This window comes from Cygnus atratus, chromosome 1 (genome assembly GCF_013377495.2).
Source record: "Cygnus atratus isolate AKBS03 ecotype Queensland, Australia chromosome 1, CAtr_DNAZoo_HiC_assembly, whole genome shotgun sequence".
NCBI lineage: Eukaryota > Metazoa > Chordata > Aves > Anseriformes > Anatidae > Cygnus > Cygnus atratus.
In genome coordinates, this window is record NC_066362.1 from 38,124,735 (window position 1) to 38,268,913 (window position 144,179).

The 144,179-nt window shown below is 40.9% G+C and overlaps 2 protein-coding genes across 3 annotated transcripts; both read left to right on the forward strand.

Moving 5' to 3' along the window:
* The first annotated feature begins 14,085 nt into the window (after positions 1 to 14,085).
* On the forward strand, positions 14,086 to 43,737 carry RAB3IP (RAB3A interacting protein). 2 transcript variants are annotated; one of them, XM_035544245.2, is made up of 11 exons: positions 14,086 to 14,165; positions 20,126 to 20,401; positions 20,598 to 20,859; positions 28,192 to 28,287; positions 30,832 to 30,909; positions 31,268 to 31,471; positions 34,243 to 34,371; positions 36,610 to 36,722; positions 40,146 to 40,245; positions 40,337 to 40,406; positions 43,363 to 43,737. In XM_035544245.2, exons 2-11 carry the CDS (start codon positions 20,151 to 20,153, stop codon positions 43,443 to 43,445), a joined length of 1,386 nt encoding a protein of 461 aa, XP_035400138.1. In that variant the 5' UTR covers positions 14,086 to 14,165; positions 20,126 to 20,150; the 3' UTR covers positions 43,446 to 43,737. The 2 variants fall into 2 exon arrangements, with proteins under 2 accessions (XP_035400138.1, XP_050564008.1); XM_050708051.1 differs by lacking the exon at positions 28,192 to 28,287.
* Positions 43,738 to 46,159: 2,422 nt separating this feature from the next.
* On the forward strand, positions 46,160 to 90,727 carry MYRFL (myelin regulatory factor like). Its single transcript, XM_035544155.1, has 26 exons — positions 46,160 to 46,205; positions 53,226 to 53,316; positions 57,288 to 57,355; positions 57,450 to 57,708; positions 59,004 to 59,095; positions 60,993 to 61,140; positions 63,470 to 63,665; positions 64,759 to 64,835; positions 66,139 to 66,249; positions 66,824 to 66,914; positions 70,513 to 70,713; positions 71,115 to 71,223; positions 71,713 to 71,822; positions 75,814 to 75,977; positions 76,572 to 76,635; positions 77,794 to 77,879; positions 78,644 to 78,715; positions 78,821 to 78,867; positions 78,981 to 79,154; positions 83,469 to 83,495; positions 83,803 to 83,832; positions 86,243 to 86,327; positions 86,550 to 86,624; positions 87,787 to 87,895; positions 90,471 to 90,545; positions 90,641 to 90,727. The coding sequence occupies exons 1-26, from the start codon at positions 46,160 to 46,162 to the stop codon at positions 90,725 to 90,727; spliced, it is 2,694 nt and encodes an 897-aa protein (XP_035400048.1).
* The last annotated feature ends 53,452 nt before the right edge of the window (positions 90,728 to 144,179 follow it).

Genomic DNA, 144,179 nt, shown 5'->3' on the forward strand with positions numbered 1-144,179 from the left:
GCAGCCCTGCCTGCTGGAAGGCCTGTAGGCCTGTGGTCAGGATGCAACATCAAGAAAATGGAGGCAGAGATTTCCATTCCCAGCAGAAATAGGGCTTTAAAGGCAAGGAGAGGTCAGTGGCCAGGCCATAGGGTAGGAATGGGGTAGAAAGATGTGGTCAGAGGCACACTGAGTCTCCTGGGATGGCTGTAGGAGGCTTTAACCTTGCCCATTAATGCCAGGTAGCGTGTGTTCAAACAATACAGTGAAGAAGTGTCCACCAGGATCACCTGTCATCAGCACCCTGTTAGCTGCAGGGCTGTGTTTCTTCCCCCAGCTCCCTCCTCAGTTTCTGAGATCTGTGTTCAGTGTGTTCCCCCTGGCTTTCCTCTACAACATTGGTGCCTGCATGGTGCCAGAAATTGACACTAGCTCAGCAGGACAAAATGGGTTCAACTCCTCTAAGGACCTGCAGCAAATCCTGCCTGGAAATGCTAGTGGGTGGATTTTGGCTACAACTGCAGAGCTGTAGTGATAATAGGATTCCGGATTATGAATATTTCCCGACATTAAGCTGGGAGAGGGGAGTTTTCTCCATGAAGTGCAATTTGCCTGCTTAAGTTGAAGAGCTACATTTCACTTAATCAGATTTCTGCCATCTCTCTTAGCACTTTGCTTGAAGTCCTTGGCTGTGAGTAGAAAACCTTCACGTGAACGTGGGAGGCACTGGGCACCAGTGGCTTTTTCTTTCTGCCTCAGAAATGGGGCAAATAAAAGTGAGACTCTCACAGCAATTTCAGGCTGTGGTGCCTTGATTTTCTTTCCTTGCCTTGCCTGAGATGCTCTGTATTTTAGTTTCCTGCTAAGCAAATGCATTATTGAATGCTGATCACTGGGTTCATACAGAGGTTTCAGGGTGAAATGTAATGTCCCAAAATACACATTAGGTCAGGTTAGGTGACCTAAGATCACTTTAGTCTATAGGAACTATGACAGACAGCAACGTGTCCGTCTGGTTAGATCTTACAACATAGCAAGTATAGATTTAAGTCTGCACTTGTGTTTTTCCTCTGTGAACAGCTACCACCACCGGGGTACAGCACACACACATTTAGGCGGCAAATTTTTGCATAAATCCTGGTGCTGTGGCTGATTCCTGCGTGGTGGTCCCAAGCCTTTGGGGCATGGGTAGCCTTTGCCTGAGAGTCCTTCCAGCATTACTCATGGTCACAGGAAATTAAAAAGCTAAAGCTGAGGCTGACAGGAAGAGCGAAGGATCACGATGCCCCCAGCGCATTCCTGCCTGTCTTGGCTGGGGCCACAGAAGGACAGAGCACTGGATCGGACACCGCAGTAACTGCTGCCATGCAAGACTTTCCTATTAATCGCATTGCCCCGGGCTTCATTAGCAGATACGGGGCTAAGCTTTCTGCTGGTTTGGATTTGTGAGTTCTGACGATGTGACACAAGTTATACCCATTTTGTGCCTGCAGAAACTTTGGCTCATATCCGTGACATTGCTTTTCCTTTGGCTCAGTGTTTGCTCCCTCTCTGAAACTTTCTCCAGCCTGGACTGAAATGTGAGGTATATATCACTCCCCTTTTGCTAAGATCATCAGATGTCCTTAGACATAAATGCCTAAAAATAAAGGTTCTTTTTCCCTGCTAATATTGAGCCCAGTTGTAAATAGGATTTTTGCCTGGCTGAGAATTTCAGGATGCATTAGAGTTCAGAGAGAAACCACAGTAAAAAATAACAGCAATCAGTGTTCCCTAACTGACCATGAAAGAGACATTACAGAACGTATAAATAAATAGTGCCTCTGCGCAGACCTACCCTTTGTCATTGTGTTATCTGATTTATTTGTTTATGCTATATTAGAGAAAGCAAGCCAGAGAGAGAGAGATCGGCGTTAAGTCAGACACAAAAGTACATCGAGCACGCTCCATGCCCACTGACCTGCTCTTTGGATCTGGCAATCCAAGCACGAAGGCAAATCCCGGACCCTTCCTCTTGCTCAGACGTCCCAAATAGGGCACCCCTCGGGGCTGGTGTAATCCCTGGGCTCTTCCCCTAACCTGAAGCAGGGGATTGCTTCCACCAAGCCCCGGGAGGAGAGGACTGACAAGCACAGGGGTTAAAATGTCTTTCCACTTCTGGAAGGCTGTTTTTGCCAAGTCCTCTGTCCTGTCAGTTACACAGGGAACAAACGCAAGCAGCAGCAGCAGCAGCAGCTGCTGATCTTGCTCTTTTCTAGTCTATAATTATAACGCCGCTTGCCGTCGGAAGGACCCCTTTCATTTGGATGCAGAGCCTTGCCACGGTTTGGCTGGCACCTCCAGTTTTCTCCATTTTACTTCCTGTCCCCAAACTGGGAAAGGCGAGGAGCGTTTTCATCTGGGACCTTGAAAGAGTCACCTCCTCAGACCTAGCCTTGTGAATGGCGCTGACTGCATCTAACCAGGAAGACTGGACAACCCGGACAAATTTGGGACAAATTTGGGGATGTGCCCCAGCTGCACCTGGTTCCCACCCTGCAGCACATCGCTGCTCTCCCGCTGCCTTGAATTGGGAAATGAGGACAGCAGGGCAGGCTGCAGAAGCCTCCCATCCCTCACAATAAGTGCAGTGGCTCTTACGAGAAGTCCCATCAGGCTCAGTGAACCTGTTCACGACGGCACGTTTGAGGCTTTGTGTGACTGGAGGGAACTTCTTCCCCTCTTCCCCTTTGTAAAATGAGATGGACTCCCTTTTTTATGACTCATGGCATTAAGAGGGAGTTGTAAAAGGTGACAGACTGTGAAAGCCCAGGAGAGGCCATATAATGTTGCCATAAATCTCTATGGAGAATGAAATAGTGTGACTGTGAAATAAATAAATAAATAAATAAAAATTCCAGGGGGAGACAGTAAGCAAGATTTATGGATTTAATACGTTTTATGATGAAAGCTTTTTTCCCCTGCCTTCACCCCATTATAAGGTACAAAGCTATCTGAGAGCACTTATTTAATTAGGACTCTCTCTGAAAGCAAATCAGCCGCTGTCATTGTTTGCCTTTCTTCCCATTGGCAATCACAGAAGGAAGACACTTTGATGTCAAAGCAGGCGAGACACGAGATTGTGGCATGTGTGTGTCAGGCAGCGGCCTGCAGTGAAAGACGACAAATCATTTTAACGTTCGGTGACTTGGCGTGAAGAAACGCGCTGCCCGATCCTATTACAGCGACTGCCCGCCCTGAGAAGACTCCTCATGACAGGGATCTTCTAAGGTCATTGTTAAAATAATTACCCAGACCTGAAACTCAGACCCCACAGGCTGCCTCCATCCACCTGAACACGGAGGAAGGCAGGGAGGGAAGAGTTGTAGCTTGTAACTGCTACTGGGAGTCCCTGCTTAAGGAGCTTGTTACATTTTCTAGCTGATGTCAATATCTGTGTTAGCATGAGTGGAGACCTTTGCTGTAAGTTTTAAGGTAGTCTTACGTTGTAATTCAGCTCTTCTGTTTGTGTTTATATTGGTATCTTGAATGCACAACGTGAACAGCACATTGCTGGGGGGCTGCAAAAGCTCAGTTATTAGAGAAGGGCTGTGAAAGCCACCACCATCATTTCTTTGTCCCTCATTTCACTAAGGACTGGCTACAGAGTTCTGCAAAATCCCTTTTTTCAAGACATTAGAAGCTGCCTTCTGCTTTAAGGGCAGACAAGAAAGAAGGGGGACTTGGGAGGAAGAAAGCAGCAGCTAGGGCTAAGGACTGAGAAAACACTGGTCAGCTCTGCTTTGCTCTTGGGGGATGCTGACACGGTCATGACAGTCCTGCTGCATACAAAATGCCTGCCACCTGTGACCTGTTATTTAAAACTAGAACTGATATCTCGTAGTTTCTTACAATCCTGTCTTTCTGCCAAATTCATTGAATGAGCAAATCTAACCTACAAGAAACCTCCTGGGCTATCTGAGTAATCTTCTGGCCCTTTAATGTACTATTTAGCAAACAAGTAAGTTCATATAGGGTGCCAACTGATTAACTGGTTAATAGGCAGCTGATGTGTACAACATAATAGAGGGAACAAACAAATATGTATATTTTGTGGAATTAAAAAGGATTTTTTCTGTAAGGATTTGTATTTGTATTGTCTCTCCTCTGCTATGTAACTCTTTCCACCATAAGACGCATGGGTGGTCATCACCATTTATTAGGTTTTTAAATGTAATGAAGTCCACTGCAGCAAATGAAGATTTATAGCAAACTCTTAAAATCTCATAATAATGAGTAAGGGCCTGCAAAGTATTGCTGGAGCTCCAGTGATCTCTATACTATAAACCACTAATTATTTCACCTTCGTATTTGAGGAATGATTCTGCAGACCCTGCAGACCTTCTAAAACCTATATGGAGTCTTATCACAGATCATTAATCCAAATAAGATATTTTCAAGACATGATAAGTAATACTTTGAGATATTCACACCTTTGCTATCACAAGCAACTATTTTTAACAGGTGTCATATGCCTGATAACATGTAGAAATTCAGTTTGTATACAGTATGTTTCTAAAAGGTCATCAAAAAAGGATAGATGTTTGAAGTGTGTAAAACAGTATTTCACATTTGCAATGAATGGTTTAATTTTATCACTTCTTGTGCTTTTTCAGATCCTTCAAGATGGACGTCCTTATCATCGACAAACAAGGACAAAGGAGGTCCTTTGGTTTTACAAACATATATGGAAGACAAGAATTTGAGAGGTCTCCTCTGCAAAAATAATTTTCAGAAATTCCTCTAGATGTGCAGCTCCACTGGTGATCACTACTAATGGTATATTTTGCATCCATGTTCTCTTGATGTGTTTTGGACACATAAATTGCAAAGGGACAAAAATATTGTCATGCTGTGTAACTAGAAAGGTTTTTGCTGTTACCATCAATGGGTGTTTAACAAGACAATGCAGTGCAGCAGATGGTAGGAATCTATCAAATACAAGTTATATCATTTCTTGGTCCTTCCCTCTCCTCTTATTTTCTCTTGATTTTCTTTTGGTTTTCCAGTCTTCTACATTGAAAGATTTCTGTAAGAAAGTAATTCATATTGCGTGTTAGTGAAGATTCAAGCAAACACGTCAGTTATCTGTAAAAAAAATACATTATGCCAATACCCAACAAAATGCCATAATAACAAGGCTAAAATATGGTATGAACAACATGAAAGAATCTTCTCGTTGAAAAGAAGTGAATAATTAAAATGTTGGGAAGAGGGCGATATTAAAGAAGCTGCTGTCAGATTTTCTCAGGCAAGAATGGATTGGGTTTTGCTTTATTTTTTTTCTTACTGTCACTAGCTGCTAGAATTCCTGTCTTAAACAAATGAACAAATTAACATAAAATGTCCTCTGACCTTAGGAGGAACATGTGGAGAGCTGCTGTGATATCTTACAGTCTCTTTCATGAGAGAAACGTCAATAATTAAAAGTTAATCTACTGTGAGAGATACCACCATCCTCAGCATCACTCACTGTGGGTTGTGGAAATATACTTTAAAGCAGGCTGTTTTATCTCTGGAAGTCACATGGTAGGATACTTCAGAGGATTGCAAATGAATTTGTCTGCAGCATAAAGCTGGCTGCCTCGACAGATTCATTCTCAGAGTCCTCTAAGACCGTATTCAGGAACACTTTGCATTGCAACTTCCTTGTAATGAAATCAACAACATTTTTTGCATGGTAGTGCTGGGTTTGTTATTAGGAATATTGTTATTACGGTGATTGCTATTGGCTTCAACAATCCTTTTATTGCCGAAAGGTGCACACACACCAAAGCAAACCGATGGCATGGCAGGGGAGCCGTCAGACGGAGATGGGATGGACGAAGCACCACGAGTAAGGTGTCCAGGAGCTGGACTCAAAGGCCAATACCTGGGACAACTTTCTCTTGACTTAAAATAGAGCTAACTGCATAGCTGCGCATAACCAGTCTTTTTTACCTGGGGGATCCTGCAGAACTCTATCATCTTTTTTTTTCTTTTTAATTAAAAAAATACATTAACAGAATTTGGTATCATAGTGGATATTGAAGAGTACTGATTGTTGATTGTCTGTGCTTTATAATGTAAATTAATGTCTCCATCTCTTCTTGTTCCCTGCACAGAAACATACTAATAATACATAACACTGGATAATATGCTTAATAGTATAACTGAACCGCTATTCCTCCCATTTAATAATTACGAGGGCAACTTCACTTATTCTTTGAAGAAATTCTCTCTGTGGATGTATTACAATTTTGGCATATGAAAAATTATTTGTGAGAATAGAGGATGGAGATCTGGATTAGTGCACAACCTGAAGAGAAACGCACTGTGCATTCATGGATGATGTGAAGCTGAGGTGCAATATATTTGCCTTTGTTAGAGGTGTGATTAAACCACACTGCTGCAACCGATGGAAGAAACTATGGGCTGACTAACACCCATTTCTCTTTGTAAAGGGAAAAACTGACAAGAGCTCTTTTTCTTATTTACCTGATTCTAGTTCAAAAAAAAAAAAAAGAAACAAACAAAAAACACACAAAAAAACTAACAAAACTTACTGCTGTTAAAAGAAGTCACTTGATAAACACATGAAAAGGATAAAACCAAGGACTTAGTGACCCAGACAGTCCTGCATTCAAGCCAGTTCTGGTTTTCCTCCCTAGCATACTTCAATGCTAACCATTTCTATCAGAGCTTTGATTGTTTTGCAGATGTTGATTAAGAGGAAAAAAAAAAAAAAAGAGTATAAGAAGAGAAAGTAGCACCCAGGAAAAAAGAATAGGGAATTGAATAGCGAGTTAATAAGCCGACATAGACAAACACAACCAGCCTTCCCTTTTTCTATTTCCACCTGAGCTGCAACCAATCCTCTTCTCTGCTTTCTGCAACTTTTCATTTAAAAATGCCTGAATACCCTTAGAAGCTTTTGCAAAATACCCACTATGCTGTTTGTTTACCTTGGTTCAGAATCGAAAGTCTCATTGCTCCCCCAGACATGAGGTTCAGTCTGTGAGCCAGGAGTGGATGGACTAAGCCCCAGGCTGGCTGGAAAGGGGGGGAAGCTTGTTGGGTTGCTGCCCAGCCAGATGACACATGGGTATGGCATGCTGCTAGCTGGGGGATTTATTCTTCGCACTCCTCTGGGTAAATCCTTGCTTTGACTATTTTAGTGAGGTGGGGGAAAGCTTTTCCTGCCATGGTGAGTGTGGGTACATCCCAACTCAACGTATGTAAATATTCATGGAGACAAGAGTCTTGGGAACGGCTGGCACTTTGGAGGCCACTTTGCTTCGGTCTTTTAGAGGCATAGCAGAGTAATCCTTCTCTTTTTTAGTACTGAAACTGTTCTTGTTTCCATACCACATCAGCTTTTTTACCATCTATGGGACTGAAGAAAGGATTTCAGAAAAGTCTCTCTGATCTGCTGCACCAAGCTCACAAAGCATTGCTACCATGGGCAAGTCACCTCGGGAGACAAGGAGAAAAGGCCACTGGGAGTCATTCCTATGCCTAGTGGAGTGATGCCCATACAAACTAGAAAATGCTGGACAGAAGAAGAATAAAACAGCATTTCTGTCATGTAGGGAAATGATTGGTAAATGCAAAAACTTCCCTATAAGACCGGTTTTACTCCTCAGAACGTGGCAATAACTGGCAGCCTTTGTTCAAGTCAGTTTCTGAATCTCTGTGTCACTGAGCAAAAATAATGAAAAAAATCTGTCCAGTAAAGCTACATTTTGAATTTTTATAGAAATTTTGGTCTGAAAAAAATAAAGACTTCTGAAACACTTGTTTTCTAAATGTTACAATAGAGCCACATGTTATGGGGAAGGAGGAAGAAGTCTCAGGAATTTCAGTTTAGAGATGGATAAATCAAAGCACAGTGAGGGTGTCCTGATCCAAAACAGAACGGTGAATAAAACACACGATTCCTGAATCCTTACCCTATGTTTTTCACTGTTACTAGCTGGAATATTTGGTGGAGATATTTTTGGAATCTCCTCAGGTAAAAGGATTCTTGAGTTTTACAAATAGATTTATCAGGATTACAAAGTTTGGCTTTCAGGGTGTTAAGTTTCAGGTGAAAATGCATTTCGTATATTTATTTTCTGATTTCTGAGTTCAGTTTTGGCATCTCTGCCATTTTCCAGCTAGGGATGAACATGGTGTACTATTTTTAATTGCACTCAGGATCTGTCCCTGGCTTGCTTCTAAAGATAAACGAGACCACATGTCAGTCCTTACATAAGTTGGTAAGGCCATTTCAGTCTTTTGTTTCTTCCGTTTAGTATTGAATTACATTTATAAGCACCTTCAAAAAAACTAGAAGAATTACTTATTTTATAGGCAGCAGCAGAATCTGACTAGTTCAGCAAGTTGTTTGCAGAATCAGTCCTACGGCCAAAGTGGACAATTTTGAACTAGCGTGCTCAAAGGGGAAGTTAATCCTTGTTACTTAATAGTTGCTTTGTAGCCTTGAAAATAAGAACTGATATTCTTTATTCATTTGTATTTTCCCTAATTAGGGTGGGTTCTGTGTAGTCATATAGAGGTATCTTTTTTTGAACACAGCTAAGAATTTGCCATTCTTGTTATATTGTGTCAGTGAGTGAGTTCTGCAGGTTGCATATGGATACATGCCATGTACTTATAATTAAGGAATACAAGTCTTTAATGAACATTCACTTTTAGACACCATTTGAAGCTCTTATTTCTCACGCTGATTTATTATGTTGACAAGTCTAACAGAGGAGAGGACTATGAAGTGGTTTGAGGTTTTGATTCTGCAACAGATTGGTTATGTGATTTGAGCAAACCATTTGAGTCATTCCAAGACAAATGCAAAAGAAGCAATATATGTGATATAGACAGCCTTTGGTGAGGCTTTTGAAATTCCCTCCTATGACGTCATTAAAAAGTGAGGGAAACACTGGCTTGCATGAACTACTGCAAGACAGTACATGACTGATATAAAAACCATGTTCAAAACACAGTTTTGAATGGCCAGTTGTTAAAGTACGTCATCTCAGAGGATCACACTGGTTCTGATAATAGGCAATACTTTAACCAATGACTTGGCTGATGGAACAACGAGTGCACTTACTAAATTTGCAAGATATGAAGGGCCAGCATCATTTTTTTTTTTTTTTTTAGAACAGGATTAGAATTCAGTAAGAATCAACATACATAGAAATAAGTTCACGTCATACATAAGTTGGGAGGAAGACTGGTTAAGCAACATTCTGCTGTCAAAAGGAAGAAAGAAAGCCTTTTGCTGGGATATATGAGCAGGCATGTAATATGTGGAAGCCAGTACTGAAAAGACCTCAGCTGGAGTGCTGTGCTCAGACTTCAGCACAGCTCTTCTACAAAGTCAAGGACCAATGGGAAGAATTCCAGAAAGAATAATAAAAACAACTGGAGATCTAAAAAACATGACCCATGAGGAAAGATTAAAATAACTGTTTAGTCTTTGAGAAAATGGAGGGGATAGATGATGCTGTCAAATACAGTAAACATTGTTGTTTCCTGTAACCACTGAGATAAGCTCATTACCTCTCGTCCTACAATGCAGTAAAGGAGATTATGTTAGACTTTAGGAAGTATTTCTGGCTTGAGGATAGTTGGCACTGGAATGCACTGCACAGGGAGGCTGTGCAGCAATCTCCACCACTGGAAGTTTGGAGAAAGAGTAAACATTAGTCTCGTCTATTTGTCTTTTTTTTTCTTTCTTTTTTTTTTTTCCCATGTATAAATTTGAATAAAAATACAGCCCTCATTGGTTTTATGTTATACCAATAAGACTCACATAAGTTGGGTGGTTACTTATGCCAGTGGACTTGCTTTCCAAATGCGTAAAGAAAATGTTGAAGAAATATACTTGACTGGGGAATTCTTGTCTCTGCCGTGGTTCCTCAAACTCTATAACTGGTACAATTGAACTAGTAGAAGGAAAAAAAAAGTCTTTAGAATAGAGAAAAGTTACAACATCTGAACCTATTTGGTGCATAGCCAAACATTTGTTGTTTCTTTATACCATGCTATGGGGTTGCAACATATGTGGGACTTCTATGAGTATATTCATCCTTTGGTTTGCTTGAGTTTATTGTTTTATAACATCTTCTTTGAGATGGAAGAAATAATTACAGGTTATTCAATATTAAAAACCAATAAAAGAAACCAGCAAAAAATACCACAGGCAAGTAAAAACAAGATTTCAAAGTTCATCTGTTTTAATTACCTGTGAAATTTTTGAGACATCCTTCCATACCAGACACTCAAACATCTGTTAAGAGAAGAACCATCTCCCTTCTTTTTTCCTCCTAACCTTTAGGAGAAAAGATTTGATTAGCTGGCATTTGTGTTTGTGCATATATGCAACAAATTTTAAATCTATTCAAATCAGACCAAAAAAAACCTGCTGTTCTTGGTTTCTTTAAAGTCCTGCAGGAATTCTTGCTTTCAGCAGAGAAGACTGTGATGTCCTGGGCCTGGCTTCTGTGAAACACCTTTGTCTCTTCTGCTTTTTCTTCCCTGAAATAGATTTCTTAAGGTACAGTGGGTTGTAACCACTAGTGAAATACACAGATACATATGAAGACACTGTCAAACTGATGGTTTAAATGCAGTAGAAGACTTGGACAGACAAAGGTGCCATAGTTAGGGGGACTCTGAGCAGTGAGGGAACTATTTGCAATGATGTTTGCCACATTTTGCTCAAGGGTGACTGGACAGAAGCTACACTGATGAGACCATCACTCATTAGTACGTAGATTGTTGTGGCCAAGTCTGACACTGCCAAGATATCTATCTGGCTTTCTACCTAGCTGGAGAATGGGGATTTCTGATTTGGGGCATTTAACCACACTGAGGAGTCCATAAGGGACACATGAATTGATTTAACAAGCCGAGTGAATAGATACGATGGAAGCAGCAAATACTAGTGGCCTTTATAAAAAACAGAGTTTCAGCAAAGTCCATCCTCCAGATAATACATATTGTGTGGTTTTGTTCAATGGTCCTGTCAGACTGCATCTATTTAATCAGAGACACCATCCACGGCATATGCTATCCCACCAAAACTGTGAACTACATACCCATCGCTTTCTACTGGCAGGAGTGACTCTGCTCATTTAGAACAAGAGAGATGTGTGCTTGTGTTTCTACTATGACTTCCAGTTTTTCTGATTGCCAGTGCCCTAAGGGCACTAATGGGGCTTAATTGCCCTTGTCAGCCTCAGCTGGGGCCCCCAGCCAGGCAAGTTCTTCCCATAGTGGGAAGGGGCTCCAGGGCTCTATTTAAATTCCCAGGCCACCAGGACTTGTTTGTGCCTTGTCTTAGGTGAGCTTCTCTTGGTTGTTACCTCCTTGGATGAACTTCAGACCTGTGCTATAGGTGCCTTTGTCTCTAGTCCTGTCTCTTGCTCTTATTGACAAGATTTCTTAGATGAATCCTGGACCTGATTTTATATCTCACCTTTCATAGTCACAAAGCCTGTTGCTGTCACCAGCTCTGGACTGTGCCCTCGCTGGTGGGGTTGCCTGTGGCTCCCAGCTCATGGTGCCTGGAGGAATAACCCCACTCTGACACTGAAGTACACCTCAGGAAACAGCCAAGGGTTGAATAAAAGCACTCTTTAAAATAAACATTTACTTGCCCTTTTTATGTCTCTGAATTTAATCCAAATTATTTCGACTTTTGGATTTTAACCATGTAAATTATATTTTCTGTAGATCATTGCTGTCTGACTTCTTAAAGTATTATATACAGCAAAATACAGGAATATTGAGACAAAATAAATCTGTTGGTGATTAATTTTAGCACAGTCAAATGTCTTTGAAACTGTATTCCTTTTATTTCTTGAAATGCAAGATGTCTAATCTGGTTAAGACAGCAGATTGTCATGCCAAGTACAGTCATGTACAGGATTAAGAACTATAGGATTACAGATCCTAATTATAGACTCTTGTCAGTTTACTATGTCTTAATACATTGTTTTCAACCTCTGATTCCACTTGTCATGTCTTCTTTGCAATCATGTTTTTAATGAGCTTCCTGACACATCTTCTAATTTGGCAAACCCGTATTCTGATAGCACTGCATGGTTCTATTGCATAGCGATACTAGGGAATTAAATAATTTTAAAGGTCAAAGCTCTTCAAACTGAACACTTCCGTTCTATGAGGCTTGCAACAAACTTCAAGTTACACTGCTATTTGAATACTCTACTTTTTGCACCACTTAGTTTCTCGGTTTTCCAATTACTTCCAGAAACGCTATGGATGATGATTCTCTGCAGCCATTTTTGCTGTCTGATCCCAACTGTAGTCTATGTAGATTCACAGGCTGAAAAAAGTTGAGAATATATTACCATTTATAGGTAATATATTTACTTTATGATGAATGGCATTGATGTTTGTCTTTTGACATCCTCTTTGTCATATTATTTTGCCCTTGATGAAGCTCTTGCTTGGCAGATGCTATGGTTAATGTGTCACAGAGGACATTATTTGTCTGTGGCAATGTCCTGCAGGACTGGTCAAACGGGATTCTTTCACATTCAGTGGAAAGCTGTCAAGATAATTAACATTTCAATTATTGACTGGAACGTGGCCTAGATTCCTTAACTGATGAATGGGACAAGATCTTGTTTACATCATTTTTTTTTTTTGCTAAAGTTCCTCACCAAAGTGCAGGGTTCAGCCAATGCGGCTGTCATTGGAAGTACGCTTCTTGGCGATCACACTGGACCGGTGGTAAAACGGAGCCCTGGTTATGGCAGCCTTCCAACATTTTGCCTATTGTTTCTAAAGACATATAAAACACAAAACAATGCAGACCAGAACTTCAAAGGTTAAAAAAAAAAAAAAAGTGAAGAGTGCATGTTAACCTCTGAAAAGATGGAAAATTGCTTGATCTATTGTGGTTGTATCAAGGTGGCTCTAACGAAGGCTAAGGACATAGGTAAACCAAGATTAGAAGTAGTAATCTCTCTTTATCGGACAAACTACTAGAGCTGGAAAAACAAATCTTTTTAGCATGTGAGCTCTGTTTTAGCTGTATACGTGACCTTATTTCACAAGTCTTGTGCATACAAGTTATAGTTCAATCTTCATTACATGCATTAGACGGGCTCCGGACCCAATTTGGGGCAGTGCATGCCCCATGAATGAAAAACCACTGCATAATGATGTGGTACACATTTCATTTTCTCATTTTTAATTGCGTAACGAAGTGTCTTTGTTACTGTATATAACTAACCCCAGGATTATCAATTTCCTTGTGTTTTTCATAGTAACAGACTTTAATAGCCCTGTCCTTGTGTGCCCTCGAACATAAGTGGTGCTGCAACCCTCTCTTCCAGACCATGCGCAGAGGCACAAAGTGTCGATGGATCTCTCCTGAAGTTATGAGTCTGTCTGCAGTCTGTCTGTCCACACTCTGTCTTCTCAAGAAGCACACCACCTGAAACCAGTTGTTCAAACGCCAGCCTCCGCCACCCGCCATGGCTGGCCTAAAACGACCAGCCAACGTCACTTTGTGGCCCATGGCTGACTGGCCCATGGCTCTGGCACTGCCACTGACCAACCCAACTTGTCCTACCATGCCACACCACCTCCTTCCCTCAGCCATGGTCCTTGCCTTGCCTCGTAGCCTGGCTACGAGGGGTGAGAAGATAGGGAAGTTTAGGTTGGAAATGAGGAGACATTTCTTCTCAGAAAGAGCAGTCAGGCATTGGAACGGGTTGCCCAGGGAAGTGGTGGAGTCACCTTCCCTGGGTGTGCTCAAGGCAAGGTTGGACGTGGTGCTTAGGGACATGGTTTAGTGGGTGACATTGGTGGTAGGACGATGGTTGGACCAGATGATCTTGGAAGTCTTTTCCAACCTTTATGATTCTACGGAGGTCACCTCCGAGCGCTTCCTAGCGGGCTGCCGCCGACAGGAGGCCGCTCAGCCCGCCACAGCCTCCCCCACACCACCACCCCCCCATGGCGGCGGTGCCCCCCACCCTCTCCCCTCTCTCCCCACACTCCCGCCTCAGCCGCCATGCGGGCGGGGCGGCGGCGGTTCGCATGCGCGGCGGCCGCCCAGCGAACCGCCCCCCGGCCGGCTGCGGGGACGCGGGGCGGCGGCGGCCGCTGGGGCTGGCTCGGCGCAGGTACGCGGCGGCGGCGGCTCCGGTGCCGGTCCCGGTGCCGCCTGCGGGTCTCGGGGGCTTCGTTGAACCGTCGGCGCCCTTGGGGCGGTGGGAGGCGGGGGGAACCGCGGCGTGGGGCGCCGAGCCCCGCCGTGCTGCCCCGGTCCCCTTGCGAGGCAGGTGGGAGGTGAGGTGGCCCGGGAGCGTGTGCCGGCCGCTCGGGGCGAAACGCGGGGCGAGACCCGCAGCTGCAGCGGTTTTTCGGCGGCGTTTGTGTTACGGCTCGGCGCGGGGCGGGTTAAAGCCGGGCCTGCCGCGGTTCTGCCTCGCCTGGTTAATGTTACCTGGTGGGGAAGGAGGATAAATAATTCACCCTCCGCGGTCCCCTTTTTAATAAATAACAAGCGCCGGCAGCTGGCGGGTCCCGTTGCAGCCCGGGGGGAGGCAGCCCCCAGATCCGCCACCGGCACGGGGTGAACACTCGCTCGGATGCCAGGTCAACCGCTCCCTCGCTGTTCCCCATCAGCTTACAGCTTTTCCCGGAAAATTACCGTGTATTTTGATCGTTTTTTTTTTAAATCCCTTTTCTAACATGGCATTTAAAATACTACTATAAATCGACCAGAAGTTGTATCAGACTCTTTAATAGTGTCCTAGCCATTTCTTCAGAGGTAACATTCCTTTAAACTTACCTGCACGCACGTTTAGGAAGCTTTGCGCACCATGAAAACTGCGGTCGCTTTTACTTAAGCTCACTAATTAAATATTTTAAGTGTTAGCTGAAAATGAGAGGGTCTTCAGGCCAAGTCTCAGCAGGAATTACGCTGCCGCCGCGCTCGGAGTGAGCAGGCGTCAGCCTGAGGAGGCACCGTGAAGTTCTTCCCAAGGTAAGGCAGAACAGTGCTCCCTGCCTTAAGGACAGTGCCTGGAAAGAGGACAGTATCTGCAGCTGAATTCCTCGGTTTGGATACTTTGTGAGCTGAACAGCATTCTTTGAACGTTTGCTCACAATAAATCTTGAGGTATTCCACCTCTCAAAGCACCGATTTTTCCCTCAAATAAGAGGTGTGCTATCTAGCAGACTCTAAGCCGTGTTTATTTATAGGTTTCATAAGCACTTTGTGAATATAGATCTTTGAATCGTGTGCTGCTCGTTTCTTCCTGTAAGAGGTGCAGCTTGCTGTCTGCACCTGTTTTGTTTTTCTAATTGAAGATATCCCCATAACAGTTTTCAAATAAGCTTTTTTTAATCATCGCTTCAGCAAAACACAAATTCTTTTAACTTTATGAAGCCGTGCTATCAAACAGTCTTACATGTTTCTTTAAAACAGTGTGAAATAGCGCTTGGATGGTTAACAGGGTAAAGAAAGGAAAAACACCCACATAGCATTATATGACAAAACTAGGGGGGATGCAATAGAAAAATATTATCATAATTAGATAATACTTAAAAAAAAAAAAAATCATGCGTATATGAACCAAGTGTTTCTTTTTGCTAATTCTTAAATTCCATAGATTTGCCTACCTGTTTCTTTTGCTATTGATTGGTAAATATGTTGTGTAGGGTCACTCACAAATAAAAGTTGCATTTAAGCACTGGAGCAGTTGAACACTCTATTTTCTCTTGTGTTTTGCTGCCCTCAAAATAACTTGTTGCACATTTGGACTCCTTAGGTAAAAAGTTCTGTCATACTTTTAAGGGTGGGAATTTTTTCCCCTTTAAGGGAATTCCTGTGCCAAATCTTGAATTGTGTATGTGCAATGAGCTCGCAGCAACAACAGTGTTTGAACTTGTATGAATTTTGTGGCTAAACTTATATATGAAACACAGTTTAGTCCTGTAAAAAAAAAAAAAAAAAAAAAAATCCACCAGAAGTCTATATCCAGGGCTAACATCTAATGTATGTCTCACATGGCATAGCTGTAGTTTAATTGGTGTTTTGAACCTTAAATTAACATCCACATAAGCCTTACAAACAATTTTAGTTTTTAAACTGCCTGCTTGCGTCTGGTAGGTGTTGGTATGGAGTTGCAGTACTTAACTGGACTGCTTCTTGAAAAGGTATTTATTAGTCCGCCACCGTAATTCCCTGCTGAGTTCTCTGGGACTTGAAACATATTATGTTCCAGACTATAAATGCCAAGTATTTCAAACTTGATTTTTTTTTAAACCCACTGAGAAGAATGCAGGCCTTATGGTGCCTCAGTCCTTCTGAGGAACTGGTCCAAAAAATCCCCTCTCCTGGCCCGCTCCCCATGCTGCTACTGCCCCCTCCTGTATTAGTAGAAGTGAGCTTTAGAGTCCCATAAATGACGCCTTTGAGACTTCATTCTGTTTTGAAAAGCCTTCTGTGTGAAGATTAAAACACTCTAGGTAATATACCTATTTTTTGGTAACTGCTGACTAGAATTTGCGTGTCATCAAAACGTTCAGAAGTAGTAACTTCTTTTTCCTTGTGTCCTCCTCCTTGAGCAGGTAACAGTTGTGTTGTGATGGTGCTCGTCATCAAAGCTAAAAATGATGCTTTCCATGTGTGAAATGTTGCTGTTAAATGGGCTGTAGCAGTTAGGAAATTGCTTTTAAATAACAACAGGCTGAAGATGACAACTTTGAACAGCTTGTGAAAGACAAACTTGATTTGTAGTAGGCAGTCTCAAGCAATATTTTTGCTTTTTCAACAGAAAACAATCCATGGTAAGTTGCTGCTTTCCAGGGAGGTTGTGAACGTTTGGTTATTGGCTGCTCCCATTCAGGCAGTAGCTGAACCCTTCTTAAAGTAACAACATGAAAACTAGATGAAGTGTTTTAATTTGACTGTATAAAATGTTCACAGTTCTTGTTTCTTGTTAGAAACTATAGAGGCATATTAAACTGTTGTGCAACTCATTTCTGCTGTAGTACACTTTAAATTAATCTTAGATAAATGTCAGGTTTGTGCAGTTTCCTCAGGAAGTTATGTGGATAATCAGCAGTGCAAGTGGGGCGGCGGCGATGTAATGAAATGACAACTTACACCAAATTGGCTTTATTTCCAGATAAAGGTATAAGGAAATTAGCTTACGCTGTTGTTTCACACTAGTTTATTACAGTAGTTGAATTTTGCATGGCATCCAAATTGCAAAAAAAAAAAAAAAAAAAAGAAAAAGCTTCATGTTCTCCCACAGCAAGGCTGTTGCTAGTCGATGATCTGAACACCCCACCAAGCCTTAAACCTATAAGATTTAATAACACTGAAATTTAGTATGTTTTTTTTTTTAACCATTACTTTTAAGAGCTCTTTCCCAAAATATAACTTTTTTTTTTTTTTTTTTTTAGGACTGCCTAGCTTTTTGCATGTACGTCTGGTTTCATTAAAGCATAACGTGTGTTCAGCAGGTGTTTGGTAACAACGTTCTGGTGTTGGCCAGTCTCAAAACGGAGATATTCAGTGTAGGCTTCTTCACTGGGCAAACCACCCGAACCAGGCTTCTGCCTGCTCACTGCAAAGTGAGAAGTAACGCTAGGGAGGAAAAAAGTTGTGAATGGGAAGTGTTTTACACAGATGGTACGCCTGTGAGTGCCCATTTGACAGGCTATGGAAAGAGTTTAGCTGAAGGGCTTTATTTTCAGCTCTGTCAGTTACTTGTGGAACTTTTTTACTTGCTGTATGAGAAAGAACTTGCTTTTTAATAACTGAGAAGGTACGAGTGGCTTTACTTACTCATAAATCTGTCTAGTCTGTTTAAGCTGAGATTGATACTTAATGGACAAGCAGAGTGATAGTCTTGTAAATAAAATTCCTTTTTTTTTTTTTTTTAGTGTTGCCCATTAAGATCACTGCAGGGTGCAGGCAGTTTAGGAGGAAAAGACCTAGGATTCATAGCAGCAGGGGCATGTAGGTAGGATAGATATTTTGGATAAACACACTACTTGTAGATGATGTGATAGTCTGGGAGGAGAGCTGGAAATGGATTTGAATGTCTGGAAGGTAATAAGCAGGCTTATATATATATATTTTTTTTTTTTGTTTCTGTGTGAGCCAGCATGACTTTGTGCACTTTATAATGTAGCTGGGTTTGTGTAAGTTATCACAAGGATAAGGAACGACACACGTTCAGGCCTGCTGTTTACTTGGTGTGCTTGCTGCACAGCGTTTGCTTCAAACGGCTTATTTAACTTATTTAGCTTATTAAATGCTAAATGCTGACATGCGGTAGTTCTACTGTAGATTGAACACATTTTTGGATGTTTAACCTTGAGGAAATGTCCTGTAGCTTTGGCAGTGCCTTGGTTTTAATTTGTTGGCTCAACAGGTTTTCTCATCACATAGAGCATATAATTAAAATGTTTGTAATAGCTAAGAAGAACTATAGGGAAAGTGACCAAGAATATTTGTCAAACTTACTTAAATGAAACTCAAAACTTAGCTCTTTGTATTATGATAGAAAAACTCCAAAGTACAAATTTTTGACAGTTTTCTTTGTAAATGACGCACAGCTGTTGATCAAAACAGACTTCTGCATAGAATTTTAAAGCATGTAGGTGTCCCTTTGTGTTTATGTAAGGTCCTCTTTGTGCTTTAAGTTTGGGCAGTTTCTTAGTGGTTGTTGTTTTTTTTGGGGAGCAATTAACAAAGAGCAGCAACACTGTAGGTAACTTGCTGTCTGAACAAATTATTTTCTACCTTTTGCTCCAAATATGCAAACTCCAAAGCAACTTGTTTAGCATGGATGTGTAAGTGCTCAGTACAATACCTGAGGCACAAAACAGTTTTGGACGGTGTTCTTTGAGGTTTAAGGTGACCAGAAAGCACTGATGTAACTAAAACGTTCGTGTGTGTACACTCTTGAGGATTCCATTCCTGACATTTTCCTGGGTGTTTTATGAAATAATGAGCTGGACGTTCATATGACAGTAAGTAGATGGCATCTTTTGTGGTTAGGATCTATCATCTTTCTAGATCTTCTCTTTACCTGCTCTTTTCAACAGAAAGAGCAAAGCAAATTTTCTTTATAAGACGCCACGGATTCTGTCAGATGCTGCTGTTCTTTTCCATGTAAGGTACCTCTGTGAAACCTTAACCTTGTCTTCATTTATAAACTATGGAAAATGTTCTTTTGCAGTGAGTAATCATTGCTAAGTGATTCCTTCACAAATTTCTTCATACTACTACCAGTTTATAGTTTTGAATCATGCAAAGATTTTATGATCTGATAAGTCGTGGAGAAAATCAGAGCTTCTCTATTGTTTGTATAATTCTTGTTCTACCGTGTTGATCTTGTAAAAAGCATGAATTAAAATGAAAAGATAATGAGTTAAATTGCCCACGTTGCCAATTCATCGTACGCTTTCACATATATTATATGGAATTAATTCATTTCTGGTATGATACTTATTAAATACACAATCTTCACTTAATTATGTGATGTATTAAATACACATCATCATGCTTCATAAGAAGTCTTATCGACCAGTTCTGTCACTTCAATGAACTGTTACAAGGTTAGACATAAATTAACCAAAACTGTTATGGACTCTCATTTATTTAAAGGTACACTGATTTCTGTCTCCAGATTATTTGTTTCATTGAGATTAAAAGTGGAAGCTTTAGGTTTAATTTTTTTTTTCTGCCTCACAGGTCTCCTACTCTTGAATGTAAAACGTTTGTGTTTTGATACAAAACAGTTCTAGACTATATTAATGATGACTTTGTTTTATGATAGTGCGTGTTCTTGATTTCATCATTTGGTTTAGATGTTGAGACTGCTGTTAGAGCTTCTGAACTCAACAGTCCAATATGCGGGGGAAAAAAAAAATCTTTGGTGGTTGAAGTTGATACTTGTGCAAAATTTGTTCGCAGCTTCTGTTAAATCATGAAGTATTCTGACCATATTTGTCTATTTTTTTAAATTTCAAATGCTTGTAACTCTATATGCAGTTATATAAAGATATAACCAAACGTTTCCTGTTTGCATGCTGATGATGTGATTATTTTGTTCAGGGTTTCATATGATGAGGCTTTTATTATGGCCAGTGACTCCTTGGAAGGCTTTCATGAAGTGAACCTCGCTTCGCCTACTACACCAGATCTTCTTGGAGTAAATGAGCCAGGCACTCAGGAACAAACTACCTCACCCAGTGTTATTTACCGACCACATCCTTCTGTTGTGTCCTCCGCGCCAATCCAACCCAATGCATTAAATGTTTCTGACCTTCCAACACAACCTGTTTATTCGTCTCCCAGACAACTGAATTGTGGAGAAATATCAGGTGTCAGGTAAGGTTTGTGCATCTCTTTACTGGCATTTTTTTTTGCTTACAAACTATTTGCTTTACTAACGATAGAATTTGAATATAGCATGTAATATTAAATAGTGTCCATAACAGTACATTCAGCACTACTACTGCTATTTCTGAAATATTTATTCTTAATATATAATATGAATAAAAAAACCCTCTCACTCTCTTTACAGCATCAATGTTACCGACACAGTACTTTGTTCTACCTCTGGACCCCAGGGTGGGTCATTCAATCACAATAATTCCAGAAAGGAGAGCAATAATGCAGAGAGAGAGTTTTTGCAGGGTGCTACAGTAGCAGATGTTGCTGAAGGAAATGAAGATATTTTTGGGTTGAGTACAGACAGTTTATCTCACTTACGGAGCCCATCTGTACTGGAAGTAAGAGAAAAGGGCTATGAAAGATTGAAAGAAGAACTTGCAAAAGCTCAGAGGGTAAGGCTTGTTGTCTTGTCTCCTGCTTTTTCTCTCTTCACTATGATTCTGATGTGACAGAATGATAGGTGGCAGTTCCGGCCTACTCATTTACAATAGAATTATTACAATGTATTTATTTTAAGTAAAGTTATTCTGAATGGCTGCAGTGCTAATGTCTTAAAACACTATCAAAGAATAATTCTTTCTAATGCTGCAGCTTCTGGTTAAACGTTATTTTTCTATGAAATGTAGGCCATTCCTTCATTCTGGCATTTGAGAATAAGAGTAATTTTCTGTCATCCCTTTGTTACATTCTAAGTTTTTATAATGCTGATTATATACCTCTTGAGTCTTTTTTTCTCCTATGGTATAAAAGTGTAGCTTGTGTCAATTTAGAAACATTTTAGAACGTGGGTACTTGCCATGTATCATAAACAAATGCCCGTATAGGAAAGAAGCAATAAAGATGTCACTGAAGTTCTTTAGAGTACCGTTACACCACACTTCAAATTGAATATGGATGCCTTTGAGGACACTGGCTCAATTCGTTAATATTTGTAAAGCGCTTTGTCTTGTTTGGATGGATGGTGCTATATAAATGCAAAGCCATTGTTTATCATTCTAACATCTTTCTGTGCTTAAACTTTCCAGTAGATTTTGTGCTGTTTGTACTTGTGCCGTTTCCTCTCCTCTACATGATTCCACTCTTGTTTAGATTTAAGCCCATCTGATCTTGTGTTTGAACTTGTTTTCCTCTGTGCTCGTTGCCTTTCTGTTGAATGTAGTAATCATTTCTGTCATAGCTGCGTTTGCCCTTGTCATTGTGAATCTTAAATATGGATTTTGATATCACTTCTTCTGTTGGCTGTTTTGTCACTGAGTAGTTGCTTCCTTTGCTGAGGTGTTCGTGTGCTTAGCATTTGACCACAGAAAGGAAACATTAACCTGAGCTAACGTTGAGGACCTTGGATGTGAATATATATAAACCTAGCAGTTAAACTTGGAACCTTAGAAAGTAAGATCTTCTAAAGTTTAAACTTTAGTTTGAGCTTTTCCACCTCCTGGCAACTTACAGAAATATAGCTAACATGCTTAAAATCTGTAACTTGGATCTGTTACTGTAACCTTTGAATTATCTGAAAATGTTAATCCAGTGTAAAGCTGCATGGGTTTTATGTCTAGCTCAGCTATATCTTAAGGTAGTTTTAAAAGAAATAGCATTAAAGCTGTTAAGGCATACAAAATGCATGTTAAGTATTTTCAGACATTTCTGATGTTCTTAAAAACTTGATTCAGCTCTAACTTGAGAATGTTGATGTCAAAGTCCTTGTTAATAATTCTCAGCACATTAGGTTGATTCTTACCAGTGCTACACCAGGTGAATAACTTCTGTCTGCTTGTCTTCCTAAGCTTGCACTGGTTCAGAATTACTCAGTAATGCAGGAGTCTTTACAAAGTGCACAGTGATAAACCCTGTTCCTTTCACAGTATTTCTTCTGCTTCCTGTATAGGGACTAATTTTTTTGTATCCCTAATTAATCTCCAACTGCTTTTTCCCAAAAGTTATGACTGTTCATATAGGGTTGTGCCCACTCTGCAGTATTTAGTGTCGTGCAGTCTTTGAATATATATCCAGCTACATTCACTCTTGTCACTGAGTGCTGTTTAAAAATCTGCAGGGATATAATTAACAGGTGGTGCTTATGTGCAGCTTGTTGTTTTTTACATGATGATTTAAAATTCTCTTTAAGTCTCTATTGTTCCCTCAGTTTATGAGCTTTGTCAGGAACAGTGAGAAAAAAGAGAATTGCAGTTCGCACTTGAATTTTATGAACTCCTTCAGCCTGGAAAACTTACGGACTCCCCAGGAGTGAACAGAGTAGATACAAATTTGCTGTCTTGCCTTTTTCATTTGTTCCAAATTTCTTACCTGAACTGTGTATGCAATTGTGATATGTGTTAAAGGCAGGTTGATTTGAATTTGTTGCAGTTGTGATTGGAGGGGTAACGAGAATGGAAATAGGAATTTTGAGGCTTAGGGATCCATTACTTAAATTCTTTTCATGCTTCGAATACAACTTTTTTCTTCATATGCTCTCAGTTTTTTTTATATTAGGGAACGCTGGGCTAAAGTTGCGCCAGGGGAGGTTTAGGTTGGATATTAGGAAGAACTTCTTTACCAAAAGGGTTGTTAGGCATTGGAATGGGCTGCCCAGGGAAGTGGCTGAGTCACCATCCCTGGAGGTCTTTAAAAGACGTTTAGATGTAGAGCTTAGTGATATGGTTTAGTGGAGGACTTGTTGGTGTTAGGTCAGAGGTTGGACTAGGTGATCTTGGAGGTCTCTTCCAACCTCGATGATTCTGTGATTCTGTGATATATACGACATGTAGTTTTTGGACATCTAAATATGGTTCTTGAAATTATTCAGGAATAGGATAAAGGTGTTTTCTCCACTTCTATATATGCCTTGTATTTATTCAGTCTGAGGAATTTACTTCTCAAAATGAACAGCATTGCTGGCAAAACTGTTGGAAGAAAAAATCTTCCGACAATTTGTTTCATGATGGGAGGAAATGTATTTTCTGCTTCAATCTAGGTAAGTTGCAGTCACAAATCATATAAGATTGTGAGAGAGGTTGGGCTGGAAATAACAGTAGGGCAACACTCTATAGTAACACAGTGTGTAAGGTTGGACATACTTTTGCCTCAAAATGCTGCCTTAAAAATTAAAACTTGATATTTTTTACTCTGAGTCCATTCAGGCCATTTTTTTTTCAGTGAAGACTTTCTGGCTGTACTTCATAAAGTGGAGCTGAAGAGCCCTTTCTTTAAATGTTCTGAACCTTTCCACGTGTTTTATTCCTGTTTTTAAAACAGCATCAAGGAAATAGAGGAGGAGTTAAAAGGCTGAGTGATTCAGTGCCCAGGACCTTATCTCCTCATGTCTCTGTACATTTACATTTTTTTCAGCCATCTTTGGATTGAGCTGTGACACTGTGGCTGTAATTAACCACATTTAGGTAACATGGAGAGAACAATGATGCCATTTTGATGTATGATACTTCTTGATGTGCAAGTTTAGTGGAGCCTTAGCAATGGGATACTTTCTGTTTGTTTTTCATACTGAGTAACTGCCATACTGCATGTATTTTTGGATAGCTTGTGTGCAGTTTGAGCTGTGGCAGTTCATGGTCGTGTTTTCCTTGAATTTTTGTGTGACTCGACCATGAAGTTACTCAGTCATGAATCGGACTGTCAATATAATGATGTCATCTGTAACTGCAGAGGGAAACTTAATTTTCTGTATTGATATGTTTTCTCTGCGTGCATTGTATTTTCAGCTCACACTGCTGGGTAGCCCCTTTTCCCGGTGAGGAAAGAGCAGTCCACCAGAAATGATGACAGTAAATACCATCCTCGGTTTGAGAATGAATTCCATGCTTCCTACTATCTTTAGACTAAGATCTGTAGGCTTATTGGCAGTGACTAAACCAGTTTGGTTTTTGTAATAGAAATTTGCATGATTGATTTTTCCCTAGTAGAGTGAAACTGAGAGGTTTTCTTACACCGATACAGTGGTTTTTTGTGAAGGAGTAGCAGTATAAAACATGATATTGTAAATACCAGCTTTTTTTTGGAGCATGATACTCAGACTTGGATTTTATTTCAGAGGCTTCAGTTTCTTTAAGCATTCTTCACGTCATAAGATCAAACTGGACTAATGAGTTTTATTTATGTCTTCAGGGGTTTGAAGTGGATTTTTCCATTGTTCTGCCTGTATTGTCAAAGAATCCAGTGTAACAGATGTTACCATCATAGTGTTTCTGAGTAGGCTAACACTGCTGTAGGTTAAATCTGTATTTTTTCATAGAAAAATATGGTGTTTTTAGAAACTGTGTGGATTAATGAAAAAATATATTCACAATAACTGCCCAGGAATTCCCAGAGCAGTATATGAACATTTGGAACTTGTATATTTCTGCTGTCACTTGCTTATAAATTAATCAAGAATAAAAATGAGAAGGCTCCGGAAAAACATACCATCCCAAACTCCACCAAAGAGTATGCTTCCAAACTTTTCTAAAGCAAATAGCAGTTGAATTGCAAGGCCACTGGCTTGTCAGTGTTAAAGATGGTTTCTCTGAGGGTGTTGTAGGAGTTTGTTGCTGTCGTTGAGTGACGAAGGACTTGTTTCCACACTGCTGCCTGATGCTGTTGTGGTATGTTGCAGGCATCAAATTTTTTTTCAGGCAAGTAGAAGACTACATGCATGCAAAACAGAAGCATCTTCAGCCACACCATAGGACATATAATTCAATAGTCTATTGAATTCAGATCCATCAACAGTTCAGTCGCATTGAAAACCCTTGTAAATGTGGTTCCAAAAGACAAATTTCTGTGTAGCTTGTTTCATGTGGGTGCTGAATGAAAATCTGACAAATTTAAATGTATTCTATTAAGGTGCCAATTTTTTTTTTTTCCAACTTCAGAATTCAGCCGTATTCCGCAGTTCTGATTTTAGGTGGTATCTCTAGAAGATTTTTTGTTCTTTTCTGGTCTTTTGCATTCAGTGATGACTTGCTTAAATTCCTGAACCAGATCCAGGATGACTTTCTTTCTGGAATTTAAAACATTATTTTGAAGCAGTAGTTTGCATTACTTATTGCACTGTTTTTCTCTAAAGACCCACCCTATACTCTGTTCGTGAAGGTCAGGGTGAAATAAGCAGTAATATGACCATTCGATACAGGAATATATGTTTAAAAAAAGCTTTTTCATGCAAGTTTCAAATTTTTATCACCTACTTCAGTAACTGTGCATTCCGCTTTACAATAGCTGATCTTCATGTGCTGTGTCAGAGCAGTGATGTGGGAAGGGCTGCAGCAGGGATGGTTCATCTGGTGCACGTGGTTGTCTTCTCTGCCTCTCTGTTGTGTATGGCTGGAAAGTGTTCAGTAATGGCTTTAAGGCACAAGTGGCTCTAATAACTGATAAGCCTTTGCTTTGGGCATTCTTTATCTCTTTCCTGCATAAAAACCATCAGCTGGAGCTATTAAACTTACATGACAAAATAACGTGGTATATTGTGCTCCTTCGGAGTCGTGTCACGGAAATTTGCCCAATATTTGACAAATGCAGCTAAGCAGCTGTGTGCAACAGACTGCACGCTGTCAGCTCCCTTTTGCTTTCATTAAGTAGCTTTACTCGTCTGCCTACATTTTAATCTAAGCCTCCCCCTAATCTTCCCAGTTACAGGCAAAGCTGCAACAGTCTTGCCTGGAATAGTGTGTTGGTGGCGATAGGCCAGAAGTGAGCCGAGTTGGTTCTGCCTTTGTTGTGAGTTTGATAGCTCTTGACCTGAGTCTTAATACAACCTCCTCTTACGATGTGTCGTAGCACTTTCGTATTTAAGATGTGTGTAGCATTTTCCTTATAAATCAGTGAAATAAACCAAAGAATTAAAAAGTATTGATGTATGCGCTGTATTTATAGGAACATATAAAACTTAAGCTTTAAGCATTTTGCATCAAATCTTTCATTTCCCTATTAACAACCATACCTTACATGGGAAATATGTTAAAGCAACCAAAAATTAGATTGTTTCTTTTTTCAGTATCTTTTCTCTTTTAGTTTCCTGTATTCCTTTTTCCTTCCATCTGTCTGTATCTATTTTCCTTCTTTTTATTTTCTTATTTTTTTTCCTTACAAATAGGTCATTGTGTACAGTGTAGTACATAGTAAGTAGGAGTTGAGTACTATCAGAAAAATACCATGTTTGTGGAAAAAACCCACCACATTTAAGTGGTACCTTTCAAAGTAATTAATGGGCTATGTATGGAAAGTAAAATAGCAACTAAACTAAACTAAAAATTGATGAAAATGTCCAAAGTTAAAATCAAATAAAAGAAGAAAGAAACAATGCATTTTCCAATACGTGGGTCTTGAAAAGGCATCAAATTTAGGGGTTGGAGTCAGACAAGAAGACCTTCATCTTAGAGGAAAACCTGCTGCCAGTTCACTGCAGAAATTGGGAGCCTGCTGCAAGGCGAGGTGTAGTTTCCCACACTGTTGTGTACAGCATTACTCAACCATGAAGACTTTGGGAGAAATACTAATTACCTCCTAGAAATGTACGGAAGCTGACGTTTTGGCCTCCTTATGACTCTGTAGGGACTGGCCTCTTGGAGTTTTCTGAAGGCAGGTCTGTTCTGTGCTGGTTTCTGGAGGTTTTGGAAGCATAACTGTTGTTAGGTTGTATTTGGAGTCTTTAACGTGTCAGTGACAGACTTGGGTCCTGCCTCCCAGGCGTGATACTGCCGTAGGAGCTAGATTGGCAGGGAGAAAAGAAGATGGAGAAGAGCTAGATGGGGTTGTGGATGGGAGGGGAGTTATGGATAAAAGAAACACTTGAAAGGTCAGAATGGTCTGCTTTCTGCTTTTCTTTCCCTTGTTATTTCTCTCCGTCCTTTTCTTTCTTGCTAGAGTTTCCAGCATTTAATAGGTGGGAAAGGGGAGAGGAACTCTTCTTTCAAATTCCCAGTCAAACTTTTTGTACTCCTCTGCCAAAATACTGCACTTTTTCCTCAGACTTGGGAAAACACAGACAAGATTGGGCATGTGTATCCCATATACTGCCAAATCTGTACTAAGGTCTTACTGTAAAAGTGCCTTCTTCGCTTAGGTGATATTTTAGTGCTATCAGAGACAAATAACATTTTAAATTTCATAAGCTATTTTCATTTGATTTATGTATCTCTGCATAAACAAGAGTTACAGATAAAATCACAGTATGATTTTGTAATTATGTTAGTCATAAGGAGACCTACAGGCGAGATGCTATTTATAGTAAGATATGTTTTAAGATTGTAAGAGAATTGGGGATTGTCTTGAGGCAAAGCTATTTTTGAAAACTTTTTTCTTTAAACAACAAAACCAAATACCTGTGGATTACTTTTAAGTGTCTGTTAAGGAATGGGTAAACAGAACTGGTATTCTGTCTGTCCCAGTGATTAATCTTATCTATATTTTAATGGACTTTTAATGGTCTTCTATACTTTTAAGAGAAGACAAGTTTTTTTTACCTCCGAATTTTGGAAATGCTGATGTTTAGGTTAGAGATACTGTAGATTGGCCTGGTAGATTGCTGTATAGAGGAAGAAATAGCTATGTATGCACGTCGTTAATTTAATTGCTTCTAGTTTTAAGACTAATATTTTGAAAGGCTTTGTTTAGTGAAGGTTTTGTGTTCCTCTGATATTTTTTTTCTTTTCCCCCCTCTCTGTAGTATTAGCTTTAAAAGGCCAAATCACTACTCTAAGTCAGAATAAATAACTTTCAATTTTCCATAGGAGCTGAAGTTAAAAGATGAAGAATGTGAAAGGCTTTCTAAAGTGCGAGATCAACTTGGACAGGAATTGGAAGAACTTACAGCTAGTCTGTTTGAGGTTTGTTGGAGTCTTCGATGTGATATACTTAAAGGAAGCTGAGCCAGATGTTTTATGTAGAATCAGTGTATCTAATGCTGACTTTTTCTGCAATAAGCTTATAAAGGGATTTGTGTTCTGAAGACCTGGGTGTGTTGGTAGAGTCTTAAGAGTAAGCAGTAGACTTTTCACTTAGATGAGAGGTGTTGAGCTTGTCAATTTGCCTAGATACAAAATGAAGAAAATAAGGCAAATGTGTCAGAAAGCTTAAAACTGTTTAGGCTTATTTTTTGGCATAACTATTTTGAGACAGCTTCTCTGTCTGACAACAAGGCTATCTAGATAAGAGCTAAATTTGGGGTTGTCATGGTGATTACATGCAAAATAACATAGTTCCAGATCAATGGAGGTAGCACAGTATATAACTTAACCATGCTTTCAGCTTTTGAATTTTGGGTCTGGCAGCATGTTACTCCCACAAACTTGAAGAGAAAACTGAGTGATGCACCAGGGTGGAACCTGGTTGCAAAGTGAGAAACCCTGAACCCTTAAGTGGGACCTTTTCATCTGAGAAAAGAGCAGTGGTGCCAACAAAGATTGTGAGCTTGCATTAAACAGAAAAAAAAATCTTAAATCCACACTTGAAACAGAATTGGTTGTCATTTTGCCATGGAATACCTAGAAGCTAAATTATGATATGCAAACTTGTTGGAATAAGTTTCATAAACTAGTGATACTTTGTGTTTACCAAATTGTAAGTATTGTTTTTCAGCATACACATAGAGATAAAAACGTTAAATGTGTTTTTAGAAACAACATTGTTGATGTTGTAATGGTATACAAGTGCTATAAAAACTGGAAAATATTCATGTTCAAAAATGAAGTAACAGATTTCTCTGTGGATTGGCAATGCAATTTATTTCATCATCCCAGTAGGGCAAAGTTACTTAATGTTTTAAGAAGCTTCCGCATGTAGAGCAAACATGAAAAGCCGGAAAGCTACTTTTTAGCATAAATATTTGTCTAGATTGGGTGGAGGAAGGTGATGGACAGGCATTTTAACTGTAGAGGAACAGACGTAATTACCCATGTAATTTTATGTTAATGACAGTTGAAAAATTAAAACGTGTCAGTTTGTTAAAGCTGTGTTGAAATATAACACATTATTAATGATTATTTAATGAGTTTTAATTATTCAGAACTCCCAGCTGTTGTGGGCATGTCACTTGAATTTTCTTTTGTGTTGTGATTTCACTAAGAGTCTCTAATAAAACAGTGTTAAGGTTTCTGGATTTTTGCACTTGGATCTACAGCCCCTGGATTCACGTTCTGTTCTGAATCCCATTAATTTCATGAGTGTATGGGTGGATATGCTGGAGTTTATATTCAGGTAGCCCACTGGAGGATCGAGACTTGTTTTGCACAGCTGGATGTATATATTCCATTATCACACTGTAATAGCATGGTAACATGCTTTGCTTTTAAAGGTGCATCCCTAAGCAGAAACTGCATGGTCGATGTTAAATGTATTTGTACACATTGTATAGATGTGTATGTGCCCATTCCTGCATGTGTCTGTCACTAAGAGAATTTTATGAACCCATATTATACAGCTATGTTGAATGACAATGGGAGCCAGATGTTCTGGTGTGATGATGTATGACGTTTTTGTTTTATTTATATAGCGTCCAGATGTGTGCTAGGCGCTTTACAGATATGAGAAGAATCCTATCCCAAGTAATTTAGTCAGTGGCCCTGATCTTTCAGTTCTTGTTGCCTTCAGTAAGTGCCAAATAAGAACAGAAATTTGATCACAGGCATAAATTGCTGGATCAGAGCCTAAACAAATACATTATGCAGACAAAAGGCTTAGAAGTCTGAGGTAAAAAGATGTTTAAAAAAAATCCCAGTCCTTTTATGCTTTGTTCATTATTAGCTTAGCCTTGCTTACTTACTTGGATTGGGTTTTAGTGCCTTTTCTATTCTACTTAAGAAATGTTTATTAACCCATAAAGTACTTTTAAGCTTTTACTTTACTTTTTTTAATTGATGGTAAGAATTCACACTTCAGTTGTTTGACGAGTTTTTTCATGCAGAAGTTTACAGCTGATTAAAATAAAACTGGTTATTCTGGCTAGAAGGGAGAAGTTCTTTTGAATGTTCTACTGTGCCCGTGTTGCTTTTGTTGCTACCAGTTAAATTTTTCTATTGGGGGTCAAGGAACTTCAGTTGTCAGCTCCTGAAATGTGACCAGAGCCTGGTATTCATGACAGGTATTGTTTCTGGTGGAGGGTGGTGGTGGTGGCGGTGGCTGTGGCTGGGAGGAATTGCTGAATATCTCTATCTGGGCTCAAGATCAAGGAGAAGGAACTTGCTGGTGCAGTGATGAATCCAAATAATAGATTTTTGCTATGTAACTATTTAACTTCAGCAGATTGTTGCACAGCTTACAAGTTTTACAAGTAATCTTTGTGAAGCAAAAGTATGATATAACGGCAGGATTTTTTTAAACTTGATCTTGTAAATTTATTGAAGCATTTACACCAGCTAAACATTTTTTTACAGGAAGCACATAAAATGGTTAAAGAAGCTAATGTCAAACAAGCTGCAGCAGAAAAACAGTTAAAAGAAGCACAGGGAAAAGTGAGTTTTTTCCAACTTGCTTGCTTTGTCTTTTCACATATTTCTAAAACTATAGTGTGAACGATAAAAAGATGTGCATACATTATTAAAATATATACTGAGTTGTTCTGTGTTGCCTTGACCTGTTCTTAGCTAACGCTGATAGATGTAGAGTCTTTTTCGGAATCTTATCAGATAGCTAGCAAGGTGTGCAAGAAGCCAGTGTTATTAAAATACGCAGTTGCATAGGGATCTGTGTTAGTACTGCTGGAAAATGGAATTTTGATTTGAACAGAGGTAATTGGAAATTGTTAAATGATTTAACACGTTTGTAGGCTAATATGATATTTTTGTTTGACTTTCCATTTTTATTTTCAAGATTGATGTCCTTCAGGCTGAAGTAGCAGCATTGAAAACGCTAGTACTGTCTACTTCACCGACATCTCCAACTAAGGAGCTTCAGTCTGGTGTCAAAACTCCTTTTAAGAAAGGGCATGCAAGAAACAAGAGTACAAGTAGTGCTATGGGTGGCAGTCATCAGGACCTTACCATGATGCAGCCAATTGTAAAAGACTGCAAAGAGGTGAGGATCGTCCTCTTTTTGCTAATAAGCAAGTTTTATTGTTTTTTCTCAGTGTTTTTTTCTCTAGTATATACTAAATCTTGCAATACTGTTTATTGAAGAGAGATTTTTGTTAATGAAAGACTGTTTTTACACACATCAGCAGGTGCTGTATGACAACAGTGTAACTGGACGGCAGGCTCTAGTTGCTTATTTTTTTTTTTAAACAAAGTCCACCACTGGAAATTCATTAGTTTTCATAAACGTTTCATAGAAAACTGTCACAAGAGGAGTCATTGTTTTGTAGATCAATAATGGGTGAAAGGGAGTTGGGGGGAGGGAACAGAATCAATGATAATTTATTAAAGAAGAGAAGAGTTACCACTGGAGTCCCAGAAGGCCTCTGTTTTTATCTGCTCATGCTGTTGAGAATGGGGAAGTACTGAGGGAATAGCTTGGTTCTCAGGTCCTCAGAATGTAGTATCTGAAAGTGTCCAAAGAGCTGTGAGAAGGGTCTATCTCATGACAGTGAATGGGTAGTGGAACAGCAGATGAACTTCAAAATCAATAAATGAGAAGTAATATACCTAGAAAAAAAAAGGCAACTATAGCAGACGTGCAGTTGTGGGCTTGGAATTAGCTACGTGATGCAGGAAAAAAAAATTCAGTGTACTTGTAGATAATTCTCTAAAGGTACCATATCAGTGTTCAGTGATGATCAAAGACCTACAGAGGCTTAGGATTTGTTAGGAAAGGAACAAGTGGCAAACAAAAAGTGTTACACGGATGCATACATTTACCTCCCTGTTTATACATCAATTTCTGCACACAGCTATGATACCTCCATCTCAGAAAGGACATAATGAAAATACAAAGAAGTATGATGTGATCTAAGCAATAGAAGCCTTTCTGTGTAGGGAGACTAGGGCTCTTTACATTGAGACACTCTGAAGGTAGAGCAACAATCTATACAATCGCAGGTGACAGGGGGAAGATGAATGGTGGACAACGATTAATGATTCCCTCTAATGAGAAAGCTCTGGAAACTAACCTCTGGGTGCCAGCATCCCAGACAACTACTCTCTAGTATTTGGGAGTAACCTCAAGGATACGTAGATGTGTCTACTGCTTTTGCTATTGAACATGTTTTAGGCAAGCTGAATAGCTGCTTGGATCTTAGGCAGGCAGGTAACGTCTACTCAGTATAAATGCTAAATGCATCAGTGTTTTTTTATTTTTCAAAGAACTGAAACGTTTCTTTAATGTTTTTTATTGTAAAATTAAAACATGAAAATTTTAAAAATTGTAGTTACAATTGGCTGTGTATTTGATTGCAGGTAATCAAAATTTTGATTTAGTGAAAGTGCAAGTAAAGGTAGGGAGCAGATATACATGTAACTGTAGATTGGAAAGGAAGAGCAGGAAGCTATATTCACTGAGCAATTTTTTCAAGGCAGCTTATTTATAAATTGTAGGTTTGGGTAAAATGAGTTAGATATAGAAAATAATCAGTAGTTGCTAAGAAATGCATTATAACTTTTTGATTTATACTGTACGATTCTAAAATAGCATTTTTCTTCTGATATCCCCTGATTGTACTCATTTTAAAACCAAACCTAAGGTGGGTTTTAAGGTATGGGAAATGCTCCTTTAGGGAGCAAGTTACACCTATTGAGTTTCGTTCATGGAATGAGGCTGGTGGCCTAGCAACCAGAACGTTTGTGGACAAGCTTAATTAAGATGGTCGGTCCTGATTGTACCTGAGTGCAAGGCAAGTAGCTCTAATGGAAAACAAATCTGCAGTCTAATTTTTGTAGAATTTTTTCAAGGAAAAAAAAGAAACAAAAGTACTCCCTGAAACGTGTGTAAAAGAATGGTAAAGTGCTGGGAGTTCAGAGAAAGAATAAAGAAAGAATAAAGAATATGGTAAAGAATAAAAGACTAAAAGAGGTTGGTTCTGATCTTTTAAAATGAATTAAAAATCAAAATTGATTTTTAGCTTACATTGTTTTCCCTTTTTCACTATCTCATCTACATTATTTGTTTTTAATATTATAAGACTTCAAAATGACATTTGCTTTTTAAGATGCATATTGTAAAAGCAGTATTAATTTTTGTTGTTGGTGTCTAAGGTTTTCTTTAAAATACATTCTCTTAAAATACTGCTTTTCATCCTCACTCCTCCTTTTTGCACTTTTATCTGTTTCTCTTACTCTGGAGTGGAGTGGCAAAGAAGCTCACAGTGGGAACAGCATTGAGATCTGCTTCTCATTTTTCCATTTTAGTAATCTTTTTGTTTGTCTTCTGTGCTTTGACTGCAGTTTGTTTTTTTTTTTTTTTTCCTCATTCTGCATGACTTCCTGCCATTTCTAGAGGCACTTTTTCTACAAGACTATTTCTTCCATTTGTTGCATCTCATCTTTGGGTTTTATTCCCCTCACCTTCCTGACCTGTCTTTGGCCTGCAGTTTATATCTCTCCATATATCTTCAGGTTTTGGTTTTGGGAATGTAAGCCTGTTATAATACAGAAAAGGGATCTGACAACCAATTGGAGGGAAAAGGCGCTGAAGTCTGTGTCAACAGAATCTCAAAGCCAGTCTGAGCATGTCAAGTTGGTGTCACATAACTTAGGGAAAGTGAATTTAAGGAGGTGTTTGTAGCTGGGGCATAGTAATATTCTTTCAGTGTGGTAGGAGACAGTCTTCAGCCTCATTATTTACCTGTGGATATTTGTAGATGATCAACTCCGGTGTGATAATTACAGCACTAAATATGTGAATCTTTGTTTTAGGCTGACCTATCTTTGTACAATGAATTCAGATCTTGGAAGGATGAGCCTACGATGGACAGAACATGTCCTTTCTTGGACAAAATTTATCGGGAAGATATTTTTCCATGTTTAACCTTCTCAAAAAGTGAGGTAAACAGTTTAAATGTTGTCACAGACACTTTTCCTTTAAATATGTTCCATTAAGCTAACTGACTATTAAAATCTCTTCATATGAAGCTTTACCATTTGTGTTCCATTACAGTATAACAGTTTATAGTGAAGTACCTAAGATTATTCTGGAGTATTGAAATAAATCACTTCTTCTTCACCATTTGCTTTTCTAGATATGGCCGCATAGGTGGAGATTATCTACACCTTTAGATGTTAATGCTGTCTAGCAGAATCAATGTTTGTAGGAATGGATGGTAGGTTTTCGCTCAGTATGTCCAAGGTACTGTTTAGTAGACGCAGTGTCCTGTCGCTGCCCCTTGTTTATAGAGCCCAACATAGTTAATTTTGTGGCCCTATTTTCTCTCCCATCAATCAGAGCAGGCGGAAAGCCAAGTCTGGGTATCTTCTTGAAGAGAGGTTTGAATTTCAGGAATTAGACTTTGGGATTTGAAGTGATTCAGCAGGGACACTTTGGGAATATGGTTTCAGATTAAATGAATGATGTGACTGTGTGATTTTTCCCATTCCCTGCTTTCCCCAACACAGAGGAAGGAATGGTGTTTTACTCATCCTGGGATTACTGTGGAACTGGTTCCAGCTGCAACTGCTGTACTTACTCTTTGTTGTTAAGCGGCATTTATGGGCTGTAGTTGTAGTATCACTCTCCAGAGGAAAGGAACTTTATTTGTAGATCTTTAATAAAGTAATAACAAATTTTAAAGCCCTCCAACTTGATTTTTTTTAATAAGATTAAAACTCTCAGATGGAAAAGGCTGTATTTTTTTCAGGATAGTTATCTGTTTTTCTATGGTGTGTGCACTTTTCCCGTGCTTTTCATCTGCTGTTACTTTCTGGCCAGAAGCATGCATGATCTTCTAGTTAATTGTATACCAGTTCATTATGGTTGGTCTTGAGCATCATATGAAACTCAACCACTAAAAAGTTTACTTTGTTACTATGGGAATTAAATTACTTCTGCAATGTGTGTAAGTAGGCCACCCTGCTGTCTTTCCCAGCAACTTCATTTTTTTTCCACCTCAGTAGTGGTACAGTTACTGTAGAATCCTGTTTCCTCTCAAGGAAAGAATGAGGCTTCTAGCACTGGTCAGCTATAGCAGTTATTGTTTCCAGATGCTGTGCATAGTGACAAACTTCTGTTTTCCTTTGAATAACAGCAAGCTACTGTGCAGTTAATAAATTACACGTGTATTATGTTTTTGAATAATTGGGAATGCAGTTTTCTGAATATTTGAAGTATTACATTATCTCTTTGTAGACCCTTGTGTATAGATGTCATCTTGTTTTGTATTTGGTAAATGGTATTGGGAGAGTATTTTGTATAAATTTCTTTCGTAACATTCTAGTTTTAAAACATTTAAAGTACAATTGAAAAATATTTCTATTAGTAGCAAGGCATGTGGGCACAAAATTATGTTTAACTGCTAACATAAATAGTACAGTCTATTAAATCAAGGTAGTGGGTATTACTTGTGCATACTTAAACAGTAGTCTTGGGCAAGTGTTGAGTCCAGTCAAGCAAAAAGAGCATATTTCTAGTGTGTAATGGTTGTGGGATTATAAATAATAAACAAAGTTCAGTTCTTTATGTTAATGAAGGGGATGTTTTAACTATGCCAGTGTTCCAAAGTCACAGTAGCCTGTTGGCTATTCCATATATTGTTCAGTCTTGTTTGAACACCATTCTAAAGCTATCTTTGGCTGAAAAATTGGACTAATATTTACTTTTTTTTGGCAAAGTATAGAAGTCATACTGCATCATTTCGTTTTTCCATAGAACATAATAAAATTAGAGCAATTTTTAAAGTAAGCAAAGTTTGTGCCATATCCACTATCTGAAAGAAACACTGCTTGTGCAATTGTATGTGCTATTTGGGCTTATGAGGAATGACTGAATATACAGTTAGCATAGTAGTCAAGCATAACATTCCGTGCTGTAAAAGCAGTTATCTTGCCTCAGGGAGGGCAGGGTTATTTAGAGGGCAGAATTTAAACTGGAGCCTGGGAATGGGACCTCTTGTGTATGGCATAGGCAAAATCTCATTTGTAGTTGAATTTCCGTTTGAGTTGACTTTTTCAGTTCTGTTTGAGTTGACTTTTTCAGTTTTCCTAACTTTACAAAGGCAGAAATGTGTCACTGCTTTGAGGCAACGGATAACACTGAGCTGTTTTTAACTGCTTTCTAAATTTCTCTTGCAGTTGGCCTCAGCTGTTCTGGAAGCTGTGGAAAACAATACTCTGAGCATTGAACCTGTTGGCTTGCAACCTGTTCGATTTGTGAAAGCTTCTGCAGTTGAATGTGGGGGACCAAAGTATGTTAAGCTAACAGACGGAGGGGGAATCTGCACTCATTTGAGATAACTCTTGGATTGAGAAAACTGCTATCAACTGATCACCTCATTGAAATTTGTATATCTTAAACTTGTAAATATTTCTTAAAATCTCAGATTTCAAGATTGCTGTTTCAAAATTTTATGGTGAAAGTAAGCAACTAAACTTAAATGGTAAAGGTTTGTTCTATATTAGCATTTTAAGATAAATTTTCTGTTTGGGAGAGCTGCTTGTAGTCAGTGCATCCTAGGTGAAGTAAAAGTAACATTCACTTCTGTGAAGACCAGCCTGATACTTAAAAATGAAGTCTTTTCAACTAAGGCTATCGCCTGGAAAACATAGTGAAAAAATAGGTATAGAAGTATTACAGGCTGAATGTCAGACATCTTGAAATATTTATGGTATAAGAAATGGAGGACATATGTAGCATAGTGGCAAAGTCAGCTGAGGGATATGAGAGGAGATTTGTAAAGTAAACTGTCTGAATGTGAGCAGGAGGAATGTAAGGAAGAGGGATTGAAAGTGAGGATGAGTTTAAACCTCAAGTAAGAAGTGTGGATGAATGACCAGATGGCTGATTTAGAAAGTTTGGAATGGTCCTAGAGGAATCTGAGGCAAGACTTGATGTCAGGTACTGATGTAGACAATAAGGTTAGGTGGGAGAGACTTGCCTGAGGCACTGGGGCTTTGATGAACATGGAGAGGAAGAGATTTCTAGTGTGCTTTGGTGTATGTCAGGGTTAAGCAAACAAAGCCACTGTTAATACAGAACCTTCCACATTTTGAGAAAGTCTTCACTTATCTGCTGGAGATCTTTTGGACAAGATAACATTTCTCTGTAATACTTATTTTGATAGACTCAGGTTTCTGGTAGAAGACTTGCATCAAAATGTTTTCATCTAGTTTTTTTTCTTTCTTTCTCATTGCTACTGTTTTTAAATTCTCGCTTTTCCTCATTATTTCTGGGTTGAAGAAAAAATACACTTAACACTTCAAAGAAAGTTTTTACTTCTCCTTCTAAAGAATCTGTATAAAACGAATATTGTGTTTTACGACTTAAGCTAGTAAGGATCAAAGACTACAAAATTCAGGCATTCAGATATTCTTCAGCTTACTACTGTCACCAGAAAATGTGTTCTTTGAGCTGTAACAGTCCCCAGTCTTAAGGCCTAACCACAAGTGATGGAGCTACTCAAGGGTGGTGATTTCAAGTCCAAGAGGCACCACTATGAGCTGCCACAGAGAGTGGGGACAGCAAGAAGCTACTGAAACAAGTGTGTCATTAAAGAGCAATTGGCAAACTCCTCTAAAATTGTTGTGGTTCAAGCAACTTTCCTGCATCTTGATAAAGTACTCCAAGAGGGCACTCGTTTGCATCAGTCAAAAGTTTAATGAGATTTTTAACCTTTTTTTCTCCAATGTAATCCAAACTAGTTGGCTGGGCATAGATTAATATTTTGAAAGATCCATGTGCAAACTGTACTTTAGTTACTTTAGATGTATAAAAAAAGTATATCTTTTTTCTTGCTTTTCCCACTGTCATGTAGTGACAAACACTTCTATGTTATTGTTTGTAGTTAAGTAAGAGGTGAGGAACGTGCAGTATTTAAGCTTAATTTGACAGCAAATGTGCTCTGTCTTAAATATTGCTGGCACCGAATGGGAAACAGCTGTTTTGGTTTTTTACTTAATCAGAGTAGCAGTTTTGCAGTTTCATGTTTTCTATTTTAAATGGTGAAAATCACTATTTTTATTGAAACCATGTTCTTTAATAGGTAGCATAATGTAGACAAGCAGTGTAAATAAATACTAATGGCAATTAGAATAATGCTCCTAAAGGAATTCTTTTTATTGTACAATTGCCTGGAGGATAGAGGGAACAGATGCATAAAATAGCAGGTAATAAATTGCTCAACAGCAAAACAAGGAGTGGAGGGCAGGGAGCTGTGATAATAGCGAAGAAAGGTTCTCGACATACAAAAGTTATTGAATAGTGCCTGTGGTGGTGTGTAGGAAGTATTGCCTTAACAAAAGACAGCTGGGTTTCCCCACAGGATTCGAGTAATTGTCCCCATGGGGAACGAAGCAGTAAGCTGTACAGTGCAGAACTCAGCCATTAGTAGTAGCTGTCATGCCAGTGTTTAACCTGGTGTGATGGAAGATAACATATAGAAGGTAGTTCTGTTGCCAGAAGGGAAAAAAGGGCTTTATTTTCTTAGCATTAAAAATCTGTTTGCCTGCTCACAAAGGCTTGGCTGTAATTGTGATCAGCTTGCTTCAGCCACTGTAGTATTTCTTGGATCAATGGACTTCTGTCAGTCCTCATAAATTACTGTGGAAAATCATATACACTCTTCAATTTGCTCTTGCCTTGCATGATTTTGTGGGCCAGCTGCAGACTATTTAAAAGGGCCTCTGGGCCACTGTTTAGAACTGTAGAAGCTTAATAATTTTTGTTTCACTTTTGAAAGGCTTCTTCTTCTTATGCTCCCTTCTTTCATGAGGTAGAAATGGAAGGGAGAAGAGCCAGCAGCTTTCAAAATCAGTGAAACAGTGGATACCATGACAACCCAGTTCATCCGAGATACTGCAATATAGAAATTCCAAGTAAATCACATTCCTGGTGTATTTACATTGTATTACTAGCAGTTTCTTCAAGAGATGTCAAACTTTAGAAAAAAGAATGCTGGAAGAATTATTTTGAATTCTGTACCTTTTCGTGAATTCTGTTTGGAAAACTCCTGGCGACTACTGACCTTTCCTTGATCCTGTATAATATACAGGAACAGGACCAGAAAAAGTACATTTATTTTACTGTCACTTTTTATAATGGTAATGGAAAGAATTATTCTCAAGCAACCTGTTTTCCTTTGCCTCAAACTTTTATACACTGAAAGTAGAAAATGTGATTTCAGTTTGGGCATAAATGCGAAGCTTATCTTGGAATGCATCTGACAGAGACTTCAGAAGCTTCAGAATTATTCTATAGGCCCAGATTTTTTCTGACATGCAACATCAAGCAGAAATTTGTATATAAAAAAAAATCTGTTTAATTGTTGGAATCGATAATTTAAACCAAGTTTATTTCACACATAAGGAGTTGAGGAGTTCCCATTGTTCCAGACTGTCAAACATGAACTAGTGAATGTGGAAGTACCTGACCAAAGCTGACAAAAGATTTAAAAATCAGAAATATATCATGATGCACTGGTGTTGAAACAAAATTAGTCCTTGTTGAGCTAAAATAGTTGACGTCATTTTAAAGTTAGAATTATTACATTAAGGCAGAAACTTGAGTATCTGAGCTAATACAAAGTAATTACATTAACGCTTTAAATACATGTGGGTGTTAGACATTAATGTCAGATTTGTTTATTAAATTATGCAAATGTTATATTTTGTAGGAAATGTGCTCTCAGTGGACAAAGCAAGTCATGCAAGCATAGAATCAAATTAGGAGATTCAAGCAGCTACTACTACATTTCTCCTTTTTGTCGTTACAGGGTAAGTAATTTAGCATGATTTAACTTTGAGTAGTATTTTTTCCATAACATTGTACGAAATATTGACCACCATTATTTTTATATCGTCTCAGATCACTTCTGTGTGCAACTTCTTTACATATATCCGATATATACAGCAAGGACTGTTGAAACAGCAAGATGGTGAGTAGTGAATTGTATTTTGCTTGTATAAACATGAAATTTACATAGTGCATGTGTCTAAAACTTGATATTGATTTTAATTATGAGAACTTGGTGATACCTACCCTCCCATGAAATTATAAAGAAAAAACAGTGCTTTTTAGTCCATTTAAAAATTACATTATTCAGTAAGAAATTTCATGAAAAATTCTGTGACAAGGGGAGTTAAGTGACAGTTTTTCTATACTGTATTCAAAAATGAAGGCTCTTTCACAATTTGTGGAAACATGGCCTTTTATCACTGTACATTGTTTTATTCTTCCAGTTACATTGTTTTGTTCTTGTTCAAGCTTGAAAACAAGGTCTGTTTTCTTGTTCCAACACATGGAATAGCGTGCAATTTCACTCAAAAAAAAAAAAAAAAAAAGTGTTGCATTGGATAGAGGGACCAGAAAATCTTCAGTTGGCTTGATCTGGATTCTTTGTTCACCTTGTGAATTGGCACATCTCTTCTCATTTTGTGCCTGGAGAACTCAGGCAGCCCTTCGTGTCAGTCTGTTCTTCAGGGAGAACTGACAAGGATGACAGTGTTTTTGGGTTACATTGTTTAAAGAAACAACAACAAAAAGCAGGAAATCAGACTGTAATCGTTTATCTGAATGCAGTTGAAAACTAAGCACTTGGTCTTTGATGTGGCATTGCAAGGTCTCTTGATTAGGACTCAGGATTCATAAATGCAGCTGCTTATGTAAGGCTTCATTTCGCACTGCACCTATCTTCCATCCACAACCCAAAAGGGAAATGTGTTTTTACTGCTGTTGCTTCAGGCTGTTTATTTTTCCCCACCAGAGTTACCTGGCTGCTTTGTTCCTGTCAGGACAGCATATCCAACAGCTGCCTGTTGAAACTCTTATCTGGGCAGTGAATCGGAAATTTGCTTAACTGTGCTATTTGGTTTTAGTATGTCCATATAAAAGAAGATAGCTATGAAAGTGTGTATACTGTATATCTAGGTTACTTAATTCTGGATTTAAAAAAATACACTGTGTATTTTGATCTATGCAAAAACATGCTGTATTTTGATCTATAGTCATCTCTTCTGATGTTCCCCACTTTGAAGAGCTCAGGATTTTAGATAAACCAAAATCCCATATCTAACCTGAGGTATTCCTGAGGTTACAGACTGTTCTTTACCCAAACAATGCCATTTACTTTCCTTTCTAAAGGGATTTATTTTCATGGAATTTACCAGAAAAGTTACCTATTCCATATACTGAATTATGTTTAATAAAAGTTTCAGACAGTGGTAATTGTTACTGAATTACTGTCATTGGAGAAGGCCTTGAAAATGCATTATTTTAAGCTGTAATCTGGTTTATATTTAAAGGCTTTTACTTTCCACAACCGTACTGTGGCTGTTTAACAAGCAATGGGCGGCTCAGCTCCGCCATGCTGTTCTCTCTCTCCTCCTCCTCCTCAGATGAGCAGGGAGAGGAAATACGGTGGGGAAAAGTTTAATTAAAGGAAAAGGGAGGAGGAAAAAAAAAAGACTGTGGAGAAGGAAAAGGAGAAAACTGTTACTCTGCACTTCCCATCAGGAAGTGATGTTCAGCCACCAGAAGCGGGGCCTCGATACACACAGCGGTTGTGTGGGCAGACAAATGCTTCCGTAACAGAAGTGTCTTGTCTCCACCCCCCCTCTTCTCCTCGCTCTTCCCCAGCTTGTATCGCTGAGCGTGACACCGTACGGTATGGGACATCCCTTGGGCCAGTATAGGTCAGCTGCCCTGCTGATGTCCCTCACTCAGCCTGCTGGCCTTGGGGCTGTGCTGGGGAGATGCTGTGCCAGCACTGCTCGGCAATAGGCAGAACATCCGGGCGATATCAACGCTGTTCCAGCTGCAAGCACAGAGCACAGGACTGTATGGGTTGCTGGCGGAAAGTTAGCTCCTTCCCAGCCAGACCCGGTACAAAGGCATATATAGTTTTGACTAAAAATTGTTTACCTCACTATTAATGAGATAAAGAGATTGACTTAGTGTTTTATCCATCAAAATGGTTTCAGCATCATCAGAATTATTTATTCTTCACAAGTAACAAAAAATTGGGCTTGGGTTTTTTCAGATCAATTGTCATCTTTACCATTAAAAAATTTTGGATTTGTAGCTTTATGTAAATATTCCAACAACATCTGTAGAAGAATGTGGGCACTCCTAATTGTCCTCATTGTTCATATTTCTTCTGCTAAACCGTATCATTTTTGAGACGGAGTTCGCTTCTGCAAAAATGCTTTTTGAAATATGGTACAGGAGACCTTAACCTCAGGTTAATAACCTTTGTATTCAGTCTACATCATAATCTTGACTGCATGGAAATAATTTTTGTCTGGAATAATTATATACTCAATTATTTTGATTTGTGTTGCAGTGATGTTTAGCTGTGTAAGGCATGCACCAGGCTCATCATGTTTGGCAAAATACAGATGAAATTAAAAAAAGTCTTTCCTCCCTAATTCATTGCTGCTGTCAGATTTCTGGTAGGAAAAACAAAAGAGGGAGGAAGAAGGATCGAATGGAAAAATTACAACAAAATTATAGGTTTTGTGATGAAAATTTTTACTTAGTCAACAAGTTCTACTTCTTTCGTTTTGCAGTCTTTTAATTATACAGAAAAATGAATCAATGGAAAGGACAATTACATTGAGACACTGCAATTAATTAAAGCTGAAAAGAAGTACTGATGTAGTTTTGTTCCCCAATTAAAAAAAAATAACCTGAAATTTAGTCTTTTAATTGGACCATCTCTTAGAATTTTCAAAATAAAATATTTTTTTCAAAAAAAATCACAAATAGCACTCACATTTTAATTCTGGTTTCACTAGATGTTTGTTACTTCTAAAGTTTCCTTAAACTGAGGCAATGTGTATACTTCAGTTAAAATATTAACTCGCGTTTAATGATATTTTTATCTGTTTCAGTGGATCAAATGTTCTGGGAAGTTATGCAGCTGAGAAGAGAGATGTCACTAGCAAAACTTGGCTACTACAAGGAAGAACTCTAAATCTTTTTACTCTTGCGCATGCATGAACTTCATTTAATATACATAACTCCAAAATTTCGGAATCTTTTTTGTCACTTGATATTTATTTCCACAAAGTGGGTCCAAGATCTTTCTCCTTTTGCAGATTGCACTAAGAAGTACTGTGATTGTTTTAAACTGACCTATGCTGTATATGCGTACATAATAATATCTAGTTGAACAAATGTGGTAAGCACTTGCAGGTGTATTAGTGATTGTAATTTACATTAAAAAACAAAACTTCTGATTAAATAAATGTTAGTCTGAAGCAGTATCTGTTGTCTGTTCTTTGCGATGCAGAATGTTGTGAACCTCCCTGAAAAGCTAAGTAATTCCAAGCTGTGACACTGAGATGATTTCATGATGGAGGAATGAATGTCTGGTATTTTCCTCAATGTAGTGTTTAGATGCATGTATGTGTCTTCTATATGTACGTATGCCAATACAGTTAACAGACGATTAGGAGAACTTGGTATTCTTGTAAGTGCTGCTTTCCTATATTTTTCATTTTTCATTTTTAAAGCAATAGAAGAGAATTGTATACTGTGAAGAGTCAACAGCATAATAAACTGGGCTGTCCTCTCTCACTAAAGTAGGATGCTTTTCAGACATCAAGGAACAATGAAGTTTCCTTGGTCCCTCTTTGGCTCTTACTCAGACAAGTTAGAAATCTGACCACTAAAAACTTTTATTTCCCTCTAATTTGCTTTCATTTGAGTTTTTTTTTTTATTTCTTTGAATGGTTTTTCTACTTTTTTGAAATTTCCAATTTCCCTGTTTTATACATCAGTTTTCCATAGCTGTCTTTACATCTGCAAAACATCTATTCCACAAGTTTCTTTAGCATGTTGATAGTAATTTACATGTAACATTAGTTGTGGCCAGTCCATAGCACTTTGTCAGCTGCTCCTTAGTTGTCACGCTCATGCGGGGGCTGCCCACAGGCAACAGCTCTTCAAGAACTGCTACCACATGGCTCCGTACCACGGGGTCCATCCCCCAGGAGCAAGCTGCTCCAGAACGGGTCCCCCACGGGCGGCAGCTCCCCCCACACCCCCTGCTCCTGCGTGGGCTCCTCTCCACGGGCTGCAGCTCCGGCCCGGGGCCTGCTCCTGCGGGGGCTCTCCATGGGCCGCAGCCTCCTCCAGGCCACATCCACCTGCTCCACTGGGGGCTCCTCCATGGGCTGCAGCCCGTGATTTTTGTCAATCTATCACTGGGTAGATGCTACTACTGGTTCCTGCTGTAGAAATGTGGAAGAATTCTAGCTTCAGCTGTTAGAAAAAGGTTGTTTCTTAGGTCAGTTAAGCTAAGGAACCTGGTTTTATTCAGTCTTAGAAAACAAATTGTATTTGTTGACTCAGAAATGCTTCCTAAATGATTGTTAATACTTAGTTTACATAAAGATACCAAACTGTTTCCAGGATTATCTAATAGTAATTAAATGATAGTTTGTAGCTGCTGCTATTCTGACTTAATAATCCTTTACAAATGTTGCTCATTTAACCAAAGAAGTTAAAGATTTTTTTTTCTCTACATGATAGTCTCAAGACAAAATGTATCTAAAGTTTATTATACAAGAGACTATTTTCTTGTACTAGGGACTACAGAGATGTACCACTTAGGTGATAATGGTTGTTTGGCTTGATTGTATTGATGTATGGTAAATACTGAATTAGTTTGCTTCTGTTTTCACATTTCTTTCCCTAAATTATTTTCTATATCTTTAATATAAGTTGTCTGTCATGAGAAACCCATGCCACTATGAGTGTCTGGGCTTGGAACAACTGCACAACAGGTACTTGTCTGGTGAATGCAACTACTTTAGAAAATGGCTTTATTCCATATTTCTTGACTTCATTGAAGCTTTTGTTTATAACCAAATGCAAAAAAAAAAAAAAAAAAAAAAAAAAAGGTGGTATCTTAAAGGAGTTATCTTAAAGGAAAAAAAGGAGGTACTCAAAATACCTGAATATTTTTCCGCTGTTTGCTTATGGATGACACAACAGGGGCAATCTTCGGTATACAAAGACCAAGTGAGACAAAGTGAAACACGGTTTGCTGCTGGCCTTAAATACATTAGTTGAATACCTAGCCTTCCCTTGGGCTTTTCAAAGCTACCTGGGACAAACAGCTTCACCTGTAGTTTAGTAATGTAAAAGGTCTGCTCCTCTATAAGGAAACCGTGCTGCGAGACAGAACTTTTCTTAGAGCAGTTGGATAGCCTGGTGCTCAGCTGCTTAGATGGGTATGGTGAAACCACCCATGGCCCTGCACTTAAAACTGTTGGAGCACTTGGTCTTTCACCAATACTTGAAATTGCATCACCTGTGTGAAAGTACAGAGACAAGACAAGTGATTTTTATTGCTGCAATTTTTGCGCATGTGTAATTGTGATTAGTATTGGGACCAAAGGTCCCTAATACATTAAGCATACTAAACTGAGGAAAGCACATCGCCTTCACCTTGCCTCGAAAGTCCTACCAAATTTTTCTTTACGTGTAGCAGGGTTTCAGCATATCCTGATGCTAGTTAGGAAGGAATGAGAGTAGCTGGGACGAAGTCAGTTGAAACCTCTGACAAAAGCATGATGTGCTCCTTCATGCATTCATGATCACTTGGAAGAGAAACGGGGCGTTCTGCTCAGCGGGACTCTTCAGGCAGCAGGAAAGCAAAAACGCTTCTCCTGGCTTGTCATGGACGTGGTGGGAGAAAATGAAGCCCTGCAGCAGTTCTTTGAAGGTAAGAGTCTAGTTTTAAGGCAGAGTCTTAAACATTTCTTGTGGCAGCAAAAATACAGTAACTGTCTGGGATTGATTGAAGAAAAGACAAAGAAACAAACGCCCCGAAACAGAAGCTCTATTTATACAAAAGTAGCATGTAATGCAATACCGAAAAGAAACAGTACAAGTGGTGTAGATGCGCTGCAATGTGTTTTTCTTGGTATTTTGGGGAGAATAACAAAGGAAAGGTGGATCCTGTGGTGCAGTGCTGGTAACTGTCAGGAAGAAAACCAGGAAGTGGCCGAGGTCTCCTCACAACTTATCCCTTCTGCAACCGTAGTGATTTTCATGAGGTTGGGGAGGTCCCTCCCTACTCTACCTCATCATGTCAGGTTACAGAGGGTTTTCTTTCCACTCAAAATTCCTCTGAAGCTATTTGATTGTAATTGGATCTGAGAAATTAAAAGCCAATATTTTTGTTTGTTTGTTTTGGCTGGGATCTGTCCTTATGCCTTTTTCCCAAAGTCATTTGACATTCAGGCAGGACCTGTTGGTCCCTGCCTTTCTCTTACCACAAAATTTGCTTTCTACCAGATTCCTTAATCAAACTGCATCGCAGGCCCTGCCATGATGTTACTCAAAATGGCTGTTAAAAGGCTTACATATTTTTCACTATCTAAATCTTATTTTTTTCTTGCTTCAGTTTTCACTTTGCCTTTTTTTTTTTTTTTAACATTAACCTTTCAAATCCAAGCTTTTCTTTCTATATTTTCATTTCCTTCTCCTACCTGTGCAGATATTCTTCATCTGTTACCAGTCTTAACTAGAACTAGCCTTTCTGTTTGGCTAAAATGGTCAACATTTGTTTGCCAGCATTTAATTTCCATTAAATATTTTTTAAAAAGTAAAATATAAATAATTTTTAAATTTTATTTTTAATTTAACTTTAAAATAAAATTTTAAATTTAAATTTAAAAGAAAATTAAAATGTATTTATTTATTTAGGCTTGCACTAGATGAAAGGTGGCAGCTCTAACTTTTGACTTTGATTTCAGTCTAGGAAATGAACGTCTGCCTGCATTCCTCAAGGAATAGTTTTTAAGCCAAGAAATTTTGAATCAGTGAAACACAATCTAGGGCTGCTAGCAGGCAAATGTGTTGTTTGTAGATATTACAAAATTCATACCATGTTTCATAAGTTCACTTTAAGTCACAAAGATCAAAAGCTAATAAACTTGGATTTGCTTTCAGCAAGATATTTGTTTTTATCAAGCTATTTGTTCAAGTACTGTACTGCATAGCTGTTAAATACTCAAAATAGTGTTGAAGTACATAAAAAGCTGATTACCAGAAAACTTTTTAGGAAGTTCCTTGGGAAACAGCTTTCTGGGAAGTGTGGGCTGGGTTTGGTTGTTTTCTGTGGTGATTCTATGATGGTAGAAAGTATTTCAGGGATTTTAGCCGTGTGAGCTCTTTAGCTAGAATTACTAATTGTAATTGTACTAATTGTAATTCTAGAATGACTAATTTAACTCTCTTTAGAAGGTAGTTAGGTAGAACATCTGGGTGGGGGTGGGGGGAGAAACCCTGTCAATTCCATTTAATCACAGAAAAAAATGAAACATTTTGGAAAGTCATGTTCCTTTTGTGCGGTTCTGCTGTGTAGAACTAGAATATGACAAAGGTCTGCTAAAGTGATGCGACGTGGGGATGACATTTATTTCATTGTCTGGACACTGACACTAGATGTATGGCAAGGCTACGGAAGCTAATAACTCTTGCATTCAACATGTAAGTAGCTAGATCCCTCTTGCTGTTAAACCGCAGGTAAATTTCAAAAGGGAGTGGGCTGATTTAAAGGATGGCTTGCATTCTTTTCTTTCTTACTCCGCTGAATGTAAGGCCAACTTTGACTGCTTCTCTGCAGCTTAGCAGTACGGCTGGTGGTTTGGCTTTAGAATGCTTCCAAATGAGACAAGAGCAATAAACTGCTAAGTCTGATTTAGTGGCCTCTGAGATTAGTCATAGCAGCTGGAACATTGTCTTTCAAGGCTACAAAACAGCTGAGTCTTGCAATATCAAGTTTCAAATGCTGCCGCTGAGGAAGTCTCTGATTCATCAGTGCTTCAGCTTTGGCTTCCAAATGGATCAGCTGGCAACTAAGCACATTTATAATGTTTTGCTGGATTATTTGAAATTCATGAGCAAAAAAGAATCCCACTTTCCCTGCTGCTTTAGTTCCTAACAGTGTATATTTGTTCTCACACTCATTATAAGATCAACTTGCATTTGCAGTATTGACAAGGACAGTCTGAAGAAGTTTTCAAGGAAAATGAGATAATGTAATGATTGTTTTCCTGTAAATCGCTACTTTCAATAATCAATAGGCCTTAGATTAGATGTGACTCTGGCTGGGACTTGACCCTGGCTTTGTCTCATTCAAGAAAATGGCTTTTCTCTTGTGGTGTGGCTGTTCTGAAAGTTTTCTGTCTCATTTCATTCCTCTCACACTAGACACTTAATCTTTGATCTAAGACTTTTCCATGATTTCTCTTGAAATAAATACTTTTATTATTAAAACCTTTAGATTTTTGAATCAGTAACTTCCTATTTGTCAAGGGGAGGCCAGAGCTCCTTGTTAGCTTTTCTGCCTGACCGTCTGTAGCAGAGCAATCTATTCCTGCTGATGTTACCAATAAGGTGAGACACAGAATGTAGGCCAAAGTAGTTACACTGTTAAATTCAGCCATCTCCTGTTTTGCTGTTGTTAGAAGCTATGTTCAGGTGTCTGAGATGTGTGTTTGGCCTTAGTGCCCTCTGTGATCTCTAAAGGAGTCTCCTCATAGTGGAATCACCACCTCTTTGTAGTCATGCTCTTACGCGGATAACACTGAATATATCTGGGGGTCTTGGTAAACGAATTAAGCCACAGAACAAATGTGCCATTAAAAATGAAACACTTAAAAAGCCAAAGGCCTCTCCTACCATTTTAAGCATGAGAGACTGAAACAGGAATAAAAGATGACTTGAGAACTTAAAAGTACTCACTGTGAGATTCCTGTTTCTCTGGAAAATGCTCGTATTTGGGGGGAAAAGCCATCTATCTTGACACAAGCTCACTCCTTACCTGTTGGAGTGTCGTAGATCTTCCTGCCACTGAATAACAGTGGTAAGTCCTCACGGGTTGCAGTTCCTCCAGATAGAAGCTGTTTTGTCCTTAACCCTTTTCTGCTTGTTGCTGCCATGTGCCTGAGGTCCGTGTCCTTCGCCCTGATGGCTGAGCAGCTTCTGTCAATGACTCCAGTCTGTTCCAGTCAAAATGAACAGGACTATCTTCAATAACTTAAACACTGAGCAATACTTGGAATCCTTTTAGCATGAAGGAAGTTAAGGAATTATCAGCCCCCTGAGTAAGACTTACCTTACTGCAAGACTTACTTTAATGAAGTTCAACTGGACTTTTCACTGAGCTTTTATAGTGGCCCATAAAGTGTTTTAGTGGTACAATATCTCCACATAAAAATCAGTTATTAATTCCAAGAAAACATTTCCTTCAAGGTGCAAGGCTTTGCAGCAAGCTTTATGAACTTGTCCTTCAGAAGGCAAGTAATACTTAGCATTGAATGTGTTTTATGAGCCACTTATACATCTCCAACTGTATTTAAGGATTGTTCCCTGTATGGAATAGCTGAGGTTTTGACACGAATCTTACTACAAATAGCTAGAGTTGGCTGGGAACTTCCTGGCATACCTCTTTTAATGTCAAGTAATGTTCAGTTTAGTGTTCATCTGGAAAGCAGTGGCTATGCTTCGTGCCAAATTCAGACCTGTGTGTGACTTTCTCTGAAACAGCGACTCCAGGAAAGACATAAAAAGAACTGCAAGGAGTTTCTGGTTCTGTGCCCCCCAGCCTTCACTTTGTGTTAGATACTAGTGAAAAGGAGGTAACTGATTTAAACGCAGTAAGGCTCTGCGAGGAAGTGCTGAGAGAATTAACCGAGGCAGGATATTGAGGGACTGAGACTGCAGCTGTTGGCTTCAGGAGTGTATAGGGGAAACTGTGACTGGAGCCTCCTGGCTGGAGGAAAGGAGGTGTCTGCCAAAAAGGGATGTATGAACCAAGTCACTGTCAGACAGGGAGGACAGAGATCAGCCTACTCTGCGGTGCAAGTGGCTGGAAATAGGGACAGGCTAGCGGGGAATGGACAGGGAAACAAGGCAGTGGTAGAAGAGAGGTTTGGGACTTCATATCAAATGGGACAGAGCAACAGAATATCTGTTTGATTTTTGATGGAGAAATGGTCAAGATATAGTCCTATGCTGCCTATGACTGCAGTCTGTTCTGTGAGCAGCCCTGTGTGAAACCCCAGTCACCATATCGCCTTGCCTTTGAGTTTCCCCTTGCCCCTCACAGGCGCCAGTTATTTCTGCCGGTTCCTTGAGTAGCTGGCAGTCCTCTGCACAGTGACACAAGTCACCCAGTGCGGACGCTTCCCAGAGGATGGCTGGGCAGACTGTGCTGTGGAGTGTGGCCTGGGAGCAGAGATCCTTGTGTGCATGCTGATAAGGGCTGCTGATGCTGCACGTCCCCTGGCAGCACTGAGCCAGGCACGCGGTTTGGTGCAGGAAGCTGTACATGCAGAGGGGCCTCTCAGCAGAGCTTATGCGTGTACATACACATAGCTCTCTGCCCTCATAGTGGCTTTGGGTAACTGGCTTGCACACTACCAGGGAGCAACGAGAACAGTAAATAAACTCCCAGTCAAAATGCCAGTGTGCTTTATCATCCCCAAGCCCATACCTTTCAAGTGCTTACCATGTTTCAAAGCCTGTGAAACGAATGCCAGTGTTTTAAATATATTTGCATATGATCCAGCAGATCCTCCTCTGATCAAACATGCCAATGCAAGCACAGGCTGGCACAGAAAAGGAAAGTACATGCAGAAAGAAAGAAAAAAGGATGGTTATTAGAGAGAAGTTCTACAGCGCAGCCAAATGCACTGTGGCTCTTCTGTACATCAGCATCACGAAACGTTCATTAGCGGTGGGCTGTCTTCCTGGTGTGCTTCCTTCCTCCCCCAGCACAGAATTACTTATTCCTTCCTTCTCCTCCTACCCATTTAACTGTTAGTGCAAAATGTAGAGATTAAGAGGGAATGGTGCATATTGCTGTTGTCATCGCTAAGCAAGAGGGCTAATCCCTGGACTGTGGGATGCCCGTATGAAAGACCCTGTCCATTTTTGTTTCAGAGCTGCACTTCAAAAGAGTTTGTTTCTGATCTTGATCAAAATAAAACAATTCTTGGTTTTGTGGAACAGGAAAAACACGTTAGTAACAGGATTGTTTCATTATGCATGAGGGCCAGGCTACTTGAACAGGAGTTCAAGTTTTAGGGAGGTTGTTGAAGAAAGCCAGGCCCCTGTGTACTTTCAAGCTGTTTTTCGCAGTGCTTTGTTTGCTATTCCTTCAAGACTTTCCATATCACAATGTTGCTGAGGCAAGTAAGTCTGCTACACCTATCGAATCTGCTCTTCTCTGAAGTGCTTTGTATACAATGCTGGTATGTTTGGATGCAAAGACCTACCAGCACACCTGCAAGCTGCAATCTCACGGTGAACGGCAGCCAGAATTCAGCCTGTAGCAGCAATAAGCAAACGATTTCTAGATTCACCCGTGATCACAAAGCTATTTTGGAAACCTTTGTTAGCAACTTGAATTTATGTAGTAAGACACACACACACACAAGGGAATTCCTGTGCAAGGTGGTCAAAGCAGGTATTAGATGCTGCTTGCAGTCAAACAATGTCTAAACACTGGATCAAGAAAGAACCACGTGAGACAGAGACAACAGAAAAAAGAGAAGAAACCTTATGGCTTCTGTTACGCATGTGTCTGCTGCTAGTACAGTGAGAAGACTGTTAAAGCACCAAAGGCAGTTACTGCTCCTGTGCTTAATGAGAGTGATTAACCTCATGTTTTCCCACACAGCTGCAGAGTTAAGAGGAAGTGGTGTCAGCCACTCGCGGCTGAGCCACACAGCTCTCGATTTGCAGGCTACTCCACTTTACCCTGTGTAGTAGTGGGATAGGGCCATCCAGCTCCAGTGGCTGACTGGAAAAAGCAGTAACTTAAACTTCCTTATCTTGCTTGCTTTCTGCCTGAACACACCTGTGTTTATAGAAGGCTTGCTGGAAAGCTGGTGAGCCTGCGCAGTAGTTTTGTTTGTTTTTCTTTTCTTTTCTTTAAGGAGAGTTCCGTCTGACTTGCTTGACTTGCTAGGAAAGAACTCATGAGTTCCACAGACTTTATAATCATAAAATCTGTTTATAGCCTTCAGTAACTAAGCAGCAAAGGACAAAGTACTGAAACTTTCCACTCATTAATACATTTAACATGTTATTGGGCTGGGTTTTTTTTGTTTGTTTTGTTTGTTTGTTTGTTTTTCTAGGCAAAGAATACGAAGCCATCAATTCCTTTAACATTTCTAAAGCTTTATTTCTGTTTCCTTAATCTAAGTTTAGGACAATGGATTTTTAAATTATTTTAGAATAGCTTAAAACTATTAGAAACTCATGGGCAGTACCAATGCAGAAAGTGGATCTCTGTGAGACAACATCTGAGCTTTGACCCAATCACCTGTTTTGCTCCCAACATAAAAGGGTATGAAGTTATCTTCAGAACCCATTTTTTTTTCCAGTTGCAGATGGGAGCCCCTCATCCTCTTGCTGTGATAATTCAGTGAAGCCTTAATGACAAATACAAACTGGTATTTTCCTGGTGCAGCTCCAACATCTCCACCCTCACCTGTATGCTCTCTTTTGCTCTGCATTTCCTGTCATCCTTTCTCCCCAGAGTGTCTATATATTTCTAAACAAAAGGATAACCCATATGTCACACATGAGGTGTGCACCTCTGCTAGGACAGGACTGACTTTGTTTTCCTTGTGCGGGACAGTGGGCAGCATCACTTAGTTTAAAGTACTGTTGACTGTACAAATTTCACTCTCAGAATTCGTCTTCTTGACATCTTTAATTATAGGGCAAGATGTCCACAGAGCCTTGGAGAACCCCATGGTGGATACAAGTATGCTGGAAGAATTCATCAGTAGTGACTTAGAGTTTGGAACTTTGTAAGTATTACAGCAGCGAATTAAATTTTGTTTTCAGTAGCACATTCATAAAATCTGAATGCAACAGTCAGACCTGAAATCTCTTAATTTCAATAGGATTGTGGTGTACTTTTTTACTTACTTGAAACTGCGTAAGCGCTGGAAATATAAATTGCAGATATTAACAGAAATATGGTGGTCTTGTAGTTCAACAGAATGGATGACAATGATGTCTGGGATAATTCACAACTGTTATACTAATTATGGCCTTAAATGCAAAGCTGTTATTTTTTAATATAACTAAGTACTGCTTTAGTGTTAACATTCAGAATAAATGATGTAAATGAGATTAATGTATAATAAATTGAGAGACTAATGTAAACCTCCATTTCTGAGGGGAACAGGTCTACTCTTTTTATCCTAATGCTTCACTCAGAAAAAAGAAGCTGTCCATTAATCTTTTCTGAGACTTGTTTTCAGAGTTACAAAGGCTATGTAATGCAAAGGGTCATGGTTAAGGGTGGAAAGTTATGCAATGCAGGTCTATCAAGACTTCAAACCCAAACCTTTCATCTAGACAACTGTCATATGATTGTTGTTAAATGTAAAATATGATTAATGGGCTGACACTTGCCAAGAGCAAAGCAAAAGTGGATGTTTTTACAGTAATTAAATGGCCCACAGGACCTTTCACTCTGTACATACTTGGCATAGCACATATTTACTTACAGTGGGCTAAATAAGCTTCGACCTGCTCTAAATCATGAATAATTACTTGATTTTCTCACTGGCCACACTCATAACAGAAGAATGAAAAACCTTTGTTCTTAGTATGACTAAACAAGTATCAGATTAAACAGATTATCAAACTCCTTTATGACAACTTTAAAGTGCAACTGTTGCCTTCATACACAAAAACATATAGCAGTAATATATATGTACAGATCTGGTATCATGTAGCTTAGGTACATTACATGGCTATTATAGCTGCAGTGCTAAGCATGAGCATACACAATAACATCATCTGTTTAAAAGAGCTTCAAAGCAGTGTTTGAGCCTACAATTTATAGGAATGCCTGAAAGGATTAAGAGCCAATTTCTGAATCTCCATCATCCCTAATGCAATTGAGGAACCCTTACATGTCCTTAGAGTGGCTGAGTGTTGGCATAGGATTTTCTCTCCTTTAAACTGCTTTGAAAACGTAATCAGAAAGAGCTGAAAAACTTGAAATAAAATAGGAGATGTGACAGCCCTGTGCCCTCAACTGACTGAAGCCGGGAGCACAGCCTCGCTGCAGCAGCCTGCTGGTGACTTACGCTCTTCCCATTTTCAATGCAGAAGCAATGAAGTGGTTTTGCTATGTAGCGTGGGAACACCCACTTGTTGCTGTGAACTACTCATGAAAGACTTGGCTTAGCTTAAATTATGCTCTAGTTCCACATCTCTCTCTAAGGCAGTAATCCTTTACATTGTCTGATAGGAGAAATTCTAAAAGTGTAAAAGCAAAACAGGGTATATACTATAACATAATCTAGCATATGGGCCAAAGACTAAATAATCAAGAAACTTTTTTCAAATCTCAAACACATGAACACGCTGAGCTGTTGAACATGAGTCATAAACTGAGAGCAAAGCTCCAAGCTCCAAGCTGCAGAAGAAAGTGTTCACTTTCCTTGTGAAAATCAGGAGGAAGGTGCACAGTAAAATAGCATAGACAAACATGTTCTTGTACAGAGCATCATTACTGAAGTTCTTCAGAAAGGAAACAGTTCTTGTTTTCAGAGATTTATCTCTTTTAGTAACAAAAAAAGAAAAAAAAAAGAAGAGGAACACTTTAAAAATCAGAGATAGGCAAAAGCATACTTATGTTGTTGTGCTTTCGTAATGACCTCTCCCAGCAGGGCTGTTAAAAGAGAAATCTTTCATGCTTGGCTATGGGGTTTGGCAAGGAGGTGGCTGTGGATCACATGGAATTTCTGGGTTCCCAGCCAGGATTCTTCTGTCATGCCTCCAGCGCCCTGGCTCTGCTACTGATTTTCGGAACATAACTGCCTTTCCACCTCGTTTTGTCTGTGCGCCTGCTCCCTGCCATGCTCCCACTGGGGGTCTGAAGGTGCTGTGCCACGCAGAGACCTTGCCTCACACCAGGGTGCTGAGTGCGTTACTCCTGTGCAACGGTGCTGGCTGTCAGCATAAAAACCCGAGCTGCTGCAGAGATGGCCCAGCTTCCCGCTTCATGTAACGTGAACTGGGAGATGAGCTTCTTGCTTGTGTAGCTGTACGCAGAGGAAAGCAGCCTGGCTCTGCCTGACTTTAGCACAGCGCAGTGTTACTCAGCAGGCGTTTTCACGGCGGGTGGTGTGGAAGCTGCTGGGTGGCAGTGCTGCACATGGTGCTGCACGGGTCTGCGTTTTGTGAGCGCTCTTTGTTGTGGGCAGAAGAGCCTCATTTCTTAAATTTGTTACCAATTAGCACAAACTTTTGATCACTGACTCGGCTACTGAGATAAAGAGAACATAAACAATTAAACATACTTCCTCCACACAGACTTTCCGAGGCTCAGTTTCAGCTGAACACTTCTCCCTCCTTCCTGCTCTCCAGTCCCCTCATTGCCGCTGTCCCCCCCACTGCCTCCTGTGAGGTGATGGGAGGCCTGTGGTGGGATGGTGGTGTGTAATGGCTCCTCCTTGCCACTCTTCACCCCTTTCTGGTTTTCCTCAGCTCTGCCATGGGTCACTCATGACCCTGCTGTCCCCTTGGCACATCTCTCCTCCAGTGGGTCACAGCCTTGCCTCACAGAGCACTCTCTGCCTCAGCTGCATGGCCGCTCGCCCGCCACCGCTGTGGGACGTGGGCACTGCTGACTGCCTGAGGTGGTGGCTCCAGCAGGCAAGGGGCAACTCATGGCCAGTTGGAACTGGCTGAAACTGGCTGTGACTGGCTGAAACCGGCTCAGACTGGCTGGAACCAGCTGGGACTGGCTGAAGTCAGACAGAACTGGCTGGAACTGGCTGAAGCTTACCAGGACCAGTACCTGGCAGCTTGTGACTGCCTCCCCTTAGCGCAGCCTGAAGCCCCTGCTGCCCAAACCCTGTCTGTTTTTTCCAGTGCACCTTTAAAATTTATTCTTTATTCAGTTTTTTGTGTTGTCTTCCAGGTGATAAACAACCATTCCACATTGTTGTTTTTGTGCCTGAGTAGCCCGTCTTCAGTGAGGTTTTTTTTTTTTTTTTTAAGCTTTCCTTTCAGAGGGCTGCTGGGATGGACCTTTTCTTTCGTGATTTAGACATAAAAGATATTAATTGCTGTGTCGTCCCTGTTGTGTCCCCCCTCATTGTTTTTTAAATGGAACTAGAAAATTTGTGTAGGCTTGAGAAGAGGGAGAGTAGATTGTCACCCATGAAAACCCTGTGTTAAACTTCTGGATCTTTTTGGCTGAGCTTGTAAAAAGCTCTTGCTTCAAATCAGGCGACTGCATTTCCCACCCTTGGGGCAGCCCCCTCTTCCCTCCTGTCTTGGGCGTGTGAGGTGCTGTGGTATGACCTGCTAAAATCTGGTAGTGGCTGAGAGTGCTGTGGCCAAACTGTTCCCTTAAGAATTATCTACGGTTAGCAGCTGAAGATGCTACAGCTCTTTGAAATGAAGTGTAGAGAGAATGGAGATGTTGTGAGCTCCTTTTATTCCAAGTTGTATTCCAAGTTCCAACAGCTCATGGGAAGGAAGGAGGACTTGAGTCCCCTGCCCTGGAGGGAGGGGTGTTTGGGCAAGAGCTGGCAGCTGTGGGGCATCCCTGCAAGCGGGAGAGGTGGAGGGCCAGAGGGGATGTCTGACAAAGCGCAAGTGACATTGCTCCTGTGAGAAAGGGCAGCAGCCATAGTGATGAATGCTCCCCAAAGGCTATTTTAAGTAGCTTGGTGGTCCCCCTCCAACTGCTTTTAGCATTCTCTTTGTTTTCTCCCAGTAAAAATTAACACTTATTTTTCATCCCCAGGCAAAGCCAGTTGCCAGACTCCCCACCAGACTCTGGGTCGGAAGCATGCTCTCCACCACAGCTCAAGAGTAGGTGACGTGAATTCTGCCTCTCCTAAGCTAGCAGGAAGGTCTCCAGCTCCTTTTCTTTCTACCTCCTTTCTTGTCTGTCTGCTTCTTGCAGCCATCTTCAATGATGCTTCGTGGCCAAGTGGGCAGCAGCCTCCACTCCCATGTCCATCGGCTGTGGCACCCAGCAAGCTCCCCTGCAGGTTCCTGGAGACTTTTCCTGACCCTAACACCAGTGGGCATCCCTGCAGCATTCCCCAAGGCTCCTGTCTGAAGAAAGATAATACCGTGCCCCAATGGAATAATTCTACATCCTCCAGCTGTTTGGGTTTCAATTATTCATACTTCCAACCAAATGTACCTCAGATTTCCAGGTAAATGATAAAACCTTTATGCAAGGGATGAGACAGATATAGAAAAAAATGGAGCTGATAGAAGACGTGGTTAAAGACTGGTGTAAAATCCCTGTGGGTGCAGGATTTTCCACAGGATGGCAGTGTTTAGACATGTTTGATACACTTATGTTTGAGGGTTCTTTAAACATCTTGATTAAAATTAGGATTACAATGTGTGGGAATGGACTTCAATTCTAAGAAATTTACAAGGCTAAAGAGGGATCAACAGGTAGTTGGTAACTGGATTATAAAAATATTTAGGTGTTTTGCAATACTTTCCACAGGGATTTGTCCATAAGGGTCTTGAAAGTGTTCCAACATGAGAAAAAAATTGTCATATAAATGTAAGCAAGTGAAATGGTAGTCATATACCATCTGCCATATTTATCCACCAACGTGTTCCAGATGCTTAATTAAAATACGTTGGGTAGCGCAGGCATACAACCATGATACCTAGTAAGAATGAATTGACCAATGCATACCAGAGAGGTACCTCCCCGGTTGTTGGGAGATAATCCAAATTCATCAGTGTTAGTCTTGGGCTTGCAAATTCTCTGTCTCTGCTCTGCTGGGAGCTCAACTACAAGTTACATTGGTGATGTGAGTAAAGGAAGCTGGGCCTAGTTTTCTTGGTGAAGCTGTTTATGTTTTTTCTTCTCTTCAGTATCTGCCAGGACTGTCTGCAACCTGAGCTTTTTTTTTTTTTTTTTTTTTTTTTTAACACTTCCAGAAGGAGTGACCATCTGTCAGGATATTCCATATTATATTTTATCATATCAAAACTTTGGAATAAGATTTTTCCCTTTGCAGAAAGGAGCAGATTTTAAAGTCTCAGTTTCTAGGAAAGGGGAAAACTGTTTCCCACCAGTTTTCCCTAGAGATGTCATCATTAACGCATTAGTTTAATAGCTATTGGTCTTTTGTTTTCTGTATAAGAAAAGCGAGTTCACACTCAGTGAAGTAAAATTAGTTAAGAAAAAGGTATGATTTTAATGCTGATATCAGGAAACAATAAAACCCTATCTTGTATGCACTCTGTAAACTTGAAGAGTTTAAGTTCTCTATTCATATGAAATTAAAAATATTCTAATTTATGTTTTGGAAGGAAAATTTGCATAATTCAGATTGAAAAGGCTAAAATCAATCTCCTGCTCCTGGTAAATCAAAATTTGGGTGACAATAGAGTTAGAATGAAATACCTAGGTATTCTCTTGTAATAACTGTAATATCTGTATTCCAGCTGAAATTAGTAATGTAACGTATTTTTAAAAAAGTATTTCTACAGCATCAGGCAAAAAAAGGAAGTTATCACAATTACTGGGAGATAACACTGATCCTCCAGTCTGGTCTAACAGTTGCAGTCAAGGTAAGCTGATGTGTGAAGATGGAATTTAATGTTTCATACCATAGACAAGTATATGTTTTAAGAGCACATGTCCTAATGACTCTGAAAAGGTAGTGGTATTAACAATCTGTACTCCACTGCCAGGTTTGGAGCAATTTACATTTTCTTTTTTTTTTTTTTTTTAAATAAGGACCTATGTATATTTGAGAAAGAGAGACAAAGTGTTAGAGGTCTTTGCTTACTGACTACCCCCCAGACAAAATATTCTGCCCTTCTCCATGCGTGAGCCTGCAGATGATACCATACTCTGCTGACTTGCTTGGCGCTAAATTGACTGGGCAAAGAAACTTGGGTCAGCTTAGCAGGGGATTAATGTAGTGGGTGAGAGAACAGACTGCATTTTTCCCTTTATGATATGATTTATCAACTATGTATTTTTTCTACAAAGTGTAGAAAATTGTGCAAGTTGGAGAACTGTGTTCTCCACCCCTTCTCCAAATTAACTTAATCAGTGTTTTATCAAGATAAATATGCTAAGCTTATACCAATTGATATAAAAAACCTTATCAGCCATGTACAGAAGTGCATCAGCTTCTGTGAAGTGTGAGGCTGTCTGTGAATCAACAGTTTGTAATAAACAATTTATCTGAGGAATTTTCAGCCATGTCTATTAGTGGAAAATCTGAAAGTTTCATGTTATTTCTTCAATGTAAGTTTATTTAGGCATTAAATCAATCTTTTAGATATATATCTATATATTTAATGAGTGGCAAGTGGATTTACTAGGTTAGTTTGGTACTTGTTATTTGATTGTGACTAGTTCTCTGAGTCTATCACTCCTGTAAAAAAGAAGAAAAGTAGTTCCAGAACAGACACTTCTCTAGCTAAAATTGTTAGTGCTGTTTTTAACACTTAAAGACACAACTTTGAAATATGTTTTCTCTGGGAGTCTGTGATGATAAAATCTTGCCAACCCATTTGTAGTTGGAAGAAGAACACAATAATTGATAAAAATGTCATGGTGGGGATCTTTTAGGAATGAGGTGTGAATTTCTTGTTATTTTTTTAATAGCGTTTTTGCCCTTGATTGAAATGGGGATTTGCAAATGAAGCTTGGGCCTGAAATTATTGCTGTAGCAGTAGTCTCTGTCAATGTGCTGCCACAGACCATGGAAAGATCTCAGTTTATATGCTCACTGACATATTTTCTGCCATCCTTACCGCACTCCATTGGAGAATGTGGTCTCTCTTACCACATTCTCCTCTGTCATCATGAAATGTATAATGAATTATGGTTCACCCTGTTTATCTCAGAATGCTATTATATATAGTCGGTAAGCTTAACCAGTTAACCAGATGCAGTGGTGAATGTGCTTGCTATTGGAAAATTGTGCCTTCATCTTTCAAACTAAGTACCTGCTGCAATGAGCTGGGGTATATTCAGTTTAAACCTGTACTAGAGAGAATGGGAAACATCTGTAATTCTTTTGCTTCTTTCACTGCACTTATTCGTCTTTGTCCCGCTTTGCTTCTTGCACAGCTTCTTGCAATGTTGCAGATAACTTGCAGTTTAGAATAAAATGTTTAGCTTTCCATTGTGGGCTGTTTTTTTTTTTTTTTAATTATTATTACTATTATTATTTCCCAAGGGAAACTATGTATTCTTTGGGAGATAATAGGAAGTGCTACTTGTACAATATTTTGCCAATTAGGAAAGGTAAAAATTTTATTTTGTGTGACAAGGGAATATAACAGGATCTTTTGGAATAGCTGCGAAGGAAAATAAGATTTAAATATATTTTTAATATATTTGTGTGTTAGTGCTTTTTTGTGCTTTATTCGTATGCAAATATATCAAAATTTTAATGCAGGATTTTTTGCTAGTTACAATCAGTGAATTGTATCTATTTCTCTACAGCAACTCTTAAGGACTGTGCAGTTGACGTGCAAGAATATGACAGTGATGGACAGAATGCTGCTTTGGAAAAATGCTATCAAGCTCTAACATGGCAACTGTACCAAACTTCTCAGTGGAACAGCTTATTTAACTCTAATTATGAAAAACTGTAAGCACTGAAGATTGCACTTGGAAAAAGTGTTTCTTTTTTTTTTTTTTTTTTCCCCTGGTCCTGTGGTTTTACAGCAATAAATGCTACAATTGGTGTTCCTTGTTCTTTCTGATTATAAGACTGAAGAAGGAGGTATAGCAGTGGTGGGTTATGAATCTGCGGAGGTATCAGATAAGCAGAACTTTAAACACTGCTTGAAATTCATGCTAGGTTTTCCGATTTCCTTTCAGGGATTTAGGAGCAAAAGAAAAAATAGTTTAACATAAATACGTGTAGATTTTGTTTCTTTTGTCAAGCACATTAGTGGAAATACTTACTGAGCATATTGCATATAATGGCCTAAAACATTAAAGAAATGGAAATAGAAGATACTATTACTTCTAGATTCACATGACCAAAGTGTTATAACTATAGTTATATATGTATAATGTGCAAATCTTTAGTCAAAGAGTTTTTCTGTATGAATCAAAACTGTAAACCATTTCTTTTGCCTCATGATCTGGGAAAGGCCATTCCAACTTCACTTTACACCCCAGATTTTCTCCATTCTAGTATTTAGTGCATGATCCCTTTTAACAAACGCCCTTCTACAGTGTCTGGTCTATGCCCCAGGATTGGTGCAAACAATTTGTTAATGTCTCCACAGGACTTAGTAAATAGTAAATTTTAAGTTTCCTCTAGCTCAAGCTGCTAAAAGCGCTCATGGCAGACTGGAGTTTATCAGTGTCATTGCTGGACACTCACATTCCCTGTTATTGCGCTGTCTGATAGGGGTAATATACATCACAACCCTTTTCCTGAGGGACTGACATGATGAGAGAGCAGACAGCTCAGTGTTTGCACCTTTCTACTCCTTGGGAGCTGGACGGGCCAAGAAACCTCACAGTGCTTCAGATATGTTTGGGATATGAAGTGTGCGTCTAAATGGAGGTGGTCTCCAACTCCTCTTGCGCCTTCATTTCATTTGAGCTGTGAGTTAATGGTGGGAGGCTCCTTTCCTGCTGTTAACCCAATTACTTGTTGATTCCCATATACTTAAAATTGAAGTTCCAGACTCACATTTCTTGGTGGCTTGTATCAACAGAGATAAGACAATGAGTTGCTGAGTATTGAAACATCCAAATACATGTGTTGTTACCATTACTGTGCAAAGATACTACTTGCAGAGGAAGTCAGTATTACATTTAAGTGAGGTCAATGGCAGAGCTGTTGTTCCAAGATGCACTGTAGTTTATGGCACAGGCCACAGATTTGTTCTAAGTGGGAATAGGAGTTAACAGCAATATGACTTCATAGTTTAGAAGTAGTTTTAAAGTAGTTTTCTTTCTATTCCCTGCACCAGATAATTTGTGGTTGTTTGAAAGGGACTTCTTACTCATCATTTATAAAAACATAACAGTCTGTACATTTTTCGTAAATTGTAAATACATTTTGATTCTTCCAACCAATGATGTGCAAATAAGTTCTGAAAAGCTATCTTCAGTAGTGTTAATGAGAGGTTCGCAGTAGCATCAGACAAGAGATCATCATTATCCAACTTTCATTAGCAAGACAGGCCAATGTCCATATGAGAGCTTTGTCATGTAGTCCTATTATTTCGGAATTATCCATCGCTTAAATGAGAGAACATTGCTGGGATGGTGAGTTCACTGACTGTTTTAGAAAGATCTTTTGATATCTTTCCTTGTCTGCTGTGAATTATAAGGACAGAATACTCTTTCTCTTTGGGTGACAGATTTGTCCTTTGAAATAAATGGAATAGAGTTTTGTTAGTTGGGGTAGGATGGAAAATATTATTGAAGAGTTTTATAATGGTCTGGCCATAGTTATCTACAGCTTTGTTTTTAGTTTGAGTAAAGGCTTATTTAACCCTAGCAGATTCTGCAGAAGATCTTGGTGTGGGAAATGAGGAAAAAAATAGGGAATCTTGCTGTTTTGTTAGCACATTGCTGTCTGCAGCAGTAGTTCAACTCAGTTGTTTATAGCAATGTTGTAATGAATTCTTGAATGTGCTAAAAGGGTTGGTGCACAGAGTTCCTTTATACCAGATTTGTAAGTGAGGATTATGTAAGCTTTCCCACCGCTGGTTTCCAAACATTTAATGTGTCAGATGAGAATTACCGTATGTTTTACATGCATTTTCGTTTTTACACCTCTAAGAGGCTAAGAAGAAAATATCTGTTGAACCAGTGATTGTAAAGGTGTATTTCGACTCTCATTTTGTCAGTAAAAATCAGAGGGATTTTCAGTCCACATAAAAAGTATGAACTTGAGATACAAATATGTGTGTACTTATGGTTGCTATTCTTTCTTCTTGTCTTCATAGACCTGCTGTAGAATATCACATTGTCACAGACAAAGGATTTAATTTTTCAACAGTGGATGATGCCTTTGTGTGTCAGAAGAAGAATCATTTCCAAATCACAGTCCATATTAGAATCACTGGACATCCGAAATATGTCAAAACTCAGCTAGGGATGAAACCAATAGAAAAGTTTTACTTGAAAGTTTTTGGAATAAGGGCAAGTATTTATCTTCTTTGCATATATTACTTTTAATGTTAGTATGTGATTATCCACATAATGAGGTAAATAATTGAAGCGAACGTTTTTCATAATCGTTTTTGTCCAAGAACTGGCAAAAGACAGCTCTTAAAATTACTAATGACTTCTGTGTGGTACTCTGGGGGAGTGATGTTTTATGGTTGCTTGTGCTTGGTACATGCTGAAAGGTATAATGCTTGTCTGACACGTGGTTTTGATGGCTTCTGTCCCATTCCGCTGGCTGAAGTTTTCTTCCATCTGTGGGCAGTGCAGTGACACCAGCTGGTGTGTAGGTGGCCAGTCTATCCATTGACCAAGGAGATGTGTTGAAAAAAAAATCACAAAGCAAAGAAAAATAATCAAATCAGTTTTTCCTGAACAGTTCACATGTAGAAAACCAACACAATATCCCAGTTTCTTCTTGTCAGGTTTTCAATTTTCATTTAAAGAACCAAATTCTTCCTGGTCAATATGGGTCCACAATCTTGCATATAGAGAAGTAATATGAGATTTTCTTCTTTCTGAAAGATTTTACCATTTTTTACTTGCTACCAACATTTAATTATTTAAAAAATCCCTGTAGTTGTTTTGTTTAATACTCTCTGAAACATGAATGCAGAATAAATTAGTGAGTATTATTGTCATATATTCCTTTGTGCACCAAAGTGCTGATTGGTACCACTCCAGAAAGGTACCAAAATTTACATTAAAATAACTTACTGGACTGCCTTATGTAGGCTTGGTTCTCATGTTAAAAAAATGACATTTATGATTTGAAATAGAACCAGCCAATAACAGTCAAGACTCAGAAATTAAATGTTCTTTTGCAAATTAATGTATCACTTTTTCAATTTTCTGTTTTCTTTCAAATTATATGCAAGAATGATTTGGGACTTTAGACTAGCTAGAACAGAGCATTGATCAAGTGTCAATTGAGTAGGTGTATATTCCCATGTTACTTTCTACTAAGTTATATGAGGAATGAGAGAGATTGCACAGTTTGCCTGTTCATTTCTATTGCAAGTTTTATATCTTTAAAAATTTAGTATTCTTGTCATTTTTTTTTTGATAGGTGGAGACTCCAAATCAAACTATTGCTATTGAACAGTCTCAGACAGATCGAAGCAAAAAAACTTTCCAACCTGTTAAGTAAGAGTTTTGAGAAATTTATTCCATTTTATTTCAATAATAGAGTGGGCTGAACTTTGATGTAGTTCTTTCTTGGAAACTCATAGTATCTCTAATCCATCTTCTGATCTTTATTCAAATTCTGTTCCCAGTGAGTACATAAAATTGCAGTAGTAATATATACCTGGTCTCCCTTCATTAAGGAAAAAATTCAGTAGCTTTACAAATGCCCATCCTAAATATTTGCATTCAGCTAGGAGCATTATTTTATGGTACTGGAGCTGGATGGTGGATGCATTTCCCACCCTAAGAAATGTAAGTAATGTTCCTGCTCTGTGGGGGCATGAGACTACATGGACATGAGATATATTTGCAGTGCTTTTCACAGGAAGTGGCCTGAATAGAAACATACATGCAACTTCTCCTGGGAACTGTCTGCCATTCTTCTGCATCTTAGTCAGCAGCAGAATCAGTATTTGTTTTTTTCTAAGTGTTTCCTGTTGCAGCTGGTCTGTTCTCTAAAAATAATTGAATAAGCCTTACAGCAGAAAAAGATAAGACATTGTCAAGTTTGACAGGACAGTGTTTGGATAAAGGCTGCAATATACATCTACAAAAGTATGAACTTTGAACTTGGACAAAGAGCTGTATTTTCACTTAATTAACTCTATCATAGCATTGTTATTCCTTTTACATACTGAAAAGTAGATTCTGGGTGCATGTCAATTGTTTCATGCGTGACAATGGTGGAATTTTCACTTATAGTAGACAAGAAGGTGGCAGGTGGACTGTTGTTTTCTCTATGCAAACTCTTTAAGCTTATTATTTATTACTTACAAGAGTGGTGCCACTATGTATTTGAGACATATATATACATTTTATGCTTTCAGACACACAAATTAACTGCAGATGAAAAAAAAAGTCAAGCAGTAATCTGTTTTAAAATTTTAATATGTAAGTTCAAATCCAATAATAAGCAATGTTGCCCTTGGCAAGCAACAGATTCTCATCATATGGTGCACATATGGTTTTATTATGTTCACAACTGTGTACAAACAGACCAAGAAGCAAAGATTCCTGCTAACAAGAGCAGTTTCTCATTCTTGGTCCTTTATTGTGTATGTTTATCTCCTTGACAAGATCAGTGTGATTTTTATGCACTTTTATAAACCAGGGTTGCTGCAGTTTTACTGGGGTATCTCTGTTATTTTTACATTTATCAGCTTTTCTTAAAACTGTTTTAATGAGCTTGAGAAAATCTGGGTAGATCCAGGGAGATCTCCGAATAGTTATTTCCCTAATCTTGTTTCCTTTCGTGTTTTAGAGTTGATCTGCCAGGGGACCAGGTAACTAAAGTAACGTTGGGAAGGTTGCATTTCAGTGAAACAACAGCAAATAACATGAGAAAAAAGGGGAAACCTAATCCTGACCAAAGGTATTGTTAGCCTGTGTGTGGGAATTGGAAAAAAGACCATCTACTTTAGAGTGGAGCTGAAGTGTGTTAAAAATCTCAGTGTTGCCAAATCCTGTGATTTATTTGTTTCAAATTCTGTGATACTTCATATCTGCTTAAAGGCTTCTCTTCTAGAGTCACAGAATGATATGAGAACAAACGAATGAAAAAATAAAATATCTTCATGATTAAAGATTGTTTCAGGAAATCATAGCCAGAGTGTTGTTGGCTGAGATACTGAAGAAGCCAAAAGATCCCATCCCAAATAACTGTCGTTTTCTTCTGGAGAAAGAGGATTCTTCATCCTTAAGTCTTCATTACTTAAATTTGTGACTTTTTTTTTTTTGTTCATTTTCAGTGATTTGGGTGATTGAATGAGCATATTACTTGAGAGTGGAACAAACATTTTCTCGTTCATTTTGTAACAAATATTTTTAAAATGTTCTGTCTATCTTTTTATGTATCAACAGTAGCAGTTATATTTAAAACTTCTTATTTTCTTCTGTAGCAAGGCATTATTTCATTTTTTTTTTTCATGAAATAAATTTCAAATTAGATACTTCATGCTGGTGGTTGGACTGTATGCTGTCTCTCAGGATCAATTCTACTTGCTGTCTGCAAATGTCTCTGAAAAGATCATTGTAAGGGTAGGTAGAAATTTATATTACTTTCACATTTACTGTTTTAATACTCACAGGAGACTATGGGGAGTGATTCTCCAGTGTAAAAAATTACCACTGAATAAAAAATATGGAGAAAACAAAAAACAAAAACAGTTGCATACGTTATGAATACATTTCTATCTCATAATTACCAAATTTTAAAACACTAAAAGTGGGCTATGGAAGACTTTAAAAAGAAAGCTTGTTGTGAATACAGAATATGTTGATTTTTCTAGATTGTTTTTCCTTTGAGGTGAAACAATTGCCTGGACTTGTCAGGAATTTGGTAAATGCTTTCATTGGCTAAATGCTTCATTTTCAAGGGACAATGAGAATTAAAAAAAAAAATGCAAGCAAAGAAGCAGCTCTGGGAAGATGAAGACCTATGGCTAGCACTTTCCAGTGTGTCTGAGCCCTTAACTTCGTGGTTGTAATATATGTTTCAAAACAATAAAAGGAAGAATTTGTCTCTCATCCTTATAACCTTTATGTGGATCAGAGGTTTGAAAAATAAAGCTCTCCTTTTAATATTCAGCCTTAACCTACAGTAAGAGTTAGACTTGGAAGAGACAAAAAAACCAGTGTTGTAATGTAACGGGAGTTATGGAGGGGCCGTGCAAGGAAGGAGAGCGCTGCAAAAGGTCTTCAGTCCCAGCAAAGTTTTGTTTGGGCCTAAGCTCAATGCCGTGCAGGAACATAGCTCCTCCCTACAGTTTGGGTTAGGGTTCCAGTTGGGTTTTAAAGGGAGAGGTAAAGTGGAAAGATGAAACATCAGTGGGGCTAGAAAGGGATTCCAGCTGAACATGAGAGCTGCCCAGAGCTTTCAGGTGGGCTTTTTTTGTGTGAGCCAAAGACAAGGGGTCTGTGTTGTACCTGGGCACTACCTAGAGAAACGGTTAGGGTATGAAAAGTGAGAAAGTGCAGAGCTCCAGTGTAAGTTGGTTGGAGAAGGCCCTGCAAAGGGAAGGTTAGGGCTGCCAAAACTTTTTTATTCTGGCCTCTTTTTCATGCGAATCATACATGGGAGTCTGTGTAACTCCAGAAGAGTTAGAAAGATTTTAGAAATTTATATTTTTCTTCCATTTTTAATGTTAGAGTCTTTTAAAATTTCAATGAATAATGTTTTTTTCAATGCACGTGAGAGCAGGGTTTTTGAACAGGAATCCAATGAATGGGATTTTGCAAACCTGTCCACTATAAGAAAAATAAGGCAGAAAAGCAGAAGGAACAACACTGGCTATGATTTGAAGTGGTGAAAATGTCAACAGGAAAGCTGGAGGAAAAAAAAAAAAAGGCAGTTTTCCAGATGTCTGAAAGGGTTTTAGTGGACGGCAGGGTAACCTCAGCCAGCCACTGGTTCCTTTAAAGTGGCAAAGCTCTGCAAGAGAAAGAGGTTCCTGTTCTGGCCCTTTATATACTGAAATATAACGTAACAAAACTACCAGCTGAATAGTGGTTATCAGGCATATCAGATCATGCTCTAATTGTGGCAAACAGTGGTAAGTGCACAACACCATGCACTATAGGTGTCAAAGCCTTGTGAAAACCTGAGACTCCTTCAGATGACTGTGAACTTCTTGTCACAATCGTACTCTTGCTGAATTCAAAGTAAAAAAAAAAAAAGTAAATAAATTGACTAAATTAATTATTGAAAACAAATACCTTTTCTAATTATACACACTCCTTTGTTTTTTGGTGTTCTTTGAAAGACTCTGTTTCTCTGACATGGAATTTCTAATGTGAATTATTTTTAAACATTACAGAGGATTTTAGAGACTTTGTGAATGCAATTATTCTGGGATCCCTCAATGAAAATGACATTTGGTAAACCAGATAGTCATCATTATTCATTTGTCCAGATGGTGACCTCTCCAGGAACTGCTATTTATAGACTTTGCAGGTCTCTGGAACCTAGCAAACAGGTTTTGAATGTATCTTATACTGTAGTATCTCAGTCGCCAAAAGCAAAACTCATTTGGTAACTGTAACTTGCAGAAATTGCTGTTAGAAAGTAAATTTGTTCCTGCCTTTTTCATTAAGCATTGTTTTCTATCAGTTCAAAACCACAAATAATTGAAAAAATCCCTCATTATTCCATTTTCTTTCTGAGGCATATTAGTAAGACTTAAGCTGTTTAGAATGTCAAAAGACTTTTGATCAGTGACTTAATTTTTGTGTGTGTGTTTTATTGTGAAAATGCTAACAACAGTGTAAGCATTTCCTGGGCTATGGTTTGAGGTACATTTCATTTCAGAGCAGCACTGAATAAACCATACTTGACTCATTTTTGTTCCTATCAGAATTCTTGCTCTTGTTACCACACTCCTCCTCAGCTGTGTTGGTACAACTGCTTTTCTGGGGTCCTGCAATTAACTGAAAAGGGGATGAATATGTGTTAAAAGCAAGTCTAATTTTTTTGCTTGGTTGCTTTTAATTCAGGCTGGTTCCTCCATCCTGGTCTATGTCAGGGTATCAACTGAGGGCTGGCAGGTGGAGATGAATGTTGGGGAGGGGGCTGCCTACACTGGTCCTACTGCCAAAAGAAATGTACATGAAGCTGTAGCCCTCAGCAGATTTTGGATTCCTTTCTGCCCCTGCGCCACAGTTCTCCATTCCTTCAGTTGTGCTGAGGTGATTGTCTGTGTGACGTTGCTGCAGAATTACTGCAGGAAATAGAATAGGCCTGAAAAGAAAACCTCAGCCCTACAAAGCCCTATTCTTCTTACATGGTTGTGGCTCCCCAGCAAATGTTTTGATGCTTGTGAAAAGGGAACGGGTAGGGGCAGTGGTCTCACTACCTCTTCCTATCTCCCTTCCTGCTCCTAGTTTTAATATATCTGTCATGGAGCAAGGCTCCACTGTGCTAGGTGCAGTGTAAACAGGGAAAAAATGATCCCTTTCCACAAGTGGTTCACAATTAAATTGGTAATTTACCATTTAGGTAATGTAGTTGGGCTTCTTTTTTCCACTTACTCATTTTCAAGGGTTATTTCTAGAAACCTTCTATACATGACGTTTATGGTTTGGAGCATCTATTTATGAGAACAGGACCTGTGAATTCAAACAAGATCATCTCTGGTCCTCTCATCTGTTCAGTACAGGCTTTTGGTACATGCTGGAAAAGTTCTTGAAACAACATGTAAAAGAATGAAACAACTATGGCCAAAGCATGTAAAATTACATAAATATTTAAATATGTATTTTTGAACCACATGTGTTTAATCTCTAGATTGTTTTCTCTTTTCTGATTTCCAGCCTCAGCTAAAAGTTGCTGAAAAATTGAGGAAGGCTATATGGCATAAAGTCAAAGTTAAACTTCGAAAAGCTTTGAACATTGATAATATATCTTACTGTGATAATAAAATAGAATTCAGGGGAAAGAGCAAAGAGGCCAGAGTTTTACGAGCAGAAACAATTACTTAGGATCGGCTCCACTCTGTTTTTTATGTTAGTGTTTTAAAAAAAGCTCACAAATACAATTTAAATATTAAAGATTTGTTATCTTATTTTCCCTGAATTGCTAATGGAACAAAGCAATAGTACATCTATGCTATATCTTTAAATATATATTTTTTTCTCCCAGGCATCTAACCCAGGGCAGTTTGAGAATGAGAGTGATGTACTGTGGCAGCGAGGACATGTTCCAGAGACGGTAGTCTGTCACGGTCGAGTAGGAATTAACACAGATGCACCAGACGAAGCACTGGTTGTCTGCGGAAATGCAAAAGTTATGGGCAGAGTCATGCATCCATCTGACAGCCGAGCAAAAGAGAATATCCGGGAGGTGAGGGCTATGGAGTATTTAGGGCATTTACATTTGCAACACGGCACATGTATGGATCATTGTTCTGAGATGTGAAGCTGCGTCTTTATCTTGGGTGTGCTAAAATGCTAGCCTAAGGGAATGTGGCATACCAGTGTGCTCTGTACAGCCATGGCCTGTGGCCTTCGGAAGAGGCTGACCACAGAATCTGAGGGTATATGTAAATGGGAGTTGTTGGGCTGAAGGGTAACTGGCAATACAAATACAAACAGCACTCTGCTCATGGGGAGTGGGAAGATTGTATTATTTGATGCAAAGATTAGCCAAATGGCCATATTAGGCTTGTTTCTATCAGTGAAGTCCTAGATGCCACAACCATTCTTAATGTCTCAACACATGAATCTTGGTATTTGCCCAACTAGGTTGATACGAATGAGCAGTTGAGAAGAATAACACAAATGAGGCTGGTGGAGTATGACTACAAGCCTGAATTTGCATCTGTTATGGGAATAAAGAATACCCATGAAACAGGTATTCAGTCAGTTCTGTTCCCATTTTTCGTTTAGTTCTGCTGTTGTTCATTGTGCCCTAGTGCCTTTTAACACCCTGCTATTTCATCTTCATTTCTAGTATACTTCAATTGCTTACTTTGCTGTGTTTCTCTTGTGAGTTGAAGGTGCCAAAATTAAGTATTCCTGGTATATTTCCAAATTCGATTTCAATTATCAAAGGTAGAAGATGATTTTTCAAGGTTTAATGAGAATGAAGTACATGATCAGAAACAATTTTGTTCTTATGGCAGAGAAATGGGAAGGGAACTTTCAATGTTTCTGTTTGTTTTCTGTAGAATAGAAAAAAAAGAAAAGTGAAATTCTGGATTTTCCTACCACAGAGAAATTCTAGAACATATTTGACCCTACCTGCACCTTCTACGATTGACAACTCGACTTAAACACACAAAGATGGTCAATGGTACATCGCTACATTTCCTGACTTCTGTTTCTGTTATCTTGTGAACAGGAATAATAGCCCAGGAAGTGAAGGAGCTTTTACCTGAAGCTGTTAGAGAAGTTGGAGATGTTGCTTGTAATGATGGAGAAAAAATAGAAAACTTCCTCATGGTTGACAAGGTATGGCCTTGAGAGGGAAAGTGGAGGTGTGTATTTAGATGTTTCCTTTCATGTGTGGAGCTATAAACATAAGCCACTTGTGCTTTATACAAAGATGTAGACCTGCACATGTACTTACAAAAGCAGTCTTTGGCAAATCATTGAGGAAAACTGAACCATCAGGTGTTAGTAAATGGCTGGATCTTTCAAAGACAGGAAGTATTTACATTGAAATCTTAGAGTCATTAAGGTTGGAAATGATCTTCAAGATCATCTGGTCAGATGACCATACAACAGCAGACAAAAGGCAAAAAACTTCAAATTTTCTTAATAAAGTTGGATAGTGATTTCATAGCATTGGGCCAACAAGTGGGACTCCAAAACATTCTTTTGAATGTAAGTGTTGAAGTTAATTAAATGCTCCAGAAATGAGTTAAGCAATGATAGCATTCCATTTGTTAAATAAAAATGTCCTTATTTGAAATCTTTGTGTAATCACACCAAATGCAACTGCTGATTGTGTGTGCTCTGTGGGAATTTTTTTTGTCTATCTGAAATATTTATTATAACTTCAAAGTTATACTACTATAACATGCTTATGGTGCACAGAGTAGTTGCCATGCTAATAGGTTGGAATCAGTGCCTTAGTCCATTGTCCTGTGCTCTCTTCCCCTACTTTTCCTGTAGAAATAGGACTGCAAGGTGCTGTCAGTCAGTGTCCAGTCACACTTGACTGCTGACATCTCTTGTCCAGAACATTGCTCAGAGTGGCCCCTCTGTTTTGCGCTGGTTCACTGCAGGTCAGGGACCGCTTCCCAGCCTTATACCACTGACAGCTGATAATGGAAAGAGGGAGGTTTTCCAGATGGGTGACCTGTCTTGCTTGGATGATGTCATTAACAAGATTCTTTATTCGTTATAATCAAGCATTCTCTCACTATTCAGTAGAAAACACAAGTTTACACCAACAAGCTTAGAGAACATATTTATCAAAATTTTCTGTTGTCTTCTTCTGATAGGCTACGAATAGATTAATTTCATAGGTTAAATCTGCTTGCGTTCATGTTACCCACGTGAATAATAAGTCTTCAGATGGCTTACAGGAAAAGAGTAGTTTAATGACAGTGACAGAAAACTTGCTCCGTATCCTGCTTGTTGTAGCTTATAGCTCTCAGTGCTTCCCTGTGGGCGTGCTGAAAGTGGTAGTAGGGTCTTTTTGTTGTCAGTCAGTGTGTGAATACAGGTCAGGGGAGGCGTGGAGAACAGCCAAGAAAAGTCAGACCATTCCCTAGCCCCCTCTTTCTCCTCTCTTTAGGAGTCCAGACTATTTTTAATCCTTCAGTTCCATCTGCTACTTAAAGGACACTCTACTTTTATGCTGACTAAGTATGACAAGGTTTATCTCCTGCAAGATGAACAAATGGGCTTTGTCTGCTTGAACAGGGGAGAGGGGCTTTCTGGAGACAGTGTTGAAAAAGAGACTTAGAAAATTTGCTCTGTTTGGTCAGAGTTCCAGCTGATCTCTAGATTGTTATAGAAGAGCACTGGTGTTAGATACTGACACTAGGTTTATTTTGCCTTTTAGCCCTTCATTTTACCTTGTGCAAGAGCTGCGACATTGTTTGCATTTTTTGAGTCCTCAGAAAATTGCTTTGGGGTAGTCAGCTTTTTTCTGACCAAACTTTTGGGTTGGACAATTGAGCTTTTGATTTAATGGGGGAAAAAAAAAGCTGCAAAATGTATCTGATAGAAATCTCTCTTTTTTTTTTTTTTTTTCCTGAAGTGTCACACAACATACTGTTTGTAACAGTGCCTCATAGCTCTGCCGTTTGGGCCTGTCATGTTGCCTTTCTCCTCAGTAGCTTGGCACTACTGGGCGGTGCCTACCAGAATTTGATCCAGTGATGTGATGGAGATGGAGAAAGCCTCCTGCACCCTGCAGGGTGTCTTTCTGCTATGAATGTCGCCCAAGCAGGAATGAATTGTTACAGTGGTGGCGTATTTACTAGGTAGCTTTTTCTTGACTACTTGGCTAGGTGTGGGATCACTTCACAAACAATTTTCCTCCTGTTTTAATAAGGTTAGGTAAATTACTGCAGTGCTATCTTGCTTTCTGCTCTTTCTCCTAGCACCTGTTACAGAGCACATGAATTGTCAATTCTGTGACATTGGTGAGGGAGACAGGGGCAGGAGAGAGACCTGTGTCTAACACATCAAGGTGTATATTGAATTCAGAGCTTTGGGACAACTGATATCTTAGGTGGAATATCTGCTCTAAATACTTGGAGCTCCCATCATCAGAGTATCTCAGTCCTTTAAATAATAAAAGGATATGTGGATGACAGTGCCTTATGTCTTTGCTTTCAGTCAGGCAGGTGATAAGGTTTTGAACTATTTTACCTTGCATTCCAACTTTAGTTCAAGATAAGCATGATATTGACTGGTGTGGTTGTGTCTCTTTGTTACCTGTGTGGAGCTGTTAATCTCTGTAAAACTGATTTCATTAAAAGTTTGAACCAGGCTCTGTTATATTCTTGGGAGATATATTATCTGTGTGAAAATTTGCTATTTTGGGACAAGAATCTTTCTTCTCAACCACACAGTGCTGAGTATTTTGTCATCAATGAGGCAGTACAACTCTAATCAGTCCTTTTTTTTTTTTTTTTTCCCCAAAGAAAGTATTCCTTCATTTTTCCAGGTGAGCCATTTTCTCATTTACCTGAAGTCACCTAGAAGAGATCCATACCTGATTTGAAGAGAGTGGAAATGGTGGCTGCTACATACCATTGATATGAGGATGAGTGACTGTATAATTGATCTCACAGTTCTAGGCACACGTGGTTATTTTGCAGTCACTCCTTAGTAAGCAGGACATTGGTCTTCTGGTGGTAGAGAAGTTTGCAACTTACCACCAGCACCTGTGCTCTGGTTCTGTTTATACAAAGTACTGTCCATTTTTGTGGAAGGTAGTTACCTTTAAAAGAAAGGCGTGTGTGGTATTTACAAGGCGAATGGCAAAACTGCTTTTACTGTAATTCTCCATGGCTTGAATAGACTAGGATACTCAGCAACATTAAATGCCAGTAACAGCTTCATCCAAGGTAGCATCCAACAGCAACAGTCTGGTTGTTTGTTAGTATGATGAGAAAGCTGTTCTTCCAAGCACAGCAATGAAAGCATGCTCTTACTATGTTCCTGTAGTGGGTCAGTAACTATTTTTGGCTCAGAAATGGGTAAAATCCTTATTACCTGGATGTATGTACTGAGGAATTCTCCAGCATCAGGTTGATACCTGTGTGATAATCAGAGGGTAGAACACAAGGTTTTTCCTTGTGCTGAGCAAAACATTCTCATAGAGTAAATGGACTGTGTCTGAACTGTGTTCGTTGCAGAGCTGATCACCCAGTATTAGGACTTAAAGGAGTCCTATGAGGTGCTAAAGAGGCTGAAGCATCTGGCCATCACAGCTTGACTTTCTGGTTTGGATCTTTCCCTGTCTCACTGATTCCTGTATAGCTCAAGTTATGTGTGGGACATGGATAGCAATTCTGGCTTGTTTCAGCCAGGTTAGTCTATCCTGTAGGTAAATAGTTGGACCTATATTTTGCTAGGGGGTTTTGAAATCAATGTAAAAACTGCAACACTACAAATCAAATAGTAGATGCTTGCTGTGACATCTTTAATGTTCAAAATTCAGCACAGTATAAGTTCAAAATGCAGTTTAAATTCTTGGTCTACAAAGCCGTTTAGCTTGTTCTTTTTTTTTTTTTCCTTTTTTTTTTTCCTGCAAATCCTCATTTTCAATTTACTGCAAATTGAACACAAGCACTTTTACAATCTAGCCAAGGGATTTTATAGCCAAAGTGACCTCCCATTTACAGTGAGTTAACTTGTGTTAGCATTTTAAATATTCAGCGTGTCCTTCCATAGGTGAATTCTGTATGCATTACTGCTTGTTGCATCTGATTGATAAATGTACTGTATCTGCTTTTGTCTTTTTTTTCCTTCTCAGGATCAGATCTTTATGGAGAATGTAGGTGCGGTAAAACAGCTTTGCAAACTAACCAACAACCTTGAAGTCAGAATAGAAGAACTGGAACAGTGGAATAGAAAACTGGCCAGGCTGAAACGGTTAAGCAGTGTGAAGTCCACAATCAGCGGAGGGAGCACAGTCAGGTATGTCTGCCTGGAATGTTCTCTAATAATTGTCACAGAAATTAATGAAGTGGTGTCTGTGGTAGAAATGAAAACTGATTTTGCTTGACAGTTGAGTTCAGTTCATTTCCAGCATTAAAATTGTGCAAAAAATGCAAAATGCTTATTGTTTTTTAAATCACTGACAACATTAATATGTGAAATGGCCGTTAAATTGCAGTCATTTCTGTACTTACTTCAGTTTTGTAAATCATGTATAGATTGTGTCCAGTTACAGCCCTGCAGGCTTGAAATCAATGCTAAGAGAAATCTGCAGAGCTTCTTTGGCAATAAAGAATCTTCATTAGTATTTCAGTGGAAGTGATGGGCATTTTCTATTTCTAAACCATTTCCCAAGCTTTCTTTGAAATGAAATGTAGCATGTAATAGCATTCACCTGAATGTGTTAACTGGAGGCCTTTGTTCTTGAAAATGAATCTGATGACTCTTTTGACTTTCTCTTTTTAAACGATACAGTTGCAAAAGCAAATTACACTAACACCCTATTGAAAAATCTCTTTTTCATTTATTACTTACTGAAGCATTTGAATGTCAGGGAGATCTTCTCTCTTACAGCAGGTGTAGTCGAGCCACTAGTCTTTTGCCATCAAGAAAATCAGCCCAGCTAAAATCCAGCAAGGTGAGTGAAACTAAATATGTGAAATATGCCTATAACAGAGTTTTTGGAAGTGCTGAAATATAGGTGAAAGTTTTCATGCTTCTAAAAATATAATAAAATCCCTTAGGTAGAATTATTTAGTATCATGCTAGAAGCTTAAAAGCTCCCTGTACTGAAATAGAAAATATGTATGAGACACTTCTACTTTTTGTCTATACATTGTGTGTATGGGGCAGATCCATACTGTGTAATGGTGTGCAGGAGGAGGTGATCAGAAGGGAGTTGTTGAACCAGTTATTTTGCTCATGTGGTGCGGTGCAGCCTTACATGGAAATGTAAGTTTGAAGGTTCAGTTTGGAAGTACACACAGCGGTAATTCTTCCTCAGCTTAGTTTCTTGGTTGAGTCTTTCTCTGTGGTTTGCTGTTTGCATCTTCTGTTTTGTATTGGTTAATACTGTCTTTTAGGTGGTTAAGACCTAAATAGGATGTCCTTGCTATTGCTGGATGACTACCTCTTGCCCATATTATTGTATAAAAGGGAAGAGCCCTTTTAACAGGGACTGAATTAGTTAGGAATATCTGCTGACCTTTTTCAGGATAGTCTTCCCGGGTTCTTTAAGGTGATTCAATGCACGTTTGCCTATCTTTCTTTTGCCAGTGCAAAGAGCAAGAGAAAATAACAGGTTAAATGTTCTTTGTTCTATAAGGACAATCAAATGCTCCATGATCTAAAATCATTCTGCTTGTTTGAAAAGTGCCTTTCTTCTGTATGAACACCAACACTTGGTTTAATATAGTCTAAACATATACTGAAAGTTGCTCATCTTTCAGATGTGGCCATTCCTTACAGAGTTCTTCATTTGATTTTAAAATACTTGAAGAGTATGAAAAAATGGCATAAGGAAAGAGAAGGAGCTGTTATTTTTATCCATCCTTTCTTCCTGTGTAATGTTTGTATCCCCAGACTATCAACAGTGTGCAGCACTCTCACACTTTTAGGGAGCCTGCCATTACTTAAGTTTTTCTCTTTAGAAGTTGACCTCTGTATAGGAATGATGTGTATGGTTCCTCTGAAAAAAAAAGATTAACTTTAAGTCAGACTAGTGTAGTACTTCTTAATCTAGTAGTAGTACCTTAGGTATATGCCACTTAATTTGACCAAACATTTTTTTTTCTAGGTTTGTTTATCAAAGAGGAAAAAGTCTTGTTCCAGGAAGATTTTCCGGGTGACTATAATAGCTTTGGTTGCTATTATGGCACTATGGTAACAACTAATTATCAAAAGTTGCCTTGTTTCTCCTTTCGCTTTTTAAATTATCAGAAAGATGAGTGAGAATTTTTTTTTCTGTCACACTTCCTATTCAAGGGATAAAATATATTAAAATGAATAGTGAATATGCCTGGTAATATTACAAAGTTGAAATAGCTTTAGAAAAGTGAGATATACACGTGGCACATGTACGACCAACCCATGTCTATGTCAAAATATATGGTGCACCTCAAGTGCACTCAGCAGCTCATACTACAGATGTAAAGCCGGACTCATGATTTTTTATACAATTGTTCTGTGCCTAAGTTCAGCTTCAGAAGTGCAGAGTGATTCTGTTCAGTGAAAAGAAACTGAACTTTTCCCCAATGTGGTGGGCAGTACTGTCACTCTAAAAGTTTAACTTGTGGCATTGGACTCATAGGAAGGAAACTACGCCTGGGACTTTGAGATTGACATTTTCTGTTTCTAGTCCCAAAACCTGTGGCTCACAGTCTCTCCATGAACTGAATACTTTGAACTGGCATTGTGATTCTATTTGCAATGAAAGAATTGACCATATTTTGAGTTGAATTTAGCTGTACAAAAGTACCTCATCTAAAAAATATTAAATTCAGTCAGAATTTTTCCCACTAAAGGGGAAGTGATCAGATAGTTAACTTTTACATTACTGCATTTGGACAAAGTGTTGTCAGGGTGTTATTAGTACTATGTTACTTAAGAGAGAGGTGTAAAACTACAGAATAATTCTCTTTCTACAGTGCTTTGACAATATCGACCCTTTATGTGCTTAGCCTTCATGACAGACATTTTGAAAAACATCATATTTCCAGGCAAGTATTTGAATTAGTATTAGTATTAGGCTGTGGACCAACCTGTTTTGGTCCACAGCTATGAAGTCTGTTTCTTAATGAGTTGTTTTTGCTTTTCTTCATCAGCACTTCCACAAGTTCTGTTGTAATCTTTCCCTCTACCACTAAAGCAGGTACTGTATCTCCGCTGGTCTGCATACATGTAGCAAGCTTTCAATTTCTATGCTACTATAAAATGCTAATAGATACACAGCACTAGTGAGAATTATGTCTTTTTTTTCTTTAGCATTGCAGGAAAGCACGATTTCTCAGAGCACGCAACCCATCAGCAGGATTCCTGAAGTGAATTTCTGTGACATTTTGCCTTGTGACAAGGTCTATTGTTGTCCAATTCATCAACCAAAACTCAAATACCAAGTCTATGAGAAAACTGATGCAGAAGAGAAACGTAAGTTGAAATGTGAATTTCTATTATTTGCTATTTGAATAAAGACTACATGAAGAGTGTGGAGAAAGAAGCAGGGATCTTTAAATGTAGTTAGCTTTGTAAGATAATGCCTAGTCCACAGTGTTTCAGAACTGCTGATATAACTACTCATCACTTCTGTCAGTATGTTTTTGAAAAATCTGGCCTGGTTACTTTCAAGAGTTCTGGGTCCTAAAATGTTTTGTTAGGTGTCACGGTTCTTGCTAGCTATTCGTGGGAAATGATTTGATGTGAACCAGAAAGTCACTAATCCCTTTAATTAACCTTTGGGTACAATTGGCCAGGAATTGATTGGGCATAGCAGAGGGTGGATGAACATATTTAAAACAAAAACCAAAACACTTAATAGTGTCACACTGTGGTGATACTGTATCTTTTCTGTGGGCAGAGACAGAAATTCAACTACAGGAAGACATAAAGCTTAGTTATAACTGCTCATTCAGGCAGGGCTTTTGAGTAGAGAAACGTTATTTGAAGACAGAGCTCTATGAAATAAATTACTTTTACTCTAATGAATTCCCTTTCAGAAATTGTCTGCAATATGTTATGTGTGTAATATATGAGTAGGTGTATTGTTTACAACTTTTATAACACTTATAAGAAAGAGTTTATACATGAGGGTACGTACAAGTTTTTGTAATCAGTATTCCTCAGTCCTAGACCTTGATACTGTTGATGTCTAGAAGCGTTAGTGTTACTAAACCCAGCATCCATACTCTTCCTTTCTTGTCCTTGAGAACAATTGCATCAATCATAGTTGACAAGTTAAGGTGAAATTGGGGATGGACACAGTTCAGCCTCTGAAGTACGAATTTCTACAAGGGCAGGCGTTGCCAATTGCTGTGAAACTCTTGCCACATGAACTGGTTCAGTGGGGTTCACTCACTGGCCGTTTTTTATACTGCAAAGTGCTGTTGTCTGCAGACAGGCTGCATGTTAGTGGTCCTTGTGATTCTTGTGATTAATGCTGCAGTAAGCCCTGTGGCAGATAGAGCTCAGTACAGTGCTTTCAAGAGGTCATATATCTAAGTGATTTGCATTGGTCTGAAACCTGAAAGAGTGTTGATTAATTAAAAAGACGTTAATCTCATTTACAAATGAGGGAATTGTAGACAGCTGAAAATGAAATATGAAAACATTCTATCCCCAGCTGGCTGCTTTTGATATTAGGTGGAAAGAGAAGATAAGAACAATACACAAAGCATTACATTCCCAAGGTCTTATGCTCCAAATAGCATTAAGTGTGGATCCAGGAGTGAAAAATCAGCACAGTACACAAGCTACTGAAAGATTTCAGATCTGCACAAGTTTAATGAAGCTGAATGTGTCCCCAGACAGAAGGTAACAATGTCAATACAAAATCCAAACAGAAGGAAAGCCAACAAGCTGCTTAATGTAGCTGTAGCCAAGGTAAATGAAAAGGAAAATGTTTTTGAAAGAAAAAGCTGAACATTAAGTATGGGGAATAATCAAGATAAAAAGTGGGCATTTTAGGATCAGCTGATTAGTCTGATTCATGAAAAGCTAAAACTGTTTGAATTACATGCTAATTTATGAGTGCATTTTCAACAGACCTTTTATTGTTCTGCCATACTGGTGCAGGTGCAGACCACTATTGAGTGCACCTGTTGTAGATCCTAATCCTTTGCATCTCAAATTTGTTGAGGAGAAGACTGTTATCGTAGAATCATTAAGGTTGGAAAAGACCTTCAAGATAATCTGGTCTAACTGTCACCCTACTAGGAGTGTTCAAGAAGAAACAAAAGCATTCATAAGCAAGACAAATTTTATTAAGCAAAAATTCAGTACATTTTTATGTAGTCTACCTTAATATAGCTGTTTTTCTTCATGCTCTATTTGTCATAAGAACTGGAATTTCTGAAGGATTTAGAGTTTCTAACTACTATTGACTTCAGTGGAAATGAAGAGTGTGAATACCCTTCAGCATCTGGGCCTTTCCCTCTCTCTGCTTCCATCTCATTAATGCTCATTGCTCGCCCATTTCTGCTAAGTGTCCCTGGTGACCAGAGGCTGTTCCTACTTTCTCTTGGAGTGTTGTTCCTTCTTGGTGTCTCTCTTCTCACAATAAAAGCCTGGTGAGGACTCCTGGTGGATTTCAGTCAACTTCATGTATTTACATTTATCACCTTCAGAAGGTAGTTGCGGATTCCTAGCAAGGTGCTATTACAAGAAATCATCAGCAGTTTTTTTTTTCCATATTGCTTATAGAATATTCCAACTCACCTGAGTTAAAACCAGATAGCACTTGAGAAAAAAAAAAAGGATATCGGATTTATTGGATAAGTTAATCTGAATCTTATCCGAAGAGTTTGGTTGTTATCATTTCATTCTAGTTGTGCCTGTACTTTCGTATTTGTTACTGAATAAATAAAAGTGGGTCTTTGAGATCCACAAGGGCCTTTGAGAGAGGCCTTGGAGTTACTGTAGGTGACAGAGCTGAAGGCTACTACATTGCTTTTTTGTTAGTTCCTGATGTTCTGGATTGGCAACTAGAACTCTAAAAAATTGCTTCCAGGGACCAGTTTTCTAGGTGTTATTTGGATTGCATCAGCTTATGGGACAGTGAAATAGCAATACTGTGAACAGTACAGAAACAAGGAAAAATAAATTTCTATAGTGGTTACTGATTCAGTTTAAACAGATGAAATCTTAGTGAAGTAAATCTGTCTTTGTCCTAATTTTTATACAAATTTCTGATACCCACTTAACACTGTTCTTCCATCATCTGCTAGACCAAGAATCATAATATTAAATGTTTAGTAAATCAGAGTATATAATAAGTATGCCTGCCAACACTTGCATAGCTGAGGTATTTTATCTACACGGAGAACATAATTCTTTTAGTGAAAAATCTTATGCCTTTACCAGTGGATATAGGTTTTCCTACAGAATGGTTCTCTGTTAATGAAAATGCAAAATGTCAGGGAACAGTCAGTGCACTGCTATCACAGCCAGACTATTAAAAGAAAAAAAAAGGAAGAGAGGGAACGGAAGATGTGGCAACTACTGTGTAAATTAAAAGGAAGAACAAGGGAGTGAATAAACCTTTCTGAGATCTGTCTCAAGATCTACTGTGGATGTATAACTGATTGCCATGTGTTCAGAAGCCATTTTTCTAGGTGTGTGACTGCAGATCACAGTGTAAAGAAATGGGAAAATAATTGGCTGCTAAATGCAACAGTTACTATCTAAGTTGGTAGAACCGGCAGGTCTGTATTATGAGCAAGTAAAATGGATGCAAGGAGTAACTAGCAGCAGTATCACTAATTCATAACAAAACTCAAAATTGATGGAAATCTCAATTTATTTATTATTTTTTTTGAATTTTGTGTTACTTCACTTCTGGGTCCTCAGATTCCAGTTGTTAATTAATGTCATTCCATGCTCTAAGTTACCTACTAGCATGAGAAAAGTCTGGGTTTTCTTATTTCCCAATACCGAAATAAAAGTAAAGCCAAAATCTGGAATAGATAAATAAACAAACAGTAATGTCAGTCTAGCTGTCTTATTTCAGTATCAGTGGAATGATGCATTTTGATCCTTACTTTTGTAAAGTAAATTTTAATATAATGAAGTAGTGACTTCTGTTCTAAACAGTCATTCTGAAATCAGAATGTTTGCTTTGGAAAACACGGGAATGGAGTACTTCAGTATTCTGTAAATACACAATCCCATTTTTTCCCCAAATAAAATGGTATTTGATGAAGCAAGTTAGTTTAGGCAAAATAAACATTTCTTGGTGCCAGTTTACTGGTAACATTCCTCTAGACAGGTTCTTGGCTGGCAATTAACGTAAAAGCACAGGACCAGCCTTAAACCATCTCCTGTGGGCTTGAAGGGCAATTTGCTTTCCCCAGCTTGTACTACGTGATGATTATTCAAAAGATACTTTAACGTTCACTTTTCTAGGCAAGTGCTGAGAAAATTAAGAGTAAAAAATCCATCAACTTATATTTGACAGCCTAGTTCAGTGTTAGAAATTGCAGAGGTGACATAGCGAATGTGGTGATTATGTTGTTAGAGTTCTGCATTAGTTTCTTTAGTTTGGTGACTCATCCCTCTGTGCCTGAAGCACCATGTCTGGGGTCAGTTCTCAGTGTCTTACATCTCAAATTCAAAAAGCTAAGCTGTTCCTCTGGCCTGTGTTTGCATGGCAGATGCCTACTTACTCATTTTCTCACTAATAAGAAAGAGTGGCTTTATGATCAGAGTTGTGCTGAAGCGCCTGGCTAGATGTTGACCTTCACCCTGCCTTTATAACAATAGGTGATATTCTGTGTGTGGGAGGAAATCGTTTCCAACAGGCTATTTTTTGAATTGTTTTAGATATCCTGTAGAATTTCAGAATCTTGTTTCTTGTTATCTACAGATGTCATTTGTCTGTAGTTGTCTTTTGAGTAGAGGTGGTTTGCATTTTGAAGGTTTCTCTTGTTGATTTTGCATACCTTTATCCAAGAGATAATTAACAACGTATCTTATGGAATTGTATTCATATTTTGCTGTTACAACTGTGCAAGGCTAACTTGGGTACTTTTGTATATACCTTCTTTCACAGGAAACAAAAGTAACATGTTACCTGAAAGAAAGCCAGACAGAATAGCTGATGGAAGACCTGATCTTGGAAATGACTGTAAGTCCATATTATTTTTTTAACTGTTGAAATGTGTAATTGTATAACTTTGAAAGGCTGCCTTTAGACTTGGAATTCTGTTACTGGAATTTAGAGAAGTTTAAATTATAACTGGTCATTATAGGAAATTAGAGTTTAGGACTCTACTAAATACCTGAGGTTCACTGTAATTTTCTTGTCATTCCAATTTATTCTTATATTTTCATCAGATTTTTATAGACATTCTGGCTGCCCTCTCTCATGAGTTCTTAAACATGGCTTCAAATGCAATAAAACAACAAGTGTCATTTTTCTTCATGAGCTAAAACCATGTAAGGTGCTCAATACTGCTCTTATACAGTAAAATGCTTAAGCATATGAGCATGGCATTTGTGTGCAAGAGATGCATGATAAGAGTGTAAAGGAAACGTTTGGGGTTTGGCCTAGTTGACCTAGTGGATACTAGGTCAACATCAACTGCTAAAGGGGGCCATCTCTGCCTCAGGATCCCGATACTACCTGTGTTAGTGGAGGTGAAAGGAGGTTCTTTGAGATGTGGCTTGACTTCAGGCTCCCCTTTTGTTGACTGTGCATTGCCATTATGAACTGAAAAAACTTTTTCTTTTTTTTCTTTTGAAGATGTGTTGCTGCTGATTACACATCTTCTCAGGGCATGTTCTGGCATTCATTCTGTATGAGCAGAACTATACCTAATCTTTAATATTTTTGTGGATGCCCTGATCTTTTTTGTTTGTTTAAAAAGGTTTGATTAAAGATTAGGCAATACTTACATGGTAAAACATCTATAAACTGACATGCACTTAAAGCGAGTTGTTACCTAGGGCCATGTGAGGAACAGAACACAGGTTCTGCTTGTTGCCTGGGTATGCCCCCAGTGGGATGATCTTGGAACAATCATTCCTCTTCTGATTATTTTACAGTGGATATACACCTCAGAGGGGGCCTCTGCAGCATTACTATGATACATGTTTTAATTAGATGCTGTGTCACAGGGAAATGTTCTTCTGTGCTAGTTCTTTGAGACGAGCATGCTCAATTTCCATCAGTCAATTAAGCGTACGTGTGGAGATATGCATGGTGAAAGTTGAGTATATATTATCACACAGGTGTTTTATAATCAGAGCTCAGGTTAGCCAATAATCAAGTTCCTCTGCAGAATAGGGAACTGTTTTTGCAGAACAGAGGAATAGAACCGCAAAAACAGCGTTCCCAGTCCAATGTGGAGAGCAGGCTTAGGCCTGCTGAACCATGTCCTCCATGTGCTTCCTTCACCACATTGCCAGATTTGAAGTACCAGCACTTGGATACTTGAGGGAAAAGCTGGAGTTTGGATAAAGCCTAGGCCCACTCAGGGGGTTAAACCAGTTCACCCCCTTCTGGTTTTGGACCTTCACAATTCAGACTGAAGAGGGCCAGCATAGGGTTCTGAGATGTTGCCTAATTATGCGCCTACACTGATCAGATGCTATAGGTGTATCCAGGGGAAATAAGCTTTGCAGGATGTGCTGCCCTGCAGTGACTCCTAGGCCAGCTGTGAAAGCAGAAGCTGTGCAGCTCTGCTAGCACACTGGTTCTTGCCACCTAGCTCTCCACAGAGCTCATCTGCCTCAGGGAAGAGCCATGTCGTTGTGGCTATACTCTTCTGCTCACCATAACCAGGCACCTTAGAGAATACCTGCATGGCACAGAGATGCTGGCCCAAAGTATCACAGGAAGAAAAGTTCTTCCAGGTTCAGGATGTAAGCTTTAGGAAGCTATCAATACAGTAGTAGCCTGTTAGCACTGTTTGTAGTCCTTCCTATTGCTACAGTTTACTTAGGATCAAAGTGCATACATATTTTGGTTAGATGAGCCCATTTTGATTCATATTTCATGTTATTCTTATACGTAGAATATTACAGAACTCTGAGAAGTTCTTAGAAGTCAATGGCAGACTTTTATGAAAAAACTGTAATATTCATTAGACTTCGGTGTTTTTTCTGCACACAAAATAAGTAACAAGTTTCATTCCATTCCAGATTATTTCTCTCAGCAAAGATACTGATTTTGAGATTAATAGTTACTTGCATGAGTGTGGCTTCTAGTACATTAAAATGAACATTGCCATGTTTGTATGCTACTTGGACTGCCATCAAAACAGCCTTCGATGTCTGCTCAAAAGAAAATATTACAGTATTAGGTGTCCACATATTTGTCTTCATGAATCCAACAAGCATTTTATCTCCCCTGTAATTGCAGAATGAAGGCAATCAACCAAAGGCTTTTTACTGAGAGCCGATTTAAACCTGTAGCAACTCCTGTAGTGGCAGGCAAGGGAGTAGCTGCCACTGTACTACCTGCAATTTTATTATACTCTTATTTAAGATTTCTGAAATAAACAAGAAGAAAACATTATTCTTTATATTTTTAGGGATTGATACAACAATCAGTTCCATACAGATTTTGGAAACACAGCAACGCATTGACAGTCGCTATTGTAAAAACCCACAGTGCAGGTAGGTAAATAGTTTTATTATGCTTTATTATACTGGAACAGAATACCATTAATGTGGCATGGCTAACTGGCTGTCTCTTCCCACAGTTGTTTCCTCTCATGTGCATGCATTTTTCCTATCTCTAAATATTTTTTTCTTTTTAAATTTAAATGCAATTTCCATGTTTTCACAAATAAACTACCTATCTTTAAATCCTATGTGCATTAATATCATCTTTTTCAGGTCTGGAAATTACAGCTATCTTATTCCTGTCAGCAAGTACACACCCGTGGATGTAGAAATCTCACTGGAAATCAAGTAAGTACAATTAAATATAATATACATTTTCCAAGATAGTGGCTCATTTTTTTGATAGTAATTATTTGCTGATTTCTTTTGGGGTTCATCTCTGATAAAAGGCAGTGATAACCAGAATAGCCACCAAGGACTGTGCTTGATGACACTTCATGAATCCTGTCTCTTCAATACAGTGATCTGTGAAGTTATGTATGGTCTTTAGGTCCAGTCTTTTGATTTTGGCTATTACCCTTGTAAACATCCTGCTTGTTTGGATAAGAGGAAATATAAAGTACTCCTGAAGTGCCTGGTTGTTTTCTACAACAACTGAAAATTTGCCTTTTGAGTGTATGCCATTATAAACTAATCACGCAACCCACCCATGTAGGGATTAATACATCATACTCAGAGTTTCACTGAAGCATTTGCTGAATTTATGCTGAATATTGGTTTGTGGTTTGGGGGGAGGGACATTTTCAATCTATATTATACTCTTCTCAGAAAAGCCATCTGGGAAGGTAGGAAATGCTTGACGCTCTCTAGGGATAGTTTGGAGAAGGTATGGCCACAGGGTCTTTGCTATTGAAGAATTCTGAATGAAATTCTATTTATCACTGTATTCCCAGACAAAGGGATTTTTCTACTTCTTTTTAATGACATATTTGCATGTGTACAGTGACAAATGGGAGCTATTTATATAGGTACCTGTCTGAAGGCTTATTGTGGGTTCATCTTTCATAAGATTGTCTGCTGTTGTGTTTAGATGCCCAAGTACTCTCTGGCATAGGCGCGATATGCCTATGTATGATGTAAGCCATGCAATTCAAGCATGTCATGACCATTAATTTGTACAAAAAAGCCAAATACGATAGTTTCTGGTATGACCATGCTTAAAGTTTGAGGAAGTTTACTGTACTTTTCTAGATTTATCTTAACAGCTGCAAAGACCACCCAGGTTTCCAAATACAAAAGCTTCCTCCTTCTTTCGGGGGGAGGGAATGGGACAAGTTTAGAGGTTGGTGTCTCAGGTTTCTTCATATTAACCAATGAAGTAAGTTCCTCTGCTTTCTTTCTCCACAGTTCAAGTCTTTGGAATTTTTCTTTGTGTTTATATTGTATTATATGTATGGTTCTTCTATTTAAGAGCAATGGGATAGATCCTTGTTTTTCTTTTTTCTTGAAGCACCACAGAACCATTGATTGTATTTCTCTGCAAAGTTACATTTGGAAATTATTGCTTCTATTATTCTTCAAGACAAAGCAATGGGAAAGATTTCTTAGAAACCACACAGGTAATATATTTTCAGCAATACTCTGGCTTGGGGGGATCATTTTTATATACTGCCCACCACATGGCTGTTTTTTCATCTCTTACATGAAAGGTACTGTGCTGTTTGAAAATGGCATGTAGGAAAAAGTGTTCAGTTTTCTGACAGGTTTGGCTGTTGAGGCCATACAGTGCTGAAATAATTTGGGGTTAGCTTTCACCTCTCTCCTTGCCCTCCAGAATGTCCCTTCTATTAGATTTGTTTGTTTTTCATAAACGCTTCAGGATCTCCTAGCTAAAAATGTCATGATCCCTTGATTCAAGCAACATTGTGTGGATGCGTTCTGGAGAAGAGGGAGATGTGGAAGGTGGAAAAGACTTGTCATAATATCTAGTTGTACTGGATAGTCCTACACACCACTGATTGTAAGGAATGAATGAGATGATAGAAACACTATGAAGATCTTAAAGTCCAAAGTCTGGAAAGGAGGGTAGCTGATGTCAACTAGTCAAATTTGCTTTAACAATAATTCATTTAGGGTCACTTGGAGAAAGGAAGCTGTCCACCATGAGAACCTGACTCATAAAATTAATGGCTGCAAAATTCTGATCTTGGTTAAAGCAGTAGAAATCGAAATGGTGCCTTGAGTCTGCCAGTCTTGGCTAGTTTTGACATGGCCATAATGAGATAACTAGGATGCAGTCTTTCTGAAGGAGTCAATTTTCTGCTGAAATTTATAAAAATCTGTCTAGTGACTCTCTACAATGACAGTTTTGAGCCTATGCCAGCCTAACTCACCACTATAACACATTATAACTCCAGAGATAGTTAAGAAATAGGAGTATTTTTCACCCAGGGCCTTAGGATTTCTCCAATCTGTCATCTACTGTACTTTTCCATTATTGTCTTATGGGTAGTAAATTCTAATTTTTAGGCCTTGAATTCCCTGAAAACAATAGCAGTATTCCCCTTTATTTCTGTGCAAACAGGAGTTTACCAATAAATCTCTCTAGGGAAAGTTATTCAGTGTAAAAGCAAGAGATATTTTCATTTCATTCTCTTGATTGTCTAGATGGGAATAATAGCTGTGAAAACATGTTAGCTTTTCCCAGGCAAGCTGAGCTTGCAAACTCTTCCCAGTAAATTGTTGAAGACCTTAAACTCCCTTCCAATTCTCTGGAAATATAAGACACTTTCATGTGACCAGGTCCTCGGATTTATCTACATTGCTTGGAAATGTTTATTCTGGCTAAAACAGTGGGAAAGGCAGAAGCAAGGACAGTAGCATTTCTCCTACACATTGTAGGAGAAACCTCTGTGAAGATGAAGTCATTTCACTGTCTTCTTTAGATTTCTGATCTATGGTACCACACATGATAAGTTCTTAATTCTTTTAAATTACTTTTTTGCTGCTTTGACAAATTAGAGCGGTTGGGGTACCTTTGTCCTTAAGTTGACTTTCTGATAAACTCTTCAAATGTCTTTGCAAAAAGTTACAGGCTTCTCTGCAGCTGCTGCAAAGCTGTCAGACTGAAGTAAATAAGTTGTCCAAGTTTTGACCTGTCTGCCGTAATTCTAACAGTCCTTAATATTACGTCAGACCTAGAGAGTTTTCCCATGCAGAAATATTCTTCAAGCTTACTGCCAAAAGTTGTCAAAGAGATTTCCTGTGTCAACCTGAAATCTACATCAAAAGACTAAAGCTCACTAGCCTCCAGCAGCAGTCAGCATTCAAGTTTGACATGACTTGGAATAGAAATGCTGCCTGGTTGGATAATTCTTTTCAAGAAGATTTTCCTAAGGACTGGAAGGCTTATTCCTTACCAAAGGGCAGGATGGCAATCATTTAGACTCTGAGCAATTCTCATATAAGTCTTATCATGTGAACATACCATCTCCAACAGAGAGAATGTGTCAGAAAGTGGAGGGAGGAAGGAAAGATGAAGGAGGCACTAGAAACTGATGAAATAAAAGTTATCGTGGGCAGACCAAAATGGATCATTAGGTCAACAAGAGGTGAGGACTGAATTTCATTTAATGTAGCATAAAAATTTCAGATACAAAACATATTATTTCATTTGTACATGACAGGTCACTGCAGTCAAAAGTACAATGAAATCTTTCTTGCAGCTGTTTTTGAAATACTGAGCAAAAATGCTGCTGGTATCTTCAGAATATACAGAGGAACTTTCACTGCCTACTGAGGACTGCTAATGTCACTGTTTCAAACACAGCAGCATTGCAATTTGCTGCTGTTACACATCAAGGCTTTTGGGCCACCTGGCACATCAGGGACAATCTCTACTTGCAGTGGAGTTTGCTTGGAAAACTAGAGTTAGAGAGTTATTCAGAGCCAGCTGCGAGCTGCTGGGAGCCAGATGTCTGTCAGTTCCTCCACAGAGCTGATCAGAGCAAACCCCCAATTGCAAGGTTTAAAGTCAGCACTTTGTCTTTAAATGCTCCGACTGTAGCTTTCAAGTCTTGTTATCGTAATTACTTTGCACTGCATTTATCAATGAAATGTTTCCACAGCCTATCCCTCTCTCCGGCTGAATGTGAAATAAGGTTATCTAATCTCTCTCTCTCATTTATCATCTAGGGACGTCAGCATATTTGGACTCTGCCTGTAACTAGTTTGTATGACAGCGCATACTACTTCCGTGTAGCTGCACCGGTAAGCCCTTTTCGGATGGGAACACAGCAAAAGACAAGTATCATTGGAGCTGACAGAAGATCTTATATGAATCTCCTTTATTTTTTCTTCTGCAGGGTTTTGCAAGCTGCTCAACAGATCCTTATTTTGCTGGAATGTTTTTTACTGATTACTACTTCTATTTTTATCGGCAGTGTAACTAAAATGTTGCCAATTGTTCTGTTCTTGGGGAAAAAAAAAACAATGAAGCTCTTGATATGAAAAAGAGACTTGTGTATGGCCCTGTATTTTGTAAAGCTTTTATCAAGAAGTATGGCACTTTCTTGTTTGTTTTGCTTTTAAATTAAAAAAAAAAAAAGGAGAAAAATAAAATGTTGTTCAGCCACAACCATAGCTCTGCATTTCCAGGAACTGTTTCTAAAAGGACATGAGACAATCGAGTACATGCTGTGTAAACAAGTAATCTCATTGATCTTAGTGAAGTGGCATGATATTGTACATACAACAGACAGGAAAAAAAAGAAAAAAAGAAGGGGGTAGGAGCTCTGCTGAGCTGGGATATACTCTAGTCTTCAGAAGACGGTAAGATAACAAAATATTATTTGCAGTCAGGAGACCTGCAGACCTTTACTTTCTCTTAGTATCTGCTGCCCTTTGTATATAAATCCACTTTTTTTTCCAAACAAAACCAAGACCAAACAAAACTTCCAGAGGGAAGTGAAGCACTGTGCAAGTGCCCTCTAAAATAAGTGCTGTAAATTGGGGAACTGCAGTTCAGTTCCAGTGTTTGTATTTCCATTTCAGAAAGTAGTACCATCATTACTATTACAATTGTGCAACTTAATGATGCTGCTGCTGTTTGCATGAGACATGTTTCAGCTATTTTTATTTTTTTTAAACTGTACAGAAGGAAAGAAATATTTACTCCTAATTTCAGGTTCTTTCTTTTCTTGGTGGTTGTGATTTGTGCTAGTGTGATGAAAGAAGAGAAATATTTGAGAAGAAGAATGTCTTGCCTGCACAGCTTTCTAAGATGAGTGTGGATACACACTTGCACGGGAGAAATCTTTCTGTTTATATTTAGGAAATATATTTTTAAGGCAAAGCTATTTGAATGAAATTTCAAATTAGTTACTCAGACAAAAGGAGCACAGATGTAATAACCAAGTGCAGTATAAATAGCATCGTGAGGCATTTCTAGAACAATCATTCATTTTGTGTAGAGAAGAGAAAGTAAATGGAGAGACTGTAGGCTTTCAAAGATTTATAACGTAAAAGTTAACATGTGAACAACCTTACTCTGAATGAAATTCTTTACTTAGCAGTGGAAGGAAAGCATTAGGAAGGAAAATTAATCTCTAAATATGAACTGACCGCAGTCTTTGTATACACCCATGTGCCTTAATTGTGTATTTCTTGCCTGACAACGAAATGGTAGAGTTTAATTTGTTTCTGTGGCTTCATTTGGCATTTCTTTTGTCACTGTTTCTGGATTTCCTTTAACTGATTTCCTTTAACCTTCTTACTGATTTTTTTTAGACTTATGTATTTCTGTTGAGGTTAACTGCAATGTCCTTGGCTTTGGGCTGTGGCTTTTTTTTTTTTTTTTCTTATATGACTCACTGCATTGACCTTAAACCTTAAAGGGTTTCCTTTTTTTTTTTTTTTTTTGACTGGGAAGTATTTATAATGTAGATGACATGTTCTGCAAGATCCCAGAGACTAACTGTACTTTTAACTCCACATCCAAAAGCATCATAAATTTGTGCCTTTAGTTTTTTATAGTCCGTACTTGAGAGTAATTCCTAAGAAGTGTTGCTAGGTCCCAGATGATCATGCATGTGCATTTTGAACAAAAATAGTACATTTCTAGACCCACTTGTTCTTCATCACACCGTTTTGGGTTGAAATACTCTTCTCAGTGGCACAGAGCACTGAAGAAGGAGAATATAAGCTCCCATGTAAGTTTCCTGCCATCAAAACACTTCCTGCGATTACAGTCTGGGGTGAGATGCATGTGGGGCAGCAAATATTTTCTTTGTGAGAAAACGAGCAGTGATTTTATTACAAATTACTTTGCCAGTTCAAAAATTTTCAACTCCTTCTTTATTCCTGTCACATGTTTTTGGTAAGGTAGTCTTGAAGATTTTATTCAGATTTCAGATGACAAGTTGTTGCACAAAGGCTATGTTCCAACACATCCGAGGTAACAAAAATCCACCTTGGCAAGAGCTAGGGAGGAACTGGCAGAAATGAAATACTTGGCATTGAAAAACTGTGATTAATAGTATTCAGGCTCCTGAGAAAATCTGTGAGTGACAATGAGCTGACAGACTTTTAAATGGCATGACATATTAACAGTAGTGTTTTGATCATTTTGAATGGGGATCAGATGGCTTCTGTCCCTTTGTGACATTAATTATATCATAGTGGGGTTACCTCTGAATAAGTTTATGGATTGGAGGGGGGCAGGAGGAAATAATAGTGTAACAGAACCTTGAGCACCCCTGAATATGTCCTATTTTTTCCATTGAGAAGTTTAGTCTAGTTAGAAAAGTTTTGTTATTTGCTGGGGATTTCTGTATGACCAGCAGCTGCCGATGACCTCTGTGCATGTACAGTTTAGTACGTACTCTGGGCTCAAAGCGCCAGAGGAGACACCCAATGTGTGTGATTTGGCCTATACTCACATTATGGCTCCTTGGTGTGAGAGTCACCCAGGCCGTTGGTCACCTGGGAAATCCCAGAAACTGTTTTAATTCTCCTTCCCCTTTTGATAACGTTTTCAGAATACTTTGAGCTGCCCAGGCAAGCTCTGGCTGGCTGCACAATGTGTGTACAGCAGATTTGGCAAGCCCAAGGAGTGCCAGCCCCCCCCAAAACACAGATGTTCATGTCCAGATTAAGTCCACTTTGGTAGGTAAATATGGAAGACCTAGGAATGACTCTCACTCCTGTATCTGCTGAGTCCTCACTTCCCTGACCCTGGGGAATCTCAGCTGTTTTTCTGCCATTTCTGTTTTCTCAGTGATAAAGTTGCAACAAACGTTAATAGTAGTAATTACAATGCAATTTGAAGCAGATTTTGTGAATAACAAGTTATTAAAGTTTTATGTATGTTCTCCCTGGAACAAGAAACCCCCCTTCCCTTACCTCTTTTAGCACAATGTGTGGCTGAGTTGTAGAGACCCCAGACATCACCAGAATGTTTTCCCCTAACTTGAAAGGGAGCTGAGGCAAAGCAAACTTCCTGTCTGGGTGACACACACAGCTGTAAATGCAGGAGGCAAAGTTGGACCTAAAATAGGGTGATCTGGTACCATCTGAGCTGGATTTCAAACCATGCTGTTCATGCCAAGAACATGATGTAACAATTCACATTTTTACTTGATTTTAACACAAACCACATAGCCTGGCTTTTGGTCAGTTTATCTAGCAGTGGCAGTGGCACTTTAAGCAAGAGCTGAGCAAACACCTGAAATCTATTGAAAGCCCAGCGCACTAAGAGAAGAGGCTCTAAAGGGAAAAATCTGTATGGTCACCCTGTGGAAACCAAGTACAAGGCAGAAGAGCAAGAGTGAGTGACTCCAGGGTGTAAGTCCACAGCTGGGAAGGCGGATAAGTCCGTGTTGTGTACAAGCACAACCAAAGCTGAAGCTGTGTGCAGCTGTGAGTGAAGGAGCATTTTGCTTTCTGCCTGCAGCTCAGTTCCCATAAAACAACTCTCTCTTTCATTTGAGAGAGGCCTGGTAAGCGGAGAGGAGCACTCCTGTTGCCCTGGTCAGATGATGTGAGCCTATTGTGAGAAGCTAGCAATCTACAAGCTGAGTTTGGAGGCCTGCACAGCATAGGTCTGAAGGGAGATCTGGAGATGAGTTTTTCATGAAGTCCTCCCTATCTATATTTTTCTAGGATCATAACTTGCTTTCTAGAATCAGAAAAATATTTGCATTAAGAACTGTTAGCAGGTTAAATTCTACCCACAGAGTAAGAAGTTGCTCACTCAGGAATCATTCACTTCTTAGCTTACAAATCCGTTGCATCGATGGAACCTGAGGCAATCCAACCTAAAATTAAAAATGGCTTTATATCACATTTACTCTTGCTCTCTCCATTGAACTGTGTTAGAGTACCATAAAAATGAGTTCATTTCACTTAATGTCTGAGCTAAACTGTGCTACAAAGAAACTAAATTTCTTACAGATTTGTGTCCTGTGTGCTGACAGCGTACCACTGCAAAAGTCCCAGCCATTCTGCTGTCTTCCATGGATCTTTCAGCTACATAATGTTTGCTTCCTCCCACCTTCATGGTGCCCTGGAGAGGGCTGTGTTATGTCTAACTTTAGCTTTTCAGTTTGAACGCTTTGGTCTTGGTACATTAACTCAAAATTCTTGTTCAGCTTGCACATAAGTGTCTCCTACAGAGACGTTTCTTCTGCAAAAGTGTGAACATATGTATATATATGTTTTGGACAGTGGTGATTGGAAGAAACAGTTTTTGCTGTTATGTTTCAACATCCCCCTGCCTTGCGCATGCATGGTATTTTTTTTTTCCTGATCTGATAGGGGCGAGTTTGCTCACTATGGAACGAATAATTCTAATTAACATTTGCAAGCCACCGAGTAATACCTGCCATGACAGCTGCTGGCTATGTCCCACACTCTCAAAATCGTTTGGCTGAAAGGAGAGTGCTTTCTAAGGAAAGGCCAAGGCACAAGCATGTCCCAGTCCTAGGTTATCTCCATTTTGTCCTCGGGCCTGCAGCCCCTCCTGCTCAGGGCAGTGGTCCTGGGCAGCTGCATAGCCTGGCCTGAGCTGTTCCTGGAGCAGCGCTGGGCACGGGGCTTGCTTGGGCACAGACAGAGTGGCAGTAAGGTTAAGACGTGTTCAGGCACTTTGGTCAGCCCCAGCATGTCTTGTGTAGGTTAAAGAAAGAGAAAAAATTACCGCCCTCACAGCACTTCAGGCAGCCTGCCTTCCTCATAAATACAGCATCCTCTGCCTGCTGCAGCTCCCCAAATAGCATGTTTTCTGTCAAAATCGCACTCAAGCGAACATTTTCAGCACATGTACAAGCCCCACGTTCAAAATACTCGTTTTCACACTGGCAATCCTGACCCAATTTTAACCCCGGTTGCTATGGCGCTGGCGCAGGCCGGGCGGTCGGCGCGGCGGGGCGACGTGGCGATGGCGCGTACATTCGCCTTTTGTTACTCCTTGGCTCGGGCCCAGCGAGCATGTTTCCCCCCGGCCTTCTCCCGCCACCCCTCCACAGCTGGCAGCAGCCCACATCTGCAGGCGAGGAGCCCCAGCTGGCTTCCCTGGTCATCTCCTCTCTGAGGAGCCGTCTTCACCGGGCTTCTCCTGGTCACTTGGGGCTGGTGCCCTGCAGGCCACAGCTCCCGTCCCTTGGCTGCATGCCCCTACGCTGGGAAAGCCTTCATCTTCCTGCTCTTCATCGCAGCTCCCTCTCCTCCTCCCTCACTATCTGCTTTCCAGCCATCCCGCGAGCCGCTTTACTCCTTCCAAAAAGGGAACTTGTGGCAATACTTCTAAAGGATGGGATTTAAACTAGGTCATCTTCTTAGTAAGGGGTGGAAGGGAAACTGACTTTTATGAATAGGATTTAAAACAAAACTCATTATTTTCAAGGCGGATGTTTTAATTTCTAGTTGATGTTAAATATATTGCAATTGCCTACATACAGTAATATAAACACAGGATTTGCAAATTTAAGTTTAATGTTAATTTAGCTTGCAGAGATACTCTGCAGGGTAATCAGTGTTTTGCATTTTTCATTCAATCTTAATGTTACACTTTCCCTTCCACAACATAATCTAAACCACAGACCAGCTGGCTGTGTTGATTAAAATCCTCTTTCTGCTTTTTATTAATCTTCATGGTTCTGTCCTAGAGTTATGAAGTGGTCATGGTCTATCAGAAAGGAAATCTGCTGGAGCAGAATGCAATATTTACAAATCGAGATTTCTGCCTGAAGCATATTGCTGATGCCTAAAATAAGTCGTGTCCTGAATGCTTTGTTCTATGGACAGAGCCTTAGACAAGTTTGGAACAGAGCTCTTCAGATTAAATTACGTACAAATAATTCATTACATGTTTGGCTGACACATGTCCTCAGTGAAAACCTTGATTAAGAAAATGTTATTAGGGGATAGGGCTGACTGAGGACTTTCCTTGTCAATAGGCCTAATCCTGCTTTTCAGAGGGGTAGAGCCATGCGAGCTCCTCATGTGGACCCTTGCTGCCTTTACCTTGAGGACGGAGGGAGAATGGAAGGGGCCAGGCTGTTGCTGGGAAGGGGAGCATGGATCTGGGTGTCAGACATTCCTCAGGATGCACAGCAAAGGGACGACAAATCTCCTCAAATGGAAGGTGATGGAGCAGCAGGAAAGATGCTCTAACTGAAAAAAATCATCTAAAGGCTTCCGGGGCACAGCCTCGGCCCTTTGTGAAGTTCCTTGCACAAAGGCTGTTTATTCAGACTCAATGAGGTTCACCCCGAAAAAGTGATGTTCCTGAGTATACCTTGTTATGAATGCACTCTGTGTGTTGTTGCTTTTTTTTTGGTAAATGACTATTTGATCACGATGAATTGATTATTTTTTAACTAATTTGATGTGATGATTAGGCAATCACTTTTGCATGTGTTTTTTCAATTATCTCTCTTTAACAAAATGAGGCAGTAACTAAGCATAATCTATCTTTTCCTGATTTCTCATGAGGATAAGGTAGAGCACAAATATTCTTGCTGAGGCATTTAGATACCTTTGGACCTAGGGGTGGTTAACCCATTATATTCCATAGTTATGACACCTATACTTTGGCCAAGACCCTACTATTAAGGATAGTAGGCAGTAAAAGTGTTCCACAGGTAGAGGGATCTACCTCCAGGTCTTCGCTGCACTTTCCCCTTCACTATGGTATATTGCTGATGGGGGCTGTGCCAATGCACTCATTTTTGAGGGAGGATAGGGGCAGAGTGAGCATAAAATGATGATGGACGCCTGTGACTGCTGCCACAGTATAAAGAATAATGCATGCTAATACCTCAGAATTTTGCTACAGGGAGTCAAGTTTGATCTTAGGCTTTCCTCTTTTATTTCCATTTTTGCACTTAACTAAAACCACACATTTTTACTATTCAAAATATATAGTCTTTCAAACTCTGCTTTAGCAAGGGCTATAAAATTTGCTGAAGAGTCTGAGCCCCAAAGTTTTTTAAAAGTTTTTCTGTCACTCTAAAGGATGATACCCCTGAGCTCAGTGTGTCTCTCACCATTGCGGGGGTATCCAGCCTGCAGAGGGGTAGGATGGAGATGGGCCATGGAGCAGCATTAAAGTCATGGCCTTCCATTACACCAAGAAAAAGGAGGCTTCTTGTGAGACTTCTCTGCTGTGATGTGAACTGTCAAACACAAGCTCTGACTGGCAATAGGTCTTCCGTGAGTGAAGCTTGGGAATTAGTCTTTTGTGAAGGGAACTGTTCTTCCTCCATCTTTTGCAGTTTTCGTGAGCCTGTGTATGGTGCCTTGCCTTGAAGTCGTGTTTCTTATTTTCTATGTTGGTTTGGAGTCTGCTGCAGCCTTACAAATTTGTGATTTTAATCCTCAGTGTTCCCTTTCTCATACTTTGGAGGGTCTTGGGTGCAAAAAAGTCAGTTCTGGCTTTCCCTCTTTCCCATTTACCCTTGTCTGTTTTCCATGCATTTATAATAGTTTTTGAAACTCTAATTTTTTTAGGCATAGACAGTTATACTAGCAGTCTGCTGTGGTAACCTTCTCCTTCCTGTTAGGATGCTGGTGAGCACTGGTTGTCTGGATGCTGAAGGTTCATGGGCATTACTTTAAAAAAAAAAAAAAGTTACTGAATTGACTTGCTTTTCCCATGACTATGCAGCTCTTGTTTAATCAGACTTTTGCTGTTTCAGGTATTTTCTTTAATATAGAGCACATGGTGGGTAGGCTGTGGTTTCAGTACTTACTCACAATATTATTCATTCTGTATCTTACCCTTTAGTTTCCTGAATTCCCAGCTTTCTTCTCCCTGCAGAATCATGTCCAAAGCAGCTCTAATTATCCCTTTCACAGTTATCACTTTCCTTTGTGATCTGCTTGCTTTGAGGATCAATCTTTTGCCTTGTCTCTTAGTAAATATGCCAAATTCAAAATCCTTGCCCTTATTTTCCAGGATTTTTCAGCAACTTGAAATCTGCTTGCTTTTGTATTTCTCCGTCCTTCAGGAGGCTGCTTTTGTCCCTATGCTTCCTCATGTAAATCCTTGTTCGAGTTCACTCTTTCCCACAAATTCCAGTCCAGATCCTCGGAGGCTCAACCTCTAACTGCATGTTTCATGAACATTCATACCGTAGTATTGTTTCTTCAGTGGGCTTCTGTGCTTGTGGAGGGTCTTACTACCTTCAGCTGGTGCTCTATGTGGTGCTCGCTGGTCTTTCCTCACGCATGGCTGAAGGACCAAGGCCCTGGGGAGAGCAGGCCTTTGGGCCTGGCCACGCATGCTCCTCAGCACAGGGCACAAGCTGAACACTTCACAAGCAGAAGACACAAAAATCAATAGAACTGCTTTGCCAAAAGGTTGAAAAATTTGTGTTTCTGGGTCACTTTACTCTCCCTTCAGTGCGTCTTTTTGCATTAGGTTACGTGGTTAAGAGTATTTTCCAAGACAGCAAAAGGCTGACCCAAAGGATCTCACTCAATTTGGAATGAGTCCTAGAGATGAAGGAGTATTTAGTTTCTTTGCTTCTGTTCAGAGAGCTACCAAGAATCATACCCCTTGTTTGACTTATTTAAATTGAATTAGATATCATAGTTACACAAATCAAAACAAAAACTGTCTGTGTTCACAAGAAGCAGCTGATTATGACAGGTTCTGTTTCTGGAGTAAAATATATGTAGAGAAACTTATTTTCAATGCAAAAAGAAGAAAAAAATCCTGACCTGGCTAAGTCAAGCATATTAAAGGAGGCGGTTGCAAGAAGACCCACATGCTGTGCGTAATATATGACTTTCTTCTTCTTCTCTGTCTGCCTTCTGAAAGATGAAAAATTACAAGGGCTGAAAGTGAAGGCATCATTAAATGTTAATCTGCTGGGGCTTCCTTAGTGTTAGCGAGATCAGGTTCTGCTGCGGAATACGGTGACAGATGGGAGCGTCCTCTGTGAAATCGTTCAGCTCTGCCAAACGCCGCCGGTAGACGAGCTGTCTGTCATCGTGCACGTGCTCTCGCTGGCAGCGCTCTGCAGGCCTGGAGCCCTCACGGCGGCTGGGCACGCAGAAACACCCTGGGGTGGGCCTGTTGTGCGGGCACGGAGCACGAGGGACTGGCTTTAGATCAGGCCCAATATCGAGCTCTCTGCCGCTGCGAGCGTCTCCTAACCTGTGGGCATAAAAGGAAGTTTTGAAAATGATTTGTCCCGGAGCAGCGCTGAACTGGGGGGTGTCTACATTGCAGTGAAGGGCACTGTCCCTGTGGAGCCTGGTTGCTGTATTTTTCATCACATTGTATGAAAAAGACACTCCTCTTGGAGACTTACCATGATTGCAAAATTATATTTAAAGCTCCTGGCTGACAGGATTTTTCCCATAAACAAGTAAAGCTATATTGCAGCTTAGACAGAAATGTAGGGCAGGGGATGGGCTTTGCTTGGTGTCTAGAAACACCTGCTTTTGACCAGGCTCCCTGTGCTGCTGTGCTTTTTGCATCACCACTTAGTAGCTCACCAGCTAATTTAACACCGAAGCTGCTGACAGGAAGACAAACCCGTCACGTTCCTTCCCAAATCTGCAGCACAGCCAAAATGGGAACAATCCCCAGACCAAGGTCTGCCCCAGGTCCTTTTTGTCAAAACAAGTCTTGTATGGTGGGGGAGCTGAGACAGTTCCTCAGGGCTGCTGGAGCCAGCATTGCAGGCCCTGTGGCCTTAGGGCCTGTCTGCTCACGTTCTGGAGGGAAATAACATGAGCACCACTTCAACGTGACCTACCCCAGAGCCATTTCACAGAGCTGAAAGCCTCATCCTCTGCCTTGAGGGCTACTGCTGTTCCCACTGCAACAGCAGAGGAGGCAAAGAAAACCTAAAGCTCAAATGCCCTGGCTCTGATGCCCTAAAGCTCTGGAGTTGTCATTGCCTCAGTGCTGACCTGATGAGTTTTAGTGAAGAGCTTGGTTACAAACGTAGTTCAAGCAACATCTGAGATGTATTCTCACCATCAATAATTAATACAATGTTTAGGGTTTTAGCAAAATCCTTAGAGAACAGTGGTGCTTTCCTCAGTCACTGCTGCTTATGAGCTCAACTCTGTCTAGATCGGCTTGCACATTTTCCAGCGTAGGCAATTTGCAGAAGTCATTTGCTGGGCTTGATTGCTTTGTGAAGGCCAAGGATAGTTTGTGAAACCTTACAGGGAGCTTTTAAACTGAAGCGTTAGAGCAAGAATTGAGTTTTTGTATCCAGGCTCTTGCCTCAGCTGAACCAAACATTAAATCTGAAACAAATGAGCTGCATCACCTATGCATGATATCAAACAGAAAAACATGATGTTTGCATAATGGAAAGACATTATGCTGACCAACCAAAGTTGCAGCCATTTCTAGCTCTTGAGGCAATTACAAGCTTTCACTCATGGTGTTTGTAAGAGGTAAATACTTAGAAAGCAAAGATGGCTCAGCCCAGAACAGCATAATGTCTTAGGGCAAACCATATTGATGATGGTATACCTTAAAATAGCAAGGCATTAATGGCAGTTTGACTGGCAAGCAGCTCAGATGTCCATGAAGTGTGAACAAGGCAATACATTGCCAAGCGGATCTAGGGACTGCAGAAACAGACAGATATAACTGAGGTTTCCTAGGAGGGCCCTAGCAGAGCAAGGAAGAGGAACTGAGTCTTCCAAACTGCAGAACATCCCCCAAACCAACAGCTCATTTTCTTCTTTTGCAGACATCTCCTAATCCATCTTCATGAGCTCTGCTGCTGGCCTGTCTTTAAGTAGGTGTCAAAGAGTCAAATTGTGTAGGCTTTCAGGAAGTTTTGGGTTCTGATGAAGTTTCTCAAAAAGGCAGGCATGGTCATGCTGATGATGTGACAGACAGTTGCATGTTGGATGAAATCTCCCTGACTGTGGAATTGAGTTTATGTTTCTCCAGAAAGGCTGGTGCAAAAAATGTGCTTATTTCAGCAGACGTTCTGTCTTGGCCAGGTGGAATCACTGGCTTATCTTCTGGGAAGGGAAGAAAGGTGGCCACTATTGTGTGGTGTATCTGAAAGCACATGATCTACACAGGATGGGGTGAATAGGAAGAGAGAGCCAAGGTTGCTTCCCTTGCAGGTCAGCTTGGATTATAGCATTTGTGTGGATTATGGAGTTCTAAAATTCCCATGTCACTTGTCTTTGTTTCCCCTTCCCACAAGTCATTCAGAGTTGTGTCAGTTTTCTTCTCCAGGTATATGCCCAGCTGGATTTTGATAGTGCCTCCAGAGACTTCTGTGTTCTGTCTTCATTTACTGCCTCACCACTGAGAAGATTTTTACATTGCAAAATATGCTGAAAAGAACATTTCCCAAATTTACTCTAAGAGTGCTAACAGAGCTCCCTCCCCAGCCTCTGGAGACTCCCAGAACACAGGGTCAGTGCATTACTCTTCCTCAGCGTAACAGTGTCAGATTTTGTTTCTTAAAACTCCTCATTCAATGTATTCAGCAATATTAATCCTTTCTCTTCAAAAGATAAGCCCGTGCTTTTTGTAGCAAATGCAGGAAGATACCCACTGTGGAGCAGGAGCAGTGTGAATTTGCTTTAATGAATGCTGCATCAGGCTAAGCCGCTCTGGTCCAGATGTGGCTACTGGCTGTGACACTCAGCTTTTTATGTCTCTGGGGCAAGCATTCCCCAGTTTCAATGCTTGCATTTCCAGGGATTGTTCTGCATGTCTGAGCAGGGAGATGTCCGTTTGTGCAACAGAGCTGGTGCAACGTGTTGCAAAAGAAACGTAATCTGTGCTTCATCCTAGAGGTCTTGCTTTTCTTCTTTCTTCTGTAATTGTTTCACTGGGCCTAAATAAGCTATACAAACTGAAACCTGTGGTCTTTCATGGACGAGAAATATGCAGTGCCTACTGCAGAGCTCCAGGAACCACATCAACCATTGCTCTAGGTGATGTGGTTCCTGGAGCTCTGCAGTAGGCACCCCGAGACTGATGTGCTGTCATTGGCTGTGTCCATTAGTAACCTGTGTCCATTAGTAACCTGAATTTGACTCATTATCTTGGCTGCATCCACTGCCTGATGCTGCAGAGTAAGTCAATGCCATGTGAGCGAGGGTTCGTCTACATGGTGCTTTTCAGGAGGAAATGGGCAAGCCAGATAGAAGCCAATTCCCAAAATGTATTGCAGCACAGAGTCCGGGCTGATGAGCCTTGCAGAGGCGTGATAGAGATTGCTCACAACTTGCAAAAACTTGTGAAAAAAGCTTGCAGAAACTCATTGGCATTTGTGTCCAGTAACAGAAAAGAGGAACAACCTTCCCGACTCCTCGGGAGATGTCTTCTGACATCTGCTGCAGGATGATGGTAATTCTTATCACAGTTTGTGTAACCACAGATATTTGTCCTATGAATTTCTCTTTCAGGGATCTGGATGGGTGAGTTTATGTCAGATGAAGTATTGAATGGATTCGTGCTGTGTAACTTGCTGGGTGATGAAGATGAAGCATCAGCTCCCACTCCCACTCTGCTGGATGCGTCTGAGCCGTGGCTGCTGGTCACAGCCGCAAGACAGGGAGGAGCAGGGGGTGCAGCAGGGTGGCTTCTGTGGGGCACAAAGGCCACAGGCTGCCACCTCAATACCCCACAAGCAAACCCGTTCTCACTACCAACCATTAATCTTGCCTGTCTTGTGAGCAACAGCTCTGGTTTTCTTATTTTTTGATGCTTTTTCCTTTGGAACAAGAATTTGTATTGGGTTCCTTTGTCCCCTTATTTGTTGTTTTTCATAGTGAATTCCTCTAAGAAACCTTATTTAAGCAAGCAAAATTGGAAATTTAAACTTTCGAAATATTTAACAGGCTTAGGTATCTCTGGTAAGATTCAAGCCCAAAAAGGAGGGAAGAGAGAAGCCCACAGGCGGACACGGATGCAGCCTGAGGAATTGCTCAGTGAAGGATCCCTGTCCACTTTCAGGTGCCTTGGGTGGTTTCCAGATGAGGTTCAGTTCTGCTTGATGGCTCTTCTTGCAATTTTTAAAGGCACCACAGCACAAGTGTGCTCTGAGAGGGGGACTGTGTGTGCAGGCTGCAAAGATGTGTCTTCAACCAACCTCTGAGACAGTTTTGCTGTCACTAGTTTTGCTTTCATTTGGATTATAATGTCAAAGTAAATAAAATAACCAAAGTACAGACAGTCATACTTAAAAGAAATTACACGATCGAGGATCGCTTGAGGCCTGCTTGAGAAAATAATGCTGTTTTGTTACTTGAGATGCAAGCTAGATGGTGCTAGAGCTTACTAGTAAAATGATGTTCAACTCATAGCTGTGTGAAATTAAAACCACAGAAGTGGTTGTGAATGGCTTTAAGCGATTCAGTAATGTTTTGGAAGTTTTGCCTTGCTTAAAATCTAATGAGTTTGACCCGAGGGAGGAAAGGAGTTCACTCTTTCAACTTCAGCTCGGGCCGAAACTTTTGAACCAACAATATAGCTGGAGGATCAGATTCCTCCAGGGCTGGCCACTTTCCAGTCCTGCGCTGCTGCTCTGCATTTTAGTGGCTCCGTAAGGCCAGTTTGTCCCACTCGGCATGTCCCAGTGTGCCATTGGACACAAGTATGCATGTGCTTCAGAGCAGACAGGAAGGAGGTACTGTGCAAATTAACCAGTTTCCCCTCTCCCCCCCTTTAAAAAAAAAATAAATCATTCTTACATAATTCAAAATGCAAGATCTTTACATTTATAAAAAAAATGGCCAATGAGGACTTTCTAGTATATTTCCTTTATCCATGTAAGCAACCCCACTATGAGAAAAGAGACTATTTTCTTAGGTGAAAGTCCCATACGTTCTGAAGTCTGCACACTTGGCACCTCTGAATTGGTACAACTTTATCAGCACGTGGCAGATACATAATGTCCCTGCTGAGAGATGTGATTTGATGGATGGAGCTCTGGGTGGGGAGTCAGGAGCCATATCTTCTGTTTCTGGCCCTTCCCTTGACTTGTGTGATCTTCTGCAGGACTTTGTATCTACATTTCTTTACTTACAAAACAATATGAAGATGCTTTGCTGTCTGCACAAAGCACCTTGCTACTTAGAAATGAAAAACCGTGTCTGTGATGTATTTATGACTGAGTATAGCAAAAGGAGTAAAAGTAGAAAAGCTGAATACATTCAAAGCATTTGAACACGCCTGGAGGTTAACACTGCAATCTTGGCAGACAGCCCCTGGAGATCTGAGCTGCGTTGCTCCATCTCTGGCACCCTCCAGCACGTGTGTAGGAGCCGAGTGACACCAATGTGCTTGGCCAAAGATTGGTGCTTTCATCTGGGATGTGGGGACGTGCTGGAGGTGGCCCCTTCTGCAGAGTGGGCACAGCAAAAAGCATCTAATGTAATTTTAGGCTGAGGAGGAGCTCAGCTGATGAGATCCATGAAACTGCAGGGTTTAAGGGGCTTGGTCCTACTGAAATATCAAGTCACTGCAAGTTTTGTCCCCGTTGGTCTAAGTTTGTGTGGTCCATGCAGGCCGTCTGGGAGTCTAGCCACCCTTTAAGAGCATTGGAGGTTTTGGGTTTGAACCAGATGCGTTATAATCAGCTGGGGACAGCAGCTTGGTGGAGGAAACCTTTCATATCCTTCCTTCTATTACTGTTTCTATTATCTGTTGTTCTGTCAAGGACGTGCTGCGAGCTCCTGATGCAGATTTTGCAGTAATGAAGAACTGAGGTCTCTGTGCATCCTGCAGCAGGAACATCTCAGGCTGCTGCCTACAGCTTTCTTCCTGGTCACCTCCTGAGGTGTGAGGAGTGTACAAGAAAATACTCAATTCCATTACTTCCAGTGAATGCTTTATTGCCCTGGGCAATGCTTTATTTCTCCCTACTAGCTGGCTTGCCCTTAAAATTTGCCAACAGGGGACAACTAGGGGCTTGCTCATGAATTAAAAACAATGGCATGAGACTTTGTGCTGCCAACATGAAGACCATCAAAGCTTATTGTGCTATTACTAAAGAAAACATTTTTTTTCAGAGGAATTATTTTGACTATTTTAATTAGGTTCCTGGTCATAAGGCCCCTTCCAGCATTCCCAAGTACCCTCTTCCCTAACTCAGTAATGGAAATGTACTTCAGCTTCCCAAGGTGTAACCAGGTATTAGTTTTTTTGAAGTGAGGAGCATTCTGCCCTTACACTGACTTGAGCTTCTCTCGATAAGGGAAGGAAAGGGCAAGGCATTAAAAACCAGCCCTCCACTCCATATGTCAAGAAAGTATGCTAGCATTGACAGCACGCTGGCTGATACTCATAATAATGTTTTAACTGAACTGCAGTGAAAGTTTCCACCAGTCTTACTAATTTTTTGGCTGTTGGTGAGTATTGTATGAAAGCATCTACATTTCTCAAAATCAGTCTGTAAATTACCAATATTTTCTGGTTTTGCACTAGAAGAGTGGAATTCAAGAAAAAAAAAAAACCACGTTTAAAGGAAGATGGGATTTTCTTCCTGCCACTCAGTCTACCGTGTTTGATTTGTTTGGCTCTGCACTGCTTGCAAATCAACCAAGGATGTTACAACAGATGTCTGACCAGCACTTCAGCTCGGTGCTCAAGATCCAAGCAGAGCTGAGCTTGAAGTCAGCTGGTGGTAGCACTTGACCCAAGTTCAGTGAGCTCACCGCAGGGCTTACTGAGTGTGCCGTGATTGTTGGGGAACGTTATCCAAGCAGATGTTTAGCTGGCAAACTTGCCTCGCTCTGTTTCTGTCCCCTGCGAAAACATGAGAAACGCAGGATGCTGGATCCTCCTGGGGGAGAAACCGGGGCCGCAGGGAGGAGGGCTGGTTGGTTGTGGTAGCCAAATGTTCCCACCAGGAATTCAAACTGTCCCCCTGTGCATCTCAAAGTGAAACTGCAAAATTTGGCTCGCTGCCATTCGGCCCAAGTTTGCTGCGTGGTCTGGTTTGTGAAATGAGCTCTGCAAAACCCCTTCCACGTGTTTATTCCACTAGAAATCCTATTGGTTTGCGATACCACAACCGAGCGTGCTTGTGGACGTTTGATCCCTGTCCGGATAAGACAAAGATTCGCTCTACAAGGAATTTTAAGTCAAATGTTAGTTCCGCCTCAGCCTGGATTATATATGTGCTGACGAAAATAAATTTGATGTTTTATTCCTGCCACGAACAATACAAGATTTCCCTGTGGGGATTCTGAGATTGTTCTTACCTAGTAATTAAATCTTAATCATGTTTTTGCCAAAAGCAATATGTTTGGCTCCCAAAGGGGGAGAATTTCATCTGTATACCCCCCACTACCCTTACAAGATCTCTCAGGGTCCATCTGTCCCTCCTGCTCCTCCTCCTCCCAGTTGTGCTCATCTCATTAGCCGTTCAGCCTCTGACTCTGCAAGCTGATGCCTAGATCCACCAAGCATGAAAAATCCCTGCTCCATATCCTGCCGGGAGTCATCTCATTTTGTTCCTTTGGAGCTTGGGACAAGATTTTCCTTCCCGGGAAATACACGCCTCCTTGGCCAGGAACCAGAGGCGCAAAGTGTGCCTGGTGGAGGGCTGCCTGGCTGCCACCGAGGGGCCCCGGGCAGGAGCCCCAGGGAGCTCGGGCTTCTCATCCGCCCCCAAACTTTGCTGACAGGGCGACCTTGGCTAAACGGCTTCAGCCCTTGCAACAGCCAGCCTGGAAAAACGCATGTGTGTGTGACAGAGAAGGGAGACCCAGTAGGTTTAGAAAAGAAAAGTATAGAATGCCCTGTGCATATATTGTATGTACATCTCTGTGTGTATACATAGTATTTAACTGACAGCAGTGATCATAGAGGCTTGTCCTGTTATGAAATCAATACCATACATGTTCTGTCCTGATTCTGACATAATGTTTATCTTGTCAAGTGTTGAGTCCCCAACACCAAATCCTTCATCAATATTCTGTAAGAAAATTGAAATTCTCCCGTCTAGTGTCTGAATGCCATATTACTGTGCTTGTTCTGTTTCTAGAAATGCTAATAAAAATAGGGAACTTTTTTTTTCAGGAAGGTGGATAGCTATGTAACTGAATTCCAGCACCATCATCAAAACAATGATGTACAGCACTGCCTGTTTCATGGTTACTTTTAACATTTTTTTTTTAAAAGGATAGCTATAAAAGACTTAAATTCATTAAGCTCTACAAAATCTTTTGTTCAAGTAGTTAAGTTTATAGGTGAATTAACTGAGAGTGAATTTCCTAACATAAAGCAAAAAACAATGATAGAACAACTAACAGATTCTGATCAAATTTCCTGTCTCTTGCTCAGACTACTACATTTATTTATTCCAATGATAAATCTTTAAAATTAATCATGAGTTCTTTTTAAACTAAGGATAAACTATGACAGTACAGCCTAATGGAATGGAGTCTTATTTTCTTCTTTTTTCTTTTTTCATTCTGGAAATGTATTCTGTGCTATAGGGCTTTCCAATTTAAGGTACAAACCTCTGTCTTTTCCAGCCAAGATCTAAACATATTGTAAGTATATGTAATTACAAATGTTTGTTTCTATAAGAATTCATATTTTTACCTTTTAAAATGCAATAAACATTGCTACATATGAAACCTTTAGAGCCTGTCCTGCTGAAAAACATGCTGATACTGCTTTAGCATTATTTCAGTTCTGTCCTTTGCATGACTCAAGGACTTTTTCAGCTACGAAAATTATGTGCATTTCCTTGGAGAAACCTTTTATTTTTCCTTTCTTTCTTGTTTTCTTTTGCAGACGTAGTCTGCACAATAGTAATAAAAATTAAGCTTTGCTAGACTTTTGCCAAGAATAACATTAGGAGGCTTTCCCATTCTTCTCTTGTTGATCTTAGAAGACTCAGGGGGTTGGGGAGAGGGGGACATGGGACACAGGATTTGGTTTGGTTCTGGTTGCCACAGACATACACACTGCAGATGCCAGAAAATCCCTGGGGGACTCCCACGGTCTCATGCATGAGCTACTGGTAGTGGAGACTGCATGGGATTTAGAGAAGGCATTCACTAATTCGTCTAGTGCTTCTGACATGAACAGGTGAAAACAGACTGAAACGGTGGTTTCTACTGCTCAAACCAGTGATCAGTGTGAAGGAATAAAGTGGGTTTTATTTTTATTTATTTATTTAGTCAAATGGTCCACATTATGTGCCAGTGTTCAGAGTTATGACCCCACAGATAAATTATTTAAGAAATTACTAAGCATATTGCAAGGAGAAGCTTCTGTGACCATTCTTAAGGATCAGAGGCCTCCAAGGAGGAAAGGCCGCCACTTACAGCCAGTGGTAAGCAGCTTTGTATTTATCTTCACTCCAATACTACTTTTGAATTTTTCTGGATGGTCCACCAGAAGTAACATAACAGTTAAGATCTACCTAGTTTATAGTGTTAAGAATTATATTAGAAGAGACGTAGCTTGGATAAACCTCCTTGTACTAAGTAGGGCATTCAGCTTCTTGGCGTACCTTTAAAAACTGGAAATAACATGACAACATTGGTACCTTCCTACCTGTGTTCAGAGTTCACTCTGGATATCTGAGTGGCCTGCTCTGTTCATTTCCCATCCACAGACCACCAATGCCTTCTTCAGTCCTGCTCTTCTCACTTCTTCCTGGCTTCTCTTGGCTCCCAAGAGATGTATCTAGTGCTTCCATCCCAGTACCTTGCTGGGCAGTAGCAGAAGCCGGGTAAGCTGCAGCTAACTTGGCTCAGTGCATATGCGTCCATTTCCTACCCTCCAGGTTGTGCCTGAGTCAGCCACCTCTCTTGTTTTGCCTCTAGTAAAGGGCTGCTGGTCCTGCCAGCATTTATGCACTAACTTTCATTTAACTGCAAAACTATACAGAGCTCATAGGAGTGGAGCCCGGGGCTAATTTGCACTTGGTCCAGCTGGAGACTCAGTGCTGTCAATGCTTGGGTAAATTTGAGGCAGCTGTAAAAAAACAATTTCAAGTGTTTTGAATCCTAATTAAAAAAAGCCTACTTTGAGGTAGGTTGTATAAAGTAATAAATATTGAATACAAGTAGGTTATATTAAAACCAAGATGTTAACAGAGTTATTGTGTGTGTCAGCAGCTTTATTTACCACAAAGCAATAAAACTAATATGAAAAAAAAAAAAAAAGACATTTCAGAGAGCATGGTCAGTTTTGTGGTGGCTGAAGAGACAGAAGCTGAAGTGTGGCCATGGACCCCACTGGTCCATGCCAAGATCCTGGTGAGCACCTTGGCAGCACAATGTAACTGTGTTCTTTCCTGCAGGTCAGCCATGAAATGAAACTGGTGTATCTTCAAGGGTAAAACATTCAGTTTACAAAGAAGTCTGGTTCCATAAATCTAGCTAAAGATTTATTTTGGTGAGGCTGGGTGTTGGTTTCAAGCATTACCACATCTTGAAACCACAAATCACACTCTGCCTTGTGGATACCTCCTGATCTCTTGGGAAATCGGGGCTCCTCCTGCAGCTGAATGTGGAAAGTGTTTTGAGAGATAATGTAAGAAGTATGCGAGCTCCCAGTGAGGAGCACCAGTGGCAAAGGACTGGCTTTGTAGCACTGCAACCAGTTGCTGCAAGCTGGGGCAAGATATTTGTCCTGGTTCTGCAGAAAGACACCTGCCTGCCTCAGGTGTGAGCACCACAGAAAGTTATTCGCCTGCTTCTGTGTGTACATGAGGACTACTTCCACAGCCTCTAGTTTTTATCTCTGTTGTACCTTGGTAAGGATGAAGAGAAGGAAAAGTCAAAGCTCTCCATGTAGATTATGTTTTGGCAGTGGGTCGCTCCAGTGAGAGAGCACTACTGATGCAGTGGGGCAGGGGGAGTGGAGGGATGGGGAGTTACCTGCCCCTGCCTGGCCTCCTTCCTCTCAGGGGAAATGTGCAGCTTGCATTTTTCCTGCAGTCTTCATCACGCTGACATTGATGTCAGTCTGCACTGACCTGTTTTCTCACAACGAACACAAACAGCCCTTGATGTGCATATTGTCATTTTCGCAGCCCATATGGTCTTCTCCGGTTCCTCAGGTGCTTGGCAGAAAGTGGTTACTCTTCGGCAGCCTGATTTACAGCTCCTTGAGGAGTCAGGCAAACTCTTGCAGGAGGGCAAGCAGCTAATCCCAAGCACAGACCTAGCCTCCGTCTAGAACGGTCTGATAATTGGCAATGTGGAGCATGGGAATAATTAAAAAAAAAAAAAAAAGGGAAAAAAAGAAAAAAAAACTGATGAAGGAACAATTCCTGAAACTATTGGAATAACACCTGTGTGCCCATGGGAGAGCCCAGCTGGATCTTCTACAGGATCTGGGACCATAGACTTTTACCCCCATAAAGAAGTTGGAGCTGGTTGTCCAGAGGAAAGGGCAATGAAGTGCACAAGCTTCAAAGGCTTCAGCTACTGTTTCCTTCTGGCTGGGGTCAGCCCCCTTAAAATGAGACTCTGGATAAAGGAGGCCTAGGAGATGCAGGAATTTCTGCCAGAGTAGAAAGACTGGGTAATCAGTCACATTAATTTGGGCTAAGTGAAGCATGAATGAGGCCTTTACCATTCATTCAATGTTAATCATATTGTTAGCTAGAACAACAAAACCGACTCTGTAGAAATCCAGTCTAATTTCCTTTTGTTGTAAAGTTAATCCAACCATGTTGTTATTGTATAGAATTTCTGTCTTCCTAGAAGATCTTTGACATTGGCTTAGCATCTCTTTCACAGGCTTAATTCTCCTGATTGAATACTGTTTTGGTATTTAGCACAGATAACCACTCCACATATTTTGTGAAAATAAACTTGTAATCATATCTATACCCTTGTAAAAGGAGACCACCAAATATGCGTCCAAGCAAAGAGTCGTAAGTCTGAAGTAATAAGGAAGAATAATAATAAAAATAGTGACTTAGACACCATCCAAAATGTAAAATTGCAAGAGTAATACTAAGGTGTTTCTTCCCTAAGGGACAGACAGATGTGTGTTTATACTAATTTTAGAGATGAGAGAAAACAGAACTTGGAAAGGATGTCTTAGTCACCATTATTTAAGGTGTACTCAGACTTGATAAGAATTAGATGGTATGTATTGCCTAAACCTTGGCTAATGATGATTCTTACTTAATATATGCTTAAAATACTGAACTGGACTGAAGAAAATGTTTGGGTCAGTTAACTGAAACCTATTCCCGTCTTGGCTACTGATGCTGAGATAATCAAATGAGCTGAAAAATACAATTAAATGCTATTTTCAGGTCTGCCTTTTGAGCATGCCTTGTGCCCTCCACTTAAAATAATGCCTCCAGGTATCCTCACATACTTTATACACAAAAGCGTGAAAATATGTATACACAGACACACAGTGAAGCTGCTGGCAGCCAACGCATCTAACTCAGCCAAACACACTTGTGTGGTACTTGTCCTTAGTGAACCTTCCTCTGGTATTTCTTTTGTGTTTCAAGCATGTGTAACGTTGACTTTTCGTTGTAAAAGCAACGGGGTTGCCTTCAGTTGCTTGCCTGGCTTAGTGTGGAGAATGAGAAGAGTTTTTCTTCACATCCCAAGTCTACTCCAATATTTCCTGAGTTGTCAGGATGGAAGGGGAATACCAGGAAGTCACCATGGTACTGGGGCTCGGGCCGTACCAGTCTGTCTCATTATCTGTCTTACTGCTGCTAATGAGCACATCCAGCTTTGTGGATTGCTTCACACAGAGAGTTCAACATCAGTCCTGGACAGTACCAATTTAAAACCCCTTAAAGACCTGGGAAAGGAATCTGTCTTCATCCCTCTCTCCAAAAGTTAGGCGTGCTCAGACAGAGAGGGTGCGAGTGAGACGGGCTCCTCCACCTGGCCACGAGCTCTCCTTCAGAAATGCCAACGCCTCACCGCTCCCTGACCTGGAGCGATCTTATGTGCCTGGTTTAATGTGCTTGAGCAGATCTGGGAGGGCTGGGCCTGTCCTTCCCATCCTCATGCTCCTATCTCCTCCCTGTGTGATACATTGTGTCCAGGTTGAAACCTCGTAGAGCAAATGCATAAACAGAGATTGATGTCTAGTCAGACCAGAGAGCTGATCTGACACATGGTCAGCAGGGCTCCTAGCCCTGGCCCAGGAGAGTCACTGGGAACATGCAGCCAGGGACAGGCTCGTGCCTTTCACCAAAGTCCTGCATCGGCAGAAGTTGCTGGCAGTGCCTTTCCTTAGCCTGTATGACTCAATTTGTAGACAAAATGAAAATTGTAGTAGTTTTCTGTAGAAGATTTATCTGGAGATAAATCTCACTGTCTAAACCCAGGAAGGAAATAGAAAGAAAAAAAATCCTCATCTTTAAAATTCCTTTCTCTTAAAGCTGGTTGCATGATTTTTTTTGTCAAGCTCACCTCTCACGACCAAGGCCCTAGGCTCATTAGCTTCAGGATGAAGCGCCTTCCTGGAGTTATCTTCCATTTAAGTGGCAGATCAGCGTAGCGATTTTCATTTTCGTATTTACAGCTGTCTTTTTAGTCCCACTGATTATCTTAATTCAGTACTCTTCAGCTGAGCTCCTGGCAGTGCTTATGTCTCTGCATGTTTCATATAAGACTTCGTTGTAGTAGTGTATTTCTGAGAATGAGTGAGGTGTCGTTTTTCTCCTGGATAACATGGGGCACCAATAAAGAACACCTCAAATTCTAGCACCCTTGAAAGTTGAGGAAGTTTGGCTGCATTCTAGCTCTGGTTAACCCCGAGGACTCATTGCCTGGCAGTTGTGGTTGTTATCAGCTCTAAGTGCTCATCTCTCTGGCTGCAGGTAGTTGGGTGGGGCCCTATGGCACACCATAAATCACTACTGGGGAAGTGCCTGCCCTGGGTCTTTGTTCTCTCCTGACTTCGTGTGTCAGAAAATAATTAACAAACATCTGTGAGGGATTCTTGGTGATGGGTTGTCATCGCTGTTTTATGGACATAGGAGCTGCCTTCCAGGATAACCCCAGGTCCACACCCAGGTCAGTATCCTATGTTTGTTGGCCAGTGTTGCTGGGAGAAATGTCCATAAGCCCTATAATATTGCATTACCTATATACTTTGTTTGACCTTATGTCTGATGCCTCTATACCAACAAACTTTTATCTTTTTTTCTCCAGCGCGTTATGAAAAATGAAAACATTTTTGCAGGCAGCATTTTAGGGAAGATGTCCTGAGGACCCTCTAGCATTCCTAAGTTTTATTTGAAATGCAAAAATATGGCATATTTATAAACAGATTTCATTTACAGTGTTAATAGACTGAAGGTGACGGCCAGCACTCTGCTGTGAAAGCCTTTCAGTGCTTTTTAAAGATATTGTCCCATGCACCTCTGCTATTAGGGTTACTGCTTGGCATGTGGTCCTCAGGACTCCCAGTGTCCTTCATGCATGGGTGCACTGGCAGCTTTCTCATGGTGGAACCTGGCTTCATCCCACCAAAAGGTCAAAGGAAATGGGGAGGGGTGGGAGAGAGAGGCCCAAGGCCAAAATCTGTCCCTAAGTCTTCCACAGGGGCAAGCCAGCCTTGACCCGAAGTGAAGTGGTAGCTGCTTCCCCCAGCACTGAATGGAGGTGATGTCCTCTAGCCTCAGTGGCCGTGGCTCATGGGCAGACAGCATGGGCAGAAGGAAGGAGTTACCCTGTAGAACAAATTAGTCCGTGCTGAGAAGCTGGTGTGTGATCATGCAGGGGCCAGTGAGTGGCCACGCTCTGTTCATGGGGGCAGTTTTCGGCTGGGTGGGCAGAAGGTCCACCTTCTGTCTTTAGATGTGCATGGTGGGACTGCAGCCCAGGCCACAGTGAAAGTGAACAGTGTGAGATGTGCCATGCAGATTGCATACAGCCCAGCAGCTCAGTCACGATGCCCCAGACCACCTCAAATTGTCCATCAGCTGCTTTAGCAGGCAAATGTAAGCATGAGGTCGGATGGTTGCCAGATCTCACGTGCTGGGATCATGCCTGAGGTGCAGCACCTTTCATTATCCTTAGCTGGCATTATGTTTGCCTGCTTGTATTTTGTTTTGCAGTTTTGCAGAAATGTGTTTAATTGCCATTTCAATGTCCTGTAAGTGAAACAGTCTTGGCTGCCATACCCTTGCTGTGATCTTGACTTCTTATTCTTGCTCTCTAGTGGGACTTACATTATTTCTTTCTTTTTCTTTCTTTTCCTTTTCCTTTTCCTTTTCCTTTTCCTTTTCCTTTTCCTTTTCCTTTTCCTTTTCCTTTTCCTTTTCCTTTTCCTTTTCCTTTTTCTTTTCCCTTCTCTTTTCCCTTTTTCTTTTCCCTTCTCTTTTCCCTTTTTCTTTTCTGTTTCTGTTTCTTTTTTAAAGATGGAATCTGGTGGCTGGAGTTGTTTAGTTTTGCTCATTACAGAGAGTAAGATGTCCAATCAGGAATGAATTTTCTGCAGCAGTACTTGGGGGAGTGTTGCTCATCTCTGTAGAGATCATAGCCACATGAAGGCCAGCGCAGACAAGCAGCAACTCTTCACTCTGTACTGGAGCTGTGCCCTCCTTTTTTCCCCTATGATAAATCTGACTTCTTCCAACTCATTCCCATTTTACAAGAAGCTGGGAACAGAATGTGTCTTCAAGAAATTTCATTAAGAAAATGTAGTTGGAGCTTTAGCTATTTTGCTTAATAGGGTTGTTAACAGATTGAATTGAATGTCCTAAGTACTTTTAGTTTTGATTTAATGGGACAATGGCATAAGGTTAATTAAGTGCAGATTGGTTTTTGCAAACAATATTGGAGAACAGGAATTACAAAACATAAAATTAGTTGCAAAGATATCAACATTCAAATGTTTTTAATCAAGTGGCTTTTAATTAATCTACAATTGTTACATTGTATTTAAACTTCCATTGCAATTTCTGAATTATAATTAAACAACTATTGATTACCTAAAATAGAAGAAGGGAAATATTCTCTAAGAGCTTCATATTCAGAGTGTAGATTTCCGCTGCCCTCTCTGCCCTCCCACCAGCACTAGCCCTGTCGGATATCAATAATATTTTCTGTGGAGAGAAAGGCTCTCTCACTGAGATGTAATTAAGCAGTAAATTTGTATTCGTCATGCGACTATGAGCTATGAAGACGCTGGAGTGCTTTGCCACCACGTGCAGTGAAGTCTGTCCCTGGCCTGTGTCCAGGGGCACGAGCAGCTCCACCAGCCATGCCCGGGGCTGCTGCCTGGGGTGCTGGTGTGTGGCAGGGCCCCGAATGGAGCACACCCCACCAGGGCATCCCGCTTCCCTCCCAGGGCTGTGGTGAGGACGTGCTTTGGCAGTGAGGAATGTGTCAAATGTGGGGCTGACTTGCTGCAGATGGAACGGCAGCAGAAGCAGGTGTATCCAGCATGAATGGACTTTCCTGTGTACAGGTTAGAGGTAAGGATTGCTGCCCCTGGAAGCTTTCACCCATAGCTATTAAAATACAGGGGGGAGGCTGGTCGTGTGTGTTCTGCATGTCATTCAGTCACCGGTCAGGGAAAGCTCTTGCAAAATCTGGTATAGCAAAAGTGCTATGCTGTGCCCTTGTTTTGGCAGGAGACCATGGATAAATGAAGGAGGGATTTTTTCACACTCGAAAAGTGGCAGCCTTTCTGAATCAGTTTGAGCACATGGGGATGAGCCAGTCTGCAGGAGCTGATGCTGCACTTGCAGCTCTGTGAGGTGTCCCTTAATGAAGAGGTTCAGCTTCCAGCACTGCCAGGTCAGCACTTCACCTACTTCAGACACAATGGCAGGTGTGGTTTTGAGTCAATGACAAAGCAGTCATCACAGAAACTGCACTTACAATATGACCAGCTTCAGAGTTTACCAAGAGTTATGCATCTTTGGTATATTTAATGGCATTTTAATCTGCAAGGTTAGATCCCTTCAATAGAAAAATTGACATTGAACTGTTTTCTGGATTCTCTCAAGCACTGTAAAACACAATTATTTGTACTCAAGCTCTCTGCAGTTAAACTCAAAAACGAATTACTCCCAGACACTACCCTTTAAGAAGCTTTTTGAGAGAGAATACAAGTTGTAAGCCCTGCAAGGAAGAATAATTGTCTCTTATGGGATGGGAGAATCTTATACAGGTTGCAAAATGTTTAGCACTGAAATAACTCCTGTAATGTAAAATTCCCAGCAAAGACCATTTTTATTATTCTACTGTAGTCACTTGAAGCCAAGCCTATGTGTTGTCCTGTCGCTGTCCCCAGAGAGCAGAGCTCAGCGCCTGCCCCTCCGCTCCCCTCGTGAGGGAGCTGCAGGCTGCCATGAGGCCTCCCCTCAGCCTGCTCAGCTCTGGGCTGAACAAACTAAGGGACCTCAGCTGCTCTTCACACAGCTTGCCCTCTAGACCCTTCACCTTCTTTATAGCCCTCCTTTGGACACTCTAACAGTTCTATGTCCTTCTTATATTGTGGCACTCAAAACTGCACACAGCGCTAGAGGTGAGGCCACGCCAGCGCAGAGCAGAGCGGGACAATCCCTTCCCTCAATCAGCTACCAATACTGTGCTTAAGTTAGGAAAGAAAAAAAAATATGCAAATGTATACTTTATTAATCATTGGCAGTAGCTATTTCCTCTTAGAGCGGTCAGATTAGGAAGAGCAATTAGTTAACGGCCTTGTGTTGTCATGTGTACAAGGGGGAGCACAAGCCATTCGGTTTCAGCAGGCCGCAGAGAAGTGCTTCTGCCCCTCCTCGATGGTGGAAAAGAGCAAGCCCCAAGCCAGCCTCCTGCTGCTGGACCAAATTCAGGGCAGCTTCATGCCTCGGGGTGGCCTGGCCCTGTCTAGGGAGGGGACCAGCGTGGCACTGAGCAGCTGCATCCCCACAGAGGTAAGGAGGCTGGCACTGGTGCTCGCCCTGGTGAGCCAGGACATCCATGAGCTGCTGACAGGCATGATTTGAACGATGGGTGTGCCCCGGGGGACTCAGGATTAATTTGCAGGAGGGATGGAGGGGAAAAGCTCGATGTGGCTGTTGACAGATCACAGTGAACCTCCAGCTGATGTGCTTAGTGGTTTAAAAATAACAGGCTAAGTGCGAGATTGTGTAAGGGACAGAGCAGAAAAAAAAAACGATGTGGGATTATTATTTTTCCTCTCCAGGAATTTGTTGTCCCCCTTACCAGAAACTCGGCTCCCTGTTCTGTTTGCCTGCTGCTTAGCAGAGCAGAGAGTGCTCTGAACTGAGCAATAAAAATTAATGATAGCAGGAAAAGATCTGCAGGAAATACAACAGAAAAAAATAATAGATTTTTTCATTTAGAGGAGAGATGAATGCAGAGGTATGGGGGGGGGTTGGAAGGGGTGGGGGGAAGGAGTATTAAAAAAAAACAAACACAAAACAAAACAAAACAACAACAAAAAACACAGAACATAGCAAGCAAATTGACCCAACTGAATTTTCTTCTAATACTGGAATAAAAGGAGATTTTGTAAAATGAATGCATCAATGTAAAATGAATGACTTAAAATAAAATGTTAGCAAACTTACTGAAAGGAACAAAACACTGTATTTCTAAAGCACTGCATATCCTAAATCACCCAATTACACAACCTTTGCAATAGTCAGATGGCCATCACAATATTACCATTTCAAAGACATCACATTGAAATACAGTTCCTTTTGTTATGAATACTTTTTTTCAGTAAGGAGTAGGGTGATTTTACTTTCAGAATGATCTTAATGTTCAGTATTTCCTTTTCAGATATTTTACTGTACACTTGTCAGATAACGAGCTTGGAGTGAGAGCTCTGCAGAACCTAGTGCTCTACCTTACAAGTGAGAAGATACAAAACACAGCAGAGAGTGTTTTGTGTTGAGATGGAGGCAAAATTCAACACTGAAGTCTCCAGAAACAAAGGGGGTCATGGGGTGCATGGCTGATGTGCTCAGGCAGTGCTGTGTGTTTGGCAGACAGCCCTTCTGTGTCTGTGGCTGATGAGCAGGGGCTATTTCTTCTCTGCATACGTGGGGATGAGGGCCAGGACCTGCTCTGGCTGGTTCAAAACTTTGTGAACCAGGATGACATTGAACGATATCACATCAGTGACTTCCAGGTTCATGCTAGGGCACCCAGCTGAAGCATTTCAATTGTTTAGATGAAAATATCTCTACCCCACATTTTGATATGTTTGTTCATGCAGCTGATAGTGATATGTTAAAACCTGATGGTGGTATTGTGGTGACTTTAATGTCATAAATTAGCCCAGTGAGTTAAAAGTAGTGATGTGACCTGGCTCTTGGGAACTGGAGAGGCACTTGGAGTGCAGTGTGTGGACCAGGAGGCTGTGAAATAACCCACTGACCAGAGAGCACATGGGGGATGCTTTGAATATTCCTGACTGTAACTCAAAATTTGTATAACGAAAAAGCCCAACCCCTGTAACATAGTTAAACAATAAGTGCTGCCTTATTTGAATAATACTAAATGCCATATTGTTTAAAATCAATTAAAATATTTCATTTTCATAAGCAGTTGTTTCCTGGCTAGAAACCAAATTGTAAAATCCTTCCTGTAAAGATACATAACATCTCTGGATGGTGCTCTATTTTGTAGAGAAAGTATACCTTATAATTTTTGAAAATGTGTATTTTTTTTTGCTTTTCTGTCTTGTCCTCTTCTATCTGCTCTGGCTTCCATCTGCCTTCTCTTTTTTGGTGGAAAGGCCAGAGATCTCCTGATTGCCTAGGGAAGCAATCCCTAATGCTGGTATCTAATCTAATGCTTGTACTGCGTCACTACAGCCCCCTGGCACTGAGTTATTTAAAACACAAATTTTAATTCTTGGGAATAGCAGTACAACCTTCAGCAGGTTTTTTGTTTGTTTGTTTGTTTTTACTGGCAAGAAGCGAGTTATCCACAGTTTGGTGATATGTTACAGATCCAAGAGTGGTGTCATTTCATAGGGGACACAAAATTTATTCTGAACTTTGTATCTACATTGCTTGGTTTTATATGCACAAGTTCGGAGTGCTTTTAATTAAAACAGTAGTCAAAACATTGCTGCTCCCTATTTAGGCTCAGAAATCACTCGATGAGGACTGCCCTGTCCGGCAGGCCATAGGGACATGCCCTCTCAGCCCTGCTCTCAGCCCTTTATTCTCGTGATTTCTGTACAAGACACGGTATACATTGCTTAGGAACAGTATGAAACTGCCCGCATCCTGATCTGATTTAAATTATTATGTTGTCTAGAGAAACAACATCCAGATCAAACGTCTTTAGAAAAAAATCCCATATGCTGTGAATTGCAAACAAAGCCAGAGTTTGCCTGGGACATAATGACACCAGCCTGTTGTGCTCTTCCGCAGCAGCCTGTAATTATTTCTCTCCTCAAACTATGCATACATCATTGAGGAGGCTGATACATAAATAAAAAGGCTGCATTAATTTCAAGCTACATTAGGAACAGGGGAGTAAAAATAACCAATGTCTGATAGATAGAAAAAAAAAAAGGTAGAATTAGAAGAAATCAGACGGGGAGGTTTCTAGGGGAGTTATAGAGCAAGGAGGAAAAAATAAAACCATCGCAAAGCAAAATAAGCCTGCTATCGCTGCAGGATTCAGATACAGCGTTTGGGCTCTGTGGGCTCCTCCAGCTCTTATGCTTGATTTTTTTATAGGCTGAACACTGGCAGCATGGCAAAGGTCTGGCATAACCCTTGGGTCTTTATCTGCATGAGCAGCCTCGTTCTTCAAGGCCAGGAAGAAAATGGGATCACGTGAAGCCTGATGTGATTTTCTAAATTGCCCCCATTCTGCAGAACGAGGAAAACACTTCTTTATCCATCTCAAATGCGTTGGGAAATGGATGAGTTAGATGAGGCTGGGAAAGGCTCTCAGCTGGGTGTTCCTGTTTTCCTTCTGCTCTTCTGGAGTTTGCAGTTCAACTTCAAAGGTTATTGCGTGCCCGAGTACCAGTTATTTGAAATAATGGGTTACAGTTGGGTGGGAATTTCACACGACACGTGGATTTGACATGACAAACCAAGGTGTCTTCCCATCCTCCCAGTCTCACGCCTGGTCACGTCATCTCAGCTAAACACAGATATCCTCCATCTGCTCCCAGGAGACACTTTTGTCTGCCAAGACTAGATCTTTCAGGCTAAGGGACAGTCTCTGTTATTTTTGTATTTTCACAGCTGCCTCATCCCCACTGCTGCATAGAACCAGGGAGAGAATGGACACATTTTTCAAACGAGCACATGAGAAATTAAGCTTTTAAATCCATATTTATGTATTTTAATCTAAGCGATTTGGTGCCTGGAAGAGCTGAGCATTCACATATTCTGCTGAAATCCCAAGTGTGACTGTTTTGGCTAGCAAATAATGCAAGCCCTGTATGCTATATACGAAGGTTTTTTTTTTTTTAAATAAACAAAATCAATTCTAATCTTAAACGTTCAGCAATCAAGGCCCTTGTGGGAGCAAAGGAGCACAGCAACACATAACCCAGTCACCTGGCCGCTGGTGTCCTTTCCAAGAGCACGCCACGGTTGCGTGAACCAGATATGCTCAGCAGTAGGTGTTGCTGCTTTCTTTTTCCTGAGCTCATCCATCAGATCTGGCTGCTCTGGCTGGGGACCAAGCAGTAACCGCACCTCTCCCCCTTCCCCCCAGCATCACCATTTTGGAAATCCTCCAGCTCTCTCACAGAGGCTTTTCCTGGAGGCGATGCCGATGCTCCTGGCCCTGGGAAAAGGGAGCTGGTGCCTTCAGCCAGGAGGGAGGATGGGGCTGGTGGTGGGCATCGGGTTCTTGCAGTGTGTTTGTGTGAGTGGTGGGGTCTAAGGAGAAGGGAGGAGGTGCTGAGGTTCGGGAGATGAATGAGAGAAATGCTGCAGAGGAGCAGGAGGCACACGGGATGGGTGAGACCCTGCACCAAATCCCCGTCCTGAGCCGTGCTGAGACCCGTGAGCCTGGACTGCCCCAGGATGCAATGCAAGTGTGAGCTGGTGGTTCTTTGGTGTTTGGAGGCTTTCTCTCTTTTATTATTATTATTATTATGAAAGTACAAGCCCTTCCTTTTACTCTGATCCCAAAATATAACCAGAATTCAATTTATTTTTTCTATTCCATATTTTAGCATTTGGGGAAAACAAAAGGGTTGAAAATGAACATGAATTTCTATTCAGGTTTTAAAGGAGAATATTATTAGCTAGTTTTCTAGGTGATGTACTAGTACTTAATGAATTATCAACTAGGGATCAAGGTTATTTCATGCAAGGTGTTTGACAGAAATCTGTTAAAACACAAGCGCTGATAGATCGCACTTTCTATCGTGGTTTAGGATCACATGGCTGCTAGTCACGTTAGGGCTGGAGCTGTAGCCTAAATTCAATTCCTGGTACACCGTGGCAGGTTTGACTGGGCTGTCCAAGTTAATATCTGGAACTTGACTGACTTAAATAGTCAAGAGTTGGCTTTTTCTTTAGTGCTAGCAGGAGCAGAGCCAAGTGAATTCTTCTTCCAGCAGAGGTTCTGAAGGACACCTGAAGTTCTCCCCGGAGTAACTGCATTTTTCTGCAGAAATACTAAAGATATAACTGTAGCAAATGTGTTAGACTTTTTTTCACTCTTTTTTCCTCTTCTTGTTATAGTCGTCTGCTTGCTTTTTTCCATGTCAGCCTCTTTAAACAGGGAACAGTTCCAGCTGTGTCAAAATAATTTTCCTTTAAGAGTTCATATTCTTCTTTTGTTGATCAAAAGCAATTAGAGAGAGAAGAGCTGACAGTTTCACTGAACTGTCGATGAAAATACTGTAATGAACAGTTCATTTTAAAATAACCAGTCCTTCCACTAAACAATCTGCAGCCTTTGGGGGAAGAACTGTACAGGAACAAGAGTATTGTTTGTTGCAGAGACTCAGTGTTGATCTTTTGGTATTTTCTAGGAACACAGTAGTTTCCGTATTTTGAAATGAGCATTGGGAACTGTGAAAGAGACAGTAGTGTATCAGGATCTGGCCTGACGTTGGTGACTGCAAAAAGTTTCCTTCTCTCTTCAGGAGCGTCTGGGTGTTTTACCTCCTTTAGAAGTTTGCTGTAAGCACAGAGCTCCGTGAACCTGGGTGAGAAATGGGAGAAGTATGCCAGGTCCAGGTTACTGGTCCTAAATAATTTTATCTTGTTAATTGTTTTATAATCCCAACTATATTGGTTATAACTGAACCATTTATTTTTTATGATCGTGAGTGGTTTGGAGCACTGTCCTCCCTGGGAAGGCTTTTGCAGGATGCTTCATATGCACGATATAAGCAGTTGGGTATGCACATATGGGTATTTCGTAGGCAATTGCACCCAAAGAGCATCAGCAGCTGAAAATGCAGCACATCTTTGCAGGGGGCACTGCTTCTCTGGAAGAGCCCAGCTGCTCTTCATGGCCATGCTCTCATGCAAACGCCAGTGCGTGAACACCTCCGGCTCTGCCAGCCCTGCACAGAGCTGGGCAATTGAACAGAAAGAGGAACATGGCAATTAAACTGGACACTAGAAAGAAGTTAAGCTCGGTGAGTATCAGCCCAGTTTGCTTAGCTGAGCCAATGCTCACAACACGTGGTTGATATACGTTGTTTAACCTAAAATCCATAAAAGAAGAATGCATCTCTCCCTCATTGACTGTGCTAGGAATAAAACTTATTCTGTGCTCTTAAATCCTCCCAGACTCACTTCCCCATGGCCACCTTATGTGCAGGCTTTTCCTACTTTCTCCTTTTGTTTGGATGACCTCCCACATTTTATACATTTAGGGCTTCTCCTCCATCCCTAGACAAGTGTGCAATCTGAAGCTAACCTGTGTCAGAAGTGGCAGAGCTCATGTTTCTGTTGTAGATGTTCTCTTCTTATCTCAAGATTTGAAGGGCTTCTCCACTTTGCTGCTGGGACAGGGCCAGGACTGTGCTTGCCATAACCTTTTAGCTGTTTATGCTGTGCTGGTGGGTGACTTCTCCTCTGAATCACTTGGTGTCTGTGGTACAGTCAGGATGACTCAATCTTCAGACCCACTTTTTTGGGTTGTGTATTTTTTCCACAGGGTCACCCAGGAAGCGTCGCACTGCTCAGTGTTACACGTCTGATTTGTCCACCTGCTCCCCCTGCATGGTCTTGGAAGGTGAAGGAGAGGTAGGGACCCTGCTGGGGACCCAGCAGGAATGCTCAGTCTGCAACAAGTACCTAAAGATATGAGATGAGGAGCAGAGGTGCTGGGTGAGAAGCTTGACAGTCTGAAGCTCTTCCCTGGAAAGTCTCATTTCCATGTCTATCTGGACTTACTCAATCGACCAAATTTACTTCTTGTAGCACCAGTACCAGAAATAGCCTGGACACTGAAATGACGGGCTGGCATCTCTCACACAGAAAAGCAAGCCAAACAGTTGGTAATGCCATTATAACCATTTTTTCTGATCCTTGCTGGCCTCTTGGCCCTGCCTTCATAAACTTATGTCACGGCTTCAGCTCGGTCACCAATGATCTCATTCTCTCAGGCATCTGTCTGGACTACCAGAAGCTCCAAAAATATCGAAGACAAATTGCCTTTGGCAGGTATCTCGTGGTTTCAAGTCAAGATAATCAGTGGTTAGGAACCTTGATGCAATTTGAGACAGGCTACTTTAAAGGCATAATCATTTAGTTGATGTAATTAGCAAGATTTCAGAAACTAGCACTGAATGCAGCAAGAGGAAGAAAAAATGGATGACCAGGTTGGTGTCTTGTCTCCCAGAGATGCGGAAAAGGGAAAATTGGCTTTCCCAGCAGACTGGCCAAATCCCCCATCTGTTACAACAAGTTTCAAGCTACTGCTTTACCTCCCCACTCCAGAGCCTTCAACTGAGAGTTCAGAGCTCATTGCATATTTTCCTGGTTTTGCCTCACTTTTTAGCACTCTTTCTCTCGCATACTGTTCAGGGTGTGTGTTTTATGTTAATTCCTATGTTAATAAGAACCAGTGAAAGGCTTTTGCAGGAGTGCAAAATGGATCCCAAATTATTAGCTCTGTCTGGTTATTGCTTCTTTCCCCAATTATTGTTTCCAAATAAAATTTGTCAGTTGGTGTCTCCTGACCCAGATGTAATTATAGCGTGGCTGTCAAATAAGAGCTGGTTCAGAGCCAGCAACGAGGGAAGCCTCCTTTGTAGACATAAGGAGACCGTTACTTGCAGCTTCTCTTTCAGGGTTTGGGTCCTATTTAAATAATGAGAAAATAGCTGTCTGTCTCCAGGAGAATAGTACAAATGGCTGCCTTTGAGTGAAACATTTGGTGCTGTTTTTATGCTTTTCATGTTGTAACAGCATGCTGCCTGACTGCAGCCTGATACAACCTCTGATGTGTCCAAGCTGGAGACGGAAAACAGCAAACATAACAATTTTACTGGGCTGTTTGTTGGTATTTTATATGGAGTTTTCCAATGGGAACCAATGCTGCTGGGGTCTTGCTGGCAGACATGAAAGCACTAATTATAGAAAAAATGTGCATCTCACTTTGATTTAAGATGTGTAGGTCTAAGTTATTATTGTGTAACCCATGGAAGTTATTCCACTAGTGTACGAGATATGGATGGGACCTTTCCTTACTTTGAGAATGTTCATGAATAGCCGCGGGTTGCACAAAGGCTTGAATATGGTGGGCCAAGCACCCATCTGGCAGTTTGGTGATTTGCTGCTTTTCATTTGTGGTCCTCTATTGTGTGGCAAGAACAACCAGCATATGACTGTGGTATTTTGGTGTCTCATTTCAAACTCTCAGCAAGTCCAAAGCTAAGCAAACATCACGAGCCTGTCCTGAAATGACAAATTGCCTCCAGAAAATGGCATTAAAATGATGGAGTTTCTTCACGCTTCTTCTCGTCCTAGGGTTTAGCAACCATCTATGGTCAGTTTGAAGACCAGAGGTCTCACGCAGAGAGGCTCAGTTCCTTTCAGGCATATCTGCAACACATCTCACATAATTCAACTTCAAAATTCGAGATGCCCTCGACACCTTGCCGCTTGCAGTAACAGGAGGGTCTGCCCCTCCCTGGAGCTGGGAGAGCTCACAGGGGAAGTCTTCTTTTCCTCTCTAGGTCCAGCTGGGGTCCCTTGGGGTCCTGACTTGGTGCTGGGCAGGAGCAGCTTCCCCTGCCCTGCCCGAGGTCAGAGCTTTGCCCTGGTGAGGAGCTGCACGGGGGAAGATCTCCAGGCACCAGAATGATCCAAACCCTGTTGAGAGATGGAAATAACACTTACTAGAGTTAACTTCTATTTCAGAGATTGCATCTTCCCCCTCTAGTTTAACTTCTTCTTGTTTGCTTCTGCCTTTCCTTGGAGCAGGGAAAATCTCCTGTGTGCAGCTTTGGATTTCATTAGCACTGCTGGAGAGCTCAGGCAATGCCCCTAGCCCCTGCGGGGCTGCTCCAGCTACGCACCTGAATCTGGTTTGAGGGCTGCAGAGCTGATGTGACGGCCAAGCATGTGCAGGAGCAATTTAAAGCAGGAACGGAAATGTTTCCCCTTTAAAGAAAAGGAGGTGATACTGAGCCCTTTCCACAGGCTAATGCCGATTTCTGAAATGAAAGCCAGGCCAAGAGCAATAGATATATCCTGCACAGACTGCAAATCATCTCATCTCATGTCTGGTTGTTGAAGTCCTGGATTTTCTAAGCTCCTTTTCCAAACTTAAAAAAAACTTTTTCCTAAGTATTAAATCCAAGGCAAATCCATGTGGAGCTCTATAATAAATGCACTGATGTTAAAAACTGAACTCTCAGAATAAATTACGTAATCATCTTAACCAAAAGCCTTTGGCCTTTGTAGAAGCTCTGCGTTGGAAGACCTTCAGATGCTGTTAATTTTACTTGTTGATGGGAGCTGGGAGTGGGAACTGAACAGCAGCAGCTACATGGGGACCTCTGACAAAGGCGGCCTGTCCTGTGACCCATGTCAGTGCTTATAAGCAGAGATGGAAGGCGAAATCCCACTGCCAGCCGAGAAAAAGGCTTTCCGCTCTGCCTGACAATTTCTGGGTGGGATTACCCTTTTTCCCCTGAGTTTAAAATCTAGGATTGTGTAGCCAGTTCTAGAAATTAAACTCTTAACATATGGCTCATCCTGCTGAGAGGGTGGGGAAGGGAAGAAAAATCTTAGCGAGGAACCTTCCTCCTCCCTGCTCATCTCAATGCCAGTTGCTGGTGAAAGCTTCTCACTGTGGCCTCTCAGCCCACGGTGGCATCCTGAGAAGATGTCTACCAGGTCCACGAATGACAACTTGCTTGGTGGCACAAAGCTTGTTGGCGTTATGCCCTGCTGGGTTATACCAGCAGCCCTGAGTTTAGTGCCTAGATTTTTTACCTCTGCCTTCCTCTTCCCAGAAATCAGTAGTAACATCGATGAAAACCCTCTTTTCCCTGTAGCCCCAGTGGTTAGAACAAACAGTAGCCAGTGGTAATAACTTCCCATCCAGCTTTTATACCATTTGAAGGGCTGGTCGGTAAACTGTGGAGGTAAGGTGTTTGAGCTGGTGGCAGTGATGCTGGATTCAGCACAGTGAGCACTGTGTGATCAGCACTAACACAAGAAATAACCTCAGCATGTGTCCTCTGCACAGATCCAGCAACACGCCTGCTATTGAGAAACCAGATGTGCTGCCTGCATTACCTGCATCCACGAGGGCCATGGCATGCGTGCCGGTAGCACCACACCACACCTTAACCTCCCTCCTGACCCCACACCTTGGGTGCTGCTGCGGTGGGAGCCCAGGTATGTGACCAAGCTCACAGCAGCACACTCTGCCCAAGCAGCCCACAGCCAATTTTTGCAAACTGCCAGGTAGTGGTATGGAAAGTATGGTCACCTACAATAACACGGCGCAATCAAGTGATTAGCAGCTCATAAAAGGTGGTGTAACTGCATAAAGCTGTTGCACTAATAGTACAGGCACTCGTGGCCTGTAAAAGCTCAGTAATGGTAAATAAGCTAGCAAGGTATTATTCTCCAGTCTGTCATTACCCCAGTTTGTTTGTAAACTTCCAGGCATGAAGCCAGGTATTGATGACAATGGAGTCGACTGTATCTGAGAGACTGGACTTTAATTTTCCATGGAGGTACAAAACCCACCAATGCAGCAAATTCAATCTGCAGTTAGGAACGTTTTTTTCTGAACATCTAGATTTACTCACAGCAGTAGAAAACGAAGTGCCCATCACTGTGATTTTGGCACCCAGAGCTGGATCAGTGCCTGGCACTACGGAGAGAAGGTATTTTATAGCACCATAGCTCCACCTGCAACATCAGGTCAGCGAAATTACCCTGCGCAGGGAAGGGTGCCCTTGCAAGGATGGAGGCTGCGAGCACTGCAAGGGGCCCTGCACGCAGGCTGACAGAGTGTGTATAAACAAGGGATTCCTCCCCACCACATGGATAATCTTACTACGGGAATAGCAGCATAAAGGAAATATTTGTCTTCAGGTTGTGCTTGCATCGATAGCTCATTAACACTGATTAGACTGCGTATTTCCTGGGTAGTGTCTGATGAAAGCTGTGTATGTGCCAGAGATCCAGTTGCCACTCCTCTAGCTGCTTTGTGCTGCTCGAGTTTTATTTCACAGCAAGCACCTTGCTGTCATGGGCACCTGGTTGTGCGGACGTAGCAGAGCGGCTTCAAATGCTGAATCTCTGTTTGTTAGCATACACATGAAAGTACTTTCTGTTCTTTACTTTGATGGAAACTCTTTACAGGCCTCAGACCTTGCCCTAAGCATGTGCAGGTGGTGCTGGGTGGGTGATGCTGAGCACACAAGCTGGTGTTTTTCTCCTCCTGGATAACTGGAATGTGTCTGCAGGAGCAGCTCTCTGCAAACCACCACGCTGACCACAAATTCAGATGGCAACTTGCTCTCGACCCATGCAGCGATGCAAACTCTCGTGCTGTTAGTATGAATTTTATATTATTCAGAAGTCAATTGGTGGTGAGATTTTCTGTTTCTTTCCCTCTCTCTGCCTTTCAAGGGTCTGTCCTGGGTCTGGTGCCAGGTTGTGTTTTTGTTAATGATTGGATGATAGAGATGGGTGTACCTTTATGAAGTATGCAGATAACATTAAGCAGGGTTTGGACTTCCACTTTGCCTCACGAGGTCAGGTACAGGGTCAGCATCAAGGGGCTGTGATTCAGGGAAACAAGAGCAAGGTGGGAATAACCACGTGAATCAATACTGGGTGAGAGATGCCAGCCAAGGTGGTTGCTCCCCAGAAGGGGATGACTTTTGGTAATGGACCACAAGTGGGCAGACGTAAATGCTGTGCAGTTAGGAGAAAAGGCAAAGAACATATAAGCAGTGGTATGGCCTCACAGGCATCTGAAGTTATTCTTTTTTACTAAATTATACCAAAAAGATTGAATGCTGTGACCAGGTTTGAGCTATACTCTTAACAAAGATGCAAACCACTCAGAGTCTAGAAAAAAAAGATGTGCAGAAGCCTACAAAGCATCTCTTACTAGATGAGAAAACATCTCTTACATTCAGATCAGCCTGCCTGGGGATTTATCTACTCAAGCCTTAAAACCCTGATAGAGCAGTCAGGTCCTCACAGCCAGGGTGGTGATCTCACAACTTTTCTGGGAAACCTTTTTTCCTCTGTCAAGGTGAAACCTCCACAATTTCAATTTATAACATTAAAAAAATAAATAAATTATTATCCTCCGAGTCTGTATCTTTGTAAAGAGAGATCTTGTACTGGCTTTGTCTTAGTAACATTCCTTTAGGTACTGGAAAGTGGAGCCAGGTTGTCTGGCCAGTATCCTTGAGACAATAAGAAGCCCAAGAGAGTGAGTCCTCCCCACCTTTTGTGCATTCCAGGTGGCCTGGTGACCCTTCGCTGGTTTTGTGCATGGTTTTTGCACCCCTTAGGAGCTGACGGCAAGTAGGATCTTCTGTTTCCCCATCCTGCCCAGCTCTGTGTGTAGCATTCACTCACTGTTCTTTGTCTTCTGATTTGGGCACTGTAAGTTCCCAACTCTGTTCTTCAGAGTTTTTGTCTTCCCACCATAACCTCTCAATGGCTTTTTCTTAGTCTGTACACACAGGCTTTCCCCTGTTTGAGGTAGTTCCTTGTTTCCCCAGTTTGGGTGTCCAGAGGTGCTCCTCATAGATGTGATGGGATCCTGAGGACCTGCTAAACAAGGTAGCATGAACCCCTGCCGTTCGTCTGCTGTTTCTCCTGGTCCTTCCAGACTTGGACTGTCCCTTCCATTCTGCACTCAGACCTAGCCTTTCTATCACAAGACACTTTGCAGACATCTTGAGAATAAACTGAATTTGTGGAATCTCTGCAGCTGGATATGCCTAACAACAGGCCAAACCAGCAGCTGACAGAAGTGGTTTAGGTGCCATCGTTGGGATGCAGGGTGTGCTATGTGATCCTTGACATCTTTTCCAGCTCTGTGATCCATGCTCACATTGCTCTATCCAGATTTCTTCCTGATAGCACCAAAAAAAAAAAAAAAAACAAAAAACGTTGAGGATAACCAAAGCCTTTCAATTTCAAATGCTATTACATAGTTTTATCGATAATGTCACAATTTCTAAGACAGCACCCTGATATATTTATGCCTAGAATGATTTTCTGAACCCTTAAAATGATCAATTTAAGTGTATCATATGGCATATAGGCTTCCACAGCAGCGGGAAGTAAAACAGGCCTGTATTTGCATCCTGAGCCCCCTTCACGTACTAATCATGTCCATTCCACACCTGCACCCCTACGGGCATGACGGTAATTCACATTTATTTCCTTTTTTCTTAACAGTTAACAACAACAACAAAAGCTAATGCCACTAAGGATTACAGCTGAGCTCTAAAGCTGTAATTGAGGTTTCTAGGTGCTGTGGGTATACCTATAATTTAGCTGAGCTATTACATGCTTTGGTGAGGAACCATTTGACAAATGCACACGGGTCTCAGCAGACGTCGCGAGAGCCTTCCCACAGCAGCGCTCTCCTACTCCCTGAGCAAATTGGGGTGAAAACCTCAAGTCGTCAGCTCTTTTGTCCTGAACGCAGCGGCCAGGTCCATGCAGCCAGCTTTACATTTCGGATGTGTCAGATCCCAGTGCAGCTGGCCTGGCTAGCTGTCAGTCACCAGCTGGCCCAAATGACGGATAGCCCTGGCTGAATTCGTGCCTTTGCTCACCACCTTGCTAAATAACCTGGATCTTGCACAGGAAGGCCAAGCGATCTGTCTTAGCTTAGCACTAATAGTTCATTTATTGTAAGCAGGAAGAAAGGGGCCCAAGGAAATGCACACAGAGGTTTTATTTCTCACCACCATCCCGTCCCTTTCCTCCCCGGGCCACCGAATGCTGTTCTGTAGCACTGATTGCTTCCAAAGTCTGTTCCCCAGTGGGTATTTTAAGACTCGATCTTTTATAGGGAAAGGTGTTTTTTTTAATGCAGAATGGCCAGGAAGTTTCCTGAGGTTGCTCTGGGAATGAATCCAGAGACGAGGACAAGCCCTGGCAAGTGGCCAGCCCTGCCTTGCAGCCACCTGGGCTGGGGAGTTCCCCAGGCAAGCCTTCTCCACAAAAGTTTTCTCCTCAAGTGATGCCTTGCCTAAATTTAGCTATTTCAGGCTATATTCAAAGCTAAATTGGAAAATTATGCTCCAAGAAACTTGGCTCCACTCTAATTATACATTTAGTTGCACCATTCATCAAGGATTATAAACACATTTAAAGCTGGAATGGCAGCCTGCACTTCCTGTGTTGTTTGGTCATTCCTACCTCAGCTGATGTTTGCTTTTGTGGGCTCAAGAAACACCTCTGAAACCCAGAGGCACCCTCTCCCATACAGGCAGAGCAGGAGGTGAAGCCCTTTCCCCTAAATCGTTGCTGGTGCAGGCATGCAGGGTTTGGTCTGGCTGCAACCCAGGTGAGTGGGCAGCCAGTTTATCGTGACCTCTCCTGTAAATACGTCAGCAGGGCTTCAGATGGGTGGGGAAACAGCGCTGGGGACTGATGGGTGACTTCAGGAGCTGCTCTGAATTGCTCAGTAAAACCTGCTTGAGCTTTTGCGGAGTTCTGTGCTGATGGCTGCTGCTGGATGAGAACAGAAAACAAAGGAAACTCCGTTGTTTGTTTGTCACAAAGTGGATATTATTTACCAGCTACCGCAATGGTTACTGTTTTTCTGTAAAATAGATGTAAAGAGTCAGCTACAGGCTAATGGGAAGCAGATCCATCCCAAACCCAACAACTGGTGCACACAGCATGCAAGGCCAGGCTCCTCATGGCTGTGTGAGGGCTGCTGCATCCACAGGAAGCAGGGCACCCTCGTTCAGAGAGGGAAAGAAATGGGCTAGGCGTTAGCTTATCCTCTACTGATACAGGAGTTTTGGAGTCCAGGTGTTTGCACCGAGCGCCCTCAGCTCCCTCCAGCAGCTAGAGGTTCAACAGGGAGCAAAAGGCTTCAAGTGCACTACATACAACTGTGACTTTGCATGCAACAATTTGCTAAAAAAAAAAAAAAAAAGCTACTAAGTGAGTGTTATCATATTTGGTAACGGGGCCGTGGTGGCTGGGAGCTACCATGAAACACGAAGGCAAATAAAACAAAATGTGGGGGTTGTGTGGTCACCTTGCTCTCTGAGCAAAGTGCCATAAGAGACTCGCTGCAGTGCACAAGGTGTGTACATCTTCCCTCGAGGACAGAACAAAGGCCAAATGCTCAGAAAAGTTGTTTCCCACATACAAACATTTATAGCCAACTCTGGATTTAATGAGGAGAGCATAAACCTTTTTTTCACAGCAAAATCTGATGCTGCACATTTCTTTGCTATGCACCTACCTGCATGCTGGTGATGATTTAAAAGTACCTAGGTAAGTTTTGCTGTATCACACCTTATCGAGACATTTGGGGCAGAAACCTGACCCCTGCCTAGGGTGCTCTGCTGCTGCCTGCCCTGCGGTCTGGCCATGCTTCGCAGCACCCTCTGCCCGCTGCTGCAGGGGAACTCTGAACGAGGTGGGAGCTTTGCTGATCAGACTGTCTCTGGAGCAAAATAAAAGCCCGAGATGATACGTGTTTTTTCTTATTTTTGTAACCAGTAGCGGTACTTCTGCACAGCAGAGTCTTCTTTCATTTCTGTAACTCAGTGGGGTCTCCATAGATTTGCACTGAAATTGTTTAGCCGTTGTCGTCTCGCATCGTAATGGCATCACCAGGAGGTCCTTCTGTGCATATGCAGGGTCCATTACACAAACACCCACCTCCTTCTGCTGTGGCAGTCCCACCTAATAATGACATTTTAATGAGTTTTTTTCCAGGGCTAAGGGTTTTTCTTTTAAATCCAACATTATAATGACATTTTTTATGGCATAATCAGACGGTCTCCCCAGACTGTAGCGTTACAATGTCTTAATGTGAATCTCAGCAGCGGAGTTTCAGTGCTACCCTTCTTCCTCTAGGTACAAGCCCCTAGCACTTAGAAACCCCGAGGAAGACAGAGATAGGGTTGTGCAGGGGGCCATCCGGAAAATAAGGGCTAAAGGCAAAATTTTCCAGCAAAGCAGGTCTGGATCCCTCTTTGAAGGTGGGGTGTCCTCCTGGGGTGGCACCTCCTCCCATGACATGGATGGCCCTGCTGCCCAAAGGGTCTGAGCTCACATCTCCCTGCCAGCTCCCCGCAGGTGCCACACGAGGACCGGGCAGCTGGGAGGAGAGGGGAGAGGGCCAGGACGTCCACCGAGGACAGCAGGGAACAGGACCAGACACTGCCCTTCACCTCCACACGCCACACCCTCAGCGCTGGGCTGGCCATCGGGTACCCTGAATTCTCTTGTGTCGGGGGAAATGGCTTCAGTGGGATGAACGGTGAGACAAGAAGAGTTTTCTGGGGACAGATAAGGTGCTGAGGAGTTCAGCCGAGCAGAGCAGGGTTTGGGGTTCAGGTGCCACCTTCCCCTTCATGCACCAGGGTCTCCTTGCGGGTCCTACACCCGTTCATGGGCTGGGCTCTTTGCATTTGCGGTCTCTTCAGATCTGAAGGGCAGCCGTCCCTGATGTTTCAATGCTGGCTTTATTTTCTTTACTAGCTCCAAACTGAACCGCTCTTTATAAACTAAATTCCCATTCTTGACAAGTACACAAAGATAACAGATTTTCTTTGGCCTTCGGTTCTGAAAGCTCCTGCAGCTTAGCTTAGCAAAATGAGGATTGTTTGTGCTGGAGCTGCCCAAAATGTTCACTTCCAGCTCTCCCAGAAAATACATTAAACGACTCCTTCCTTTTGTTTCAGCATTTGCTCTGCTCCCAGCTTTCATCACAAGGAAGGAGAAAATCTCACGAGGGAAAAGCACACACAAAGCAGAGCTCAGCTTTAAAACTGATCTGCGCCCAGGTTTTGGCAATGAGAAGCTGGCTGGTACCCCTGGGGAAAAAGGGAAAACGGCTTTAGTGCCGTGAGGGCATCAAGTGATGGGGCCTTTCCAAGCTGAGCAGTCAACCCTGCGTCACTTGGGGATGGTCCTGGCTGCAGCACAGGACCAGAGACGATATCCAGCAGCTGATCCCTGTCTTCTCACACCCCCCTGCTCCTGCTGCAAGGACTTTCAGTGGGGTAAGCAACATGCTTCTTGTGGATGTGTCCTGGGGACTGTGTTCAGCGGGGTTTTAAGCAGAATACATGAAAAAGCAAGGAGAAGCCAGAAGAAACAACTCAACCCCTGAAACACCAGTGCAAACCAATCAGTTGCACACAACTGAGTGTGTAGAAATCTCTCCTAGCAGCAGGCTTGAGCCCCAAACACCTGCATGATGCATCCAAACTGGGACCTGCAGCAGGGATGGCACCTTTTGTTTCTCCAGCGTGCAGGGTGACCTCATTAGTCATTAGGCTTTGAAATTACTTTCTACCCATAAATATACTTTTGGGAAGTGAATTCAGCTGAGTAAATTGCATCTTTCTCCAAATGTGTGTAGGCTTGGGTCAGCTGGTGTTTAAACTTCTCTTCGTCATACTCTTTCTCATGGGCCACGGAGTGTGTGTGTATGTGCAGTTCAAAAAAAAACCCAGCACAATTTTGCTGCAAGCAGTTCGTTTGCAAATATTGAGCGAGTGCGTATGAATTTTACAGTGTAATTAATATGATGAAGTTGGTGTTTACACAAGGAAGTTGGCTTGGCAAACCTGTGTTTGAGTGGCATGCCTGTAGGAATTGCACTGAAAGCCCTGGGTTGTGTCTCTCCACTGAAATGAGCCCTCTGCTCCATCCAGCCTGGTGAGGACCCCTGCGATGCACAACTCCTTTCAGTCCAAATAATTTGTTTTTCAGTATTGTTAGCATCCTGGGTAGCTTCTGGGTGCTTATATTCAGAACTTATTATGCACACCCCAAATGCATTGTAAAAGCTGCAAAGACCATGCTTTTGAAAGAAGATACATCTGAAAGACTAGAAATAAGTGTCAGAGCAAAAAGAAAAAAGAAAAAGCAAAAAAGAAAGAATGGGACACAGCTCAAAGAGCAGAGAGAGGGGATATTTTGTGTCCTGTAAGCAGGTGGGCATCTCTCTAGGGTGTTGGTGAAGAGGGAAAGTATTCACATCACCTGGCCTCAGCAGTGACCGTGGGGGCAGCATCAGAGACACTTGCCACGTAGTCAGAGGGGAAGGCGGCTTTGCCTCCCTCCCTGTGGACTCTGAAACCTACACTGGCACCCTGAGAAGCTCCTGAGAGGACCCAAGGGCCTCAGGACATCTGCACTGTTCGGCCCTTGCTTTGCTGCTTCCCTAAGTATTTGCTGCCTCCGTTGGCCTCATTGCCGCAGAAGCGGGGCACCCACAGAATGCGGTCAGTCTGTGCGTCCAGTGAGAAACCCTGAAGGGTGAGACCCCGAAGGGCAGGTTTCGGGTGGCTGTAGTCAGCTTATGTGAGTGTCTACCCAAAGACCTGGCATACAGGCTGAAAGCACCATCACCGAGTGTATGCATCCAAAGTCATCTTGAGGAACGCGCAGAGGGGACTAATTTAGTGGCTCACACCAAGTGCTGAGCATCTCTCTTGGCTTTTCTGTCCTGTCACCATAACTGGCCACCCACCGATTTGACTGCAGCTGTGGCAATTACTCATGTGCAGGGCACAAAGTCCCAGCACGAAGCCTGAGAGCATGCTGAGGAGAGCAGCAGCGTGAAGGCTGAGTGCTCTGAGCAGTACAACCATCCTGGCCACCGCCTGCGTGCGCACACCTCCTGAGGACAGCGCACCAGCAGGGTTAGTAAACTCCTCATCCGAAAAATCCACTGCCCACTTTCCTTCCTACTCCTCTTTCCTGCTTCTCAACTCCTCTCTTTTATCCCATACAGAAAGCTCTGACAGCTCCTTTTCCCTAAAACTGCTGTGTTTTCCTTCTCAGGCACATCCCCTCACCTTGAGGGCCCAGTCCAGCTAGCTGCTGCCCCTTGCTGGGCTCGTTATAACCACAACCCCACAGAAAGGTCTGCTGGGGACAATCTGCAGCACTCACTAGCCACAGCCACACTGAATGCCAGCAGACAGAATAACTGAGAAGGCTGACATACAGCAGCATGAAAGAATTAGAAATACGGGTGGACAGAGAGACATCCCACACGTGTACAGCAGAGCTCTCAAGAAGCCTCTCTGCTGCACACCATCCTTTCAGCCCCGAGCTTTGGGCTTCCCCTGCTCTATGCTGCTGAGGCTTCTGCCCTCTGGTAATGCCCAGGATTTAGGATCCCCTACAGCTGAGCCTCTCATGGCCAGAATCTTATGACTAAAATACATCTCCTTGGAAGAACCTCTAGCCTTTGACAGGCAGGAGAGTACTAGGATTAAGGCTTCACCTAATTTAATCTGTAGAACTGCTCTTGCATTATGCATGCTGGAAAGCAAACAATAAACACAAAAAAGAAATACAGTCAATTATTCTTTGTTTTGTTTTACGAGACCTTATATAACATAAACAACATCTTTCTGCTGGCAGAGAGCACCTTCTGGATGTTAAAATGAGCAAAGTGAGCACGGCAAGTTGCAAGAAGGTGAGCAGATGTGCAGTTTTTCTGCAACTACAAGGCTCATACACTGCTGGCGTGCCTGGAAATCCACGTGTGGATGGCAGGTAGCAGCAGAACCAAGAATCCACGTGGGACCATTGCATCCCACTTCATGCACTCTACAAAAACACCCTCTGTGTTCACCATGTGCAACTCCCCTTGTATGGGTAAGGACATCAGGTAACTCATCATTTCAGCCCATCATTCATATGAATGATGTACTGGTTTTGGTTGAAGTGCTAGTGAGTTGACAAATCCATGGCGCATCTGGCAGGATAACTGTATTCAGTGAAAGCTTTGTTTAACTGCTTGCTCAGCAGTACTAAGCCTAAGCTTTGAGACCTGGAAAAATAATAGTCCAGTAAGATGCTGGAGGAGGTGGTGACATCTGGGCACAGGCACTGTCACATCTTCCTTTACATTACAACCCTTACTGTATTTTACTTCCTAAACATTGGAACCTTAAGCATTGTGTATCTCTGAAAATGTCTTTAAATATCTCTAATAACTTCTTTAAGTTTAATGAAGCCTGACACACACAAACACACACTACATTTACATGTAAATAGTGCATATACACATGCCTGTGTATGTATATGTATGCTCTTCTAATGAATAAACCCACATGTGAACCAAGAAACTTTGATCACAAGTAATTTTGATTAGTAAAAGTTACGGGAAATTATAAGACACTTGTTTAGATAATTTAAATAGATTTAAATATTGGGATAGCTAGGTAGTTGAAGCCAGAGGTGTTTGCTTGTTTGTTTGTTTGTTTGTTTGTTTTTGATTAGTTGTAACAGGTACAGAAAAAAAGTAATGTTATATATACTGCTGATTTCTAGGCTGGGTCCATAGAAAACACCATACAAGTTTCTGGGTATCAGTGAAGTATACAGCAGCACTGAACATCATGCCTTAATTCTGATTAAATACTCATTAAAAATCATTAAATAGAGATGGAAGCTACTGAATTGAGTAGTACAAACAGAATATGTGCGTATATATTTTTATGCATATATATATATTATATTATATTATATATTTATATATATATAAATAATGCATCTGGAAAGTGTTCATAGAATCATAGATTATCCTGAGTTGGAAGGGACCCACAAAGATCATTGAGTCCAGGTCCCGGCTTTCTTCAATGTAGTTTCTCATCTCAAGAAAGAAAAGATCCAAGAAAGAATAACAAAGTTAGATATGTGGTGAGACAAGTTTAATGGGGAGAATGCAAAACCAGGGAATGTTTATCCTGAGGAAAAAAATGATGTGGTGAGAACTTGATTGATTATGATGCGTATAATGCAGACAGATCGATCTGTTCTCCCGACTCTGTTTCATAATACAGGAACAGAAGGGTGTTTACATGAAAGGGCAAGAAATTTGTAAGCAATAAAAGTACCTGCTCCCACAGCAGTTCTGTGGTGGCCAGTGCTGGAAGCGGTCATCTGAGGACGAAGCGGGGCTGGATATAAACAAATGTGCATCACACAGAACGGGTAACATTTTCTCAGGGAGGACTGTTGGGACCCTCTCCCTCCCCAAAAGGTGTCCAGAAATCAGTCAAAGAAGAAGGCAAAGCAACCCTGGAATGGCCTCTGGGGCTTGTCATGCCCATGGCTTCATAGGTTGGAAAGAAAATGTTAATATATTCCAGTGTGGGAAGCCAAAGTGAATGAAATGAAAGGAAATGGTAATAGCTGCAGACTTGCTGAAAGTGAATGCCTCCACTCCATCTCCACATCGAATTTAGCTGTATGATGCCTCTCATCTGAAACCATTACAGTCAGTATCAGTTCTAGCAATATCATATACACATCAATTTAAGATCACTGAAAGTAGATGAGGTGCTAAAGGATGCACAGCATGCTGATTAATATGTTGATTTCTTTATAGCCTGCATATAATTTTCACTGCTTTCACACGACGTCTCTGATGCATTTGCTCATCAGCAGTTGCTACATATCAGATTAAATCGTCATTGATTTAACAGAATATTTTTGACATAACTCCTCAAATTAACAATCTTAGCAAGCAGTCAAAGATGCTCACAATGTTATTTTCACAATGTTGTTTTTGGGTAGTTGTGTTGCTATTGTAGCAAATTTCTTAATAATCAGGCAATCTGCTAATTTAAACTAGGCTCTGTTTGTCTCTGGGAATAAGGTTCTTAATATATAATTAGCTAAAACAACACATTATTTAGCTGTGGTTTTCAGAGCCATATTATATTTTTAAATATGCCTTCAGTGGGTTGGTATTATCCTTTTATTTTTCCCTTTCAGCCTCTGCCTGCAGCGACTGCCTGCCTGGCCGCCCTTTATCCCTCTGGATCTGAGGGTCCAATAAACACCATATCGACCTGATGCCCTGGGTTTGTCCCTACCCAGACAACCACTGCAGCTCTTCTCGGCTAAGCTTGCAGCCACGTTTCCTTGTATTTTACCCTGGTTCCTGTTTCTGACCTTGCTCTGATCTGTGCCCAGTCCATTGTGGGCTCCTTGTCTTCTCCACCTCTAATGTCCAAGCCTGTTCTTGACTTGTCCTCTGACGTGGAGCACTCTCTGATCCTGTAGCCCAACTCCTGACCACGTTCCTTGCCTGTATCCCCACTCAGTGCAGCTTTTGCAGTGACTTTGGATGTCCCGCTGTAACACACTGTGCCAAGTCTCAGGCATGAGCCCAGCCTTGCTCTAAGGACAGGGATGACCTGGCAGAAAACGAGACCTCCCCAGCAGCCAGGGCATCTCAACCCACGTGTGTGTGTCCCTGGCTGTCACCAGCAGCTCCATACCACAACCCCTGGAGCCCTATGCTCCCTCTGGCCTAGAAACGATGGCTTTACTTTGCACTGGGGCTTTGCAGTCTTCCCAGATCCTGCTCTCATCATCCTCTGGTACCTTCCTTCAACAAGAACTTCTGCACTGTACAGGGAGATGGTGCCTGCTCTCACTTCAGTCTCCCAGGTGGACTCCAAAAATAAACACTGGATTAATTGATGGGATCCTGGGTTAGCTGCTGAGACGAGGAGAGACATGCCACTCTTTAGAGAGTTTATTCCGGTATTTACACGGATATTATTCCATCGGCGAGGGAAGAAGAGAAATTACTCATTACTGCAGCTATGCTGGTCCCGTGGAAAGAACCCATATGGCAGCTGGTGGTCTGTCTTTAAGTCAGTTCTGTACATCATGGCTTGTGAAAAGTAGAGATTCACACCAGATATATGCACAGAAAACATGGTATCCAGCAATCCCTCTATCCTCAATTAACCCTTAGCTTCTACCAGGCCTAGGGGATCTTTGACAGCTGTAATGAATATTCTTTGAAGGCAAGGAAGACAATTGTGTGGGCTGAATGGTTTATTCCATAAAGTCTCACTGTCAGGAGGCAATTAGGCTATTTAGATGTCTAGCTCTTAGAGATCTTATTCCCATTGGGACTGATGTAAGCTAAGTGCCTAGATAGCTTATTATGCCATTTTTTTTTCACCAGGTTTGGGGAATAAGGAATAAAAAACGTATCCTTTTTTTTTTCTTTTTTAAGAAAACCACCCAAACCCATACCTGTTAATGAAAACATTTCAAGTTGAAAAGCCAGAATATTTTTCAAAAGAGAAAAATACCTGCAAAATATGTTTGTGTGAGAAAGTAATTTTTTAAGGTGTCTCTAATGCCCTTTTTCCCTGGCAAGGTATGATTATTTCTGTGTTAATTTCTGAAATGTGAGAAATCCTAAAACGAGGAAGCAATGCATGGTGATTTGACAGGGGAGAAGGGATATGCTAATGCAAAGCAAATAGATGTAATTAAATTTATGCAGGTCTTTGCAGTGCCAAGGAAAGAAAGGAAAAAGTTCTCATGTTCAAACCATGCTGGAATAAGTTTTGTAAGAAGCTAGCTGTCTAATTCCATCCCTTTGGAGCAATAAGGCTCAAAACAAAACCCAGAATTGCCAAAAGTGAAATGAGCCCTGAGGAATACGGGCGTGCAGTCTGACAAAGTCAATGAGCTCACAGCTGCAGGACGGCCTTTCGCCTGATGCAAGAGCTGCCCAGAGAGCTTGCAGCATCCTTTGTCCACGCTGGAGAAAATGCATGCTTGTGCTGAGGGCTGGTTACCTTGTCTTGGGCAATGTTGGGATGTCAGTAGCTCTCCTCGGTGTTACCAGACTGCCAGTCTTTTATCTGACCTCCTGGTTCAGATCAGTCACCTCTGATTTTGTCCTAAGTCGTGAGAGATTTACTTAACAAAAAGGCCAAAGACAGAGAAAAGAATTGAGAACAGGAGGCAGGAAGCATTGAAGCAGGCAGGATCCGCCATCTCCCTGGGTTCTGAACATCCTCCGTGTCTCTCCAGTTTCAGTTTCCTCTTGTACCCCACTTCTGTGCCTCGTAGGTTGGGGAAACACGGGCGATCCTGTCCAGGAAGCACTCAGCAGCATGTCCTCCTCAGCAACGTCACCTCGGGGGGAAGCTGCTCCAGCAGCTCCCGTGGGGCTTCCTGGCCTCGCATCCCATTTCATCTGATTTCCAGAGAGGATGAATAACCAGCAGCGATCTTTGCAGCACGACCCAGGGAGAAACGAGCCCTGAGCAGCTCTCCCAGCTGCCTGTCTGGAATTTGTATGTACATGGGAAGGAGATAGGAAGGATGGAGGATCGGGCTGAGGTCCAGGATACCCATTTTTGGAGCTGCTGCTGCATTAACCTTCCTCAAAAGCCAGGAGTTTGTTTCCTCTTGCTTTACCTAAAATAATTTGTGAGGCTCTTAAAATACATCCTGCACAAACTAAATAGGGAAGCCCATGCAATGCACCTGAAAGAGGGTATGGGAAAATAGGATATCAGAGGAGGTGTTAACAGTTTTATTGGGTCTTAATGACCAGGGGGGAAGTTTTAAAGGCTGCTGGAAGAAAGAGGCTTCTTTTCCCTGAGTACAACAACACAGCCTTCCCCATCACAGCGTGGAGGCCTGGAGCCCCTGGCTGGTCTGCACACAAAAATGGTGCTGGAAACATCCCACTGGGAAACAAAAGGGAAACTCGGGTGGGGATTGAGTGCCATCCAGCTGTCCCACATGTGATGACACCCCATGGCTGCGTGCTGCTCAATCAAAGCCACACGTCCCATTGAGGCTTTGTGGACTCGGCGTGTTGCATAGGCACTCACAGAGTCGATACCCCACTCTGCACAACCTGGATATCATACCACTACACATAACACGCAGACAGATGTCTGTATATGCACACACAATGTTCGATCTGTTCCTTTTTGCCACTCCAAACTCACCCGTATCTTTGTAGGGAGGCACTTGGCTCATGTGTGACATAGTCCTTAACATGTCCTTTGTATGGCAAGTCCAACAGACACCGTTATCTTGAGACCTGTTAATAACAGACTTGAAGAACAACAGAAATGCTGTTGCCCTAGCAAATAAAACATGCTTTACGTAGTATATGCCTGCTTATGCCGGGGTCCTTGGCCAAATGCAGAGGCAGCTCTTCATGCTTCATTCAGCAAAGCAAAGGATTCAACACAGGGACAAACCTTCTGCATCATCAAACCAAAGACTGGCCTTCCAGGGGCTAAAGGGAATTAGAGCTGACACTGTGAGGGAAAAATCAGAGGTTTCTGGGGGCAGCACATATAAAGGCAAATAGCTCCAAGGACAGGCAATGCAAAGGACTTCCTTTTTTCTTCCAGGTTATGGTAGCCCTCGTAAACTTGCTTGTTAAAAATGTTATTTCTTCCAGCATGCAATTAATAGTCCTCTGCTTGGCTTGCTCTTGCACTGCCTCGCAATTTATGAGCCATTTCGGTTTCAGACAATGAAGTTTTGACATGTGACATGCAATGTATGGAACTGCTCTCTGCTGCCTTTGGAGCTAATTGCACAGATCACTTCGCCAATCCGTCTGGAGCTCAGTTGTTGCTGAGAGCTTCGAACGCGTGCATCTTTTTCCTCGGCAATCCCTTTTCTGCTGTGTGATCTTTTTACGGGCGTTAGCTGCCCAGGACACATACAAATTCCTTTTATTATTTTTGGTAGCAAAGGATATTTTCAAAGATGCTAAGAACCAGATCATTAGCTTTGAAGTAGCAGTACGAAGGACTGACATGCAAATCAGCCCTTAACACGGTTTCTCTGCATCTCTGAGGATTTCTCCAGTGCTGGCAAAGCCCCAGGGGACACATGGCTTCTGCATCTGCCTGTGTGCCTCCCCCTGGGCTGGGGACTGGCATCTGGGCTGTTGCTCTGAGGTGACAGTGGCTCAGCACTGCTGGACAAATAAGAGAACAGAGCAGCTCTTTGTCCTGTCCATTCCCACTTTGTTTAGCCCAGTGGTTTTCTCAGGCACAGCTGGTGATGCCCAGGGAGTCTGCATGCCTTCTTACCTATGTCTGCGATTTTCAAATTTGGATGCGCTGGTAGGGAAGGATTTAAGCAGCTGACCTGATTTTCCATACGAGTGAAAATTAACATTAATATATGCAGCAGCAGCAGCTCATGGAGTTCAGATCACTTGTTCACCCACTGAAATATAGAAATTGCCCTTCTCTGTTTGGTCAGAGGTATCCCTGAGCACCTGGAACTCAGCACCTGATCGCTGGTGTGCACTGTTTGCATCAGGCTTGGTGTTGGCAGTGCTGACAGAGAGCTCTGTCCCAAACACTTCTGGCTCTCTTGGTGTAGAGGCTAGATTTGGGGATGAGAGTGTGGCTTTATTGTTTGAATCCAGGCTGTCTTCCCTTATGGGCTGAACTGTAGATTAACTTAATAGATGTAAGATTTTCACATCGTATTTCTCAAACCAAATATTTAATGATTGGTGATATTATTATAGAATACCATGGCAGTGATAGGGACCACAGTTATTAAAAAAAAAAAAAAAGGAGCTCAAAGAGAAAAAAGAAATTCCCCTGGGCACTCAGTACTTTTGAAGTTTCACTTAAAGGCTTTCAGAAGTCACCCAGATGGAAGTGACCCTTAAAAAGCATACAGATACAGATTTTGCATGGGAAAGCCAGGACAGAACAGATAATGTCTGAAGTTTCCTCTCCAATGGCAAGGCCCCTTGTTCACAAGGGTTTTCTTAAGATAATTAGAGGTTTGCTTTTGTTTTAACTTCAAAGGGCTTTATAAACTTAGGGAGGGGCTCAGGAGGCCTGGAAATATTCACATACACTCATTTCGCAATCCATAATCAGACTTATCCGCTCCATATGAGAACCTAGCCATTCGGTCACCAAAAGGAAATAAAACTAAATTAGTTTGGAAAAATGCAGCTCTTCACCCCCGCAACAATAAATGTAGACAGTTATTTAGTGGTTTCTCCTTGTTCTGGTGT

What these genes read in the sequence shown, in the direction of transcription:
- RAB3IP (XM_035544245.2), top strand. Translation starts at nt 20,151, where the DNA reads ATGGCCAGTGACTCCTTGGAAGGCTTTCATGAAGTGAACCTCGCTTCG. An exon ending in AACTTGCAAAAGCTCAGAGG is followed by an intron (nt 20,860 to 28,191) that starts GTAAGGCTTGTT and finishes AATTTTCCATAG; the next exon opens with GAGCTGAAGTTAAAAGATGA. An exon ending in TAAAAGAAGCACAGGGAAAA is followed by an intron (nt 30,910 to 31,267) that starts GTGAGTTTTTTC and finishes TTTATTTTCAAG; the next exon opens with ATTGATGTCCTTCAGGCTGA.
- MYRFL (XM_035544155.1), top strand. Translation starts at nt 46,160, where the DNA reads ATGGACGTGGTGGGAGAAAATGAAGCCCTGCAGCAGTTCTTTGAAG. An exon ending in AAAGAATACCCATGAAACAG is followed by an intron (nt 71,224 to 71,712) that starts GTATTCAGTCAG and finishes TCTTGTGAACAG; the next exon opens with GAATAATAGCCCAGGAAGTG. An exon ending in ATTTCTTAGAAACCACACAG is followed by an intron (nt 87,896 to 90,470) that starts GTAATATATTTT and finishes TTTATCATCTAG; the next exon opens with GGACGTCAGCATATTTGGAC.